Here is a 131,108-nt window from a genome sequence, read left to right on the forward strand (position 1 = left end):
TTAACAGTATCATAAGTGCAATTTTACAGCTACTGAGTAGACAGTGTCAGGGCTCTGATTATTCCTTAATTTGTACTTAAATACTGTAAATAAATAATGCAGTTTGACAACCCTTTACGTGCTGCAGCTCCATCCTATGGAGTCCTGGGATCTGTACTTTTACAAGGTCTAGTCTATTCTGCCAAAGAATTCTGGTGCCTCACAAAACTATACATCCCAGGATTATGTGGGATAAAACTACGACAGTTAAAATGGTGTCACCCTGCATTATCTCTAGTGTAGCTGCACCCTTCGTCAACACTTACGTAGTTGTGTTCGTTCACGACTTCTATGGATGCCAGGCACTGTAGGCGGCAGGGACAGCAAAACCACCTCTGAGCATTCCTTGCCTAAGAATACTTTAAGAAACGCACTGGGACGCCATACTGGGAACTTGAAGAGACACACACACACAGTAGCTAGAACCAGCGATGGGATGTAGGCTGAAATGTCTAGATCGAGGGAAGTAATAGCGCCACTCTATTCTGCTTTGGTCAGTCTCCACCTGGAATGCTGTGTCCAGTTCTGGGCCCCACAATTTAAGAGGATTATTGACAAGATGGAGCGTGTCCAGAGAAGTCTATGAGGAATGGCTTAGAGAACTGGGGGGGAAAGCGTTAAGATGTGACACGACAGCCACCATTAAACATCTGAAGGGACGTCAAAAACACGTGTCGGACTATGCTTCTGGAGACCAGGGTTCGAATCCCCGCTCGTCCATGAAACCCACTGGACAGTCTTGGGCAAGTCATAGTCATGCAACCGCAACATGAACAATGCGCAAACTTGGACACAGAACTGCAGGAAACGAAACAGAAAGGGAACCAATGCACTTGAAATGCGGTACTGGACCTCAAGGGCTGCCCAAATGGCAAACAGAAGGGTCCTAGAGCAAACCAAGCCTCGACTCTCACTGGCTTTCTGGCACAAGGCTATGGAATCCTGGGATCTGTAGTATGCTGCAGCACCATCTCTCTCTCTCTCTCTCTCTCTCTCTCTGACAGAGAAGGCTCAGCATTGAGCCAATTGAGCCAAACTACACTAAAGGATTCTGGGAGATTACACTTTATTATTATTATCATCATTATGACTGTTATGCATCATTTCTTCAGCGAAAACGCAGCCTTAGGTTGTGTTCCTGGGATTTGTAGTTCGTCGAGGCACCAACTCTCTCTCTCTGACAGAGGAGGCTCGATGCCTCGCCAAACTACAACTCCCAGAATTCCCTAGCACTGAAAAAGCGGTGTCAACGCGGATCACTATCACTGCAGTGCGGGTGCAGCCTCGGACACCAGAGCCCGAAGCCGGCTTCACGCCGCTGGAGGGAGGCCCCCGAAGTGGAAGCGAAATGGCGGCTCGCCTCACTCACTCACCCCATCCTCCGCTTATTTACATCCATCCCTCCGTCTCCGCTGCTTTACTACGAACCCGGAAACCGGCGCCGCCTCCGCCTCTTGCCGCAAACACCAGCCGTCCCCCTTCCAGGCCCTCCCCCTCAGCGCCGTCCAGCCAATCACGGCACAGAAGCTGCCCCCGCTGACCAATAGGAGGCGACTCGTAGCCGGAAGAAGGAGGTTAGCAACCGACCGCCGCTAGCCAATGGGAATCCTTGGGAGGGCAATGGAGATGAAGACGCATAGATTCAATAAATTTAGACACACACATATGTGAAGTCACTTCCGGGTAGACTTGGGTGTTGAAGGGTTTGTTTTGTTTTGGAGTGTGTTACAGTGCTCTTTAAGGGATTTTGGACTTCAGCTCCCAGAATCCCAGGCTATTGGTCAGCATGACTGAGGCTTCGGGGAGCTGTAGTCCAAAATCTCTTAAAGGACACAGTTTGGGGACCACTGGCTTATAATTATATGGTTGTTGTTGTTGTTGTTTTTAATGCAGTTACCACAAAATAACATATTCATTATATAGTCCTCTTCATACATTCATTTTTTTACACACATTCTACATATAATTATGTATAAAATCATGGCAGTTTTGTGTCTGTAGGTCCTGATTTAACAAAGCTCACCCAGGAGCCTAAAGACTATGGAAGGAAACTTATTAGGATGTATCCACACTGCAGAAATAATCCGGTTTGACACCGCTTTTAACTGCTCCAAGGTGACCCAGAGGGCCGAACCTCAAAATGTAGGACATTCAATAAAAATGGAGGGCAACTGAAAAATAAAAGCTAAAAAAACACTCATAGAAATATAAATTCATGCTTCTTAGGTCTGAAACACACTGCAGATATAATTCAGGTTGGGGCCAGTTTAAGAGCCCTGGCTCAGTGCTAGGGAATCCTGGGAATTGTAGTTTATTGTGGCCCCAGAGCTCTCTCTGACAGAGAAGGGTAAATGTCTCCAAAAACTACAAATCCCAGGATTCCCTGGCACTGAGCCGGGGCAGTTAAAGCGGTCTCAAACTGGATTATTTCTGCAGTGTGTTCTGGACCAAAGTCATACTCAGAATGGAGGACATTTTGGAATTCCTCCTGGACAGAAGAAGGTTGGAATGGAGGACATGTCCTGGAAAAGGAGGGCGCCTGGTCGCCCTGAGCGTTGTAGTTTTTGTGCATATGGGCCCTTATTTAACAAAACAGAAAATGCTACAATTAGAAATCCCAGAATGCAACAGGAGGCAACCAGAGCAGTAAAAATGGAATAGCAGCACTATAAGAGTGTAATGCGGTAATGTGGATAGTCCAGCGATCAAACCACTACATCCCACTGGCTCTTGTATTTGATTGATAAAAGGTTTGTTTATGTGGGCCATCCGTTCCCTCTCTCTGGTCCGAACAGGTGCTGATATCAAGGATTGACATCAACAATCTAGTTTATCACACAAAGGAGATTGGGGGTCTATCCTGTGAATATCCTGGAAAAATTACGTAATTACGCGAAACAATTTCACATGACGTCGCACAAAACCTGCCACTAAAGTGGTCACGAAGAAGCATCTTTTTACTTTTGGGATTTCAGCGACAATGCATTTCCGATATCACTTTATTTGCGCAATTGCATGTAATTATTATTCATGCAATTTCTTGCCATTTTTGCTTTATTTGCGGGATGCTTTAAATGCCCTTTAATCTCTCTTTAATGCCAAAATTAGCCTCAGTGTGATAAACTCCTAAAATATGCTGATGACGCCATACTACTAGTGGAAAACATCATAGGCCTGGAACAATTGCTAATGAACATCAAATAAGAAAGTGCAAAGGCAGCCTTGCTGCTGAACATAAAGAAAACAAAAATAACCACCATGGAAGATGTACGTAAATTCAACCAAACTAAAGAGGAAACCAAAATAGTTAAAAGAATTGCCATACCTTGGATCACACTGATCAAAATGGAGACTGCAGTCAAGAAATCAGAAGAATACTAGGAATGGGAAGGGCAGCCATGAAAGAACAAGATAAAATCCTAAAGTGTAAAGATATACAACTGAGCACAAAAGTTATTGCATTCCTCCTCACTGTGTATGGATGTGACAGCTGGACAGTTGAATTTATCACATGTGGGAAATATTGGGGAGAATCAGGGGTTTAAACAGCAGTTTTACCAGGGAAGTTGTGCGATAGGGGTGATGATTTTCACACACATTGCGATTAGAGGGGAATTATCCCAAGAATAACCAGCAACAAATGATTCATTTCCCAAGGTTATTCTCTGCTTATTCCCGGGATAAGTCCTCTTTAATTGTGACACTGTGTGAAAATTGTCACTGCGATCACAAGACTTTCCTGGGAAAATGACTGTTTAAGCCCCCAATTTATCAAGTCCCTGTGTTATAAAGTCCAGTGAAGGCTGACAGAAGGAGAATCGATTCATTTGAGTTGTGGTGCTGGAGAAAAGGGCTGAGGATACCATGGACAGCCCAAAAGACAAACGCATGGGTCCTAGAACAAATCAAGTCTGAAATCTCCCTGAAGGCCAAGATGACAAAACTGAGGCTGTTGTACTTTAGCCACATCATGAAAAGACATGATTCATTAGAAAAGACATCACAGCAGAGAGGGCAAAGGGAGTCGGTGCCTCTTTAGGTGCTCCCAGGACAGACTAAGCTCTTACCTTTCACCACTCTACTCAGAAAAAGGGATGGTTCTGTTTTTTCATAAGACTTGCACTGATCCACAGAAAAGTTGACCCAGGTTTTTGGAGGAGTCAACTTTTTCACTAAAATTTCTAAAATTTCAGTATTCATATTAGAAATTAAAAATAAATGCTATAAATTTTACAATTTTCTTCCCATACTCACTCCAAAGGGAATACTCACACATAGTTATGAATTTCAGTTTTCCGCAGAATAGCCAATTATTTTCTAACTACAATAGCACATTACATGCCCCTTCAACTTTACCAATTTGTGCTGAACAATCTTTTTACACCATTAGTGTTCAGTTTTCCTTGCAGCTGCAGAAGCTGGAGTTGAGAAGCAAATATCCTGTGGAACAAGGCATACTTACTGTGCTCAGGTCATTAAATGAAGCAAAATCTGTTTATGTTCTACCAGCTGCTCAGCACAATAACAGGTGAACACATAATTTTTTCCCTAAGTACCTCTCTAAATTTAGGGCTTTCTTGGAACCAGATCCCATGTATCCATTTCGTCATGTTAATTAAATGATAACACAAAAGATAAAACTGTTTTGGAGGTCAGCGTTTCAACATCTGGGAAGAAGAGAAAATCAATTTAGGTAGGTGGACATGTTGCACTTTTAAAGAAAGCGGAACAACTAGGCAGTTTGAAAGATGGACGGAGGAACAGCTGCAAAATTGATTACTGAATCAGCACTGCAGTCACTTTGATCTATAAGACTAGACATACAATTCCTTTCATCTGTTCATCTAATACAGAGGGGAATCATACCCTTTAGCTGCATGCAGTTGCAAGATCAGCATTAATGGGAAAGGTTTGTTCATACATACAACCATAATTCTCATAATTAGAAACCCCGAGCCAATTATAGCTTGCAATAACAGGAATGAACCCTACTTGAATACAGGTGTATGCATGTGCACACGCATGTGTGCGCGCAGGACAGGTGTATATACATAGTCACATAGGATCCTATCATTATGTATCTATCAAACTTATCGTTCAGCAGAGTGAGGCAACCACTCTAGACAGAAAATGTTGATAGGGATCAGAGGAGTTACATTTATTAGTGAGGGGAAATAAAGCTTTGTGTGACACGTCCTGTTCTTTACCCCACAATCAGCTTGGTATACTCCTGTGCAGTGCAGGATGCTATCCCATGCTGGTGCTGAAGTAAAATTTAACTGACATGCAAAATGTGTTGTAACCTCATTCCTCACAGCCCAAAAGGAAAAAGAAAAGAAAAAGGCACATACATATGCACCAATAAACCTGGCATATACACCAACAAGCCTCCTGGAAGTCTCTCATTCATAGGGTTACCATAAAAGTTAACTTGATGCCAGTTAACAACAACGATCCCTGGATTCTTTCCTTTCAACTCCCAAGGATGACTTCCTTACACCATATTAAGAATGTGAAAACTGAGCAGAGTCCAGGAGTTGATATATCAAGAAAGGATAGCCTGAACCATTTCATTACTGTGTTTTTCTTTTTGCTCATTTCACTTTTTTCTTGCAGCTTCCCTATAGTATCTTAACTGTAACAAGTTAGTTCAATGTATTTGGTGTATATGTGTTTATTTTATTTATCTCCTGTTTTTTTCTTAATAGGAGACCAAGGGAGAAAGGTGGGGTATAAATTCAATCAATCAAACAGTGGAGTATAAATTCAATCAATCAATTGCAATGGATTAATGGCCATTTGTTAATCTTTATAAAGTGTTAGGAAAAAGACATGGATTGACTAGGAAGCAAGTCATAGCCTAACAATTTAGTTCACCCCCCTTTTTTTTTTTTCTTTTTCTTTTAACAAATCTTAGTGATTCTTGAATAGCATATGCTAAATCACAGGAGACTAGTCTACTGGAAATGGGTCTGCTAGGTATTACTGTCTCCTGACCAGCTTGAAGCAGAAGTTACAAGTGTTTTATAATGAATGAACTTTTTTAAAAGAGGGGAAAGAGGGAGAAATAAAGCTGTTTCTATCTATATCCTTTTCTCTCTTGAGAACAGGAAACAGCCAGAGGGAGGAAAAATCAATATAAAATAATAGCTCTTAGGATGTTGTTTTTCAGTGTACATCACATCCTAAAGACTAAACTTGGCTCCTGTGGATTATCCAGCAATTTCCCTGAAGCCCAAAAAGTTGTCATCATTCTGATATAACTGCAAGGAAATCCTTTATGAGGCAAGAAGAGCATGGGCTATGGATATCCATGTATTATTATTATTATTATTATTATTATTATTATTATTATTATGCTTTATTTATATAGCACTGTAGATGTACACAAGGCATTTCTCTTGCACAAATCATACTGGAATTAGTGGGTGCTAGACAGGAGAAGTGTTTGTTTGATTTCACATATTCAAAAATGAATAAATAGATGTAAAAATAAAAGATGAAGATAGATGCTGATGGAGTAGGGTCATAAATATGAAAACAACTAGAATGGAGATCACTGAGAATCAAAACCTTGTTGAAATCTCCTATAAGACATTGTTCCAAAGTTCTAGATGATGGACAAGTGGAGTTGTCATTTGGAATTTTTTATTAATTCTAGGAATCATTGTGCTAAGGTGGCTTGTAGCACTACAAGATCCCTTTGCATACTGATTTTCCAGATTAATATGGCTATGTCTTTGTATACTAGGAATAGGAGCCATTACTCTATAATAATGTTTTAAAAGAAATGAAAAAGAAGAAGAAGAAAAGCAAGAAAAAAGTGAAATGAACAAAAAAACACAGTAATGAAATGGTTCAGGCTATATATTTTTATTTTAAATCAGGTAAATGCTATCTAAGGCATGTATAACCTATTTTATGCTAACAAGAGTTGCATCCTTGTATGCAAGTATGTCCTCTATACAGAGACAGGCAAGAAAAGATGTCCAAGGAAGAGCTCTTCTCATGTTGCATCCCTGCCTAACAACTAAATCAATAAGATATTAACCAGTAAGATATACCGGTCTTTTCAAGTTCTGAAAGCAACAGTGATTGTTTCAGCAGAAAACTTCTGTGGCAAATATTATGTACACAACATATTGTTTTTGTGCTTTGATTGCATATTTAACTTGACAGTACTTTTCTTGAGCTTGCCAGCTGGGGGGTAGGAGCAGGAGAGAATCCTGATCTGAGTAGCTGTTTGATCTTCAGACTAAGCTGATGTGATCAAAGTGCAAATGCCACATACATTTTTCTGAATAACACCAATATTACTGCTAACAGTAGCCTGGTGTTAAATATTATGATAGGATAAACATCCAGGATTTGAAGTTACAGGGAACTTGGCTATTGATATGTAGAATTAGTTTCAAGTAATCCTGCTAAACCGCAAGTCAGTTCTGGTGCCCAGACCTGCAGCAAATGCTACAAATAGGTCAGATTCCCTGGATGAAGCCATATTTCTGACATCTTTTCCTGTGAATCATTTGTTTGACTCGGGTTTCATTTTCATAACATGGTTTTGTGTGTACTGAATTCATAGAATTGCAGAGTTGGAAGAGACCACAAGGGCCATCTAATCCAACCCCCCTGCCATGCAGGAACTCTCAATCAAATTATTCAGAGGTATGCTACCATGGACATAACAAACAGCATTTTTAATCAACATTCTGATTCATTTTGGGCAGTGTTTAGGAAAGTTACTTTTGGGGACTACAACTGTCAGAATCCCACAACCTACATGGCCACTGGGATTTTGCCAGAGGGACTCTGGCAGCTACAGTTTAAAATAGTCTTTCCAAGCTCCAGTTTTAGTTTGATGTGGTTATGGGAAGAACACACAGAGATACTCCCATTCCCTGTAACAGTTTCCTGTTGCACTGCCCCTGTTTGGACTTGTAGATGTTTCTGTGGGGCAGGTGAGGCAAGAAATAGCTCAGTTGAATCTTATGGGATTTCATCCAAAAATGAACCTTATATCTCGGAGGAGATGCACTTTATCCAATATGTTTTAGATTTTAAATCCATTTTTAGACTTGGTGGAGCAGGGAGAAATAAACTGCAACCAAAATATCTTAAGCTCTTCCACTTAAAGTTAAATATTTCTTTAATTCTGCTCCAAAAATCAGTGATATTTCAGTAGCTCTGTTGTTTTGAACGGAAAACTGTAATATTGTTTTTACTGTTTTTGAGGGTAATAACAAGTAAGACAGCATCACAATCACCTGATGATACACACATGATTGGTTTCCCTTTATCACTTTATGAGTTTTTCAGCAGCAAGTATGATCACATCATTGTCACCCAGGGATTGCTGTTCCTCAAACCATTGTTCGCCAGGGAATGATCACTGCCTCACTGTTAAGTGTGCTGAGAAACTGATACTGGGAGATAGCTCTTGAGGGCCCAGTGTCAATGGGCTGGCACATGCAGAAGGAGCCAAGACAGACAGACAGACAGACAGACAGAGGTACATTGCCATGACTTTATTATGTATATCTGTATAATGTGGGCCTGGCACAAGGCATGGATCCTAGGTTTGGATAACCCACTTGTTATCTGATAAGCACCTTCATTGGTACAGTGCAGCCATGGAATGGCAACCATGCAATCCCAAGAATGAGGCAGGACTAATAGCCTCTAAACTGTTCCTAGTCAGCTCTATCCCAAAATTTCTTATAATCCCCACCCCGAATATGGGAATGAAGGGCGCATAGGCTGTGATTGTTATCTGGGCCCCATTCCATGCCACCACTGGGGAACAGGACACAGTCCAAGTCAGCATTCTGGAAGAACTCCAGAAGAAACACTTTTACACTCACTATCCAAACTGGAGAAAAGACTTTGTCTAGTTGCAAAGATCCTGCCCATTCCAAGCACTGGCTAGCCTTCTCATTGGCCAAAGCTTCTGGAGACCTGTGGGACAGAGGCCTTTGGTAGAAGATAAGCATTTGTAGAAGGCGATGGCAGCAACAAGTCTCCAAAGAACTATGGGTTCTTAATTCTGATACATTTCTCCCACATCAGTTTAATATGTTGACACCTTTCAGATGCGGCTTCAGCATATTCTGAATAAGAGAGCAGTGTGTGAAGAGCTTGGAAGGTTACCTTTTAAACAACTTGCTGAATTCCATAGAGATGCCAGACTGAAAAGTGGAGAAGGCTCCTTTACCTTTAATGGTTATCTAAAAGAGGGAATTTCAAGTAGCAACTAAGTACCAAGCAACAATTTCTGAAATTCCCTTTTCTACACCACCATTAAAGGTACAGGAGCCCTCATCAGTTTTCACTTTGACAAGCTTACCTAGACAGTGACTACACTGACCACAGTTCAGGAAGTTGTAATTCAAGAAAGTAAGGTTCTATACACATTTCTCTTGCAAACCATGCTTTTCGTTCAACATTGGAATCATCAGTTCATTCATGCTCTTTACCTTGTGCAGTCTGCAGGCACTCAGTTTTACAATTATTTTCTGCACCAATCTCTCCAGTTTAGTACCCTCCAGATGACATTATCTTGTATCTAGTCAATCCTGTGTTCCTTTCTCTTCTTATTGGTGTTTGACTTCAAGTTGTTTTTGACTCATAATGACCATAAGATGAGCCAATCATAGGGTTTTCTTGGCAAGATTTGTTCGGATTGGCATTGCCTTTGCCTTCCTCTGAGGCTGAGAGAATATGACTTGCCTTGGGTCATTCAGTGGGTTTCTGTGGACAAGCGGGATTCAAATACTGGTCACCAGTCACTGTCCAACACTCAAAGAACTACATCAATCTGGTTCTGTTCTTCATCTACTCCTCCATTTTCCACCATTTTGAAACACTGCAGATGTCATCCTGAAATAAATGTATTAATCACCTTCTAGGATACACATCTGACAAAACTGGTATGCTTCAGTATTATCATATACGACTTAATCTTCTAATTTATTTTGTTTTTATAAAAGAAAGTTTATAGCTGCATCTGATGAAATAACAGAAAGTAAAAAGGACATACTATAATGTAGTGCCCAATTTAGCATCAAAAACTACTGTTTATTACTAGAATGAATTCCAAGAACTGTCTATAGAGATGAGGCTAATGCTAGTGCGTGACAGGAATACATGCTTCCTGTTTTCCATTGTTCTCAGAAAAATCAGCAAGGTATGCTGGAAAGATTTCAAAACATTATTGAAATATCAAGTATACTGCCAAACTGGCCATCACAAACTAAACACTTTTGAAATATTACTGAGTGCATTACGTCAAACCAATCTTAAATATAGTGCATTCTAGAAGGCAATTAATACAATTATCTGAGGATGACATCTGCAGTGTTTCCAAATGGTGCAAAATGGGGTAGCAGAGAAGGAAGGAACATAACATTCACTCTGCTATTTGGCATTGATTATAAATTTGGAATCTGCAAGAGGTCATTTGGAGGGTACCAGATTGGAGAAGGCTGGTGTAGAAGGTAATTAAAGAAATGGGTGAGCCTGCATTTATTTATACATAAGATCACCCTAGTGCTGCAGTGCCAAACCTATGACACGTGTGCCCTCTCTGGCATGTGAAGCCATTTCTGAGGGCATGCGGAGTGATGGGAGGATGGAGGAAGAGGAGGAACAAATGTGTGCCTGTTCCTCTTCTTTCCCCATTCTTCGGGGCCTTCAGATGTCTCCAGAGAAGTCCCACTCCTGGAAGTCCTGCCCCCAGAAGACAGGCCCCAGAAATCTCATCCTCCCGGCACCAGGTAACACCCGGTGTGGGAACACCTTTGAATTTGGACACTCAGTCTCTAAAAGGTTTGCCATCACTACCCTAGTGTTATAGCATGGAATCCATATTTCCCATACTATAGATGGAGTTGGTTGGGAATGATGGGAGCTGAATGTATTTTATATTATTTTTAAAATTTATATCCTTCTTTTTCCCCAGCACAGTATTCTAAGCAGCTGAAGTCCCCCATATGTGAAGGACAGCAGATTCAGTATCAGGATGAGATATTCCAAATTTAGGAATTCCAAAACTCTCTATGTAACATTGCTTGGGTAATGTAGTCCAAAGAGTACTAAGCAAATTTAATCAAGTGCAAAGATGAAGACATCAACTTAATTTGAGTGGTGCTATCTTGTCTGATAGGCAAAACCTAATTATGTCACTGTACATTATTTACTACGTTGCAGCTGATTCCGAAGCATAAGCTTCTATGCGCCTTGATCTATTAGGTGCCTTCTTTATTTTAGTTTAAAAGTTTTATGACTAGTTTTAGAAAACCTATAAATGCATTCGTATTGGCCCAAACATGCATAGATGAAGCCTCAAATATTCTCCTCAGTTATGAAGAACTAGCTGTTCAAATTGTTTATTTATGCAGCAGAATATAAAAAATTGCCTTGAAAAAAGACAGGATGACACTAAATAATTAACACTGATAATAATACCTGAAGCAACAAAGGAATATTGGAGGAAATAATATTGTCCATTATAGATAGTCTGCTGCAAAACTTGCATAGCAAATATATTTCAAAGAAGCGTCACTTTGAGACAATGTTTTTATTTGCTGTTTTCATATTTTTAGAATTTTCAGTAGCTGACAATATACTGTGTGTCCCAAGAATCATTGCATCAAGCTCAAGCAACTGATTTAGACTTGGAGAATACTTCAGTTGCTTGCTAGACCTGAATCTTCATTAGTAACAGCAGTAAACATTTTGCATTTTCAAAGTTCTGTACCCTTTTCTCGGTACTTCTCAGAATATATCACTTTTAAAAAATCAGTTCTGTGCAAATGTTGTGCAATACCTAAATTCTGTGTAAGATCTAAGTTGTTTGTAGTGTGTCTATTGGAAGAAATGGCTGTATTGGAAGTTTGTTGTTGTTGGTTTTAAGTCAGGGGTAGGCAAAATTGTCCTTCAGGTGCGGGACTGTGAGGCTAATGGGAGTTGTAGTCCAAAAATAGTTACAGGTCCAGAAGTCCTATCTTTTGTAGTTTTAAATTAAGGTCTGTGCATGCAAAATATATCTGCACATGCAGAGTGTACACTAAATGGTAACAATGTCAGTTAGATTCCAGGTTGATACACAACAAAATGTGGAAAGGTTAAAGGGTATGTGTGATTTGCAGTCGAAGGCTTTTATGGTCGGCATCCATAGTTTTTTGTGGGGTGTTCAGGCTATGTGGCCATGTTCTATGTGTGATTGTTTCTGCAAGTTACTGCAGATATGTTGTTACACCTGTATATCTTTCTGTTTAATTTGTAGGTTGTTTGAATCAGCTCCAGGGAAGGTTTATATTTTCAGGATTGCCATAGGTCTGAAAGCAGAATTTAACTTCTTCCACCCCTGAAGATGGTACAGTATCTACTTTCAGGGAACATACTCCATTGATGCCGGTGGGGGATTTCTCCCTCAGTGCATATCAATGCTTCAGAGGACAAGTAGTTTGGCTTTTTGCTGCCTTAACTCAGGAGACAAAAGATAAGTGCTTCTCCCCCAACATTCTTCATACTCATTTTTCAAAACTCCTGAAACTGAACTTATCTAAATGCAGAGCTCATAAAAAGATGAGCCTTTCTGGTTACACAAAGAAAAGGCTTTCACAAAACACCAATATGCCATATGAGCTATTCATTTTTATCTGCAGTCTCCTCCTTTATCATTTTTGAAGTGTAAAATTTGGCAAAGTCTATTGCCAGTTTTCTGAATGTAAACAAGACTATATATAATCACAAAATGGAACAAATTCTATGGTGTTGTATTGTGGGCTGTTTTCTAAAGTTGGCAACAATAATTGTTATCTAGCTTAGTGCTTTTAAAGCTGCGCTGCCCATGAGACCCCATTCTAAGTTGGAAGTTTCCCATGAACTCTGCCAAGAACAAAGCCCTGTCTATCATTCAAAAGCAAAGATATCCCATACAGGGCATGGTTCCTTATATATTTTGATGGCCTATAGTCACTCACCAGATCCCGTCTGAACTTAGAAGCTAAATAAATTCAGCCCTGATTAGTATCTGGATGGGAAACCGTCAATTAACATCAGGTGCTGTAGGCTACATTTCAGAGGCAGGAACCAGCAAAACCATCTCTAAGTATTCTTTGCCTAAGTAAACCCTATGAAATTAATAGAGTTGCCGTAAGTCAACAGGTGACTTCAAGGCGCGCACACAGAGAGAGAGAGAGAGAGAGAGAGAGAGAGAGAGAGTCTCTATTTATGTCCGTCTAGTGGATCACAGCCCATACTAATGCCTTTATCAGTTATAATATTTCTGTATGAAATATCACTATGCATTTGGGCTACACAGATATAGCTGCAAAGTGATTGAGAAACAGAGAACCAGTGACATTCCAAGAGTATCAACAGACTTCCTAATACTGGGTTTTTTGTTTGTTTTGTTTTGTTTTGCTTGATCTTATCTTCCTTTCTTCTACTTCAAAGTCTTAGGCTCATCATCTTTTCTTTGCTCTGACCACTTTTATGAAGTGTTACACAACTGTTTATGTTATTTGTTAGCAGTAGCTCATTACGTGGATTGTATGATTTATTATGTACCACTACAAACTGCAACAGAAGACAGAGAGAACAGAACTATTTGAGTAACTATCAAAACCACAGAAATATGGGTGGGAGACCAGGGTCCCATTCCTACTACATGCTATGTACTAAATAACATACTATTACATACATAATATTAATCCACTTTAATTGCCACGGTTCCATTCTATGAAATTCTGGGATTGGCAATTAAGCGAGCAGAGTTCTCCTCCATATTGCTCTAGTGCCTCACCAGACCACTGGTCCTAGGATTTCATAGCATAGAACCATAGCAGTTAAAGTGGAATCATAGCACTATAATAATCAAGTGTGAACATGCCCTTGTACCAGTCTCCCAGAGTCATATCCTCTGCAGGCTATCACTTTAAAAATAAAAACATCACACAAAAATCATAGTCATCATCCACAACCTTTCCTGGTTGGGTACTTAATGCCAGTCAAGGGGCCAGTGTGGTGTTGTAGAGAATGTAAGTGAAAGTAATCTCAGATGATTTTATGGTTGTACAGGCATATCTCAGTTAACAAAACCTCTGAAAAAGAGCTTCTTTTTACAAAATCTTTTAATGCCCGCCTAGCTCCATTTTCTTCCTTGTCCTGTGTCTAGTTAGATGTTTTAAGCAGCATCAGGATTGATAAGATGGTGAAGGAAGGCTGGAGAAACACAGACATTTGATGTAGGGTTGTGCTGAAAAATGTCATAGTAATTTTAATTCATTCTTATTATAGAAGATATTCTAGAAAAAAAGTATGCAGTGATTACTTTCAACTTTATTTCCCCTGCAGTTATTTATCTTTCCAGTTCATAAACCTGCTATAACAGCCACAAAGAGCTCATCTGCCCATGTTTACAAATAATCTGCATTCTCTGAGACACTGGAAATTCCCAGAGACTTCTGATTGGATTTGTAAATAACTCAGTCCAAGGCCTACAGTCTGTTCCATCTGTACTAATATGGCCTATGTTATTATTTTTATTTATTTCCGCTATCTGCCTTAGTGGTTTTCAGCTGAGTTTATTATTCTTTTATAAATGCTTCATCTGTCTAAATAATGTGTTTTAACACCAGGAGTTCATGCTTGCTTGTACACAAAGGAAGGAAGCAACTTGTATTGGGAACATTGTGCTCTGTTTGAACACTCAACTTGAGCACTACAGATCTAGACTGAATGCATTTTTTAAAAGACAAAACAGTGGTTTCAAGATATGTTGCTTCCCTTCTGAATCCATCCATACCAGTGGAAATAAGGCATACTTCACTGACTATTTAGTGATTGCAGATAAGAACAAGATGGAAGATGGATCATCATCATCATTCAGGTCTTTGACGCTGCTGTGCTGAGCACGTTTAGCAATAGATATCTAAAGTGATGTCCTGTCTTGTGATCAATAAAAAATAAAGTGTTAAAAAAATAAATAAAGTGATGTCCTGTCCACCAACAAAACCCCAATGTAATCCCTTCTTTAGTTTATTTGTTCCCATGCCGATCCTGCAAAGTCCCACAGCTAAAAGCTTCAGAATTGCTGTGGAACCGATGAAGAACCATTGTGCAGTATCCAGTGCAGACCACAGAAAGATCACCTGGATGCAAGATCATCCTTTCTAATTTTATTTCTACTTGCTAATTTTAAATCCTTTAACCTTTGGCTCAACTAAATATTACATTCTAACCATGAATTAAAATGTGGTTTGGACATTGTCGCGACCTAAACATTGCAATTCCATAACTCTGACGCGAGAGGTAGCTTTCAAGCTTCTATGAGAACTCAGCTATGAGTAAATGTTGACATTCTTGGCTCTTTAGTACACTCTCTTATTAATTTTTTAAAAATCGTTTTAATAACTTAATTATAGAATTACAGTAATGCTAACATTCCCACTTCATTCAATGAGTTAAATTAAAAATCAATGTAATTAAGTTCTTTACTTATGTTAGAAAATGTCCATTTTAATTTATAAACTAATTGATTTTAACTAGCTAGTTTTTATATTTGATTGTGGCCTGGAACTGTCACCATTAGTGTGAACACATTAGCAGTGAACTCCAAATTAACGTGTGAACGTTAATCATTACAACATTAATTTGTTGTGGTAATCATTAGTAATAATTGTCCTGCCAAGTGAGGAAATAAACATGAAATATTAATTGTTAGTTAAACTGTTAATTTCATTGTCTTTAATGACTCTAATAGCTTTTTCAAGTACTGTAATAAATGAATTAACTAACAGTAACAAATTATTTTTTGACAGATTGTTTCCAGTAGCTCAACTGTATGATATAGGTCCTGGATGTCAGTGAGCATAGATCCTAGTTAGTCTGAGTATGTTAATGTGCATATTTGCTATTAATTTACAAACTATTCTAGTTTGTAAACATATGGGTGCCCCTTCCACATATTCAGAAACCTCTTATTTGAGGGCTATTCAGTTTTACTAAGGTGTATCTAGAGGCTGTTTTGTAGTGAATCTACTCTGGATTTTAGCTTGAACTGTAGCTGAGCTATACCAGCTGCTCAACCTATTTGTGGCATAAAAACCAGCACCTTGGATAGCACCTCTGAAGTCTTTACTGCAGAAAGAATGCAATTTGACACCACTTTAACTGTTATGGATCAATTAATGGAATTCTGGGAATTGTAGTTTGTTGTGGCACCAGAGCTCTCAGACAGAGAAGGCTAAATATCTCACAAAACTTGGGAAAGTTGTCTACACTCCTTGAATTCTTCAGTCAGCATGGTCATTGTAGTTTCTAAATGTAATTTTTCCAAGCTTTGCAAATGGTAATACAGACTGGCAGAAAGGGGCAGCGTTTACTAGAGTTGACCCATTGAATTAATTGCTGGATGATTCCTGGCATCAAGGTGAAATGCGGCATGCAGAGATAACCTGAGGATGCACGAGGATAAAAAAACCCTTATACTTTGCAACTTATGAAAAAAATAAAATATACATCTGCATTTAAAGAAAAATAGACATTTAACATTCACTATTCTTTGGGTATCCCAAATTTTTGTGTATTCTTGCTAGTATTTTGCTTGCTTTTCCCCAACCCCAAATTTGCAGCTGAGAATTCATTTTCATCCTATGTTGACTCTCCTATAGCATGACTTGCCTGAAGATCTATCACTGGGTATTTTCCTTCCTTCTACAACTCTAGTTTATAGATGAAAGCTTTATACAATCTGAAGAGCAGCCAGAGAATCTAGTTTACAGGCAAGTAAAATTGGGCATCAGAGATGATGGGATTCATTCTATATTTCTATAACACTTCCTTTCTCTAACATGGAGGCCACTGCAGACAAATGATGCGGCCTCCAGGAGGCCTAAAAATAATCTGCTTCTGGCAGGTTCTTTTTATGCTGTGCAATCATGACATCCACATGGTGCAGCGCTTTTTGGGCACTGCGCCACAGGGACATCATTATCACATGCCCTGTGTGGACGGGGGCTCAGCAAGATGGCGCCCATGCACCAATAGTAGGGCTGGGTGCATATGGACGCCCAGCCCTACCTAACTCTAATTTTGGCCCCAGGCCGGCACAAAACACCGGTCTGTACCAGGCCATTGGTTCTTTCTCCCTCTTTCAGTTGACATAAATCAGACATTTTCTTCTCTCCTTATTCATTCTATGAAAGTCCCAAAGAATAGTCACATTTAATGTTGCAGTTGTTTTTTCCAATAAGAATAAACTTTAGTCAGCATATATCATACTGACAACCCTTCTTTATGCAGAAAAACACATCATGCGACATGTTAACCTCAACATCAGCTAGATAAAACATAAGCCAAATGGAAAAATATTTAATATGTAAGCTATGCCATTTAAGAAGAAAAATGAAGGTCATGTGTATTTTCTCCCAAATGCCAAATATAAAACAGAAGTCTCCAATTAACATTTCCTTTGTGTCCTGTCGGTTATATTATGACCTGAAAGAGATTTTTGTATAAAATGATGTATAGATGGTATTTGACATCGTAAAACTGACAAAAATATACAAAGGTTGCAATAAAGTGTGTTGGAAATGCAAACAACAAGAAGGAACATTTTACCATCTCTGGTGGGCTTGTGGCAACACTGGAAAGGCAATTAAATTTTGGAAACAATTGTATGGGATGATTCAGAAGATACTTAAGTCTAAAATCCTGTTTAAAGCAGAACAGTTTCTACTGTGACTGCTTGTTGACCAGATAAAATTCAATATGAAAGAGTTTTATTATATATGATCACAGCAGCAAGGCTATTGTATATCCAGATGTGGAGGAATGCAAGAGTACAATAACTGAAGATTGAATATTAAAAATGTTTGAGTTGGCAGAAATAGACAAATTCCCCATGTTGTTAAAGAAAAAAAATTAATAGAGAACGTTTTGAAAGACGGGGAGCCTATATATATATATATATATATATATATATATAATTTGTAAGAGAAAGTGAGAAAAAGTTCACACTTGCAGGTTTTGAAAATTGGTTTATTTTAAAAATGAAAAGTTTGAGGAGGGAGGTTGTAAATCAATTAGACTTTGTGGTAATTTATCTTAAGTTAGTATTTATACCCCTGATAAGAAAGTGGAGAGTCAGTTTTTATTATGTGTTTACATAAGTTTTATTTTGTCAAGTCTATTACAGTGGACCCTTGTTATACTCTGGGATTTGGTTCCAAGATCCCCTGTGGATAACAAAATCTGTGGATGCTCAAGTCCCATTAAATACAATGACATAGCAAAATGGTGTCCCTTATAAAAAATGGAAAATCTAGGTTTGATATTTGTAACTTATACTTTTTTTGAACACTTTCAAACTGTGTATGCTGTGTATAAGAGGGGCCGACTGTATATGTTTAATTCAGGTTATTATGTGTTTATTACAGGTGTTTACTTTTATTGCCTGTAGTAGACGTTAGCTTAAAAAAAAACCTGAATGATATCCATGAAGGAAAATGATACTTACAGTAAGAGTTTGTAAAAGTTATTTTTGAACAACATCTCCCAGAATCCCTCAGCCAATAGACCTGTACAAGACAATAGGTAAAATTTAGGGAACCTGTCTACCATTGTGTAGGTGACCATGCTGCAGAATGCCAGTACATTGCAGGTCTAGTTCTGGGTAGACCCTGCAACAAAATATGTTGTTGTTGTGTGCGTTCAAGTCATTGCTGCCTTATGATGATCCTAATGTGAACCTAAAATGGGATATTCTTGGCAAGATTTGTTCAGAGCGGGTTTGCTTTTAGCTTCCTCTAAGGCTGAGAGAGCATGACGTGCCTAAGGTCACTCAGTGGTTTCCAAAGCTGAGCAGATATTTGAACTCTGGTCTCCCAGTATCCTAATCCAACACTAAAACCATTGCACCATGCTGGCTGAGGTGCTAAAATGTCTGCATGTAGAAAGGGTCTATGTATATGATCATGATTTCATGATTTAGATGAAGAACAGGAACACACTGAAAAATGCACTATTGGTGGTCATCAGATGATCAGAATCAGAGCAATGCTTTTATTCTTTTAAAAACTGACACAAGGGGAGAACTACTTAATAAAGCAGAAACTGTGTCATGATTGTTGTGTTACACCTCTGCCTTTGAAGAAAACCATGTGGAAAACTCAGCCACGCACTTCAAAGAAGATTCTCTGTGGTAAAATCTGCATTATATTCTAAGCAGCTTCCCAAAAAAGTAACTTTACATTATGCATTCATTATAATTAACTGAAATTGACATCTCCCCCCCTAAAAAAAAACCACAAAAAAACCAGTTCCCTGGCTTTGAATACTGGGGTGGCAATGTAATTGATCTGAGAACATTTAAAATTTTTGACTAATTTTGTGAAGATAAATTGTAGTAGTCTATATCAATTATTAGAGCTGCCATTGCTGTAGTATTCAGTTCCAGATGTTAATTGTAAAAGTGTGTAAAATAAAACACATCTGATCAAAATCCAATTATATAATGTATCAGACGTAGGGGGTTATCGCAAGGAAGGCTTACCATGGGTTAAACGCCAGCAAAATGCTCCTGAAGCACAAAGGTGTGATAGCCAATCACGCTTCTGATTTGTCACTGAGGTGTCCTTTCCCATCTGCAAAGCATTCGCAGAGCAACCATTTCTTCAATAATGGGAACTTCCGTTATGAAGAAATGGCTGCTCCGCAAATGCATTGCTGACGGGAGAGGAGAGGGGATGCTTCAGTGACGCTTCAGAAGCGTGACCGGCTATCACACCCTCATGCTACTGGAGCGTTTTACCAGTGTTTTAGCTACAGTAAGCTTGGTGTGATAATCTCCCTAGCGGTTTAACATCTGGAAAATACTTCATTTTACTTAAATACAGTGGTCCCTTGCCTTACACGGGGATCCGTTCCAGACCCTGCCACGAAAGGCAAGTTCCGCCTATGCTTGAGTCCCATTGAGGATAATGGGGCTCATGCATGTGGTGGCGCAGCAGCGCGAGTGACGCAGGCGCACTGTACCTGCCATAAATTAATGAAAATGATCAACTCAACTTTTTTTCAATTTTTTTTTTTACTGGAGCTATACATAGGTGCTTCAGTTTAAATCCATAACCACTAAGAGATCAGTAAATTAAAAACAGCCCCAAACATTTAGATTGGAGCTAGACAAAAGTTTAGCTTCTTGAATCCAAACAGACAAAAAAAAGTTCACCTATCTGAAAGCTATAAAATGTATTCACATGAATTCAGTCTCAATTCTATATTAGCTGTACAAAACAATACTATCTTAACATAGGTTGCCTGTGTCATGCTGGTGAAAGCTGAAAGTATTTGTTGACTGCTTTGATGTGATTTTGATGTAGTTACTTAATTCTGTTCCAAGCTGATACTCAGATGAAAAGTTTAAGTAATTTATTTCATAGTGGCATTTCAGCTTATTTGCTTTGTAGTGAGTGAGTGATGCATTGCAAATAAAGCACAGAGGTTTGCCTCCTTTAATTAGAATGAAAAAATTCTGTCTTACATTCTCAATTAAAAGTAAAGTAACATTTTCCCAACAGTGTCATGCCCCCCCTCCAGATCTTGAATCAAAAATAGGATTAGATGTAGAATTAGATGTGCCATAGCAGACCCCCAGCATCAGATGAGAAAGGTTGCACTGTAAAGATGTCCAGTTTATTGACTTGCCTAATTTATCACCTGAAGTACTTTTCCAGTGCTACAAACAGGTATTACCAAACTATGTCTGACTTTAAAGAGAGAAATAAATCCCTCTTCCAGTTGTTACCTTCAGCCTGAGAGACCCGAGCAGAGGAGAAAGGTCTGGGTAAAAAGTAAATTCACAGTGCCCCAAGAAAAAGGGAAAAGGCCTTGATGGGGCAGATTAACACTTTCCTAGCATATTTGGAGAAGAAAGGAGGAATGGCTTTCTAGCCCAATTTAACTCCTGCAAGGTGACCAGGGTCCCATTCACACTATAGAATAAGGCATAGCTGTGTTAGTCTGGATCAGTGTGTAATGGGATCTTGTAGTTCTAGTACCTTTGAAATTAAATGAGATAAAGAAGTTGGTGGGATAAGCTTTCATAAGCTTATGTCTACTTCCTCTGAGAAAGCTATGAAAGCTTATCCTACCAACTTCTTCCTTTATCTCAGATACACCTGAGGAAGTAGATTTAAGTTTATGAAAGGTTATGCTACCAACGTCTTTCTTTCTGTTTGTTTCAAAGATCCCTTTGCATACTATAGAGTGATAGCATTATTATTCCATTTTAATAACCATAATTACATCCTATGGAACCCTGCTACCTTGTCTTCAAACCTGTATCTTGTCTTGCTGGACAGCTCCCGACCTTGCTGGTAAACAAATCCAAAACTTGCAGGAACAGGACACATAGCCAGAATGACAGGATCTCCTGTTTGTTGTTCAGAAATAGCACAAAGCTTCTGTACTGATATTTGTGGTGCCTGTGCTGAAGACTGGCCACTAAGGGTGTGCATATTCTATTCTGCAGTCCATTCGAAACAGACACATGGAATCCAGTGATGGCGATTGGTCAAATGAAGCTTTGTAAAAATTGGTTCTCCTGGATTAGATGCTATTTTAAAGACTGTGGGTTCATACAGACAGACCAAAATAAAAAGAAGTATGCTGTTTAAAGGATGCATGCGTCCTATGAGGCCAGAAGCTGCGCCAAAGCCATGCTCCAGTCCTAAGGACCTGGGCACAGCTTTGGCACCGCTTCTGGCCTCTTAAGATACACACGTCATTTAAACAGCATACCTCCAAAGTGACCCGAAGCAGCTTTATTTTGGCCTGTCTGTACGAGCCCATTGTTTCATTTGAAGCTATTTGGAAGGATATCTCTCAATAGCTTCCAGAGGAACAATGCCTTTAAAACAGTGTCTAACCTAGAAGAACCAGTTTTTACAAAGCTTCATTTGACTACTCCCCATCACTGGCTGCACTACATGTGTCTGTTTCCACTGGACTGAAGACTAGAATATGTACACCATAAGTGGTATACATATTCATTGTGTTCATTCTTCATTGTACAGTATTTCACTCCTTCATTGTATTTTTAATTGTTTTGTTGTTGTTGTTGTTGTTATGCTGCTTTCAAGAAGAGAAAGGATTTTTCACATTTGTAAGTAAACACACGAGTCATTGGATTCAATTTCCCCAAATACACCATTATTTCCTTTATGCTATGTGTAAATAAGTAAGTGTTGTATGAAACAACAAACATTAGATTGCAGTCATTATGTGTAATGCTCTTGAAAAACTGGGTGGGAGTATTTACATCATTAAAGCTTTCTCTGATGATATCCTTGCTGGTATAATTGTTCCAAGAAGCAGAAATGGTCATATAATGACCATTAAATTTGTTTTTCTTTCTTTCAAAAGCTTTGTCCTACATAATTTGCTTTAGTATAAAATGAATGCCCAGAATTTTGGAGGGAAAGAAAAAGAAAAGATAATCTTCTCAAGTGATGCAATTAACTCAAATGATTTTCAAGGGATTAAACAACAGCAGTCACAAATGTCTAGTGAGTTGACCACTACTGTTAGCTAAATCTTTCAAGTGCCTATTATACTTGGCCAAGGCTCTCGTTAATATTTGTCAGTAACAGTAATGTGAAAATGAAACAGGAATAATAATAAAAAATAGTTGGAAGCAATTCTGGCTTTATTTACTTGCAATAGCAGATATTTTTAATGAAGCTCTAAGGGCTAGGTCACAGTAAAGTGAAGATCTCATGAATTTATCAAAACATAGGCATTTTCAGAAAAGATGCACTGACTTACAGGAATGCAGGACAGGTGAGTATAGCTGTATTGTGATAGATTTTGGTTTAAAATCTTTTTTTACAGGGGCAAATAGGATTTCTATAGAATGCAGCTGCATCTTCGCTCCTTCCAGCTATTACCCATTATTTCCTAATGCTTCTACTGTATACCTTTTAGTGATCCCTTGGTACTGACACATTTCTTCTCAGAGACTTCACATCTTCTGCATATCAGGACTTAATATTCAAATTGAATAAATTTACCAAGAATCCTGCCTCTACAGTCCAACTGGATTTGCAAAGAGATAATACTGCACTCAAGTCACACTTGCTCAGCCATGGAGGAAGACAAGCACAAACCCCCTCTGAAAAAATCTTGCCAAGAAACCCCTATGAAAGGTTTGCCTGAGGGTCACCATAAATCAGAAACAACTTGAAGGCACACAACAATAACAAGTACTGCACTCAAACAGAGGCTCTTTCAAACTACACAATTATAGTGCTATGATTCCACTTTAACTTCCATGGGAACATGCTATGGAATCCTGGGGTTTGAAGTCTAGGAAGGAACTAGAATTCCCTGATAATTCTAAATAACCCTCCCTAAACTGCAGATCCTAGGATTCCAGAAGAAGTGGCCTTAAAGGTGTAGTCTGGAGCATAGGCGACTCCGTTCTAACCTCCAGATAGCACGCTCCTTTCAAAGTCAAGAAAACTAGAAATGTAAATCCAAGTCCTGCCAGATAGAACCCAAAGTTCAGAAATCAAGGTCAAATAGTCTAATGCCAGCTGACAAGAGCAACACCAGGGAATTATAACCTCAGAGCATACATGCCAGGTAATAAAAGAAATTAGAACTGCAAGAAGCTGCACAAAGTCCATACAGTGTTAGAATTTTGTTCTCAGAACTGAGTTGTGGTCTGACTGTGGCTTATTTGCCGATGTTACCTGAGATAGGAAATAACTTATGGAAATCAACTAAGTTAGCATTGGAAGTTGGAAATTTTCTGACAAAAAGGGATAACTTGATTTTTAAAAATTTATTTTTAAAAAGCTTGCATGATTGATGGAATGTCAACATTAACCTAATTCCCGGATTATATTATTAATTGATTAAGAAACAGTATTAAAGTGCCAAGAACTGTTACATCTCCTAGCTGGTTCTTTTCCCAAAATCATGTTCTCTTGTATCTTTGTAGCAGGGGCACATCTACACTGAAGATATAATGCAGTTTGACACCTCCTTAAGTGCTGTAGCTCTTATTATTTATATTTATTTATTTATTTATTATTTATATAATAAAATTATATAGTTATCAAACGTGTCACATTGAGGCTAATATGGAATCTTACTCCAATATTTATCATGGTTTCTTCTACTTTGAGCATTTATGCATTTGGAGATAATTTCTAAATGAGCAAGAGACAGAGGTTACATTGAGAGTGTTCACATCTAATTTATGTTACTTATTGCCTGTACTTACTATATTCAGGACCATTCTTTTACATATTGTGTTCTAAACCCAAAAGTGAGAGTGTAGCTTACCTGCTATTCATTTTGTCTCAGTACGATGTTACCTCTGTTACCTGACTCATGCTATTAGAACTTTTAAAAAATCTTGACTTAGTAATTATATTGGTCTGTATGACTCATTAAGGTTGTGTCTTTCTTTTCTCTGTGTCTTAATGATATAATCATTTCATACAATATATTAATTAGGAATTTTGTGTTGTGATAAAGCTCATTAATCAGATTGCTTAGTGATGCAAGTAAAGAGGCTAGTGGTACAAATAAATAATTCAACTAAACAATGCCCAAAGGATTCATCTGAGCCTGGAGATTACCATAGTTTGCTTTGAACTATTTTTTTTCTGGGGGGGGGTTGACTTTTTCATTGGATTTGAAACAATTCATTCAGTTTGGGATATTCATTCATTGCATTTGACAAATTATCCATTTCCCCCATTCATCTGGTGGGCATGCTAGGTTTTAGAGTATTTTTTTAATATAAAGCCAGCAATTCCACTACCATATCACCACTGGACATTTTAAGAACATGATTCTTCTCCCACCTTTTTTTGACTGAAGTAGCAAGTGTTCGTTTTCATGATTTTCCAAATAAAAAAACACAGCAATTTACCAAATTGATTATTGTTCACAAAAAGCTTTTATTTGTTAAAACATTACATCTCTCATGTCATCCTGAATTTTCATTAGAGCACTGAGCTTTACTGCATCGTTAGTTTCTGCAATAAAGCTCCTGGCTTTTCAAGACATCAAGCTTTTTATCTGGTTTTTACTTTAATTTTGATAAAATAAAATATTGATAATAATCTCTCATTTAAAGGCTTTACTTATATCTCAAATTGTACTTCGTGAAATTTCAGTCAAAACATTAAAATGAAATAATTAATTCTAGATCATCTTGTTAATTTTCTCATTATCTTGCAGAAAAGTGTATTTATTGTTCATCCTTTGGATATAAACATCCTCAGACATGGTTGCCATGTAGCACTCATCTTTGTATGGTAAGACAGAGAAACTTGGTTTATTAAATCAATATTTGAAATGAGCACATAAAGAGGGAAAGGATGGTACCAGGTGGCCCTGCCTCCAAACTTTGTGCTGAAGGTATTATATAGTTAATGCTTTTATTATCATCATGCATTGATCATAAGAGTCATCATGGTGTAGTGGTTTGGGAGCTGGATTAGGATGCTGGTGGCCAGGGTTTGAATTCTTGCTTAACCATGAAAACCCGCTGGGTTACCTTGGGCAATTCACACTCTCCCAGACTCAGAGGAAGGCAAGGGCAAATCCTCTCTGAACAAATCTTGCCAAGAAAACCCCACCATAGGTTTGTCTGAGGGTCACAATAATTCAAAAAAGTCTTGAAAGCACAGAACAGCAGCAGCAGCAATTGATCACTGAAATATTGTCTGTATATTATTCTTTCCCCCCTTACAATGAAAATTTGTTTATTACATAAATTGTATCTAAATGTCTGCTAAGAGCTCTGAAGATATGAGTGTAAATTTTATCATTGTAAAATCCACTTTGTTTTCTTTATTTATTAATAGAGGTATTTGATTTGTGTTCTTAAATTTTCTTCTCTATATTAATTGGTGCATGCATTTTACTATTCATTGGATTAATATGCTGAATCTTAATGAAACACTTTTCATGTTTTTAAAGTCTCTTCATGTTCAGGAATCCTGATCTGAGATCTCAATCATATTGAAGAGCCCGCATGTATAGAACTCTGTATACACAGAGCACCTTTTATAGCTTCTGCTGAATATTGGAGGTTACAGCTGGGAACAACAGGAGTGATGAGAAGGCATATACTGTATGACAAGGTACATACTGAGCCAATTAATGAGGCTTTGTCCATTTTATTTATGGTGATTCATTCATGTCAATGCATTATAAAAGAGAATAAGATTCTGTTAAGCAGGCAAACCTTTGCACACTTACCAGAGAATTGATCCGATTGGGCATAGTGATACTTATTCATTGTTTTACTAAATCAGAATAAATTTCACATTTCTTATTGTTATAGTCAGCGTGGCGTAGTGGTTTGAGCATTGACTACAACTCTGGAGACAAGGGTTTGATTCTCAGCAAGACCATGAAACCCACTGGGTTAACTTGGGCAAGTCATACTCTCTCAGCCTGATGGAAAGGAAATAGAAACTTCTTCTGAACCAATCTTGCCAAGAAAACCCATGATAGGTTCACCTTAGGGTCACCATAAGTCAAAAATGACTTGAAGGGACATAACAACACAACAACATAGTTTACCTAAAGGCACCAGATCCTGTCCGATCTTGGACACTAAGCATGAAACCCACTGGGTGAGCCCTGGTTAGTACTTGGATGGGAGACCATCAATGAAAGCCAGGTGATGTAGGCTATGGATGACGGAAAACAAACTCAAGCTGAATCCAGAGAAAACAGAGGTACTCGTGATAGGTACCCCAAGCCCAGGCAGGGAAATTTGTCATCCAGTCCTGGACGGGGCCACACTTCCCCTAAAGGACAAAATCCGCAGTTTGGGAGTACTCCTGGACTCATCTCTGCAGTTATCACCTCAAGTGGATGTGATATCCAGGAGTGCTTGGTATCAGCTTCGGCTGACCGAAAGGACCTTGAAACCATAGTACATGCACTGGTAACCTCTCGTTTGGATTTCTGTAATGCGCTCTACATGGGGCTACCTTTGCACCAGGTTCGGAAACTTCAGCTAGTTCAAAATGCTGCAGCCAGATTGGTCACTGGAACTTCCAGGTCAGACCATATAACACCAGTACTAAGATCTTTACACTGGCTGCCTATTAGCTTCCGGGCTCAATACAAAGTGTTGGTTATTACCTAAAAAGCCCTATATGGCTTGGGTCCGAGTTACTTGAGGGAACGCCTCTCCCCATATAGTCCGCCTCATACTCTCAGAACATCAGGAAAAAATTTATTAGTACACCCTAAGGTGAGACTAGCAGCAACTCACCAGAGAGCATTTTCATCGGCTGCACCAATGTACTGGAATAAACTTCCAGAAGAGCTTCGTATGACCTCTACACTGGATGCCTTCAAAAAGGCTTTAAAGACCCACCTCTTCCGATTAGCATTTCCTTCGGACTCCTTATAGAGACTGTCCCCCCTGATACAAATGGCTAATTGCAATTGATAGATTCCATGTTTGTTTTACTTGATGTTCGGTTTGTATTGATAGATATATTGTGATTTTTGCCTTTTATGATGTGAAATTTTTAACTGATTCTGTGAACCGCTTTGATCGTCTCAGAAGAGCGGTATATAAATAAAAATAAATAAATAAAAAAGCATATTATTATATTTCAGAGGAAGGAACTGGCAAAACCACCTTTGAATATCCCATGCGTAAGAAAACCCTATGAAATTCATGTGATAGTCACAGGTCTATGGGCAACTTGACAGCACACACACACACACACACACACTTTTTACATAGAAATATGGTAGACATTTTAACTGGCAAATCCTACTTATACTGTATTAGCCCTGTCTGTAAGCAATTTTAATTTCTTCGTTTCCTCTCAATTTCATTTCCAGTGTACTGTATTATATCTTTGGCCTTAGTGTACCATTGATGGTATCACATTTCATGTTCTAATTCCTCTTGAGAGACTTCACATGAGAAATTCCTCTAAAATACTTAGTCCTTGTATTTATAGTATGTATATATTTTTACTACATAATAATTCTCTGCACAAATACAGATATTTCAAGCTTATTGCACTTCAGTGCAATAATCCACCTGAAAGCAATTACAGAACTTTCTAATCATTATATTTCTGCACTGTTAATTGTGCTGCTCATAAAACAGTCTTTCTGCAAACAATATTGATTGCGCAAAGTCTGAAATTGTCCTCCACCTGGTTTCCTAATTCAATAAACAATTACTAAGTTAGCTAATAAAGAATGGCTCTGCCTAAGCAGGTATTTCACAGCTCATAGTTATCACTGCATGGAGACTGTATGTTGCCTCGGTAGATATGACAGAACCCTAAACAGGGATAATATTTCAGGAAATAAATTTATATCTTAATAGAAGTTATTAGATTCTCCTTTTATAGATTATATTTGTGCCAGCAATTATGTGGATTCCCCTAATTTTCAAACACAGATCTTTTAAAGTACCTAGAGAAGGTCTAAAACTCTATTCAAAAGTATGCAAGTAGAAACTGAAACTGAATCTATTCATCAAGTCAATTGCCACATTAATCTCATAAACAGAAATAGAGCAAATACTTTAGATAAGTAAATAAATGAATATCAAAACCTCAGTATTTCAGTAACCAAGAGCTGGTCACATGCAGCTCCAGATATTGCATTTCTAGCAAGCCCACCCAGTGGTGAGGAATGCTGGGTGTAGGGTGTTGCATCTGGAAGGCTACATGATTCACATCTCTACTCTACTCTAATGTGATGAGTAGTTATTTTTAAAAAATTTCTCCCCACACTTTAAAAAGTGTACTGTATTCCCAATATATTAATAGTAAAAATAAAATAAAATAAAAATCTCAGGCATCAGAATCTCCAGATATCGGTACAAGTGATGACTAAAAAAGATAGAACTCTCCAAATTTCAGTGCCTGAAAATTCACTATGGGCCCATACAGACAGGCCAAAATAAAGCTGTTTTGGGTCACTTTGGAGGTATGCTGTTTAAATGACACACGCATTTTAAGAGGCCAGAAGCTACGCCAAAACAATGTGCCAGTCCTTAGGACTGGAGTGTGGCTTTGGCATGGCTTCTGGCTTCTTAGGATGCATGCATCATTTAAATAGCATACCTCCAAAGTGACTCGAAGCAGTTTATTTTGGCCTGTCTGTACAGCCCCAAAGTGTGTCATTTTCTAATGAGGCATGGTTCTCCATTACCTCTTGAAACTGTTTGTTTCCTGCAATTTGCTTCCCAAAGTGTCATTTCCCTAATGCATGCATGTAGCATGATGGCCAACACACAGAATCAGCAACTACTCCTAGTTTTAAATGCTAGGAAACTGAAGCTCCTGGGTTCTAGCTGATTCTCCCAGTTTGCCAAAGGAAATGAGTACCTGTTGACTTAGCGTTATAGTTCAGGCAGTAAAGTTTCTACACAGGGAAACTTTTTCCTAGAAGAGGCACCTTGTCCTTGTTGTAGTCATAGTGACAGATGGAGAGAATAAGAAAATGGAAGAGGAGAGAAAAAGAATGTGAGCATGGAAGGGGTGGAGAAAGAGTAAAAAAAAGAGTACAAGGGAGGAAAGAATAGAAAAAAGAGAAATACTTCTCACAACCCTGAGATTCCTGGGACAGCAACACACCAAAGAGGACTCTAAGCCAGATGGAGGGGATCAGTTTCCTCATGTCACACACACACCTCTGGGGCCACACCGACTTAGGACATTAATACACCACATGAGCCTCATTCTTGCCACAATTGCATTAATTAAACAAAAGAGAAACATACCATTTTGAGAGCAGCCATTATCGCACGTCTCCACAATAATGCAATTGAGTCTGTTTCTGCTATCTGCTGTCCCTCACACTCTTTTCCCTTAAGCACACCTCCCTGCTCTATGCCAGACCCAGTGTGCCTTTGGGGGGGGGGTCTGTTTTATTTTTATTTTTAGTGTAATTCTGGAGTTCAGTTAACGCAATTTAAGTGAAAAGAAAAACAATTGAAAAAATAAAGGAGATTAGCCTGCTTGGAAATAGTGAAGGTGAGGAGTGACAGGAAGAGAGAAGGGGACAGTGACACAATGTGACTGCCGATAATGGAACTGCCATGGCAGTGACATTTCGTACCTGTCAACTAATGGGACTGTGGTGTAATTGGGGGCTTATTGATGGGTTTTCCCTGTCAATTAAAAGGGACACTCTAACAATGTCTAATAGTAAAGCAGCACCAAGACAGATCTGACGTAGTGGGATAAGTATCACCAGAGGTGTTATTTTGGAGATTTAATAGTGGTTTTAAAGCCTTTGGTGATAATCTCCTAGGTCTTTCCTTCCACTTCTATCTCCATGCAGGTTCTCTCAGCTCCTACAGCCACAAAGAATCTTGAGATTATGGTCTCTTTACAGGCTGCAGCTAGTAATTGTCAGGGACAGAGTTTGTGAGAGATGTGTGCTGACCCAGCCTATTAAAAGTCCTTGTTCGGACAACAACTCAGGATCTGTGTCAGCCAAACAACTCCTACAGAACTCTGTGTGGAGTCCTAAATTGTTGTTCTGCTCTGCCTTGGATTGTACTAGCACTGATTTCATCAGACAAAATCAGATTTGCCATAGGAAGAGTTAAAAAGCTTCTGCTGGGCACTACTGCTAACTTTATAAGTGAAGATGAATTGTATGTCCTGTTTTTGTTTTCAATATTGATGGAACAGTTGCTTATACAGACTACAATAGTTGACCTCTCAAACCGATGCATCTCAGACCTTGTCACCCCTTGCTTGCCTTTCCTTATGTTTGGTCCTATGCTGAGCCCTTAAATTTCACTGTTCAGTTTATGATGTGACTTTGTAATCAATTGTGTTATTTTAGTCAACCCTGGTTTTCATCTTTTGATCTCAGCAGGAGGCAAGTTTATAAACTGGTATCCTCTTTGAAAATTCTTCTCTTGGCAGATCAATAATTATTTTCTTACACCAATGTGAGAACAGCCATTTTCTTCTTTATAGTTCTCAGTCTCATCAGCAGTAGCAGCTGTCTGATCTCTCACAGTGGTATACTTTTTGGTCTTGTCCTATTTTACAGTATTCACCCTGACAATTCTGTGAACCATTTAAAAAAAAAGTTTTAAATGCAAATAAACCTTTAGAACTAGTTTTATGGTACATGAACCATCAATTTTTCATACCCTGCTAAAGCCAGAGCAAAATCTAATCCATTTTTTGAAAATTAGTTGTGGGGAGGAGGCGGCTAAATGTAAGTATTAAATGTTTTGATGTCATTTCTTCAGCACAGTAAGTAGAAAACATAGCTAGCAGGATTATAACATTAAAGTACTTTCTGAATCATAATACCATCCCACAGCAGTAGTGGCATAATAAATATTAAGTGGTCCACTGAAATAAATGGTAATGACTGCCTGTAGCACAAATACTATACATTGCTATGGCTATCATTGTAGTGACTAAACAATTGAGTTAGGAACTAGCCACCCACATTAGGTACTCTTAGGAACCCTGCTGTTTGTCTTTCTCAGTATTTCATCTGCAGTAATAGGATAATAATCTTCACTTAAGCTTTTGGTTGTTTATAAACATAACTGGAATCATGACTATGAAACTCTTTTATCATTTTATTCCCATTTTACAGAAACAGTTTGTTGTTGCTGCTGTTGTTGTTGCTGTGTGCCTTCAAGTCATTTCCAACTTATGGGTCACGACCCTAAGGCAAATCTATCATGGGGTTTTCTTGGCACATTTCTTCAGAGGGAGTTTGCCATTGCCCTCCTCTGAGGCTCAGAGTGTGTGACTTTCCCAAGGTCACCCAGTGGGTTTACATGATCCAAATGTGATAAATAGCCAAAGCCACATATTATCATACCTTGTGAAAAGTGCTGTTGAGTCACTGGATCCCAGAAAGCTGCAGATGTATGGTATGTGCTGATGGTGGACTTGTCCTAATCAATCATTATGTCAGTTTATCCACATGTGGGTGTCAATACAGTTGTTGATTTTTTTTCTCTTGTTTTGGCCTCTTGTTCTTATTCTTAAATGTTTTAAACCTTTTGTTTCTATTCTAAAATATTTTTGTAGTCTTAAAATAACCTCAGTATATGTTTTACATAGTATTGAAATACATAGCACAGGATACCTCTCTCCTGCTAAATGTATTTATAGGATCAATAAAAGAAGTAGAACAATGGGGATTATTTTGTTTTAAATGTAAGTCAAAGGAACTGAATCCTGCAGAGACTCTATAAATAACTCATAGCTTGTAGTATCTCAGTGTTACTTCTGCCCTCCAGAGTACACTGTACAAAATTTTGCATGTAGCAGGCTTTGTAACAGTGGCTAACCACAAATAGCTTTGGGATAACATGCACTTTTCATTTTTGATACCAAATAATGAGTTCGCCTCAGGCTCACCATAAATCAGAAACACCTTGAAGGCATGCAACAACAACAGACAAGTAGGACCTGCAACAAAATGTTACAGTTTGGAATACTTCAGTTCAGTATTTCATATCAGGGACACTATTTATTTCCTTCCCTATGTTCATTTTCTGTTCCTTTGCAACAGTCAATAGTCTGTGACTACTAGGCATGCTCAGTCCTTACTGGGATGTTTTCTTCCCTCTCTCTAGAAACTTTGAGGTTCCTCCAAGCTTAGCAAATCCTCCTTCCTGTAAGTGCATGTCTAGGATACATAAAACTGCATGGATATAACTTTGGCTACCTAGAAATCTATACCACAGAGCTCTGAACCTCAAAAAAAAAGAAAGAAAGGAAAGGAAAACAAAAGAAAAGAAAGGAAAGGAAAGGAAAGGAAAAAAGAGGAAAAAAGAAAATGGAAGAAACAGCGAGTAAAAGACTATTGCAGTATGTTACATTATTAGAGACAGGTGTGAAATGAACCCATAATGTGGTGATCTAGACCTCTAATTTATATTTGGGCAAACAAATTGGAATTTAATCTAGACAAGCAGAACTACTGAAGACAGATCAGAGAATAGGGATTCAGCCCTGTTCGATGGGGTTTCACTTCTTTTCTGAAGACATAGGCAGTTTGATGGTACTCCCAGATTCAGCTTTGAACCTGGAGGCCCAGGTATCTGAGGTGGTCAGAAAAGCTTTTGCATATTTAAAGCTTGTGCACCAACTGCAAGTGTTCCTCGAGATGCTGGATCTGGCCAGAGTGATACATGCCAGTTTGGACTACTGTAACATGCTCTGCTTGGGACTTTGAAGAATGTTCAGAAATTTGACCTGGTTCAAAGAAAAGCAGCCAGATTGAAGGAAGCTACAGAGAGCAAACAACACCCTTCCTGAAACAGCTCTGTTGCCTGCCAGTTTATTTCTGGGCACAATTCAGAGAACTGGTTGTGACCTATAAAGCTCAATATGGACCAGGTCCAGATTATTTGGCAGATGGTATCTCCCTGTATGGGCCAGCCTGTGATCCAGAGAGACCCTTCTCTCAGTCCCATAACCACTGAAAACACAGTTGTTGGGGACACAAGAGAGGGCCTTCTCAGTGGGTGCCCCTAGACTCTGGAAATTCATTCCCAGGGAGGCCAAAATAGCCTCCTCCTTGTTGTCCTTCTGTCAGCAGGCTAAAATCTTTTTATTCAGACATGCTTTTAAAACACACTTTTTAAAAATGAGCTAGTTTTAATTTGAGAGTTTTTATCTTTTTAAATTGCATTTTATTCTTTTATTGTATGATGTATTTTAATCCATACAAGTTTACATTTTTTATGCTCCCTTTTTAATGCTTTTTTAAATTGTGCTGTTCTTTTAAATTGTGAGCTTCTTTGAGTTCCAATTTTTTGGGGGGAGGGATGAGATATAAATAAATACAATAACAAGAATACTATTTCACCCCATACATTAAAAAAAAAGTTTATTCCTGAAAGATCAATCTAATAAGCATTGTTAAGATAAAGACATCAGTAAAAATAAATAGGCCAGACTGTACATGTCATGAAATACCTTTGTACATGCCATAGACCCAGTTGCAGTCTATCAAAGATGACCTAGTAGATGACAAGGTATGGGGCTGCTCTATGCAAGAAAGTTCTTCTGCTTGTGATCCTTCCATCATCTGTACTCAGAAAACAAGTTCTCAGTGGAATGGGCATCTTGCTGATTTTGTGGGAGCCAACAAATGCAGAATCATTTCAACATTGTTTAAGTTTCAAGCCTAATTTCAGAATACCACATGAACATCCTATCCACTGGTTTAACAATTATAAAATATTCTACAACCTTGTCATTCAGCATTTCCATACAGTGCAATCCATCATACCATCTTAGCAGTTTTAGTAAGGGTGATACAATATATTACCTTTCTTGGTCAATGTTTGTTCCTATGAGGTGCTTCTAACTTTTTTTTAAAAAAAAAGGGGGGGGGGGTTAATATGATGGGACCTCCAACATGATCTACTCTGGGGCATCTGCATGTCTTAACTGGCCTAAGGCAAAGCAAAAGCAGAAGGCATGTGTAGGTGAGAATTGGCAGGTAGTAGGCAGCTTAATCCCATCCAGTGCCTGGCATCTCTCCCCTACAGTACAGTACATATGTTTCCCTTAGGCACTTCTTATTAATTTTCATTGTTAGAGGAGTTTGGAAGGGGGGAGAATTTTAGATGCCCTGTGGTGCCAGGAAGAATCAGCAAGAGGTTAGGATATGTTGCACACCTTCCTACTTGCTTGTTTTCACTGGGAACAGTCCCCAAGTCCTACTCAGTATTACAGAACAAACATAGGGTTGGAAACCCTAGACTAAATTGTAACAGTTTATGTTACCCAAAGGGATAGTCCTAAAAAAGATCAAGCTATATTTGCTACATTGCAACAGAGCAAAGCAAAACAGCTATTCAGATCTGTTGTGCTTTATACAGCCAGACTCTGAATGATGAGACTCTCACAGTTTCAAAAATATTAAATCTTCAAGTCTTGGGCTTATCTTTTTCAAGAGAATTAGAGAGCAGTCCCAACAGTTTATGCATTAAGAAAGCAACCATAATTTTGTCTACAGCTGATTTACATTTTTATTAATGTTAGGGTATTTATACTCTGCTCTTAGCAATAAAGGCTCTCATTCCCATACTCATGTGACAATAATTAAACTGTGCCATCCGTGCACAAGAAGGAGGGAGATATCAGTATCAGGGGTGACCCTGAGGTTTGCCTGTGCATAAAAATCTTTTGAATACCTCAAGCTGTTTCTCAAACACCCCAAAACAGCCAAAGTGATAACACAGCAACACAGAACTTTGTCAGAAAACTGGATGTGGTTGGTAATAGTAGCAATGTACTGTATTCTGAGCTGGAATTGGCTTTAATTCCAGTCCTCCCCAAGATTTTGTTTGCTAAAAAAAAAAAAAACCTGGCACCTGTTACTGTTACAAGATAAGCACCTTGCTGGTAGATCGTATAGCAGGTATCATCATCATCATCATCATCATCATCATCATCATCATCATCATCATCCCTCCCTTCTCCAAAGACTGGGACTCAGGACGGCTTACAACATTAAAAGACAATACAATTAAAAACATACAAAAATAGTACATTAAAACAGAAATAAATTTCTACAATTAAAACAAATTACATGTTAAAATATCATATACTTTAAAAGGATAAAACTGTTTAAAATACATTAAAACTATATAGTACCCCAGGTCATTCTTTAAAAGCTTTCTGTTTTGAATGCCTGTCTGAAGAGGAGGGTATTCACCTGTTGGCAGAAGGCCATCAAGGAAGGGGCCATTCTGGTTTCCCTGGGCAGAGCGTTCCAAAGTCTAGGGGCAGTCATGGAAGAGGCCCTCTCTCATGTCCCCACCAACCATGCTTATGATGGCGGTGGGATGGAGAGAAGGACCTCCCCTGAGGATCTCAGAACCCAGGCCGGCTCCCATAGAGAGATATGGTCTGCCAAATAGCCTGGACCTGAGCCGTATAGGGCTTTATAGGTCATCACCAGCACTTTGAATTGTGCCGGAAAAAACTGGCAGCCAGTGGAGCTACTTCAACAGGTGTGTTATATGATCTCTATAACCTGCCCCCGTTAGCAGCCTGGTTGCAGCTCTTTGGACCAGCTCAAGCTTCCGAACATTCTTCAAAGGCAGGCCCAGTACAGCACATTAAAGTAGTCCAAGAGGGATGTAACCAAGGCAAGTAGCGTATAGCAGAGTTCTGTAACTGATTGGACCCAGCATCCTTCACAGCAAGTGGTACAACTGAGTTCCTAAGCAACTAATTTTACCCAGACTATCCCATGAATGACACTCCAGTTCCCTGTGGCTGGCTGAACAAGATCCTCATCTGGGTGTACCGCCAGAAGGAGGCTGGAGGAAGGCAGACTCCCAAGGTTTATACAGAGCAGAAACAAATAAAGGATATCAAAGTGCACAGGTGTCTTAATATTTATGAGAACTATACAACCAGGTTGGTAAAAGGGAAAGTTCACTCCCTTAATCTGTTCTCAGCTTTTGATCTGTTATCAGCCTTGAACAGTCTAGCTAAAGCAAAACTATCTAGCAAAGGGTTACTAAATGCAAATTACCCTTTTCAGTGCCACTATGTTGTTGCTATTGGAGGTGGTCTGTGCCTTCAAGTTATTTCCAATTTATGGCAACCTTAAGGCAAAACCATCACAAGGTTTTCTTGACAGGATTTGTGCAGAGGAGGTTTGCCATTGCCTTCCTTAGACTCTGAGTCAGTATAACACATCCAGTCACCCAGTGGGTTTCCATGGTTGGAAGTTTGAACCCGGGTCTTCCAGAGTCCTAGTCCTTATTATACTACACAGTTTTACAGTGGTACCCCGGGATACGAATTACCCAGCTTACGAATTTTTCGGGATACGAAAAAATCCCATAGGGATTTATTGTTTCGGCTTACGAAGGTTTTTTCGGGTTACGAAAAAACCTCGGCGCTATTTTCAATGGAGCCGCGGCAGAGCCGCGGCTTTTTTTTCCATTAGCGCCTATGGCAATTCAGGTTACGAAGGTTTTTCGGGTTACGAAATTAGCCGCGGAACGAATTAATTTCGTAACCCGAGGTACCACTGTATTTGCCATTTTAGCTGTCATGGCAACATATTGTGGAATTCTGTGGTTTGTAGTTCAATGAGGCCTAAGCACTCTCTGTCTAAAAATTGTAAATGCCACTCCCTAAACTGCAAATCTCAGGATTTCACAGGATGTTGCCATGGCAGTTAAAATGGAATATAGTGCCATAACAAGTATAATGTGGTGAAGATTCTAGTGCAACACTCAAACCACTAGGCCATGCTGATTTATCTATGCCACTACATGGGCTGCATCCACACTGCAGAAATAATTCAATTTGATACCACTTTAAGTGCCATGGCTCAATGCTATGGAATTCTAGGATTTGTAGTTTGTTATGACACCAGAGCTCTCTGACAGGGAAGGCTAAATATTTCATAAAACTACAAATCCCAGAATTCCATACATTTAGCCATGGCTGTTAAAGTGACATCAAACCGGGTTATTTCTACTCTGTAGGTGTAGCCACACATGTTAATGTTTGGCCAAGATGCTGACAAAGATTAAACCCATCTCTTATGGGGAACATCACACACATGCCATTTCATGGGCTGTAACATTCACCTGCTCAGGATGAGACCAAGATAACTTGTAATTTGCTGTGCTATCCTGTGCTACAGATAGAAAGAAACCCCAAGTGGGTTATTTGCACATTTATTGTAAACCCCATTAAGAGGAGTTCCAATACAAATTGGAAAAGTGTTAGGTTGTTTGTTTGTTTGAGGGGAGGACTATAACAATCAGAACATTCAATAAGTTTAGCCAGCTATTTAATGGCAATAACCTGTCCATTTTATAATCTGAAAACATTTCTATTTCAAAGGTGTCTAGGGTTGCCAGAGTGTAAGCTGGAGAGGGCTCCTGTCCTTTTAATGAGGAAATTTTGGCAGGTGTTGTCACCTGGTTCTGTGACAAGGAGCATGTGATGAAATGTCATTGTCTATACAACTACTAAAAGTACAGACACTGCAGTTTTCAGTCTAGAAATCCTAAGGTTGTTTCAGTTTGGAACACTAAACAATTGGCAAGGATGAGTTTCTCTTGTCATTCATTACTAATGCAGCATATGGAATTCAAATAGATGGCTACCAATCAAAACTCATTTTCTAGCTATTCTGTCTTTTTCACCTTAACCGATTTCCCTCCCACAAGCCCTGGAATATCTGGAAAAGGGTGTAAACCAGAATAAGATATGGAAAAAAAAAATGTTTGCGAATGTAAAACGTTGTATATTCACTCCCCCGTGCCTCTGTTAAAACCGCATGATGGCACAATAAAAGCTCTACCTCTAAGCACTCCTGTATGCAGGCATTTATGTTACCAAAGCCTGGTAATTGCAGAAAATTACAGGAAAGTACAGAACATTAGCACTTAATCATTGGCTTGAGATCTTTGTTATAATGTCCTTTCTGTTTTGCAAAGTTTTCCAGATATTCAGTTCTTGAAAATGGAAAGTGTTGAATGTATCTACATTCACTTGCCTGGCCCCCATTTCTGTTCCTTTCAGAGGAGAGAGCTGAGTGGTACATTCTTTTCTACTTGGTTTATCAGCTGCTTTTTTTTAAAAAGGTGAGGGCTTCAACAGTTTGAGGTTCTGAATCAAAATGCATTTCAATCTCTGGAATGAACTGTATATGTGTGAAAATACCAATAGGAAATAGGGCATTCTGTTAACAGCACTTTTAGCACAAGAGTGGAAACATGAATACTTGAACTTCATTTCTATGGATTTCTTTGGAGACATGTCTTTCTATAAAGGGAAAAAAGGCATTACATAATGTTTAAAATATCTTGGCTGGCTTTGACAACTGTACACTTTGAATGAATGAGGGGTAGGCAGCAACATTTCCTGGACTGGCCTTCTCTATATGTCAAATCCAGATGAAGAGTTACATTACAGCCCAGTGCCCAGAATATAAAGTGGTAATCAAACACCAGGAGGTTAAAAAGACATCTGCATTATGTGCAGCTTTGGGTATCATTCCAGGTAATATATCATCAACAGCTTTCATTGGAGTAGGATCTCAAACATACTCACGTTGTTTCCAGTTCTGTTGGAACACACAATCTATGAACGATTTAGGCATTAATATAGGTTTTGAAAAATTCCCTTTTTACTCTGCAGTTTTAGGGAAAAAACAGATTTTTGGCATGTGTGTCAGGATTGGGGCAGAATCAGGGTAGGCGGGCTAACTGGAGTGTGGGACTAATCTGGCAAGATTGGTGAGTGTTGCCAATTTATTCATTTTTTTTAATATTCAGGTCATAGTAATCAAAGGCTAGTAGAGCTTCTGAAATGGAAACATATTTAGTATTTTATAAACTTTTTTTATAATAATAAAAATGTATATATTTAGTCTGTAATGTCCTTTAATGTCTCAATAAAACTGAGAATTAAAAAAATTATTAGTAGTATTTTATAAATTTTTTAAACATGTTTGTCATCCCTCCACATTTGCAAGGGTTAGGTCATCTACCTGTGTCAGCCCTCTGTGACTTATTCACACATTTGCTAAATTGTTCACTTAGGGGTGCGTGGAGGGAGGAAGAGGGAGGGGGTAGCTCGATCTACTGTTTGCGCAGGTAGCTCCGATACACTGTGGGGCATAAAGCTGCTCATGTCCTTCACTGCAATTTCACAAAGTATGGGAAATAAACAAATTGAACTACACATCAAACAAGTATAGTGTAATAGACATCACTGAAACCTGGTGGGATGTGTCTCATGATTGGAATGTAGTAATAGAAGGGTATAACTTATTTCTGAGAAACAGACCAAATAGGAAAGGAGGAGGAGTGGCATTGTATGTCAAAGATGTTTACACCTGTGATGAGATCTATGACTTAAATCCTGGGAACCAGGTTGAGAGCATCTAGGTAAAAATTAAGAGGGTAAGAAACAACAGGGATGTCATTTCTGAGTCTACTCCAGACCCCCAAGCCAGACTGAGGACTTGTATGATGCGTTCCCAGAAAACACATTCAGAAAAGAGAGATGTAGTAGTAATGGGAGATTTCAACTATCATATTTCTTGGAAATCAAACTCTGCCAACAAATTCCTCACTTGCCCGGCAGACAATTTAATTGTCCAAAAGGTGCAAGAGGCAACAAGATTTGATCCTAACCAACAGTGATGATTAGAAAGTGACAGGATCCTTAGGTGGGAACGACCATGCTCTAGTGTTTGTTATACAGCAGAAAGGGGAAGCCAAGCGTAATCAGACATGCATTCTACACTTTAAGAAAACTGATTTCAATATACGGGGGCCCGTTACAGACCACCCGAAAGGGGCGGTCTCGGGCTGCTGCCGGTTGCAGGGTGGAGGAGTCTCAGCAGTCAAACCGTGTGACTCCTCCGCACTGCAAAGAAGGAGCGTGAAAATCGCGCTCCTTCTGGCAACCCGGAAGAGACACCGCAAGTGCCAAAGTGTGCACTCGCGGCGTCACTTCCGGGCCGCGACGTGCGGATGCAGAGCGTCCGTTACGTCAAAATGGCGGCAGCCGTGTGGAACGGCCACCGCCATTTGTTACAGACTCTGTCCGTAACAGGGTAAGGGGCGTCTGGAAGAGATGCCCCTTTTTCAAAATGGGACGTCCTAAGGACGTCCCTTATGGCGGTGTGTAATGCGCCTTAGAGAGATTCTGGGATGTTCCCATGGCAAAAGGAAGAACAAGGAAATGGTAGAGATGCTGCATGGGGGAAATGGCAAAACTAAGAGGGGACCAAGAAAAGGCAGAAATGCTTAACACCTTGTTTAACTTTGTCTTTTCCCAAAAGGAAAACAGTGCTCAACCTGGAGAAAATGGAGTGTGCTTAGAGGAGGGCAACCAAAATGGTGAAAGATCTGAAAACCATGCCCTATGAGGAATGGCATAGGGAACTGGTATGTTTGATCTGAAAAATAAAAGAGGTGACATAATAGGCATGTTTAAATATTGAAGGGATGCCATATTGAGAATGGAGCAAGCTTGCTTTCTGCTGCTCCAGAGACTGGGGCATGGAACAATGGAGACAAATTACAGGAAAATTTGGGCATGGGAAATGTGTGGCAATCAGTACAATCTGAGTCCAGTTTATTCTGTATAAATGTGGCACTATCAGGCTTGCTACTAGGAAAATGAGAGGTGAAGCTGATTTTTTATGGTCAATGTAGACAGTCCTCCAGTAGGTTTCCATAGCCAAGTGCAGATTCAAACTCTGGTCTCCAGAATTGTAATCTATTGCTCAGATCACTACATCATGCTGGCTCAGAGGTCATCCACCAAAACTGGGAACACCAAGTGGTACCCTAGGATCTCGTAAGACTAGTGGTGTACAGGAGTTCTGATAAAATAGATTTGCAAGCCTGGAATCTACACAGCTATGGAATCTACACACCCATTCATGCTGATTTTAGCTTTGGAGAGCTGCTTTTATAGAGCAGGCAACTGATTTAGCCCTATCACTGTTCATTATTAGAAGTGAATATATTTGTGCAGCTATGTTGGCATAAGGAGCTGCATAGGCAGAATAGGATAGTCGGGGCTTCTTGGTGTCTCTTGTCATCTGCTTCCGTTACTATAGACTGTGATTCTCAGATCTGATTTCACTTTTGTTTAATGTTTATGTATAAAAAGCCCTGGCTTCTAGAACCTTTTAATTCAGTCAGCATGTGCATTTAAGAAAACATTTTCATCAAGCCAAGTCTTAATTATAATAAAATTGTGCACCGCTGCAGATGTATTTTATCTCTGGCACAGTGGAGCTGTGGCAGAAGACATATATTTATATTTTATTATTTTATTTATGGTATTTATACCCCACCCTTCAGCCCTAAAGGCTATCAGAGTGGCTATACTTTGTATGCAGTAGATAGGTTTGCCCACCATAAGTCAGAAACGACTTGCAGGCGCACAACAACAAGAAGAAGATATCAGATTCCTCAGTCCCAGGGAATCTCCAGGCAGGTCTGGAAATATCACTATTCAAAACCCTAGAGAGATGCTGCCAGTCAGTGTTGCCAGTGCTGGACTAGGTAGTTCATTGATCAGTAAAAGGCAGCTCATATATGTTTATTTTCATAATCAAAGCCTGGGAGAATTACTTTTTGGATTACATATTCCAGAATCCCCTGCCAGCAAAAGTAACTTCCTCAAGATCTGTTCCTAACTACTGCAAATACACTTGAAGGTGGGGCAGCAGAAGGAAAGAAAAGGGAAGAGCTTTTCTGTCACTAAAAACATGACAGAGGCAGCATACTTATCTGACAAAGAGCTCCCCAGAGACACAGCTATTTGCAATTAATCCTTTCAATTTCTGTGCATCAGAACAGATGACACGGCACTGTCTCTCTCACAAAAAGGTTTGCTATAAAGGAATTATATTTAGTGCCAAAGGAGGATGAAAATAGATTCCTCAAAGACATCTTCTTTCAAGGCTGTTGTAAAATGAGGTTTCTAAGAAGGAAAGGAAATCTCTCATCTGATCATCAGTGAAGTTAATAATTCTGTACATTTCATTATAAAAATTTAACCTGCTATTAAGATATGGTTAAATTGCCCATGAACTCTAAGCTCCTGTTTTAGCAATTTTTAATGCAACCAGGGTTTGTGATTGTGAACACTCTACATGTGTAAGTTACAGAAGTAGCACAATGTACAAAGCATTATGGATGAATCAAAAGGAATCACTTCTTGTTGTTTTTTGCAACATTGCAATGTAGGTACATTGCCTTTCATCACAAGGCTTTTCATCCAAAGAAGGTATAATGTTGAGAGTTATGCAATGCATCCTGAAGGCTGCTTCGTTTGCAGTTAGGGATGTTCGCACATAGCCAGCTTCGATTCTGAAATCTTCATTACGTGATTCCTGATTTGCTTTGATACCCATGTGTCTCTTCCTAAGAACAATTGTGGGAATTATGTGGCCTTCCAGGTGTCATTGGTCTGCAACCCTCACCAAACCTAGCTAGCATAGACAGTGGTGAGGAATGCTGGAAGGTGCAGCCAAACATATGGAGAGACATATAACTCCTACACCTAACTGAGAAGAAGAAGAAATTTCAATAAACCTGGGAAACAATGAGAGAGAGCAGGCATGAGACTGCAGCATTAGGTTTGGGAAAAATATCCCCACGAAAAAGTATTATTCTTGCACCTCCTCAAAATAAGTTAATATTTTGCACAAACCTGGTATCATTTCTTATGTTTATTTTGAGAGAGGCGTGGTATCTTTATAAATTATACAATCACACCAGGCTTGGTTTATACATTTGTATCTCGATCCTTAAAGTAAGTGAAAAATGAAATTAAATATATATATGTCAAAGTATTTAGTATAGCCTCTAATTCTTAATTATCATCTGAAGGTTTAGGCTAGTTTCCTTCTAATTGATTAGCTGTGTCTAATTTGATCTGAACTGAGCTACTTCATTTGCAAAAACCTGTAGGGGACAATTTGCAAGAAACTCGTTCACTTGGTAATTGGCCTTATTTTTCTGCTTGATTTTGTGGTCTAGCAAACAATGCTCATTCAGGTCCTTATCCCAAATTGTGAGCAGGACCTCTTTCTCTCTTCTTATGATATATATATTTAAAAACAATATTATTTTTGATTAACTAAAATGTGACATATTTGAAATACACAGAGTTGGAATAAGACTTAACCATACTTTTTGTAGATCTAAATCAGTGGAACTTACATTAGCCCCACCCCACTTCTAATGGAACTATTTTATATGTGTCTAGATACAGCCCATAATGTTTCTTTTTAGAGACAATTTATTATTGTGCTCATTAATACCTTTTAGAAATTTTCAGAACAACTTCTTCAATATTTACTTCAGTTTTAGTTATGTGCATTCTTCTTAACTATTCAAAATGATGTTTCATAATCACACTGTTTAAGAAAAGTAAGATGTTTGTAAGATGTTTAGAAAATTTCCACCTACATAAACTAAAACAGTTTCCATGGATTTTTTAAATCAGGTATAGAAGAGTGATAAGATCATTGGCACTTTATACAAATAGCCATCACTGAATTGCTATGTATATACACTGTAATCAGATTATTGCCTGCAGTCACCCACAGGCTTATAGCATGTAGTGTTTATTGACTTCTCTCATCCAGTATATCATCTCCCTGAGTTCACTCAAACTTTGACATAAGGTTCATCTGAAAAATTGATTTATTTTTGCATTTAATGCTTGATATAATTTGTGGCCAATTTTACTCTTGCAATATATGGAATGTATTATACATTTTACGTTTCCTGTATCATGCCTAATTTCTTAAAATATTAGCTTTATTAGTAGTAAGGCAGATAAATAAATTAAAATATATTATTCTGCATACTCAAGTTGTACAATATAAAATATTGTTTATCCTGCAGGAAAACACAATGGCTATTGATATGCACTGCATAATAACCAATCTCTAATTGCTCTTGCTAATTTATCATCATCATTGTATTCATGCTGTTTTGAATCTTTTGCTAACTCAATGTCCGACTTCCCAATTACAGTGTGATTAAACCTTCAACAAATTTATTTGAGCTTAGTTGTTTGCAGTGGAGGAAAATCATTGCTAATTGGATAAAACTTTATGTACTTTGCAACATTTTCCATTTATCTTACATGACTTTGAATTCCATTTGTAACTGGAACAGCCTTATGATTTTTAAAAGGGCTGAATGCCTCATGTCATAGGCAAAATAACATGCACCTTCCAGCTGAGAAAGCTCTGGAGTTATTTCCATTAAGGCTGAAAAAGGATATCACTATGCATATAAAAATGAGATCCTTAGTTTCTTTTATTTCTCTCTCTCTCTCATTTTTTTCCTCTCTCTCTCTCCCTCTGCCCCAACAAAAATTCAAGGACAGTTGCAAATGCATTTTCTTTAGCAGCTTTACTCCATTTGAGGTCTGTCATCTGCCTGATAAGTTGCCTCAGCAGGAAATACTGTCAGGGAGAATGACTGTGCTTCTCTTAATTTAGAGAAGAGAAAAAAATCTCCCAGAAGTGGTTGTTTTCTATAAACAATCTATTTTTCAATCCAGTTTTACTAGACTAGCTCTTGTCCTGATACAGCTGCTTTGCTGATAAGAGATATACCTTTTATATGGCTGTTTGCCACTTAGGACTTTATCACACGAGCAAAATTGGGAATTTAAACAGCGATTATCCTGTGACAATTGCACAATCACAATTAACATTTTCACACACATTGCAATTAAAGAACCATTATCCCGGGAATAAACAGCCAATAAACAGCAACAGATCATTGAGCAGGTGCAATCTGAACCATCCAGATATTGCTATTATTATGAATGTACTTTTGTGGAAGTAGAGAGAAGTGTGGTTATTGCTCTTGCCAAGTAAAATGTGAATTTGTCTTTTCAGCTGTGCATAATCTCCATGGTGAATTGTTTGGTCCTTAGCTCCTAGTTAGGGGCAAAATAGACTGCTCAGGGCAGCATCAGAACACGGTATTCACAGTGTTCACACTGCCAGCCCAATCACATGTGCACCAGCTTTGTGGTGCTCCAGCAGCGCAGTGTTTACACACCACAGGAGTGCCACAAAGCCACAGCAGCCCTGGAAAAGATGGCTTTTTGCTGCCCAAAAAGGAGCAGAATTTTGTCACCTCTTTTTGGCAAGCAAAAAGCCAGATTGGGGGCACGGCATGCAGTTGCCGCATCCCCGATTCAGCTTTCTTCAGGGCTGTCTGTTTTGGACCTTAGTTAGTTAAAAGGCATGCAGTGGCTTAGTGGTTAAGATGCCAGTTCTAACAATTGGAAGATCAGAAGGTTGGTTGTTCGAGGCCCGAGTACTGTTTGATGGGGTGATTTCCTGTCACTAGTCCCAACTTTTGCCAACCTAACAGTTCAGAAGCATGCAAAAGCAAGTAGGGAAGGTAACAGCATTCAGTGCAATCATGCTGGCCACATGACCACCAGAGTCATCTTTGGACAACACTGGCTCTTTGGCTTAGTAACAGAGATGAGCACCACCCCCTACAGTTGGTATGGCTAGCCATTTGTGTCAAGGGACTACCTTTAGTTATTAAAAAAACAGCACTTGGATTAGCCAACGTTTAATCTGATGGGCATTCAGATACCACAGTGATGATGAACAAGGTATGACATAGACACTTTATCTTTCAATAGCCTGTTATGATCCTTTGAACATCCTATTTCTCCACAGTACTGTACATTAAATTATTTAAAAATGATGAATCTGATGGCTTAGAACTAAAATGAAAGCTATTTCAGGTTGGCTCAAGTTCTACAAAGCCAGAAAACTGAAGGCTGCCTTGAATGTCTTAATAGCTAAGTCCTGAAATTTCTAATGATGTTACAGTGTCATACATTGTGCTTACTTATAAATTATCATCCACAGGCTCAAATATTTCCTTGGTCTTTTAGGCCCAAAACCCAATGGGGAGAATGGAGTACCTAAAATCAACAAAGATGTCACTTGTTGTCCTGGTGCTATATTGATTTGTGAAGCATCTGAGCCTTGGTGAACCCCTCAAATGACTTGGTCCACACCTACCTAAGCTGGCGGAGGAGGGGCAGACAGAACATTTGTCCTAATTATTATCCAGTTCCAGGTTGTTAAAGTAAGATTTCTCTGTTACTGGTAAACTTTGACATCCAATGTCAATTGGAAGTTTCTACCTTTTAAACTGACTCACAACTGGTTAAAAGAGATTGTCATGTCAGTGGTATAAATTATAGTGAGGTGCTAAATTTTGAACTACAAGTGTGCATCGCATTGCTTATAGTTACTTTCTATATTAACCTTTGAAGTCACAGTATTTGATTCTAATGGTGCAGCAATAGTCAAAATGCACTTGTGCCAAAAAGTGCAGTTGACACAAATTTGACAAAATTGTGCTGTTTCACTGTAACATTTTTGTTAGGTATGATTAGATTTACTGTCTTCATCCTTAAAGATACCCCAGTTGTACTCAGTTAGTAAATCAGAGCTTGGAATCATTATTTTTTCAGACTGCATTTCCTTGAACTATCTTTTTTAAAAAAAATTGTCAGAAGCAAAACATTTAAAACTAGAGCACGAAATGTATGCAGCATATGCTAATAGTTGTGCCATTAGCTTGCCTTGTCTGGTGGGAACCAACCATTTATAGATGAATTTTTATCGTAACTTCTGATGATTTGTTCTCCCAGCACTTTGATCATATAGTGGGATTGTTCCTGTGGTTTTGTGTTGATGGAATGGTGAAAGCAATGGCGTACTATACACATTCTCTGCAAGAAAACTTTGGTTTCATAATAGGAGAGCTGGTGGATAGTGTCTTCTCCCAGCAAGTCTGAAACAAAGGAAGTTTCCTCTCTCCATTCCATGTACTGTATATACTCATGCATAAGTTTAGAAATTTTAGTCAAAAATTTCACCCAAGACATCTGAGTTGACTTATCTGCGGGTCAATGTAAGTACTGTAACTTAACTCTCATAAAAATAGAAACCATCCCCTGGTGAAATGCAAGAGTGTAATCTGTCCTGGGAGCATTGACCCCCCCCCACACTCTTTCATCTATCCATCCTTCAGTGTGAACACAAACAGTTATGCGTCCTGCAATTTTGTAAGTTCTTTGGCATTGTTTTCCTTTGCTTCATCCTCTAGATCCTTTGTTACATGACTCTAAGTCTTACTCTCAACTTATCCATGGGTCATATCAAAATCCATCATTTTGGTCTCAAAATCTGCCCTCGACTTATACATGAGGTCGACTTATAGTCAAGTATAGATTGTAAATAAGCTGAGGAGACAAGGAGTTGGGCCTTGCTCCATTGGTGCAATAGGAACTTCTAACACATCTGAGGTGTGCCTCATTTATGGAGTGTGGAAGAGTCTGTTGGGCACAAACAACACTTTTTCCCCCAAGAGGGGAAAGTCAGGGTCCTCAGAAGGAATACATGGCCCCATTAGCTACCTTAGGGGGTTACCTTATGGTAGAGGCAGGCTGTGGATGATAATTTATAAGTAAGTGCAATGTATGACACTGTATAACATTATTAGAAATTGCAGGACATAGCTGTTAAGACGTTTAAGTCAGCTTTCAGTTCAAGTCAGCTTTCATACAACCATTGTATGTTTCATACAACTATAATACATTGTAATACAAAACTTGGAACACAGGTTGCTTAGTAGAGAAGAAAAATATATTGTATAAATCATTGCTTGAGTCTTGGTTGCTGTACATAATGAACAGATACTACACATTAAGAATTAAATGTTTTGGGGTGGCTGCTATGGAAATGGTAATAATTAAATAATTATAATGAAATTTTGATTTTGTCATGCTTCCCATGTGGTCTCTTTCCTTTGATAGCAAGATTTGGCAATTGAAACAGAGAGAAAATAGGATTACTTGAGCAATAGAATATCATGCGGATGGTGTGCAATAATTTGACTGATTCTCAGGAGGCACCTAGGATATACTATGGGTTCACCCAATTGACTAGCATTTGCCAATGAAAGCTTATATCAAAAACCCATTAGTCTCTCATGTGCCCCTGCCACAAAACTCTTTCTCTTTTGAACATGTGGAAGCTAGATATTATTTGTTAGCATTTGGCTTAGACTAGAGTGAGCATATCTGTAAAGGTAGCTGTGACATTTACTTTTTTTCTGAAAGGGAGGTGGTAGTCTGGTTTGAACTCAGTGTACTCGAAAACACCACACACAATAAATTTGCTTCATCTTGAGCAAAAGAGAAGCCACTTTGTTCATGTTGCTTTCACCATTAACTTGATTTTAATTTATTTGTTTATTTATATAGTGCTATCATATAGTACTTTACATGTAAGTGTTAGGAAGGATCGAATTAGGGGAATTTAATTAACTCAAATTTATGAGAGGCGTGTCCTAACAACGCATGCAGCAGATCGTGTCCCTGTGTGTATACCAGAGGTCATCTAGTCCAACCCCAAGAAACAGAGATTCCAATGCCAATGAGTTGCAATTAAAATATAAACATTTATTAAAGCCACACAACAAAAGGGATCACACACGCACGCACACATTCAATGCTAAAGCAAGGGAGGAGGAGAGTTTGGGAGTAAAGGAGAAAGGATAGAGGCACCGTTGAAATACTTACCTTGGAAGTCTTCTCCAAAGTGACAGATGTGAGTGATGGGGGATGGTGAGACACAGCCACGGGGAACGGGAAAGCAAGCGGCAACCGCGGTGGCTAGGAGCTGAGTTCCAGCAGGCAAAGCTAACTTAGAGGCCCAAGAGAGACAGTGAGCATTGGCTTAGCTCAAGTGATTTCAGCAGAGCCCAAGGCTCGGAGAACTCAAGCCTGGAGCAGCAGCTCAGCAAGCAAAGTTGTGAGGTTTGGAACTTCAGCTCAACAAGCCCAATGAGGGCAGAAATCTCGGTCCTATTTATACTGCGAAACGTATCCTCAGGCTATGGCTATCTGATGAACAAAGGACTTGATAGCTATCTTTTGTCTAAGTCTAAAGTTAAACAATGGATACACAAAGGAGAGGTCTGACACCTTTTAGGGGAGACAAATACCTAGATGGCAGAGCTGTTTAAGACAATTACTCGCCCAATAGGAGAGAGGCAACTTCTTTGTCCTCTTCTCTTTGGGCTGCCTGCGAAACTTGTAGGGCAACTCCCAGAACTGGTTTCTTAAGGTTTAAATCTACCTTTTTCCTATGACCAGGTCCAGCCAGGCTGGCTGGCTACATGGTCAGCTCGCTTTTAGGGTAATGGCGGCTTGCAATGGGGTCAGTCAGGGGTCATGATTTTTGATCGCTTGGCACCCAAAACTGATATAAAACCAAACTCGGTAACAGAAGGTTTACAATGTTGACAGTTCTCTGCCCTCAGGATTACAACTGAAAAAGTCAGGACACACAAGGAAAAGAGGATGGCAGTGGGGAAGAGATTAAGTTCAGTAGATACTGGCTGCTGTTCTCTCCCCCTCATAGGCCATAGCAGTGGCAACTGGGATGGAGGGAGGGTCTTTCAATTGATTCTGGGGCTAAAGCACAATGAAGCTGTGTCTGCCTGTTGCTTTGTTTTTCTGCGGCCACAGCAGTGACAGTTGGGATAGAGATTTAGTGCCGGAACACACCGACCCAAAGGGGCAGTGTGACACCGCCCCTTTGAGCACCAGATCAGGGCTGTAGCAATCATATGCTGTAGCCCTGATCTGGCTTTTTTCCAGTGCAAAATGAAGCGGCAAAATGCTGCTCCTTTTTGCGCTGGAAAAAGGGCTCCCTTTCTGCTTTTTGGTGCTCCTGCAGTGTGCAGCTTCTAAATGCTACACTGCTGGAGCATCAAAAAGCTGCTGCCGTTTAAACGGACAGGTGGCTTCACAGTGGCTACCTTGGGGGTATGCATTATGTGTATGCCACACTGCCAAGCTGCAGGGAATCCAGCATATTTTGGTGTTCTGTTTCTTAATCTGCTTCTGGGGGTAAGGCAAAATGGAACTGTGCTTCCTTGTTGCTCTTTCTCTCTGAGGCCACAGCAATGGAAAGGGCTGGTTATAATGCCTTTACCTGTTTGGTGTTATTTATTAATTACATTTATATCCTGCCTTTCCTCCATGGCCTCTATGGTTCTCCTGCTGTCTCCTTTAGCCTTAAGAAAACCCTGTGAGGTAGGTCAGGCTGAAGGAGCGTATGAGTTTTGTGGCTCAGTGGGGACTTGAACCTGGACCTCCTAGGACCCAATTCAATACTCTAGCCATTATACTATTGATTCTAAACTAATTATATTATAATGGTAGTATATGCACACTTCATATCATCTGTGTGTCCCCCCCCCCATTATATGTACTTTTTACTATTTTGAGTGGAAATTATGCCTACACTGCTACATATCTCAACTTGGCAGAGAGAGTCCTGATTAATTCTCTGTTGTCTCACTATTTGAACTGCGTTTTAAATGTGCCAGTTTCTCTCTTCTTCTTCCTCTTCCTCTGCGAGAGGAGGGGAAGGGATAGAAGCTTGCCTTTCCAGGAGGCTCAGGCAAAAGCAGGCTGCTGCCACTTCTCCTACACTGCGTCTGCACTACAGAAATAATCCAGTGTTATATTATTTTAACTCCCATGGCTCAATGCTATGGAATTCTAGGAATTGCAGTTTGTTGTGGGACCAGAGCTCTCTGACAGAGTAGGCTAATATGTCTCACAAAACTACAGTTCCCAGAATTCTGTTGCATTGAGCCATGGCAGTTAAAGATTAGATTGTTTCTGCAGTGAAGATGCAGCCCTGCTTTGTGTGTTCTTCCTCATTAATAACCTGCTGTCTTGGCTGCATTCTGATCTTGCTTGGCCACCTGTGTTCTGATTTTAATCCATGAAATGTTGGAGGGCATACTGTTATTATGTGACTGATTACTACTATCAGTGTTTAGGACAGGCCATCTGATTTGGGTCTGAATCTCACAACCTTGAGAGTATGACATTCTTAATAGTTCTGAAAAGATTTATTACAAGCTAAGGGGAAATATACATTTTGAAATAAGTACATCCATTTGATATTTGTTGAAAATAAGTCATCTGTAAATATCTCAGTATTATTTGTTTTATTGCACATTGGAGAACATGTGCTTTTCTATAGGAAAATGGTTCTTTCTGGTATTGAAGCAAAAGGCTTTTTATGGGTTGCTTAGAAAAAAACCTACTTCAAATCTATTGGGGAGGAAATTACTGCCCAGGAAAAGTACAGTAACATGAGCTTTATGTTTTCAGAAAATTAAACCTTAATTCTTAAAGAAAAGAATGCCACTTGCTAAAAATATTTCTGCCACTGAAAAAAGTCACCTACCGAGATTTCAAGAGAGGTAACAGTATTAGCCTGTTGCAGAAAAAAATTAGGTGTTTTGTGTCACCCTACAGATATGATGCTTTTGTAGTATAGCACAAACTTTCATTACTAACCCACTACATCACAGGAATGGAACATGTTCCTTACTTGATAAGGTATATGCACACACAGAGTAAAAGGCAGCGGGAGGATTGTAAAAACTGGAGTTAAATGCCAACAAAAAAGAAAGAAAGAAAGAAAGAAAGAAAGGAAAAGAAAAGCCAATGGCAGTTAATTTAGAGCTTAAATGTATGCAAAATGACTCTTCGCAGAATTACTAATTGATGACAACATAATGATTTTAGCATTACTAAGTAGTGTAGCATATAACTAGCAGCTGAAACCACTGCAAGATTTATGAAAGATTTTGGCCTTATTTTTTGTTCAGAGGCTTTGGCTGGTAGGTGTGTTTAATTACAAAGAGTGCAGCAGTCTAAAAGCCATCTAGTCACCAGCAAAAGGATAATAGGGAGAAGGACAGGGACCTGAACCTTCAATAAAACCAGCTTCCAATTCTATTTCCCCATGGCAAAACTTAACAGAACCTAACAATATCAACCATATCATAATTAGCTCAGTTACTGCTTGTTTTACAATGAATATATATGATGTCTACTTATAGTCTTCTATATATTAGACAAAAAAATTAGGGCAGTCTCAGTGCACACAAGAGATTACACAAATGTGACATCACAAATGGCAATATTTAGAAACCAGTAGAACATTTCAACCTATTGGGCCATTCTGTTATGATCTGAAGGTGGCTTAGAACAAAAGCATCTTCAGAGGAAGACACATTTGTGCAATTCCTAGATTTCAATTTATCAACAAATTAAGTTTGCTGAATTTCAATGACTAATCCAATTTGTTAATCTTTACCACAACACTAATTGTTTATGAGGAAAATTATGAGAGTGCTTTCTATGTTACATAAAGAGACATAGTCAAAATGCAGTGGCTCTTACGAGCAGCCTACTTCAGCTTGGTACCAATGGTACACACTTTGTGATCCAGTGGCTGAAGGCAGCATAGCAACGATCAAATTGACAGCCTGTAAAAATTTAAATAAATCAGCCAATATGTTACAAGTACATTTTTATATGCCCAGTGATCACTTATTGAACCATAGTGAAGGAGCAAATTTGTTGTTGTTGTGTGTGTTCAAGCAATTACTGACTTATGGCCACTCTTAAGCTGAATCTATCACAGGGTTTCTTGGAAATATTTGTTAAGAGAGGGTTTGTCCTTATCTTTCTCTGAAGCGGACAGTGTGGCCCCATTCCCACTCAGCTATTTGCCTTGGATGGAACTGGGCAGATCCGGGTCCCCCTCCCAAATCCCTCCGGAAGCAAGTGCCCACTATCATTTACCTTAATCAGGGTTATTTACCCCTGAATGACATTGCAGCTCTTTGTGGAGAGTTCACATCTGCGGTACCGGTTTAAAATGAAGGCTCCTTTGCTGTCAATCAAATTCATTTCCACTTTCGTCAAAGGTGAGGTTTCCTACAGCAATTGGCCAACAGAATGGGTGCTTCCCCCCTCCTTTTTAAAAAAAAAAACTGGCGGCAGAGTGCGCATATTCTGTCAAATTTAAAAACCTCCAGGTGTGTGTGTGTGTATTGTGTGTAGCAAAAGCATTCACTCTTGTATCAATTTGCCAAATTGAAAGGTAAACATTTGTAACAATTCGCATTGTAGCATTCACATTTTAAACAACAACAACAACAACAACAATAATAAAGCCAAAAAGGCTGCTGTTCTGGGAGCAAGCAAATGAAAGGGAAAATGTAGAACAAGCAGACACACATTCTATTTATATGTATCACCCAAAAATCATTCGCATAGTCTGTCCAAAAATAATAATAATAATAATTAAAAAATAAAAAGAGAGAGAGAAAGCTGCCTGGTGTGAGAGGGAGGCTCGTTCCGTTCTCTGCCCTCCCTCTGACCATGCCTCCCCTGAACCTGACCCTTCCTCCGGTTCCATCTTTCTCCTCCTCCGTCACCGTGATTGCCCTTGGCACCCTTCCACCAGCTCCATCTCACCCTGATTGCCCTTGGCACCCTTCCTTCGGCTCCATCTCACCCTGATTCTCTTGGTACCCTTTCTCAAGGCTCCTTCCTTCTCCTCCTCCTCCTCCTCCTCCATCACCCCGATGAAGGGGAGGCTTGTTCTGCCCTCTGCCCTCCCTCTAACCTAAATCCCTCCCCTGAACTTGACCCGATCATGATCGGGGACAAGTTCATATTGACAGAACCCGTTTTTTTTTTCAAAAGATACAGTTTTTACTCTGCTTTCAAAAGACCCGCATCAAGGGTTTGCCCCTGAACGGGTGTGAAAGCCTCGTTTTTCGCTTGTGAATGGATCGGAGCCAATATGAACTTCCCATGGTTAATCCGCGTTCTGATCCGGGGTAAAAGGTAGTCTGAATGGCCCCTGTGTGACTCATCTAAGGTCACCTGGGTGTTCCCAATCCTGAGCAGAGATTCGAATGTTGGTCTCCCAGTATGCTAGTCCAACACTCAAACTATTACACCATGTTTGTTCTCACAAACAAGTTTATTTACATCATACCAATGCCAGCAAGACATAGATTTATCTTGGGTCCTTTGTCATGACATAGCTACAATTATATTCCACTTATTATTTATTTATTGCATTTATGTGCCATCTTTCTCTTGGTATGAGACCCAAAGTGGCTCACAAAAAATAAAACAACATTACCTAAAACCATTGTAATAATATTAAAACACAATTTAAAAAATCCTACATTAATCATTAACAAAAGTTAAAATTAGAATATCCCCCCCCCCCCCACAAATCCTGTTTTTTCATACTATAGAATGCTGTGATTTGGAGTTTAGGGAGGGACTTTGAGAAATCTGAGCCAGAGAGCTCTAATGCTTCACCAAACTATAAACTTCAAGATTCAGCCAGGGCAGTTAAACTGGAATCAAAGTGCTATAATTGTGTAGGGCCCTTCAGTCAACACTCCACTTCTTTTAGTAGGCTATCGGTAGTGGGAACTCAAGGAATCACATTGTAAAAGCACAAAGTATAATGACTCAGGGAACAAAGGAAGATAAAATGACTACGTTCTTCTTGCAATTGCAATCATCTTTTCCTATCATCTCTGTACAATACAGCATAATGAGATTCATTTTCAAATAAGGGGGAGATGCTGATTGTATTAAAACTGTTTTTAGCATTATCCCTATAATTACCAAAAAGATTAAAGATAGGTTTTGGTTGTCGTTTTGACAAATGCAACCAAGTAAATATGAGGAAAATGTGAGATTATTTACACATTTGTGTAATAACCTAATTGTAATTTCTCACCATGGCACTGCCTTTCCACAGTGGTGGGACTGCGAGTCTGACTGAATAATATCAGTAAAATGTCAGAGAAAACCCACCAGCATAAACATAATCCAAATTTATGTTCTAACTGCAGAAGGGAAAGAAATTGAAAGATTCTGTGCCTGAGCCCAAGAAGAAATTGACCACACAGCAAAACAGGACATGTTGGTAATCACAGATGACTGAACACAAAATTAGGAAACAGAGCAAAACCATCATAGGAATTTGGCCCAGGATCAAGAAATGGAGCAGGAGAGTGACTGACTTTTGCAAAGCCACCTGTTTGTTATGAACACATTCTTCAGGCAACCAAAGATGCAACTGTATAGATGGACATCACCTGATGGCCAATATGGAAATCAGACAGTCTGCGTAATTTGAAACAGAAGATAGAAAAACCCAATCTCTTTGCAAAAACAAGACCAGAAGCAGATCGTGGCACAGATCATGAAATATTAACATCAAAATACAACCTGAATAACATCCCTTTAGAATGTAAAGATAATATATATAAAAAAGAGATTTGCACTATTAAGCCTAATTGACTGGGAGCCAGAAGAATTCTGGACTAAAGACAAACAAATATGCGAAAAGACAACATCTCAAGCCAAAAAGAAAGAAAAGCTGATCTTTGTTTACACAATAAATAAATAAATGTATTTTAAAAAAAGTTGTAATTAAATCTTAAACCTGTACAGGCTTGAAGTGTAAATTCATTTTAAAGCTAGCTCTCTTCCATTTCTTGTCTCACATTGCCAAAATTGATGTGTGCATGCAAATAAAATCTTAGAAACTCAAAGATGCTTTTAGCAGGTCCCTTATAAAAATGTACTTAACTTTAGGCCTGAGATCTTTAAACATCTTTTCTAATGACCTACATATTAGCTCATACACCCCAGAAGCTTTTATTATTATTACCTAGCTGAGTGGTGAAAATCACAAAGAGACATGTGGCATTTTAAAGTGTAACATGGGCACGGCCGTCCCATCACTAAATTCTCTCATAGTTGCCTTGGAAAGCACCACAATCTCTCTTTCACACACAGCAGCCAAGCTGGACCTTTCAGAGTCCCCTGTATATTAGCAGCTCTTGGCTGAGGATCTAAAACAACCCAGCTTTGCCCATCTGCAAGTGTGTGTCTTTGCAGTGTGTATTTGCAGGTAGGAGAGAGAAAGAGGAGAGCCCCTGCAGTGAAGAGGCCTTCTGGTTTTTGGATCCTGGCTCAGCCATGAAAACCCACTGGGTGACCTTGGGGCAAGTCACACACTCTCAGCCTCAGAGGATGGTGATGACAAACCTCCTCTGAACAAACCTTGCCAGGAAAACCCCATGATCGGTTCCCCTCAGGGTATCCACAAGTCAGAAATGACTTGAACGCGCACAGCAGCAATGACTCTGGAGGCTAGAGTTCGAATCCTGCCTCGGCCATGGAAACCCACTGGATGACCTTGGGGCAAGTCACACTCTCAGCCTCAGAGGATGGCCATGGCAAATCCTCTCTGAACAAGCCTTGCCAAGAAAACCCCATGCTAGGTTCCCCTTACTTAGGAAACAGCTTGAAGGCACACACAACAATAGATGGCTCTAGAGACCAGAGTTGGACTCCCAGCTTGGCCATGAATCCTTTGGGTGACCTTGGGCAAGTCACACTCTCTCAGCCTCCTCAGGGGAAGGCAATGGCAAAACCTTTCTGAACAAAACTTGCCAAGAACAAAAGCCCAGGATAGGTGCACCACCTTAGGGTTGCCATAAGTCAGAAAATGAAGGCACACAACACACACACACAGAGAAAGGTTTTCTCTCAGGTTATTTTCCCTCTGTGGTCCGAAACACACTGCAGAAATAATTCACTTTTAGACTGCTTTAACAGTTGTGGCTCAATGCTAGGGAATCTGGGAACTGTCATTTTGTGAGACATTTAGCCTTTTTTCTGTCAGAGAGATAGCAGTGGTGCTAGACAAATTAAAACAAAGGACAGTACTTGCCCATAGAGAATCATTGGGGAATACTTGCCCATAGAGAATGGACAAGTATTCCCCAATGGTTCTCTATGGGCAAGTGATCCCCATGATCCTTTATGGGCAAGTATTCCCCAATGGTTCTTTATGAGCAAGTATTCTCCAATCGTTCTCTATGGGCGAGTAATCCCCATAATTCTTTATGGACAAGTGATCCCCATGATCACTAATGGGCAAGCATTCCCCAATGGTTCTTTATGGGCAAGTAATCCCCATGAGTCTCTATATGGGCAAGGCTTCTCCAAGGATTGTCTCTGGGGCAAGTATGGTTTCCCTGTGGGCAAGTCCTGTCCTGGTTTTAGTACGTCCCTTCTGGTGCCACATTCCCCAGGATTCTCTAGCACTGAGCCAAAGGCAGCCTCAGACTGAATGGTTTCTGCAGTGTGTTTCACCACATGCAACCAGGGTACTTAAACCGGATCCTTTCTACAGTGTGTGAATGATCCTTTCTGCGATGTGTGGTTTGGGCTGGTTGTGGTGGTGGCTGCCCACTCCCCCCCCCACACACACCCAGCCTCCCTCCCTCTTGCTCTCTGTGGGAAATGAGCCTCTCTTTAGCAAAGAAGAGATGCTGAGAAGGACAGAGAGGAGGGAGGCAGCAGCAAGAGCAGCAGCAGCAGCGATGCCTTTCCCTCCCTCGCCTCCCCTTCTTTGAGAGGACCCTCCAGTGGGCACCTTCCCCTTTCTTCTGGGATTGGGGGGCACCAGATGCCATTCCCATCCCCACCCGCTGGCAAAGGCAGAGGAGCTGGCTCAGCCTCCATCCTTTCCTAGAGGAGGAGGAGGAGGAGGAGGAGGAGGAGGGCAGCCAGCTCCTGGCCATTCAAGGGGTCAGTCTGAGGAGACTTCTCCACCAAGATGTCCAGCAAGGGCAGGAAAAGGAGCCAGGGGCAGCAAGGCAGAGTGACCTTCCCTCCTCAGCTCCAGAAGCAGAAGGGAGCCCAGCAAGAGGAGGAAGGAGAGGAGGAAGAGGAGGAGGAGGAGGAGGAGGAAGGTGGTGGCCAAGGGCAGCCCCAGCCCCACTGGAGTTGGAGGGGGGTCAATGGCGGGCTGGAGCCCCCTCAGCCCCAGGCAGTGAGGACCCACCGGGAGCTGTCTGGCTGCTACCCGCCTTCGCCCATCTTGGGCACCATGTAAGTCTCTCCTGGAGGGATGGATGGGGGACCCTCCTGCCTTGAGGGGCTTCCTGGGCACCAAGGCTTTGGGGGGGCTTCTCTGGAGGGAGTTTTGTGGGAAGGGAGCTGGGAAAGTTTTGGGGCTTCTCCCCCCCCCCTTGGAGTGTGGGGGGATGCTCAGCTTTCCTTTGGGGGAAAGTGAGGACCTGCTTTTACATCTCTCTAAAAGGAGATGTGTGGAAGGCATCTCCTCAGACTTCATCCACACTGCAGGAATGTCCCGCTTTGACACCTGGTTTTTTTTACATGCTATGGAATTCTGGGAACTAGATTCGTTTGTTGTGGCACCACAAAAGGTTTGGGAATTCCCAAATGGACATTCCAAAATGGAGGACGTGTCCTGGGGAAAGAAAGAAAAGTGGGCATCTGGTCACCCTGCTTGGCACAGTGTGATGGGAATATTTCTGGGAATTGTAGTTCAAACGACTCACAAACGACACTTCCCAGAATTCCATGGCACTGAGTCTGGACAGTGAAAGCAGTGTCAAACCCAGGGTGGCCAGATGGCATCACTGCAAAGGAGGACAAGGCAGCGGGACTGACTCAGTCATGCATGATGTGGTTCTTGGACCAAATCAAAGTATCAATTTAAAGATAGATTTAAAATGCATGCTCCAGAGTCATGCTCAAAATGGAGGACATTTTGGAATTCCTCCTGGACAGAAGGGTGAAATGGAGGACATGTTCTGGAGGGAGGTGGGTGGGTGGGCATCTGGTTACCCTGCTTGGTTCAGTGCTATGGATTCTGGGAATTGTAGTTCAAATGACAGTTCCCAGGATTCCATAGCATTGAGCCAGGGGAGTTAAAGCAGTGTCAAACCGGAGTATTTCTGCAGTGCGGATGCAGTCTTACTAGCAGGGTGGAGATTCACACTGAGGTACACACACACACACACACACACACACACACTAATAAGAGAGAGAATAGGTCAGTGGACTTTTTCTTTTTAAAGGAGCAATCAGAAATCAAAAGTGTTACTTTTTAATTTCATAATTGGGTGTCATTGGTTCCTAAAGCCATATTCCCTAGTCAGTTTGCTGGAGTAGAATCCTGGTAGGAATCAGTTAACTGAATTATTATTATTATTATTATTATTATTGTATTTGTATCTCGCTCTCCCCAATTGGGACCAAAAGTGGTGTACAATTTAAAAGCACAGTACAGTTAAAAATGTACAAAAGTGATCATTCAAGTAAAATTAAACTATTACAGCATTAAAACTGATCACTTGTTAAATGAAAGAGAATAATTAAAAAAGACTTTGGCTATTAACTTGAACCATATATATATATATATATATATATTGGTTCTCCCACTTTGCACAAACTGGGTGTGTCTGTACTAGCAGCACTTCTGCTCTGTTCCACATTGGTTTTCTTCTGTATTTCCTGTAGATGTATGCTTTTCTTCTTGTACCAGAATTTCTGACTTCTTTTAATTATATTCATAATTGGCAGCCAGTTCAGCTCTCTTTCACCTCTCCCCCTGGCCACCCCAGTTTGCTGCATTGTAAGTATGTTCATAAAGGGTGGATCACACAGTAGCTGGCCTTAGGGATTAGAAGGTGAAATTGGCAACATGTTCTGATGAATGGGTTCAGAATGCACTGCAGGATGATAAAAGGAGGAAAAAGTCTTGATCACGAAGGAGAAAATGTGGGGCAAACACCATTCATAAGGAGAGTCCAAGTTTTAAGGTGCTTCCAAATGGTCTTTCTTCCGTGGTAAGCTGGCGAAAGGAGCACCAAATAACTCTCTCAAAAGAAAGAATGTTGTTAAAAGTGAAGTTCCACCATACCACCCTGAACTCACCTGATATTGTCTAATTTTGTAAGGTAAGGAGGGCCAGGCCTGGTTAGGATTGGTTTCCCAGTGGGAATATGATATCCCAGGCTGCATCTTCACTGCAGAAATAATCCACTTTGACACCACTTTAACTGCCATGGCTCAGTGCTATGGAATCCTGAGAATTTTAGTTTGGTGAGACATTCAGCCTTCCCCGTCAAGGGTGCACTGGTGCACCACCAAACTACTGGAAGTTAAAGGGGTGTCAAACGATTATTTCTGCAGTGCGGATGCTACTTTTGTTGGGTTAGGAAAGAAACCTCCCTAAAATACTGGCAGACTGAGATGACAGTACTGGGCGAGATGAAGTCAAGGTCTGATTCAGTGTAAGGCAGCTTCCTACATTCCTAGAATATACAGTTATAAAACAAATACTGTAAAAAGATGGACGTAACTGTGTTGGTTATTTTAGTGCTATGGACCTTCTGATTCATCTGGTCAAGCTCTACTAAGCAGGGATCCAGAGAAGGACCGCCATGTTCTTTGGATTAGCTCTGATTGATGGCTTGGCTCTCACTGACACCATTCTCTACCAGGGCTGCTGTACCTAAAGGAAGGCATGTCTCTTATTAATGAATGACAACAAGGATATTTGGGAAATGGAACACTGAACAGGAACAAAGAGTTGCAGAGGTGTGATTTCCTATAAATAATAGTGAATAGTGAAAAATTGTTGGTCTGATCAGGAGGCAGTCTCATAAATACAGATGTCAGCAGTGAGAAAAGTGAAGGGTGTAACTAAGGGAATTGTGAATGCAGAAAATGAGAGCTGAAATGAGGTGGTTGGAAGAGGTTGCTTGGTGTGGTAAAAACTGGATTTGTGTTTCACCAAAGTTGATGTGAAGCTGGAAAAATATTGAGGTCACAGCTGGTTGGCATGTAGTAAAAGCAGGTGGCAGGCTTAATTAGAGTCAGGGCTTACTGAAGCTTGGGACACAGTAATGGAGAGTTCCTCAATACAGTAATGGGAAAGACACAATGCCTTTCTTTTCACTGCTGAGTAACCACAACTAGATCCCATATATCTTGAATTTCATGTCAGAAGAAGTGACTTTTGGGGGAGTTGTGAGAAATTAGCTACTGGTAGTCTTTTATTAATGGACAAGGTGGGAACTATGCATCTCTACTCCGAAGTAAGTTTTACTTAGTTGCTCTCAGGTAATTGGGTAAAGTTCTGCAGGCTAACTTTGTGGAACATTCCTTACTTTTTTTAGTTTGTCTTCATTTTGCCAAGCAGGAATTACAAGGCAGTGTGTTTTTTTGTTTGTTTTTTAAAGAGCTTCATGTACCATTTTTAAAAACCCTACAATTTCCCCAGGGAAAACAGGGAGAAGGATTCTCTAGCACCCCCTGCTGCATGTCCTTCATTGTTTCATAAAGCATTTCCCCCAAATCAATCATTTATGCTTCTTTGCCTATTGAAAAAATTCAGAGGTCGGACTTAGACCTGGGAGCATTTTGGGTAATTTCTTTGTGGTGCCAGAAGCTCAGCTCCATAGCTGAGCTTTTTTAAAAAAAAACCCTTAAGTATATTTCCTGTTTTGTTTTATTTTTTATTCTTTTTTTAAAAAAAATATTCTAATTAGAGGTTTTACTCATACTTGCATTAAATAAACATAAAATCATAATAAAAATGTGGCAAGTAAGAAGATTCTCCCGTTTTTTCCCATTCAGTTTTGATACAGTTTATTGAAATGTGAGTCAGTGGTTCCGTCTAGCATGTTTTAATATCCTGCTGAATACATTTAATTGACATTGAAAACATTTATTTAATAGAAACAGATGAGTCAGGGGTGTTTCTTTCAGACCACCAGAATAGATGCTGAGAAGCTCCAGTTTCTGAGTCAGTTCAGGTCTTGAGAGTGAATACATTAAGGTTGTTCTTTTGCCAGCAAAAAAATAAATGGGTTAGTTTTCTTCCAGACCTCTTTTGCGTTTTCATGTGGCCAAATGCATTTGTCAAAGTCAAGAATGTCAGTTTCACAAAGAAAAGGTGAAGAGACGGGATCTAAAAGTGGATTCTAATTTATAAGCTTAACTGTTGCCAATGGAACAGTGCTTCTTTTTATTTTTATGTTTTTAAACTAGCAGTCTCTTCATGGCTTTTATCAGTCCTAAGAATAGGTAGAAAGGTAGCTAAATGTTTATGTTTTTAGATCTTTGTCATCTCCTACCCAAAACATTGACGGGACTTACAATTATTTAGAGGCTTTTTCATATGGCAAGTCCCTCTCCCTCCATCATGAAAATGACACTCCTTTGAATCACTGAGTACAATATTCAAGTGCATCATACTGTGCCACATTGAAGTACAGTATCAGTAGGCTTTCCCTTTTGCTATGAGGATGTATGTGATATTTATCACCTTTCCTCTACTACTTGCATGTATGAAGTGATCAGAATATTATTCTTAAATTATGCCAATACAAAATTACTTGTATTACTTTCAACATTTATTTCCTTCTTGCTTTCATCCATTTATTTCAAATGTATTTTAAAAACCTATGAAATGCCCATAGGTAGTATAGATAAGTGAGAGAAGGCTCTCTACATGCTCACAATCCTTTTCTAGCTTGCTGCTGTTCTGTAAGAGAGGGGAAGTACCCACAATGTACCTAATGCCTTTTAATGCTTCTCCCTCCAGCATTATTTATCTATATCCTTCCTTTTTCTCAGCCCCAATATTCAAGATGGCTTACTAACATTAAAACAGATAGAAGTTAAAATGTGTATAACTTAAAACCATACAAAAGTTAAAGAATAATTAAACCATCAGTAGAACTGAACACTTTTAAAAAAGATTATCCATTAAAAATCAACAAATGTAGACTACTGCATATTAGTAAAAGCCCTTTCCCCATTGGACTGCATGATAGGCTCAATTCCAGAAGGCTAGGCAAGTCCATTTTACTATCTATTATAGGAGTCTGATACTCCAGTGAGAAGAAAAGGCAATGCAATTGTGTGGGTAATTATTAGCCTATTAGCCTCCAACTCACACAAACATTTCATGCTCTGTGTGCTGGTAACACTGGAACACAGCTAGCTTGTAAAAATTATATCAGTTATACCCACCGTAGCATCAGTGTTGACTGATCATTAACTTGGTGGCACACACAACCATCATTTACTGCCTGGTTGTCACCCAGGATGGTATTGTTGATCGCATTTCCATTTTTTCTGATTTGGTACAGGTTTGCCTAAATTCTGATATACTAAGGATGTAGCTATTGTGGGGGTTGGCGGGTATCAAAATGAGGTTGTTGTCCCTCTGAATTAGAATACTCTTCCCCATCATTCAGTCCCCAGGTTTCTATCATTGCAGAGAGATTCCAGTTTATCACATGGGACAAATCCCATGCAGAAACTAAATTTAAAGGGAAAACAACCCACATTTACGGGTTGTTTTTCAGATGACATTTGGGGTTAACCCAGACAGAAAGTTGAAAAAATCCACATTTGCGGTATGTTTTTCAGACAACATTTGCGTGAAAGAGAAATAAAACGAAAATAACACGAATGCAGAGCCATCAAAACCAGCTCCTTTTTATTTTCGCTAAATTCCGAAAGTACAAAGGAGCTTTCCGTTCTGATCATTTTCTTGTTATTTCTCTTTCATGCCAATATATTTGACAAACAACACCCGGATTTTAAAATCCCGTTTCTGCACGGGATTTTACCAATTCACCCTCCATGTGACAAACTCCATTGACACTGAAAATTGTTCACACACCTAGAGCATTTATATTTGCTGTCTTCCAATTCCCTTGGTAACTTTGCCTGGCCCTTTTCTTTGGACGCCTAAACTGTATTTCTATATGTTCAACTGAAGTTCTAAGTTATTATAATGCTAGAAATTTGAAGACTGAAGGAAAATTTCATTGCGGGGGGCAGAATTCTTATTTGCGAGAGCAGCGCTCTCATTTTGTACCCCCCACCCATAACTACACTGTTGTGGTCCAGGGATTCAATATGATTTTAAAGTTTTAAATTGTTTCAAAGTTTTATACTTTAAATTGCTTTGGGGCTATTTCTAGTCTGAAAGATGATTTGGAAACAATTACATTTTTATTAAGGCTAGATACTAACGATATATTTAAAACATGTTGTCTCATATGGGAAGATACAGATTTTATTGGAAGACTTTTCCATTTGTCATAGTTGTGTGTAGATCGGTATCATGCTTTCTTGAAGCTCTCAGGATCTGGGTGCGGTGATTCAGTCAACCAATTATAGGTTTCTAACACTGTACCTTTAATGTTTGCTTGGGAATTTTGTATTAATATTTCACACTTAGAGGATGGTGAACCAGTGTTTTTATATCCGCTCAGGAGAGAAAGTGAGGCACTTGATGTATTTGCAGGGGATGGAAAATATTGATATACAGTATGTGCGTGTGTAGGGAGAGATTGAGATTGGAATATGTGTGTGTTTGTGTGTGTGTGTAGTCCAAGATGATGTAACACGCTGGGATAAAGAATGTGTCAGGCCATGTGGGGGGGACCCATGAGGCAGTAAAACAGAGTAAATATTCTGATAAATATGTGAGTCAGAAAGACATCCAGCTTGTAGGGCTTCACACTATACTCAGAAACTTGGCAATAGTAGTTGTACAGCCAAGCCTGGTGGTGCTTTTTATCAGGTCAAATTATTTGTTCATATTGCCCAGTGTTGTCCACTCTGACTGGTATCAACTCTCCATAGTCTCAGATGACAGCTACCTAATCATTTCAGCTAGAAATGCCAGGGATTAAATCTAGGATGTTCTGCATACTAAATATGCAGTGAGCTGTGGTCTGTCCTTACTTTATCTGGCCATTTTATAACCCTAGAACCCTGAATATCCTCTCCATGTAGTGTCTGCACATTTTCTGTACAGTGAAATACTGAATATTTGAATCCATTTATATCCTTTTATACAGTGGCACCTTTACTGATCTAACCACATTAATTATGGTCCATTTTAGAGACCAATAATACTATGTAGTTTTACAAGAACTACACTGGCTTTCAAGCCCAATTTGACATGCTGGTTTTGACTAATAAAACTAAACTGATTGGGACTAGGTTATTTGAAAGATTACCTGCTGCCTGAAATCTAAGATCAACTAAGATCATCAGCTGAGGCCATGTTACGTATCACAGGACTTTCTCTGTAGCCGCACCAGGACTTTTGAACTCCCTCCTATGGTTGGTCAGGCTGGCTCCATCCCTTCTGGGTTGTTGTTCTTGAAATTAGGCATGTCTGCTGTGGTTGCTTTTTTAAACTATTTGCTTAGTTTAGAATTATTCTTAAAGAGGAGTTTGGACTTTTTATTGAGTTTTTGATTGGTAGTTTAATGTTTTTAAAGTGTTTTTTTTAATTATGCAAGGCAAATGCAATGAATGAATGAATGAATGAATGGTAAATATTCATGTGAACCCAAAAACTGAAGTAGGAAGGTCGTTAGCTAAATCTCAGTTGTTTGACATACCATACATCAGAGCTCGGAAACATCAGTTTTAGGCTACCAATTCTAGTTAACATGGACACTGGGTGTTGTATTCCAAAAAGTAATTTTTCCAGGCTTTGCTTTGTATATGGGGTTGTGGGTTTAATTACTAGCATTTTCAATTAAAACGCTCTTACACAGCAGGTGATGGTACTCATGGTTATGGTACTTGTCTGAAGAGATTAGATTATTGAACTTCCAGAGAGAAATTGGTTCTATACACTTTAGTGCAATGGTTCTCAAACTTTTTCAGGATACCGCCCCCTTTCCTCTTGGATGACAATGCTAGTGCCGCCCACTCCACGCCTATTTCTTGGTATTAGGTCCACTGTTCTACTGGAGGGGAGGGGAGAAGTGAGAAAGTATCCTAAGCAAGAGAAGCGGCTGCTTTTCGGTAATTTTGCAAATAAAGTAAATGAAATTCTGCTTGCCATGCAACCCCACTGGGTAACCCTGGGCAGGTCACACTCTCCCAGTCACAGGGGAAGGCAATGGCAAACCCCCTCTGAAGAAAAATTTTCAAGAAAACTCCTTGGGGTCACTATGAGCCAAAACAACTTGAAGGCACACAACAACAATTGCTGCTAGCAAGCCCAAGTTCCAAAGGGAACCTGGAACCCCATAAGTTTGTATTTGGGGGAAGGAAGGTGAGGCTGGGGAGTGGCCTGGGAAAGAGGGAGGTCCCTCTAGAGAAGGAACAGAACAACATTGTCCAAATGCGGTGCCTGGCCAAGAGGGCAAGCAGGCTGGCAAGCTCAGCAGGATTTCCACCTGAGGAAGGAAGGGCTGCCTGGGTAGCCCATGCCAAGAAATGTCCCTGCAGCTGCCCTCCTCCTCCATCTCCTCCAGGTGTTCCATGTAAAAATTTGCTATCATGGGGCTCACATGGCTTCCCATGACTACCCCATCTCTCTGCTCATAGAATCCATTGTCCTACTGGAAGTAGCTTATGGTGAGGCAGTGTTCAAAGACTTCAGCCTGAGACTTGCAACTCCCATCCCCACAATTCCCTGCCACCCCCTTTACCCTCCTTAGCACCCCTGCTGCTCTTTTTCCCCTCAGTGCCCCCGGGCTTTCCAACACCCCCAGGGGACGCTACTGCCCACTTTGGGAACCACTGCTTTAGTGCATGGGGCAGATAAGCACAGCCACTTCATGAAGTGATGGCAGTTGTGCTGTACAATTCCATATTGGATGTAGTGATCATTGTGTGTTGGCTCCATGCCCATTCAGTGCTGTGGGATCTGCACTACACTCCAGCTCTCAGCTATGGGATCCAAATAGAATTACCAATTAATTCAGTTGCTCTCCTGGGATCTGCATGCTTCCTGAGCTGTGTTTATGTTGGGTCATTCTGCCACACTTTGCTGATGCTTTTAGAGATACTGAGGAACTAGTAAATAATAACTTATTCTCTGTGCTGGAGCAGCCAGAAGGGAGCATGTAAAACCTGTTTAAGAATTAAGTATTAATGTGGTGATGTAGAATAGTATAGGTGCCAAAAGCCTGATGTGCAGCTAGAAATCCTCAATGAAAATTTGGTCCTCTTGCAATCTTGCATCTGGCTCTAAACCCTAATATTCCATCTGTGGCATGATAACACTGATGTGCTTGACAAAAGTTGTTGTAAATCTTTCTGAGATAATTATGTGAAGTTTTTACATAGAGTTTGTTGCATAGATTCTAGAAAATTATATATATTAATTGTGCCAGGGGTGTATTTTTTTAAAACTGTGTGATTAATAGAATCATAGATCTCATTCACACTTACATTTTTGCACTGAAGATATTCCAATAACAACAACAACAACAACAACTTTATTACGGCCATTTGGCCAGCACAGATATTCCAATTGTGTCATCGATGCAACACCGAATACAAGTTCCGACTATGTTTGCCATGATTGAAGCTGCCCGTGGCAATTTAACCCAATTCATGTTCACATTTCCCTTTGGATCGATTCAAAATGAATTCTCCATCTCAAATGTGCTCAACTGTTGCCAGTTTTTTTAAAATGTCAATCAAATGACGTGCACATTCGTCACTCTGTTTCGGTGACGCAATCCCCAGTTGCAGCCACACAAAAGCAACAGTGTGCAGAAACTGTCAGACTATTTAAAAAAACAAATCCACGTGTCATCATGTTCCCAAAAGAACCCCATCCCTGACTTTGTTCAACATTAAACTGCATTCCCCTGTTGTATTCCCTGGGAAGCAGCCTGGGATCTTTAATTTTTAAAGGGCTGAGGGAAGCTGTCTGGGATCTTTAAACCCCATGCTAGAGTGGCTATAGGGTCACCATAACATCTGCCCCTCCTGTGCGTATAACCTCTCCCTCCTGAGTGTTCCAAATGGCATTGACAGCATGTTCCTGTTGGTGGCTCCCTAAACAAAAGATGCTTTTGAAACGAAGCGGTAAGTGCCTTGGATTCAAAAGCACTGGTTTAAATGGGTCTTGCACCAGCCACCCTGCAAATCAAATCGGAGACAATTGGAGCGAGTATGAATGACTCCCCCTTAAAACCAATTTCCAGACCAGTTTATATTGTACTGTGAATGAGGCCATAGAATTATAGAGTTGGAAGAGACCTCAAGGGCCACCAAGTCCAATCCCCTGCCATGCAGGAATACACAATCAAAGCATCCCCGACAGATGGCCATATAACGTGTACATTTTACACATATTGATCACAGCAATCTGAATGGATCAGAATATGACTGTAATGTGAATTATGTAGAGGGGTCCTAAGAGTCCTGTGGGATGAATAGTGCCAGGATCTTATTAAGTCTGAATCTTTCTGTAAGGGACCTCTGCATATTGGAGACTGCTTACTACAGTGCTTCCCCCTCTTTTTTTTTATAGGCTATCTCATCTTGGCAACCTTTGCTAAACAACAGCGTATGTGATGTTGGCAAGTGTGTTCCTGGTGCTCAGTAAAATGAGCCTAACGGGATGAGCTAAACCAATAAGGCAATGGTTTTCAACCTTCCTAATGCCACGACCTTTAATACAATTTCTCATGTTGTGGTGACCCCCAACCATAAAATTGTGGTGTCTCAGTTCCTAAGACCATAGTAAATAATGTGTTTTCCAATGGTCTTAGGCAACTCCTGTGAAAGGGTTGTTCGACCCCGAAAGGAGTCACGACCTACAGGTTGAGAACCACTGCAATAGGGCATTAGAGACCATGGGACTGTGATCATGTATGGTTTGAATTATTGGAATGTTCTCTGCCCTTCTGGGCACGACTATAAAGCATCATTCTATGAAACCTATGTGAATCTCCCCAAGAAAAAGTTAAGGAGATTCATATGAGCAGTCTTCATCATGTAGTACATTGCCTTTGTTATGCCTTGGGACCAATAACCATACCTTTGTTACAAAGCAAGTGCTTTCCTCTTGAATTGGTTTTAATTTTCAGCTTATACACTCAGTAGTTTGCATCACTTACTGACAAAGTATGTGTGGCAAAAGGTACTACTAAATCCTATACTAATTAACTTGTGATTAAAGCCCTGCTGATTATAATGTATGGTGATATCCTTGCATGTTTAGAAAAGTGATAGTGGCAGTGTTGGGCTGTAAATGAACTATTGCCAGACTGGAAACATTTTATAGAAAGTTGACTGAAAAAAATTGCTTATTTGTTTTATTAGAATGCTAAACGACAATGAGAATTCTACAGCATAGTCCTGTGCAGTAAGACTATAACCTGGCATCAGTCCCAGCGAGACCTCACTTGCCAGCATTATGAAGGTTTTATTAATTTAAATAAAAGGTTTCTAGGCCATCTTTCAGCTGAACTAGAAAGTGGTTTCCCCAAAGGCTTCTTATGAGTGATTAATTATCCTGCAATGACAAGTCTTTTAACTTGTTTTCAGAATTACATGTATTTGCATCATCAGGGTATGAATCTGTCACTGGAACAAGTTTAAATAGTAATAAATGCCTGTAAATCTGGGGCTTTTTGCTATTCACCTGCCATCTCATGGTTATGCTGTTCACTGGGAAAGTAGGGAGATAATATAAGGTCTGATACTAGAGCTTGGAAGTTCTGCTTTTTTGGACTGCTGCTCCAAAAACTCTCCAGCAAGGTTGTGAGTTGTAATTAAAAAAAAAAAAAAAAAGGGGGGGGGGAGTTTCCAAGATCTGAATGATACGTATTTCCTGTTTTGCCCATCATTGGTTCCCCCCATGTGTATGTTTGTAACAAATCAACAATATACAACTGAACTGAAGCAGAGACCTGTTGAGTCAGACTAATGGTAGATCATTCTTCTGACTTCATAAAAGGCAAATTTTTATGTTCTTAAAATTGTATCTAGAACTTTATCCTGCTTACTGGTGGCCAGATATCTGTGGGAAACCTGTGAGCCATGGATGAACACAGTACAGTGGATCCTTGTTATACGCTGGCGTTTGGTTCCAAGATTCCTCCATGTATAACAAAAACCATGGATGCTCAAGTCCCGTTGAATATAATGACATAGCAAAATGGTATCCCTTATAAAAAATGGAAAATCAAGGTTTGATATTTGAAATGTATACTTTTGTATAACCATGTATGCTTGAATCTGTGTATAAAAATCCATGTATAAGAAGGGCTGACTGTAGTACTCCTACTGTTGTTCTCCAGTGACCGGCATTCAAAAATATCCTGCCTATTATTTTGGAGGAAGCAGTCGTTGATTTTCACTGCCAATACAGTAGCTGGTAGCACTGGAAGGCCAAAGATAGTTTATACCCCTATTAGTATTAAAGGGCTAGATAAATTGAGGAGCAGGTGGTATAAGTGGGGAATAAAGGATTTTTCTATATCTTTCATCTGATGAGCAAGAATAAACATTGTCTTAGGAAAGTCTTCAATAGAAAGACAGTTATCAGATAAACATATTCTCTGTAATTTATATCTGACCTTAGACCATTGGCTAATGCAATTGTAACCTGATTGAGGTCTTGCAAGTAAAGGTATTAGACAGTGAAGATTATCGCACTGCGTTCTGAGAACGTTCCATATCATCACGTGATGAGAACGTTCCTGGAACGGATATTACCGCATTAGAAATCAAAACGTGATCAGAACGTGATCAGAACGGCAGTTTACCGCACTGCGATTCCTTTTTCTTGAAACCGTTCTCAGAACGGTTTGCTGTATTACTTTTTGTGGGCTGTGTTCTGATGACGTCGCCACTCAGTGGTTGGACGGCTCGGGAGAGGCGCTGCCCCCAGGAAAGAGGGAAAAGGGAGGCTTGGGCCATGGAGCTGGCCTCTCCTGAGTCCCTCGGCTTACTGAAATCCCTCACCTCCCTTCCCCATAGGAATCAATCCAAAAACGGAGTTTAAAATCTCTCCCAGATGCAGACCCAAAGGGCTCTCCTCTGCTCCTTTTAAACTCAGTTTTTGGATTGATTTCTATGGGGAAGGGAGGTGGGGGATTTCAGTAAGCCTAGGGACTCTGGCCGGGAGAGTGCTTCTCAGCCTCACTGAGAAGTCTTCCCTCCGAAGATTCTCTTGGGAGGGAAAGAAGGCAAGCCCCTATAAAACGCTGGGGCTTCATATGCTGGCATATGTTTGAAGAAAATAGGATAAAACCTATGTAACTTGATGGGCCAAGGGCAGAGTCCCCTCCTTGGCAGCCTGGGCATTAAGGGAGCTCCACGGAGGTCCCTTCAAGCGGAGGGAAAGGGAGAGGACTGGGCCAAGGGCAGAGCCCCGGCAGCCATTGCAGCTCTTTAAACCAGTTAGAAAAGAAGAGTCCTCTGCTGTCATCCCATTTCCCCTTTTTGGCAGCTTGACACCCTTTTGCTTCTGTGTGTGTGCATGTAATGTGTGCCTTCAGGTTGTGAGCTTCCCTCCCCGCTTTAACTCTTGTCTGGCTCTTTGCAATGGAATTCTGGGAGTTGTTTGCTTGCTTTTCTGTGGTGCTCCAAACAGAGGAGCTTTTGTGGGTTCCCTCTTTGAGGGAAGGAGGAGAAGGTCCTGGGCATCCCTGCCATCCCTGCCTCCTGCAGGCTGCAAGCACAGGAGCCCCGCTGGACATGACACCAGAGGCCCCCCGCAGAAGCAGCCAGACCCTCTCCCTCTTGCTCTCTGCCCTGGTCCCCTCTTCCTTGAGGGAAGGAGGAGCTCCATGGAGGTCCCTTCAAGCCGAAGGAAAGCAAGTTGCCAGGGAGGGGACTGGGCCAAGGGCAGAGCCCCGGCAGCCATAGCAGCTCTTTAAACCGGTTAGAAAAGAAGAGTCCTCTGCTGTCATCCCATTTCCCCTTTTTGGCAGCTTGACACCCTTTTGCTCCTGTGTGTGTGCATGTAATGTGTGCCTTCAGGTTGTGAGCTTCCCTCCCCGCTTTAACTCTTGTCTGGCTCTTTGCTATGGAATTCTGGGAGTTGTTTGCTTGCTTTTGTGTGGTGCTCCAAACAGAGGAACTTTTGTGGGTTCTATCCTGGAGGGAAGGAGGAGAAGGTCCTGGGCATCCCTGCCTCCTGCATTGTGACAGCACAGGAGCCCCACTGGACATGACACTAGAGACCCCCCGGAGAAGCAGCCAGACCCTCTCCCTCTTGCTCTCTGCTCTGGTCTCTTCTTTCCCTCTCTTTCCCTGCTTTCCTCTTCTCTTCCTTGTCCCACCTTTCCTCCCTTTTTCCTCCCTTCCCTCCCTCCTTCTTTCCCCCCTCACACACACACACCTTCCCTCACTGCAGTCGCTCGCCTCCCTGTCTCCCTGCCTCCCTGCCTGTCATTCTTTCAGCCAATCAGGAGACGGAGGAATGAGGGAACGGATTTGAGAACGGATAAGAATACCGCACACACTTCTCTTGGAACGTTTTCATCACGTTTCAGCTCTCTGGGAACACATTCATATCTGTACTCTCCTGGAACACATTTGGAACACATTTAAACGTTCTGAGAACCCGATTGGAACACATACGTGCGGTATACTCAGTGCGATAATCTTCATTATCTTAGTGTCCACCACCAAGTTGTACATTCCACTGATAAAACACCAGCAGCAAGCAGCAAAACTGTTGATGATATGCAACTTGTCACACAGAGCAGTTATAGAAAAAATTATTTGTTCTGGGGCTGGAGAGAAGACCAGAACCCAAACTAGAACACCAGACAATAGTTTTGGCCACACCTTGACCTGGAATACCCTGAGTGCGGCATAAATAAACTGTCCTCTTTTAGTGTAAAAGAAAGAGACTATAGCTTTAGCACTTTAGCAACCTCTTTCAACCAACCTAATTGAAATCAGGAGTGGCCCAAGATATTGTTCTGCCTGAAGAAAAGGATAGAATATACAGAAGTTGATTGGACTGACTGTTTAATAATACATCAATGGTGCTGACAGGATAACATCTCCACTGTAAGTGGTAAGCCAGTGTAGAAGCCCTGGGACTCTTTCACACTATATGGTTATAGCATTATATTCATGGCTGAATCCTATGGAATCGTGAGATTTGCAGTTTATAGAGGGGCATTTAGAATTCTCTTCCAGAGAGCTCTAGTGCCTAACCAAGCTACAAATTCCATAGCATAAAGCTATAGTAGTTAGTGGAATCATAGAGCTATAATTTTGCGTAGTATGAAAGTGCCCTAGGGTACGCTCTGCAGCAGACACAGCTCTATCCTTCAAAAGCAGGTGTTGGCTCAGGAGAAACTACTGTTGCTGCTGCCCCCTGTATCTGTTGCCAGGGGTGATTGCCTCACTCTTTATGTTAGGTTTGTCCTTGTTAGACACCTCTGAAAGATGTGCTATTCAGCCTACTACAGATGGGAACATTCAGGAAGTATTTTTTTAGTGAAATCTGTCAAATAAGTGTATTAGATCCTTTCTTTTGACAGAGAGCTTTGGATACTCAAAACTTAATTATTTTAAAGCATATTTGCAAGAAATGTTCTTCCAATGTTTGTAATCTGCACTCTTTTTTCGTCTTTTAAAAAAATTGTCAAACAGAAATGTCATTGTGGTAAACCGTGCCAGCCATGATTCTCATAGCAGAATATCTTATGCTATACATGAATCTGTTAGTGTTTGCAACCATACCTTCACTTGCTTATCTGTTGATTTTTGACTTGACAATATATGACAGCTTCAGAATTGTTTTTGTTGCAGATGCCCTAAGGTGATGGCTTTCCATGCTCTCACTTTAAAATAGTAAAGAAGAACTGGGAAAATAATTAATAAGCATTTAGCTCCCTAAAACAATGGGAAAGGAGGACTGTATCCAATAAATAAATGCACTAAACATCATGGCACCATTTTAGTTCTCTTGATTATAATAGGAAAGTGAAGTGTTCCCCTTTTGAAATAAATAGTGTTGAAAGATGCCATAACTTTGGCTAGATGATGTCCCTTCCCTGCTGCACCCTAATCTGCCCATTCAACAAGGTCTTCAACCCTTTGCATAGCAGTTTCAGAGTAGGTGGGTGCTGTCATGGACAGAGGAAATGCAGAAGTCTCCCTTAATCAAAGTAAGCATGCTTAAGTATATAAAGGATGGTGTCTTTTAAATTTTGAGTTTTGCATGCTCTTCCTTTTAAAAGCTTAATCCATTCCTTCTACTTCAACATGTAAGGTAGAAATGAAAGCCTGTGGCTTGCAAAAGTTTTCTGCAAGGTCTTATACATAGGTCATACTGTTCTCCTCTTCTGCACTAGACATGGACCCTTGGAGTAAACCCCATCATCATCATTTGACAGCCACAGGCTAGCAGAAAATGCTTTCAAATCTGTTAAAAACTGGAGTGGCTAAAGTAAAAGTAACTCATAATTAAGATTAACTGTTTAGTATATAGCCTCTTCACCAATATTTCATTATGGATAAAATTTGGTTTTTATTCTATAATGTGGGTGGACAGTTGTATCCCCCAGATGTCTTTGATCTACAACTTTTGATCCACAGTTGCTCACCCCTGTATTTAGAAATTTTGGTTGAAAGGAAGATCCTGCAACATGAAAATATTTTAAACATGTGTGCATATGTGGTGTGTCTGTGTGCGTCATGTTTCCAGTATTTCATGTTTGTTTCATAATAACTGATTAAATATATGCTAATACAACAAATAGGTGCAACAAATATTGGAGGCTAGACAACTTGCAGGCTTGGTATGCTGTGTATGCTTGATATGCTGTATAGTGTGTATGCTGATCTTCTGGAAAATGATACTACTTTTGATTAAAATTAGGATTTCTTTTGGTTCAAGATAATAAAGTAATTTTGTTAGTCTACTCTTTAAATGCTGTTGATGAAATAAATCTAGAGCTTATATTTTATTGAAAATGTAGTGGAAGATTTTTTTCCAGAATAGTTTATTAGAATCTGAACTTGCACTAAAACAAGAATGAAAGCACTGCTGCTTGCAGAAGGAGGCTGTTCAATTTTATTCATCCCCCCATTCTGTTAGAATGAGCCATCTATCTCATATTATTCTGGGGGGTCTTTCAGATCTCTGAAACAGACTTATGTAGGATGTAGGGAAGAAAAGGGAAGTAATGGAACTATTGCAGAAACTAAGACCCAAAGCATTCTTTACTTTAACTCATGTGGCGATGGTGTAAAAATCAGACAGACACTGAAATCTGTGGGCCTCAGGTTGGGTCACACAAAGTACATAATTGCACCTATTCAAGAAGACACAGGAAAAGGAAAGAATTTCAGCAGTGATGTGGGAACATTCGGCGCTATAGGCAGATCATATGCCTGATTAATTTCCTGATATTTTAGGCAATGGCTTTATCCAGCTTTACTTCTTTTACTAGGCATCAGAGCATAAGTATTTTAAGTATATTCTCTGGGGTTCCTTTAAGATAGGGCATATTGACAGCACTAAAGGGCTTGTGCATTAAACTGGCAAAGTGGGAAATGGAAGAAGTGACCTTTCACAAACTAAGCATATGGAAAACTGTAGTGGATATTGCTATAGCCTATGGTGGGTGTATAATCTGCCTGATTTTGTAACAGAATCATTATGGTGTTGATATATGGCTGGGGAAGAGCTTGGAAAATGCACTTCTTTGACTGCAGCTTCTAGAATTCCAAGTTGGTGCCTGTGCTGGCTGGGGATTCTGGAGTTATAATACCAAAGTAAAGGTGGGTAGTAAACTTCTAGCCCTTCATATATTATGAACTATAACTGACACATTAGACATGCTTGTTTGTTCTTCTGGGATCTGAAGTCCAAAACACTTGGAGGACCAAAGGCTCTACAAGGTATGAAAGCACTGAAATCTCTTTCAGTGAAAATACTCTCTTTCAGTTGAAAATATTCCAATTTGGTTGTTTCTCTTCATTAGGTCCATTGATGGAAGTCCTTCTTTGAGACGCATGACTGTGATGAGGGAAAAAGGGAGGCGACAAGCAATTAGAGGCCCAGCCTTTATGTTCAATGAGAGGGGCACAAGCCTCACAGCAGAGGAAGAGCGCTTCCTGGATGCGGCAGAGTATGGGAACATCCCTGTGGTGCGCAAAATGTTGGAGGAGTCAAAAACATTGAATGTAAACTGTGTTGACTACATGGGTCAAAATGCCTTGCAGCTTGCAGTGGGCAATGAACATTTGGAAGTGACAGAACTTCTGTTAAAGAAGGAGAATTTGGCACGGATTGGAGATGCCCTGCTGCTTGCCATCAGCAAAGGGTATGTCCGAATAGTGGAAGCAATCTTGAATCACCCTGGCTTTGCAGCAAGCAAGCGGCTGACTTTGAGCCCCTGTGAGCAGGAACTTCAGGATGATGATTTCTATTCTTATGATGAAGATGGCACCCGCTTCTCCCCAGATATCACCCCCATCATTTTAGCTGCTCATTGTCAAAAGTATGAGGTGGTGCATATGCTGTTAATGAAAGGTGCGAGGATAGAAAGACCTCATGATTATTTTTGCAAATGCAACGATTGCACTGAGAAACAAAAGGTTGATTCTTTTAGTCATTCCAGGTCAAGGATAAATGCATATAAGGGATTGGCAAGTCCTGCCTACCTGTCCTTATCTAGCGAAGATCCTGTTCTCACTGCTCTAGAACTTAGTAATGAGCTTGCTAAACTGGCTAATATTGAAAAAGAATTCAAGGTAAGATTTCTCTTTTCATACCTATTCTGTCTGTTGTATCTTTGGCTTTTGTGGATTCAGCCACAATAATTGCCCTGCACTTTTATCTGTTCTTGTTGATTTTGCTGCTGCGATGCCTGGATCTTATAACAAGTACTCATTTAAAAAAAATGAAAATACTTCAGTACTTAAAAGGTATAGGGTATAATCAGAAAAATGCATTATCTCCCTGGAATAGATAAAAACAGGCTCATTCACTCTATGAGAAAATAATGATTTTTACTGAAGCGCACTCAATTGAAATAATGTTATCTGAGTCATTAGAAAAATCATTCAGTTTTTGAGCTCTAGGTCTTAAATGAACATTCTTGTTTCTATTCACACCTCCTGAATGCTGTTGTTTACAGGTTATGGAGGCTGCATGTATTTGTCCTTTTTGTATCAGAAGAACACTTTGCTCATTCATCTTCCAGAAATTTACTGGCAGCCAGCTGTTAAAATCTGCACTGATGTTCTCTTCCTTTGTGTTTCTTGATTATTGCCATTATAATGTTACAGAATGGTGGGGTTGCTTTTCTGTTTTGTTTTGTTTTCCCCAGATTTTTCACTAGCCAGGCTCTGAAAAACTTTACCCAGTTCTGCCCATCTATGCTGTTTAAATTCTGTATAGTACCACGTAAAAGTTACAAAGACTAGACCTATCCTGGTAAGAATTTCTATATGAAAGAAACTGGGTCAGAGGAAACAGGTGGTAAACAAAATCAGTTCTACGATGGCACTTTTATCAAGCTGTAGCAAACATTTTAATGGGATCTTTCTGGGTCAATGTTGGCTTCTGCTTCTTTAATTAAGTTTTCCCAAAATTATGGTGAAGAAGCACAAACATTAATCCATGAAGCTTGTTCGAAGACTGAAGAGCAGCAAAGAAAGATTAATGTGTCTGTACATGTGGGAATGGGGACGGGGACAGGTTAATGGTGATGGTGCATGGCAGGGATGGGATCCATGTGACCCAACAGATGATGTTGGAGTGTATTTCTTGTCACTGGTTATGCTGGCTTGGGTTGATGGGAGCAGCTGTCTTATAACATCTGGAGTATCTCATGTTTCCTTTCACAGATGCATGTAGCAAAGGATTACTGTAGTACTTAGAGTCAATCAGTGGTGTTATGGAGGGAAAGGTCACAAAGTTGAAGTATTAAGACCGTTTGATAGTAGGGATTATTATATTATCTGACATTCGCCCTCTAGTCCTCTGTTCCATTTGTGCAATTGTGAAATTGAAATAGTTCAAGATTTTCCATACCATGGTTCAGTCATTAATCAGAATAGAGACTGCAATCAAGAAATCAGAAGAAGACTAGGACATCAAAGGGCAGCTGTAAAAGGACTAAATAAAATCCTGAAGTGTAAAGACATATAATAGAATATTGAATTTACGGTTGTCCATGCTGTCATATTTCCCACTACAATGTATGGTTCTGAAAGCTGGACAGTGAAGAAAGCTGGTAGAAAGAAAATCAACTCATTTGAAATGTGGTGCTGGAGAGGAGTTTTACGGATCCCATGGACTGCTAAAAAGACCCGAAAAAGGGGTTGGGGGGTTGGGATTGGGGTCGAAGAGCAAATCAAGCTCGAACTCTTCCTAGAAGCCAAGTTTGTTAGTGCTGGGAAAAAACAAGTCCACACGCAGAAGACTGCCAGCTAGGAAGACAAACACTACTGCTGAGTCTGGAAGTATCACAACTCCTGAGGTTCTTCCGAAGAGGCTTTTAATCTTAGTTGCAGCAAATATTTACAATCACAGTACAGCAATATTTACACAAACCTGCGTAATTTTCCACCATCAACCAACATCCACACCACAACATTGTGTACGGGAGCAGGAGCATTCACCCTTATATCCACAAACACAGCTAGGCTTCTGATCCAAATCCCTGCTAGTGTTTAATCAGCTTTTTGCCATGTAGCTACAGTGACAGTGCAGTTCAGAACTGCTACAACTCATCTCCATGCTTAAGTTGCATCAGCTTCCTCTGAGTCAGCATTTCCTCTTTAACCCATTGCATGCACCTGAGACACTTTACATAGCCTGAGGCAAAAATATATTGATGATGATGAAACAGAACCTGTTGTACTTTGGCCATATCATGAGAAAAGATGATTCAAGTCACTTGAAAAAACAATAATGCTAAGCCACTGTCAAATACTTTGCATTACAAGAAGAATAGCACACAATAATATATTGTTGTTGTTAATTGTTCTCAAGTCAACTTCAACTATATTATTGTGTGCTATTCTTCTTGTAATGCAAAGTATTTGACAGTGGCTTAGTCTTGTGACAGTCAAAGTCCATTAATACAGGGGGCCTTGGTATTGCTGGGGGTTTGTTCTAACACCCTTCCTTCATGGTTATCAAAATCCATGGATGCTCAAGTCCCATTATATACAATGGTGTAGTAAAATGGTGTCCCTTATGTATAGTGGCAAAATCAAGGTTTGCTTTTTGGAATTAATTTTTTGTCAAGCCTTGGCTAGTTGAATATATGGATACAGAATCCTGGATGCAGGATACAAATGATCTGCTCTTGATGGAGCAAAAAACTGGATTAACACAACTGCCTGTTTTTCTGGACTCACTTTGAGAGCATGGCTTTGAGCTGTCATGAAGAGGATTAGCACTTCAAAATTTGTAACCACCCCACTAGATGTAATGTACAGTCTAAGTGTTGAATATTTTGGAAGTTGGTTCCCCCATTAAAAAATTTTTCTTTTCAGGTGAAAAAATGTCCACTTTGAGTGGAGTTGTGCATCAAAACAACCACATAACCTTGCCCCCCTACCCTCCAATTTTAAATGAGAAAAGCAAAGTGAAAACCCACAGAGATATAACCACAAGTGACACATTGTCACATTTTGTCTGAAAATGCACAACTGCTGTCTGCTGCTGGAGCAAAAATTGTTCTTTGCTACAGTTCCACCCACCTGTTTTAATCTGGTGTCAAACTGAAGCTAACTTTAGTACCACTCAGACCTCCCATTTCTTTGCTCCTATTTGTAGGACAATCATTCAAATATAGAGGTCTCAACTTTTAGGCCATTGAATGTTATCACCAGCACCTTGAACACAGACAGGTGTATATTAGGAGCAATTTAGAACAAAGCCATGTGTTTCCTATTAGGGAGGGATGGACAACTGCAGTAGGATGCAATTTCACCTCCATTCCTGTGGGCAATAGGTGGCTAAAATATGAGACCGGGAGTTCCTTCTGGTTTTCATTTCCTGTATTTCCTGTTTGTTTTCAGTTGGATTTTTAGGGTAAGATGGGTTGTAGATAAAGTCTAAACTGCTATGTTCTGGGGTGTTTTGAGGGCTTTGGGGTGATTTTAATGCCTTCTAAATGGGTGTTTCTGGACTTCGGAAGGGTTGTAAAACCTGAGTGGGGAGGACTACATAAAGCCTCCTAGTTGCACTTGCCCTCTTCTTGCTTCAAGGTGTCCCTGCCAGCTATCTAGCTGCCCCATACACACCCTTCGTTGTTAACTGCCCTCAAGTCGGCCTCAACTCATGGTGACCCTGTGAATGAGACATCTCCATTACTTCCTATCATCAGCCACTCTGCATAGGTCCTGAAGGCTCAGACCTGTGGATTCCCTGATTGAGTCTACCCATCTGACATATGGTCTTCCTCTCTTTCTGCTTCCCTCTACCTTGCCTAGCATTGTAGTCTTCTCTTAGGAGGTGTGTCTTCTCATGATGTGACCAAAGTATGACAGTCTCAGTTTTATCATCTTTGCTTCCAGAGAGTTCAGGTTTGATCTGTTCTAACAACATCCAGTTGTTTGTCTTTTTGGCCATACATGGCATCCTCAGCACTTTTCTCCAACGCCACATTTCAAATGAGTTTATTTTCTTTCTGTCATCTTTCTTCACTGTCCAGCTCTCTCATCTGTACATGGTTATTGGGAATACAGTGTATTGGATGATTTTAACTTTAGTGATCAGTTGTATATCTTTACACTTTAGGCTCATGTCCAGTTCCTCCATTGCTTCCCATTCTTAGTCGTCTTCTTATTTCTTCACTGCAGTCTCAATTTTGAACAATGTTTGATACTAGGTACGGAAAGTTTTTAGCTGTTTCAATTTTCTCATTATCTAGGTTAAATTTATGTAGATCCTCTGTGGTCATTATTATTGTTTTCTTTATGTTCAGCAGTAATCCTGCTTTAGCACTTTCCTCTTGACCTTCCTGAGTAATTGTTCCAACTCTATGTTTTTTCCCCCTGCTAGTAGTATTGTACACCATTCTGCAGTGTTAATTTCTTGGCCTTCTCCTGCAGCCCTTACAACAAGAATGGGGAAAATGTGGTATATAGAATGGCTTCAGGCCCAACCCATTTTTTCAGCTCCCTGAGTGCCCCCCAAATCCTAGCCCCTCCAGTTTTTACAAGTGAAACTTTTTCCTCTTGATGCTCAAAAAAATGTCTCCTGGAGTGGTGGTTATACTTAAAACATTTTCAAATCCCTCAAAATACTTATAGTCTGAAAGTACAAATCAGAAGACTGGTTTTGGACCAAGAAGCAGAAAGTTCAGGCTGCTGTGGGATGTAAAATTGGCTGCCAATGCTGTTGCAATTGTACGCCTTTGCATTTCAGCATCCAGGCACCAGTTCAGAATCCTCATGATCTCATTCAGATGAAGCAAGTCAAGTGAATGCCATCCAGTAGTGTCACTGGGGGGAGGGGACATTTCAGAAGGGGTGTGACACCTTTCCAGGCCACCCAGACCCCACAAGGAGGCACCCCAGGGGCTGTGCCTGCTCTCTGGGGGTGCACAGGGTATTTCCAGCCATGTGCACATCTTTCCATGCACACCGGAAGTTACATGCCAGAAGTCCCATCCCCATAATTCCTGTCCCTCCATGAGTGACCACACCAGGTGACACCAACCCTAAGGACACCACTGATGTCATCTATATATTTGTGGTACCCAACTCTAAAACAACCCCTGAGGACATCATCTGGTGGCTTCTTATATATGTTAAATTGCATGAGAGATAGAATGGAACCCTTTGGTGCATCACAGCTTAAAAACCAAGGGCCTGATAGATATCCCCCAAGGCCACACTCTGTAGCTGGTTCTGCAGGTAGGAATGGAACCATGTAATACTACTAATTAGGGGTAGTGTGAAGAAAAGTGCAGTCAGTTGCCTTAGAGCCAGGAGAAGCGCTGAAATGTGAAATTGGTTGTGGCAGTCAGAGATCCTGTGTCATGCATCCATCAGCCAGATGATAGGCAATTGAGTTGAAGAAAATGAATTAAAAGACCATGGTACAATTTACCCTTGGCTGTCATTTGGAACAATGTCTGGGAACACTGAACTGGGTCAGAGTGTGCAGTAAAAATGGACTTGGATTAAGTAGAAGCAAGGTGAGGAAGCTTGCCTGCTGACTCTCATACCCTAAGAAGAGAATCAAATATGAGAATATTAATTATTCATAGGTTTGTAGTAGAAATAACATATTTGGAACATTGAAACTTTGAACATGATTGCTAATGATACTAACCATTTTAATAGCAGAAGAAGAGTGAGAGCAGTATGCAATCAAGAGTTTTAACTGATGGTTTTGGTTTATTTGATGGCCCAGGCGGTTGCGTTCTTCATCAGGTCTGTGACCTAAAATATGGAGGATTCAAGACTCTAGTCAGGAACTTGTTTGGTCCTTGAGCCATGCAGTCACTCATCAGCATTTGAGCCAGAGCAAGCATAATATGTCTTTCATTCAGTCCCTGCAAGTTTTGAATAGATGTATTGCAGGGTTCTTAACTAGCACTTGGCAACCATGAGGACATGCTCATTCTATTAAGGTTATTGCTACTCTGCAGAAATGTAAATTCCCTAATAACTTTAAAAGAACAGTGGCTGCTGTTCATTGGATTATCTCTTGTCAAGGAGATATAGCTGCCATTATGTGGGCTTTCTTTTATAAAAGCTTTAGCATGATTAGGTGGGAAAGAGTAATGCTGAGAGAAGCTTGAGTGATTAAACAGCAAAGAATCTTTTGGTGTCTCAAAGACTAAAAAATTTATTGTGACACAGGTTTTAATGAAGTTTAGTCTACTTAATCAGATACATGATGTGCTATGTTAAGTTACAAGTGTATGCTTGTAACTTGCCATAACACTTCATACTTTTTATGAAGGTTTGTGTCATAATAAATTTACTAGCCTTTAAGATGCCACAAGGCTCTCTTCTAGTTAATCATTCAAGATTTTCTCAGCATCATCTAATTTTGGAAAGTGTACACACTTACACACACACACACACACACACAGAGAGAGAGAGCAAGCACTCTGTATGTGAGCAAGTTGGATTTTAAATCCTGAGATCAGAGTCATAATCCTGTTACCATCATTTATATTCAACCTAACATTTGATGCATCTGATGAAGCAAGCTAAACTCCATAGAAGCTTGTGCAGAGATAAATTTGATAGACTTTACCATACCACAAGACCTTAAAAGGCCTTTCTCCCCCACAACCTGCAACAGAATAACATTCCTATTGATACTGGAAATGAAATGACTAAGAGGCGTTGCGACTGGGTTGTGCATTTTTCATGGCTAGTACCAATCCTATTCTTTGAAAACCCCTTTTCAGTACTGTTCAAAGTACCTTGTTCAAAGAAAGCTTTCACATGTACAATGACTTTAAAGCAATAATAAAATCTACAAACTGTGTTGGAAGGCTTTTGGTGGTTCCCAGACATTTCTGTGATAGGTAGAACACTCATTTCTTCTCCTATATTCTTTTCTTTTTCTCTTTCAAGAATGAGTGCAGTTAAAATTTGCTTTTGTTGTCATTGTTGAACTTTCCAATTTACTTCTTTTTTCCCATGAAAAAATGGACTTTACTGGATAGACACTGCTGTCAAAATATTAGTCAAATTAGGCCTGTTACAGACTGCCAGAATAAAGCTGCTTCGGGTCTCTTTGGAGGTATGCTATTTAAATGATGCATGGGTCCTAAGAGTCTGGAGGTCGCGCCAAAGCCACACTCCATTCCTAAGCACTGGAGTGCAGCTTTGGTGCAGCTTCCAGATTCTTAGGATGCATGCATCATTGAAATAGCATACCTCCAAAGAGACCCAAAGCAGCTTTATTTTGGCAGTCTGAAACAGGCCTTAGATTTATTTAAAATATCAGTTCAGTATAAAGAGTGCAAATTATTTAAATGCAGAAAAATGGTCAGCAACCCTGTCTGGTACATGAACTGAGTATTTGAACTGTTGCAGAACAGGAAAATACAATAACAGAAGTGATTCATGGTCTCAGTTTGTGCAGCTTTGATATACCTGTAGACAATTTTGCAGAAACATGCATAGCAAATAAAACCTGTGTGTGTTAGTGCAATGGGAGGGTAAAAAGAGTGTGTGTAGTTCACAACTGCAGAAAGAGGTCAAGGTCACATACTGAGGTGTTGTAACAAAAGTATTCTGTGAAGATAAGCAGAGAGGTGAACTGGAAAATAACATGAAAGATGTTGTTGTGCATGAGCAGGCAAGTACAAAGAATATAAAAGCTAGTATTGTGACTAAGGGCAACATTAACATGACTAGAAATTCAGTGTAGAGAACAGTTTGGTGATAAATGTGATTTGCTCTGATATTGTACAGCTGCTGAGATATCTATCACACTGGAAGGAAAGGATCTCTGGATACTTACATGACTATTAGCCTTCCCCATATTGATGGTTCCTGTTGTTTTTTAAATCAGGGTTGGGGGGGGGGGGAGGAACAGGGTTTTTTAAAAAAATAAATCAGGTTTTTGATTTAATTTTTTTTGTTTAAACCTGTCTTTTTGCATGAATGTTTTAATGGAAAAATGAATCTTGCTTATTATATTAATACTGTGAATTTTTTTTAACAACCATGTTTTAATGCTTTTTGACATTAACAATGCAAAATTAATAGGCTTTTATGTGATTTAAATCTTTCAATAAAACCTTCCAAATTACACTGACAAGCTGGTAGCCTTTATATAGGAGTATAAGACTACATGAATGTAGGACTAAATCAGAACATTAAGTAGCAAAATTCAGTTCAGCTATGGCTGATATCTTAAAGCAAGTGGTTTGGGTTGAACTTACATTAATTGAAGGATTTGCTGCAATGCATTTCTTGCACTATAAAACAAAGTGATTTAAAAGTAAAGTACCTGACACTGGATAATGGTCTAATAATGAACGACTGTCAATCAACTGGTAAAGTTAAAATGTTTAAATTCAAACAGTCACTGTAGTAAGTATAAAAAAAGTAATAATAGCCAGACTGTGAAAATGTATATTAATAATAAATTTTTGAAAATATTTTTTTAAAAAGTCATTTGCATCTCCTACTGGATTTCCAAGGTCATTTATTCATTAAAATATTTATATTCCATCCAATATGGAAATAGCTCAGGGTGCAGTGCAGGCAGCAAAACATTTTAAAACAATAAAACAACAATCCCTAGGCTACAAAGTCTTTGGTTTTACCCACAGTGAGGAGGGAAGACCCTCCACCACATTTATGCATAATATATTTCTTCCATTGCTGAGGCACACGAATGACTCTGCCCAGCAAATCTAGGTGGTGCTGAAGTATGTGTGTCTGTTTGTGTGTGTACACAATGAGAGATAGAATGAGATATTTCTTTAAGCACTGAGCCCCCAAGTCATTTAGGACTTTAATTATCAGCAGCAGCATCTTGAATTCAGGCCAGAATTATGTTGGGCAACAGCTTGATTTGCTTAGTCTGCTTTTGCTAGATTTGTGGAGATTTGGGTTGAACTAATACAGTATGGTGAGTTTCATTGCACTCCATTTGTATCTATGAAAAAGTAAATTTAATGGTAAATTACAGGTAAGTACAGGAAATATAAAATTGGAGCCATAAGAACTTTTAAATTTTATTTATTTATTTAGTTTAGCCACCTTAAGTTCCGTTATTGGGAGCAAGGAGGGATATAAATAAATAAAATGAAACAACAACAACATCAACAACAGGTTTGCTCCAAATATTCGGAACTTTGCAAGGATACTCACCCAATATTTTTACCATTCAATTTATTTCATATTATCAGTTTGAAAATCGAATTGGCCCTCCATATGTATGGATTTTTTATCCATGGATTCAACTATCCACGGCTTGAAAATATTCTAAAAATATATACATCCCAAAAAGCAAATGTTGATTTTGTTATTGTACATAAAGGACGCTGTTTTACTCTGCCATTGTATTTAATGGGACGTGAGCATCCACGGATTTTGGTACACACAGGGAGAACTGGAACCAAACCCCAGCCAGATACCAAGGGGCCACTGTATTACTTTCAAGAGCTTAAGGGAACAGGAAAACAAATTAAATTAGCTCCTTCATTTGTAGTTTTAATGATCAATGAACTGAAAATTAGGAAATAGATTATGGCTTAGACATATGGATAATGCAACCATAAAATGCTTTTCTGAAATAAGGAAATGAGAGTAAGTCAGTTGTGGCAAGTAGCAACATATCTTTTAACAGTACAGCTTTGAAATGTTGATAGGGATGAGATGTTTTCAGTACTATTCACCCTAGTTTAATCGAAATCTACCAGGTTCAGCAAGTACTGTTTAGGCATGAGAATAAAATGCTAAACAGTTCCTAAACAGAAGAGAATGTTTGAAAGACAACTGACAGTAACAACAGATGTATAGTGAACTATGGAAGGTAAGAGGGAGAGATGCCTGACAACTGTAGTAACAGGCAAGACAGATTCTTTGTAAACTTAGACAGGTTTACAAAGTGACTAGCTTTTATCCAACACAGAGAATGGTGTAGTGTGCCATGTTATGTACCACTTTACATCAGGGTTCAGATTTCTTAGTTAATACAGAAAGTTTACTTTGCTGGTGTTATTTGCCTTCAAATCTTTTCTGACTTGTGGCAACCCTAAGACAATCTTATTGTGGGGCTTTCTTGAAAAGATTTGTCCAGAGGTCTTTGCCTTTGCCTTTCTCTGAGACTGAGAATGTGTGACTTACCCAATGGGTTTCTGTGGCTGAGTGGAGATTTTAACCCTGGTCTCCAGAGTCATTGTCCAACATTTAAACCACTATACCACACTGACTCTCAGAAAATTAATTATTTCAGTGCAAATGTGTTGCATTAAGGTTTCTGCAGTCTGCAGAGTATAGTTCTAGCAAAGCTTAGGAAAGTAACCACTTTGGACCATAAATCCCAGAATCCCCAAGCTAACATAACAATGTCAATGCTGGTTGGGTGCTTGGAGTGGGTTGTAGTACAAAACAGTTCTTCCAAAGTCAAAGGTACTTTCTTTAACATATAAAATCTTACATGATTTCACACCTTCAGATACTGCCTCCTTCCTATATCCAACCATAGTCATACACATCTGGAAGATGTTCTTAAGTATAGTATCCATGTGATGTGTTACTAAATTCAGTACTTTATGCATTTAATTTCCATCTGATTTCACTGTCAATAGTACTTCCACTACCATTTCTACTATATCTGGAATTCTGGCTAAGACATCGCGCATCTAATGAAGTGGACTGATCCAAATTGCCACCTTGCCACACCCTTCCTGTTCATTACAAAAAAAGCTGCTTTGCTATAAATGGGAGCTTTCTTTTTAGTGCACATAACAGGTGTCTCTTCCTCCACCCCAGATTTGGTTTGAGACAACAGCAGCAGGAATTTTTAATTAATGGTACGATGTCACATCCATACTGGCACTTGGGAAAAGAAGAGAAGATAGCAAACCAAGAACAAGATGAAAAATGTGAAAGAGACTAAAGAGTATTAGTACAATCACTGACACTGAGCTTTAAAAAAGCAGAAAATTTAGCTTTTATAGTCCAAATGATATATTGGAAACTGTGTTTGCATTGTGGCAAAAATTAAGTAGCTAAGATTACTAATTTTATGAATTAGAATATATTTTAATTCAAGCAGTAACATTTTATGTATGTGTACTTTCATGGTTATTTTCAAAGGGCCAGCTTTGTTGGTCTGTTCCATCATTAAAAAATGGTGGTACCTTTAAGACTAATTGATTTATTTTAGCATAACTTTCCTGGTTATTGTTGTGGATGTTAGGGTTCTCTTGCCTTCCATTCCTACCATGTTTATTGGTATGTGTCTCTATTCATTGCCAGGCATTATCTGAATGCCATTAAAGTTGGAAAGTAAAGAGCTGCACAGTCTAAGCTCACTGAGGGAATGTACATGTGCTAAATAAATGTGTATAATCCTAATACTAAATTGCTACAGTTATGCCTTTGAACTGTACTTTGATGTGAACAAAGGGCCATGCTCTTTACGTTTTCACTTTTTAGAATGACTACCGCAAGCTGTCTATGCAATGCAAGGATTTTGTGGTTGGCGTCCTTGATCTGTGCCGAGACTCTGAAGAGGTAGAAGCCATTCTAAATGGAGATTTGGAAGCGGAACCAGTAGAAACTCAGAGACACAGAGCTTCACTGAGTCGTGTCAAACTAGCAATTAAGTATGAAGTCAAAAAGGCAAGTATCTGACTCTTTCAAAAGTATGATATTTGATGCATTGTGTCATAAACTGCCTGTGTTAATAACCTCAACTGCTACAGCAGGACTGTAGTGGAAGTACTTTATGGGGTTTATCTTCTCCAGGAATAATTCATTGTTGTCAAACGGATGTCAAAGTCTGACAACTGAGAAACTGGTCTTTTTAAATGAAAAGATAATAGGGGCCATGCTACATCATCAGTTAATACAACTGTGAAGGGAAGTGGCAGAACTCACATGCTGTGCATACAGAAGGACCCAGTTTCAATCCATGGTGTCTCCAGGTAGGACTGGAACAATTCCTACCTGAAACCCTGGAGAACTAGTACCAATCAGTTATTCCACTGAGCTAGATGGACCAGTGGCTACAGATGCTCTAAGGCAACTTCAGATGGTGTGGGTTTCTTTCTCAGTTAATCACTTTCTGAGGCTTCTATAGACAATTGCCCCACCATGCCCCTCGCGCGAGACGCCAAAGGCCCCGGCGGCAGGACCGGGATGGGGCCGGTCCCAAGGCCTCGCCGGGCCGCAGGTTGCCTACACCTGGTTTATAACGTGTTCTGCTACTGCTGATTTTTCTTGCTGACTCAGTCTGCAGTGTCTCTAGTGTTCCTTGATTCATGTCTTTACACTGCGTTTGGTGGTCCCTATGTAAGCTTGTCCACAGCTACATGGTATGCAATCAACTCCTACAGCCGTGAGAGGGTCCCTCTTGTCCTTAACACAGCACAGCATTTGCTGAATTTTCTAGGTCGGTTTGTAAAATATTTGGAAGTTGTGCTTCCTCACTAGTTTCCCTATTCTGTCCTTGACTCCTTTGATATATGGTGGCTCCACCACACTCTGACACACAGTATTCCACTGTTGAACAGCTCTTACTGTCAGAAATTTCTTCCTAATGATTAGATGGAATCTCTTTGCCTCTAGTTTAAATCCATTGCTCCATGTACAGTGCATCGGTGTGCTCAGTGACATGTTGGCAAAGTGCTGTTTCACTCAGTCCTCTTGAGTGGATCATGGATGCCCCCCATACATGCCCCTTTCCCTCCCTTCTCCCCATGCCCCCTGTTGGACTGTCTGGTTTGTGGATGTTGTAATTACATTCACTCATGCCATGCTGTTTTTGTATGCCAATGCGATGGTGCATATTTTTTGTGTTAAATCAGAGTGTCTTATATTCTTTTTGCTCCGGTTTTTAGCCCCAGATGTTGCTTCATGGTGATTTCATCCCACTTTTGCCTTGTACATCATCTAAACTGTCTGGCTTCAAAGCGGTTTGAAGCCACTTTATTAGGCCAGTGCAGACAACTCCTGTGTCTACTCCAGACACATCCATACATCTGTTGAAGTAAATTCAGTCTACAAAAGTTTATGTTACGGCCTTATTTTTCTCAGTTAGTCTCAAAGGTGCTACAATATCTTTTTGCATATTGATTCAGGCTAACACAGCTATATCTTTGAATTAATTTTTCCTTCTTTGTGTATTGTCAGTGAGGTTTAGAATAAACAGATGAGCATTTATGTTGGTAACAGCTATGTGCTATTACAGGGAGTCTGCTAGTTGTAGCCCTGTGACATCTGGGAACTCACAGATTAAGAACTATTTTACTACTAGCTTGGAAAAATTACTTTTCAGAATTGCCTTCTCAGCATGGCAATTCTGGCTAGAAATTAGGGAATTCTCTGGCTATGATGTATTAAGATGCACTGAATACTTCTGGAGGGTTCTGTTGACAAAATTCTTTAACAGAAGCCAATAACTAAAATTGAAGCAGCAGTCCAACAACAACAGTGCTCATGCTAGTATTTTCTGAATGTTATTGTTATGGAAGATCATTTTGGATCAGCATTTTTGATAAAACACTTCAGTGGTTTATGACTACAGAAGGACAAACAGTGGCATTTTCATTTATTTACATATGAATGGATCTAGATTCATGGTCATGTCATCAGACAGCAAGCTTTTTCACAGCTTACTTTGCAGATTACATTGTGTTATAGTCAGCTACCAGTTCAAGTGGACCTACTGAACTGCACTGCTGTGCCTTAATTAACAGTGTTCAGTATGGAGTCAGGTTGTTCATGCTCATCACTATTTAACACATACTCCATTCTGTTTAAAGTTTGTCAGTATATTTAAAATTAGAGTTTGAAAAAATGACCATTGTAGCTGAGGGACTCTGGCAATTTTAGTCCAAAATAACTTCTCCAAGCGCTTGTTTGTAAGCTTATATATGTATTTTATGACAATGTTGTGTTTTATATTAGGTGCCTTGATAGAATGTTTCTGATTCCTGCACTGCACATAATCTAGAACATCATCCCATGCTACTTCTATTCCAATCTATAACTTCAAGGGGTAAATTTAATTCATGGGATGAGGCATGCTCTATGTAGTGGGCATGCTTGACTTCCTAGTAGTGTTGTGGCATTTCCCAGGGACATGCCTTTGTGACCCTAATTGTGCAGAAGGGGATCAAATGAGCAGTATAGGAGGCTGCTGTGCAGATGGCCCAACCATGGAATCAGTGTGAAGAACAGCCGTAGGTAATTTGGAAAGACAGAGATGCTTTTTCCCCCCTTCTGCAATACAAAAACAAAACCTGCTTCCCTAGCCATGTGAGCTTTTTGAACGCGACTCAACTAATTAGGTCCTGCTGGGTTTTTAAAACTGTTTTATCTTCAAGGGCCTGCTGTTTTTGTAACCTTTGGAATTTATTAGCACTGGGCACTACGTATTGTTATGCTGCAATAATGCATGCTAGAGTCTCTCTTAAAACACATTGTACGACAAATAAAGTGTTCCAGTGTTACTGTTAAGAATCAGCTGCCTCTATATCAGTGGGTTCTGTGAAAGTGTAGGTATCTTAAGTCTGGAAAGCTTTTAGCACTAACACTTTGCTTTAGGGCTGGGGAGCCTGTGACCTTGGAGATGTTGATGAATTCCTACTCCTTTCATCCTTTACCATTGTTCAGGCTGCTCAAGACTGATAGGAATTGGAATCCAGCAAGGCAGCAACATTGGAGGCCACTGGTTCTCCATCTTTGCATAGCTTCATCATTTCAAAACACTATTGCTTGCAATACCAAATTTTAGTGTTTCATTGCTTCTGGCCCAGAGTTGTCAACAGAACTACAGAAACTCGCTCAATGAAATGTTTTCTCCTGTCTTTCTTTTCCAAGCAGATAACCCAGCCAGAAATTAGGTTTTCAGTTGTAAGTACTTGAGGATTTGATTTCTTTGTATGTGTCAGAAAGAAAATACAGATAATAGTCAAGTAATATGCTAATATCCTTCTTACAGTATTTATAGCATGCCAGGATCTTTCATGTTTAGGATTTAAATAACTTAAAATTATGTCATTTATTTCCCTTTGGCCATAAAAATAAATAAAATGAAATTACTTTATTGCCTGAGTTTTAAGATTGTGAGACTGAAGGAAAGAGGAATACTTTGGACAGGAAATGTGGTTGTTTATTATTAATCTATATAATGTTGAGGTCTGCTATACTTTGAAAGAGTCTATAGAAAACCCAATTTCATCACTGAATGGATCTTCTTCCTGTTCACATGCTGAATTAAATGCAAGTTGGTTTAAGCCTCAGGGCAGATGTGACTAGCATACTGAATGATAAGAAACAGTAGTTAAAGCCATCTTTTGTGAGAGGTTGTTCAACAGATTTTCTGAAGGTGAGACTGAGAATAGATGGTGGGTATGGGAGATACTGGGCTTGTCAGTACTGGTGAAAACTGACATACTCACCTCTGAATTCTGGTGCTTCCTGGAAATCCTGGAGTGTTCTGAGGGTCTTCTGGCATGTAGACAACTGGATTGGGTTGGATTTCACCTACTCCATCCCCCTACTCTGGGCTAAGCAAGGCAGTGAAAGGGGATGGCCTGTTGAAGTTGCTGCCATCTCCTTGCAGGCAGGAGCTTTGTGTAAAGGCTGCCCAGCACGGCACCAGTGGTGTCACTAAGGTTGGTGTCACCTGGTGCAGTAACTCATGGTGTCACCCTCGATTGACCTCCTTCTATACCACGTCATGCAAAAGCCTTGATAAAAATTTTTGTACTAGTGTTACTCATAAATCGTAATTCCCATATATCCCTGAATGTACAGTAATGATAATAGCTGTGTCAAAAAGAACTAGCAAAATTAAATTTATACTTTTAAATTACAATATCATATGCACAGCCTAAATTATTTAAATATGCATAGTTTCATGTAGCTAAGGTGAACATTGGTAAAATGTGATGTTTTTAAAGAAAATTTTAAAAGAATAAAAACTTTTGAAAAATTTGAAATTTTAATTTTAAAAAACCTGGAGCCTCTCCTTTTTCCTTTCACTGAGTCTCACCCCACTTACGCCATCTCTTACAGCATTTTAGACAGAAACAGGTGAATGCCACAGCCTGCTCCTGCCAAAATGCAGATATTTGAGAAGCAGTGGTGTCACACACCCCTTTAGGGTGTCACCTGGTACAGTCTGCACCCCTCGAGTGATGCCACTGCATGGAGCTGATTTTTCTCAGAACAGAAACAGGCACCTGGACTCCTTGTTGATCACATTCTTGGGCAGCTGTTTCTGTCCTCAATAGAAGCAGTGGTATGCCAAGCAGGCTTTACAAGGAGCTCCTGCTCATGGAGAAGTAGTGGCACCAGCTCTGAAAACAGGGGACAGGACAGCAGAGCTGATGCTGTGCCAACATGGCTTGCTCATATGCACAACAAGGTGCCATACTGGTTTCAGCTTGGTATGTGTGGTCACCATTGTGGTTGGTCCACAGCCAGTTTGGGGCATAATGGTCTAGACTGGTCTCGGATTAAGCTATCAATGTAGAAGCACCCATTGAGGATAAAAAAGGCCCAGCCCACAGTAACTGAAGCTGGTGGTGCTACTTAGAGATACTATAATGTTTTTAAAAGTACTGATTTGGTGCATCAGTGAGATGAAAGAAAATACAGCTACAATTATTAGTAGCAGCTCTAACATGTTTCAGATGTTCATTTAATTGATCTTGAAAGATAGCTTGAATATTCATTCATTGGCTGATCACCCTTGTCTTTTTTATAATCTCTCACACCAATTTGGCTGTGTTTCACAGCTATTGAAATTATTTTGAGGGTACAGTTAGTCCCATCTAGAGAAGACTCATTGAGTCAATGGAACTTAACAAATGTATTGATTTATTATGTCTCCATTAGTTTAGTGGTCTGAACGATCCCTTTCACACTATACAATTACAGCTGCGTGACTGATGTTTACTCGCATTAATAGCAGATTCAGCAGGACATAGATTTATCTTGGGCCCTTTCACATTACACAGTTGTAGTGCAATCATTCCACTTTAACTGTCATAGTTGCACCCTATGGAATCCTGGAATTTGCAGTTTAGGAAAAAATGTTTAGAATTCTATACCAAACAGCTCCAGTGCCTCACCAAACTACTAATCCCAGAATTCCATAGGATGTAGCCATGGCAGTTAAAGAGCCTTGTTGCATGAAAAAAGAAAGCCAAAACAGAACCAGAGAGAAACAGCTTTCTCCTTGCCTCTCCAAATGCTGTCGTTGCACTTCCACTCTCCTTCCCAAGGTTGTAAAAGTGTGCCTTTTGGCAAACGAATATTTCCAACATGACAAAAGATATGCTTTTATGATTTTCTCCACTGGGAAGAGAATGGAAGTCCTTCAGTGGCATGCAGAGAGGCACTGAGAAAGCTGCTTCTCTTTGGTTCCATTTAGGCTTTCTTTTCTCATGTGATAAGGCCCAAAATGGAATTATAGTGCTATAATTGTGTAGTGTGAAAGGGTCCTGAATCTAGGCTCTTGAAGAAAACTGAAAACACCAACTCCTAGTCTCTCTCACAGTGTCTTTTAAACCTTTATTCTCCCCCCCCCCCCTTGCCATTTTAAGTTTATCTATTTCTTATTGCATAGCAGTTAAGTGTGGTGGAATGTTGTGCATTCTGTTGCATTTTGTTCTTGATAGGTTTTCAGGTTTTCCCTATTCACCCTTCCCCATGCAACTTTATTACATTCTCTAACAAATTTTCCTTCAAGATATGAAAAGTGCTAAATAGGCAATAGAGCATCATACTCAAAATGAACAAAAAAGAGGGCCATGAATCGGAGGTGATTAGCCTTTACAGTGAGCTATGATTTGTGTTTTAAGAGCCTGTAAATGGAAATCAGCCTATACTGATCCTCAATCTTAAATGCACATTTAGCTGACAAGTAATTATTATGACTTTTTAATATTATCTTCTAGATTTTTTCAAGCCTAAAGTGAATTAATAAGTGATTTGGTAAAGTAACACACACACTAGCTTATTTAGATAAATTATTTTAGCATGGAATAATTAAAAGGTGAAGAACACATTCTTTTTTTAAAAAAATCAGAATAACAGATTAAAACCTTTCTGGCTGAACACTGAAAATTTCCTATCTCTGTTGTCTACTGCAGGATGTATTCTTTTTTTTTCCAAGGTGGTTTAACAAATGTCTGCAAAATTACATTTTAGTTAGTGACAATAGAAAGTACATTATTCTACATGGATTTAAATACATGATGATGAGTCTAAGCTTAAATGAGTATTTATGTTTGTACTGGAATAATACTTTGAATAAGTAGCTTCAAATGGATAAGTCACTGTAAGACTTCCTTTTGTGTTGAAGGGTCATTCTTCTGTTGAATTTTCTAATAATAGTCTCACATGCCCTCTGTGTACATGAAAAAAATGGAATTCTTACTAAAATAAATTTACTTTCACACCTAGTATTTATTACATTTATTGTTTTCTTACATGTAAGTATAGTGTTTCCTTAGGACTTGTCTGCAATGGTGAAAACAAACACAAAGCAGTATGATTCAGAGATCAAAAAAGCCAATTAAATTCTAGGCTCTATCACTGCACCATACCATTTTTATTTTCATGTTTAGCTTGTGATCTGCTAAGACCCCAGACCCTTTTTACATGTTGTGTTTTCAGGTAAGTGTTAACCATCCAGTATTTGGGCATTTCATTTTTACTATCTAGGTGTGGTACCTTACCTTTATCTCTATTGAAATTCATTGTGCTAGTTTTGGTCCAGGTCCCTAGCCTGTCAAGGTTATTTTAAATTCTAATCCTGTCCTCTGGATCCCTGTTTGGTATTATCAGAAAATTTGATATTCATGCCTTCTATTCCATCATCTAAATAATTTATAAAGATGTTGAACAACACCAGGACAGAACCCTGAGGCACCTCCCAAACACCAGACCTTTCTGCAGGAGCAGTTTTCTCCAGGTCTCCAGGAGACCTCTGTGTGTATGGCAAAAAGTAGGCGATGGAGTATCTTGGAAGGGGGATTCATTAGCCTGTTGGCAAGATTTTGTTGCAGGTGAGGAAACCATTTGCTTCAGTTCTTTATTGTACACTCCAACCTTGGAGTTTGGTGCCTTTATGTACAGTACTGGAGTTTAAATATAAAAGCAGAAATTGCATTTCTGAAAGATGTTTAAAATAAAATCCTCATTTGCACAAAAAAGAGCAACTGTTAATATTTTTAGTTTCTGAAGTTTCATATCTCCAATTTCCTTTGAGCCTGTGGAGGTGTTACTGTGATGTTAGCAACTCTGTAACATGTCAAATAAACAAACCTAATAATAGCATAACATTGTATGGTGGTAACAATCAGTACATTCAGAAGCTTAAAATAGCCCATTTCTGGAAACGTGTAATTTAATATTAGTTTTGAGAGAAATTCATTAGTTTTGAGAACAGTGGCAACATGGAAATAGATTGCTACAATATAATTGTAGAAGCTGATCATGAAGTTATAAAACATTTAGTGGAGGTATATTGGCAATTTTGAAATCAAATGGAATATTTTTGATATGAAGCCCAGCGAGACGTCCAATGTGATTTAATATGTATCAAGTCTATAAATATATATATATATATATTGCTATTCACAAGTCTAATTTATGTAATTTACCAGTTGACGTGTACCCAGTGCTGCGCAAATGTGTACTTAATATCCTTAAAGAGACCCATGGAGTTTGCTGTTTCTCTACTCTCCACCTCCCCACTATTCCAACTTAAAAAAAAAAATCCCAGACCTCTTAGCAGCAGAAAATCATCTCCTGTTTCCAGTCCCCTGTCTTTTTGAATCAACTCTGTATCACTTCCTAGGCCTGAAACAACTGAGACAAGGCCCAAACATGAAAAGAAAATTCCCTTCTACTTCTTCCAAGGGCGTTGGGAGGCATTTGGCACAAAAAACCGCAGCAATTTTCGGCAAGGATGCAACTCTTTAAGCTCCCCTAGAAGGGCAGTGAGACCCCCAACAGTTACCCTCCCTTGATCTACACAGTCTGTCAGTGATGCTCCAGGATCATTCTCAGCACTATCTGGCGATATGACAGATTGAATCTGGGATCCTACACATAGGCAACTCTTGTACCAAACCTGGAAGCTACAGTTAGTGCAAAATATGGCAGCGAGACTGGTCGCTGGGTGTTCCAGGTCAGATCATATAACACCAATCCTGAAAGATCTTCATTGGCTGCCTATGCGCTTCCGGGCTCAATACAAGGTGTTGGTTATGACCTATAAAGCCCTAAATGGCTTGGGCCCAGGGTACTTGGAGGACCACCTCTCCCCATATAATCCGCCCCGCACACTCAGGTCAGCAGGGAAGAATCTGCTAGAGGTCCCAACTGTACGTTATGCAAGGACGTCGCAACGGGCCTTTTCCATCTCGGCCCCAAGATTATGGAATAATCTTCCAGATGAGCTCCGATCCACCACATCTTTAGATACTTTTAAGAAGAACCTTAAGACCTTCTTCTTTTCTCAAGCCTTCTCTCCATGAGATGTTACTTCATGTTTCACCCCCTCGGTTTGATGACCTTGTGATGTTTATGCATTTCCCTACTCAGCTGAACTTGTTGCTTTTATTGTTATTGTGACTGTTTTTAGATACTGTTTTAATTGTTTTTATCTTGATGTATTTTTTACTTAAACTTGTATGCCGCTTTGATCAAAAATTGGAAAAGCGGGATATAAATAAACTATTTATTATTATTATTATTATTAGGCATGATTTTTTCCACTGAACTGTGGCCCTTTGAAGGTATTCTGCAGCAGACAGAAGGGTTATTCTACACATAGAGAAAGGCTGGGCAACCTTTGGTCTTCCAAATGTTTTAGATTGCAGCTTCCTCAGTCTCTTAACATTGGGCATGATAGGTAGAGTAGGTGGGAAATTGAAGGGCTAAATACTCCCATCCCTAAACTAGAGTTTTGTTCCAAAAAAGTAGAAATAAATCCAAAGATTTTATTATTTTTATTCAAGCCCCATGTAAACATTGCTACAAGAAGCTTGAGAATGGCTATTTAATCTGTTTTAGATCTGTGTGAACAAACTGTTAAACACCTTCCATCATCATTTTTGCATTGTAATGAATTCAATCAGTAGTGAATAAAGGGGTTTCCAAAGTAAAATCACTGGTGCCTGATGAATTTGCTACCTATGGAAAAACCTCTCCATTTAAATCCACTTGCTTCTTTCTCTGGTCTGTTTTGCAAGCCCTGGCTTCCTATCAAAAAAACCCTCTCCATTTAAAACCATCTCTCCAGTCCCTTTTGCAAGACCTTGCTTCCTATGGAAAAAACTCTCCATTTAAAACCACTTGCTTCTGTCTCCTGTCCATCATGCAGTACCTTGCTTCCTATGGAAGTAGATTAATTACATGTGTTGAGAGTGAGACATCAGTTTAACTTCATTTTCTTCTATTTTCCCCACAGTTTGTGGCCCATCCAAACTGTCAGCAACAGCTGTTGACTATCTGGTATGAAAATCTCTCAGGATTACGGGAACAGGCCATCGCAATCAAGTGTTTTGTTGTGCTGGTGGTTGCACTCGGCCTTCCATTTCTTGCCATTGGGTACTGGATTGCACCATGCAGCAGGGTACAATGTTTTTGAACTGTTCTCTTTGTGGTGGGGAGATATAAATAAATTACATTTGGAAAACCTTTTGTTAGTCTACATGCCTCTTTTTAGAGGAGAGACACAATAATGTTGATTCTTCGCTCAAAACAAATTACAGTTGCCCTTCTGTTTTCACGGATTGAAAACAGTGTCCCTCGCCTGTTTGTGGGTGGCAAACGGAGGGGGACAAAATGGGGCATGCATCTGCAGATATCTGCAGGCGGGTGCCGCCATTCAAGCCAATGGGGCTTGAATATAGGTGAATTTCTGTTTTCACCCGGGGGGGGGGGGCAGAATTGATCCCCCACAAAAACAGAGGGGCGACTGTATACTATTGCTGGTATAATTGTTATTGCTCTATTAATTCCATTTTGCATTTTGGTACACAAAATGCTTTATAGTCCTTATCTGGTAATTCTGCCCTATGAGTGAATTTGATTTATGTGTGGGTTTATCACTAGAAGGAGGTACGCTTCTATTTATTGCAAGTAAAATAATTAAAATAATTATAAAATAGGCTACCCAAGATAAAATATATTACAGCTATTTTCTTTGGATAATCTTTAGGGTATGTAGCTGCATTTGATTCCTTTCCTCTTATGATGGCTAATACATTGGACATTAAAAATGGCCCATTTTGTTAAGCTTGTTAGCAGTTGGGACAGTTTGTTGAGAGACAGAAAGAGAGACAAAAGCACCATACAGAAGCAGAATCAGGATTGTATCACACCACCTCTGTTCTCGCCACGGCTGTATTAATGAAGGCAAGTGTATACATACTGGTTTGGGAGCATTCCCCACTGCATGTCCTTTCATTAGCATGACTGGGCTGTTTCTGGGCCCTTGTGCTCTCTTCTGCTCTCAGACTTAAACCTGCCTCTATGCCCTATGCCCTACAGTGTGCCTTTCATTTTTGTGTGTCTGATGGATTTTAAATGCGGTTCTGGAGTTACATGAATGTGACCAAAAAAAAAAAGGAAAAAAAGAAAGAAAGAAAGAAAAGAAAAGAAAAGAAAAAAAGAGTAAAAACAAAACATGGCTGTTCTAGAATAGCGAAGGGAAGAGAGGAGGAGACACTGACTCCATGTGACCCCACAGTCCCCGAACTCCCATGGGATGACTTACGGCACCTGAGGATTAGCGCTGTTTGATTTATAGTATTTGCAATATTTTGATTCTACACTTTATCAGAACATTATTACAGTGTGATTTACAAAAGAACAAAGATATACAGCAGCCATGTTTAGGAGTGATCCTACTATATGGCTACTAGTACATAAGGTGGAGAAGTATTCTAATGTGGCATTAGTTGTATGTGTTTTTACCTTCTGGAATATTTCTTGACCATGGGAAGCTTTATTATAAACAAATAATGTTTTTCTTTGTTTTGTCAGCTTGGAAAAGTTCTCCGAAGCCCATTCATGAAGTTTGTAGCACATGCAGCATCTTTCATCATTTTCTTGGGGTTGCTGGTATTCAATGCCTCAGACAGATTTGAAGGCATCTCTGTATTACCAAATGAGACGGTTATTGATTACCCTAAACAGATCTTCAGGGTTAAGACTACACAGTTCACTTGGACGGAGATGCTGATAATGGTATGGGTGCTTGGTATGTATGTCACCTCACTTTGGCATTGTCTAATTTATTTTTACTTAACTTATAGATAGAACATGAGTTGTGGATAAAAACTGCTTTCCACCACAGCTGCTGCATATTTTTCTAGTTGTATCTCTAAGCAGAGATTGGACAGACATAACTAAAAATCAACAGCCTTATGGTTCAGAAAACAGACAGTAAAATATAAATTTTAGGAGAGGAAGGGTTCATGTATGCCTCGTGCGTTGAATATAAATTACTACATTGGCATTGAACACCCAGGGCATCTGGGAAGACACCTTCCTTAACCCCCACGTTCATCATAACTTAAAAAGAGGCAAAGGAAACATATAGGGAACAAGGTTGGCTAATTAAATGTTCCTTTGTTTATTTACTTAGGCTGGTTTATTTTCTAGCATTTACTTGAACAAGCTCTGGTGATCCCACAGCTTCTTTTCACCAAAACCTGGGAGTATCTTTAGCCCTTTAAAATCCCTTTGTTTTTTCTTCTTCTCTGGCTGTATCTGCATTGCAGAAATAATCCAGTTTGACATCACTTTTATCTCCAATGGCTCAATGCTGTGGAATTTTGGTAATTGTAGTTTTGTGAGACATTTAGCCTTCTTTGTCAGAGAGCTCTGGTGCCACAACAAACTACAATTCCCAGAATCCCATAGCTTTGAGACATGGCAATTAAAGTGGAGCCAAAGTGGATTATTTCTGCATTGTCGATGCAGCCTCTTATGATCATAGTGTTTTATGCTTTCTGCCTCACTTTCCTGTAAGAAAGAGAGGAGGTGTGTATGTTCATCAGCTACTATTTCGTGGTGGTGAGATCAGTCTGTGTTTGCTGTCCACATGTTTAATGTGGAGTAAGGCAGAGCCCAGAAAAGTTCCTTTTTTAAACTACAGGTTCAATAACTCCCAGCCAATATGGCCACAGGCTGTCCTGTTCTCCTGGAATCTTTTTCTGTTGAAAAACGTCCTAGCTTCATGAATATATCTGAGACTGAATACATAGTGGAGCATAAATGGTGGCCCACTGCAGCATTCTCTGTGAGTATTGGCAGCTATTCAACTTTGCCAGCATGCCTGAGCCTAATTTTTTCTGTGATTTATGGTTTCTGCTGGCACGCATACGCACACATGCATGCATGTCACTGTGCTGCTGCAGTCTTAGTATTTTGTTTTGATTCACATTGTAAGCCACCTTGTTTTTCATACTGGGAGAAAGACATGATATTAAATAAATACATAAACCAATTCTGCACATGTATGTGCAAATTATCGTTAAGAATCAGATTCTGATTCAGTCAGTTATTTTTCAGAGGATCTTTTACAAATCATAAGGCACTCCTTTCATTTTCTTTGTGTGAAATATGGAAAGGCTCTTAGGATTGTGTACTCACTCTTCTGGCCAGTTCTCACTGTATGTAGAAAATAATATTGCCATCAAGCAATCCTATGTTTATCGAAAGGTTACATCCTCCTTGCTTTGTGATTTAGTGTTTGCTTTATAATCCCTCTCTGTATATTTGGCTCTGAACTTTTAGCAGAGTGATTCCAAGGAGATTTCAGTCCAGCACCTCATTTTTCCAGGGTAGAATGGTATGGTTGGAACCTCCCTATTTTGAGTAGTTATAATAGCAGAGTATAATGGTTGTGCTAAGCTTTTCTGTTTTTTTTAATCCTAATTGTTAGCAGCTATTTGCAAGGTAACCTAAAATATGCATGTCCTTCATATGTGGTAACTTCCTGGTTGGACTATTGTGAGGTCCATAAAATTTTCCTCACAAAATTTGCTTTCATGCATACAGTATTTTGTATTATGTGACATACTGCAGTCTGACAGAGATCTCAGTTATTCTTGCTTATACAGTACTTTAGTTACCTGTCTGACAATTGGGCCCATACAGACAGGCCAAAATAAAGCTGCTTCAGGTCACTTTTTGAGGTATGCTGTATAAAAACGACACACACATCTTAAGAGGTTAGAAGCTGCACCAAAGCTGTGGCTTCTGACCTCTTAGGATGCATGCATCATTTAAACAGCATACCTCCAAAGTGACCCGAAGCAGTTTTATTTTGGTCTGTCTGTACGGGCTCTTACTCCTGTGTAAATGCTTATTATACTGTATTCCCAACAGTAGTGTTGTGGTATCTTAAAGACTAACCAGTTTTATTTGGCATAAGGTATTGTGGACTGTTACCTGCTTCATCAGATGCTCAGTCGATATTCCCACTCCATTCATATGAAGAAGGGGGCTGTAGATGATAAAAGTTTACACCTAGTAAAACCTGTTAGTTTTCAAGGTGTCACAAGAGTCTTTCTTGTGACATCTTTTTGCTGCAACAGTCTAACATGGCTACCACCTTGGAAATTACTTCTGTCTTAATAACATTTTTACTTTGTTTTTATTGTACTTCTTTTTTCCAGGTATGATGTGGTCTGAGTGCAAGGAGCTCTGGCTAGAAGGACCTCGGGAATATATTTTGCAGCTGTGGAATGTTCTCGATTTTGGGATGTTATCTATTTTCATTGCAGCTTTCACAGCCAGGCTATTAGCATTCCTGCAGGCTACAAAAGCACAGCAGTATGTGGACAACAACATTCAAGAATCAAGCCTCTCTGTAGTCACACTTCCACCAGACATAGAATATTTTACTTACGGTAAGTTCAAAGAAGCTGCATTGTTTCTTTTTTTATTGTTTACTCTTCTTGTGCCTGAAGTTTTGGCACAGTGTTGTTTTTCATTACACCATTGTAATGTACAGAAGGCAGTGTGATCTTTAAATATGTGAAAAAATACTGAAAGCAATGCATTTTTATAACAAGTATTAATTGGTGTAACTGGAGTCTGCAAAGGAGACAACTAACAGTTCAGTGGTGTGTAGAAAACATTGCTCAGAATATAGGTGAAGATGAGTTACTAAAAAAAAAGCCTATTTAGTTACCTAATTATTTGTCTTCATAAAGATATATACACATCTAACTGCCAGATAAATATTTTGTTTTTTGAAAGCACGGTGAAAAATGGGTTTTTAAAAAAGGAGTTTCTCATTAATGTCATTTCTTCCAGCTCGAGATAAATGGCTTCCATCTGATCCACAGATCATATCAGAAGGCCTTTATGCAATAGCTGTTGTGCTTAGCTTCTCTCGAATTGCTTATATCCTGCCTGCAAATGAGAGTTTTGGTCCACTGCAGATTTCACTTGGAAGGACTGTGAAAGACATTTTCAAGTTTATGGTCCTTTTTATTATGGTGTTTCTTGCATTTATGATTGGGATGTTCATACTGTACTCCTACTATCTTGGAGCCAAAGTAAATGCTGCTTTTACTACGTAAGTAACAAGTTATATTTATGCAATAAGAAGAGCATAACCCTGAACTCCATTATTTGATGCAGTCAGCTGGAGGTTTGCAGCAAACATTGGTTTACACCTGCTTGTACATCTTGGTGAGAGATCACTTAGTTCTTTGGGACTGATTTAGACCATAGTGCATTACACATTTACATTAGGAAAAAAACAAAACAAAAATGGGCTGGTGCCCAAGGAGATTACAGTTCACCTGTTGTCTCTTGCAGTGGAAACTATCAACTAACTCCATTGTAAAGGTAGTTGTATCAGATCAGCCTTCTCTAAACTTTTGTTCTCCACATTTTGAACATGTAAGAACTAAGTTGGACAGTAGCCATGCTGGCTAGAGATGGTGAGAATTGAGGTGCCAGTACTTCTGGAGAGCACCAGGTTGGGGAAGGCTTCTTAAATGAGATGTGAGTACATAAAACTTTAGGCATCAGTTTTGCTTTGTAATGGCTGCTTCACACACACAGCATATCATTAGCTGATATGGTATGTATTGAGTGATGAACGTTATCATTTGATAACACATTTGTTCACAGTACAGGGATCTTTTCTTGGGTCCAGAAAGTTTGCACACTCTTAGGAGATTATTGCTAACTGTATTAGCTGCGCTGCCGGGATAGACCTGGGATGTAACTTTAAGGAGGATTATATCACATTCACCGGGCAGTTTGCATCCCGGGCTTCTCTTGCATATTTTCCCGTTCTTGAAATGATTCAGGACAAGTCTGGAGAAGCCCAGGTTACATACATCCCAGATCTATTCCGGCAGCGAAGCTAATGCAATAATCTCCTTAATGTCACTTCTGAATTACAGATTAGCTTGCTTTTATCTACTATTTAGCATTGCTTCAACATGTAAGGATACATGCTGTTTCCATACAATACTTGGATGATGTCCTTAGGATGATGTTCACATAATTTAGTCTTCATAGGTGATGCTACTTTCTATTCCTCCTTTTTAAAAGTTCTATGCTTCTATGGCAGCTTGTTAGTAAGCATCACATTTGTTTCCTGTTTTTATTATTATTTGTTTGGGGTTTTTATAAACTGTTTAGGACAGAAAATGACTCTTGTGAGAAATGTGATTCAGTATACAAAATTAGCAATGCAAACAACATAAATATATCGGCCCATCATTGTTTTTAATAACAGAGGCCAACAGGATTTATACTGTTCCACAGCTGTACAAAGAACAATAAAGTCAACCTTTTTTTTAAATGTATAGACCCATAGAAAAAACATCTATGTTAGGACTTTATGACAAGACCTCCATTCTCGCCATGACTGCATTAATGAAAGGAAGTGCATACATACCAGTTTGGGAGCACTCCCTATCACATCTCTGTTTGATAGTGTGACTGGGCCATTGCTAGCCCCTCATTCTTTCTTCCACCCTTGTCCTTAACACTGCCTTCCTATGTGCCTTTCATTTGTATGTGTATGTGAGGTTTTTTTAATGCAGTTTCAGAGTTATAGTGATGCAGTTTAACAAAGAGAAAAGCAAAAAAAGTAAACAACAACAACAACAACAACAACAGGCAGCTCTGGAATAGTAAAAGGGGAGGGCAGGGAAGGGAGGACACTGACTCACATGGCTGCCCAATCCTGGAGCTACCACAGGAGTAATCTGCCAAACTTGAGGAGTAGTGTTATACCAGTGTGACTGGGAATTTATTGATGGGTTTTCCCCATCAGTGGCAAGGTGCAAGCTAGTCACTCTGGGAGGACAGGGCAGTGATAAGAAGGAGACAGCGTTGTGTGATAGGTATCGCCAAAGGCACTATGCCTCAACTTTATGATGCTTTAAAAACGGGCTCCTCTTAGACTCCTCTTCCATCAAGTTAGCTGCAACAAAGCTAAATCTGCAAGGAAAGATTTTTATAAACAGTAAGCCAGTGTTACAACCTGGGATATAAACTGTGGAAGAGAGCAATACAAGGGTTTAGTATCCATAACTCCAAGAATGAAGAAGCAATCCAAAGTGCTTGTTGGTTGCATTCTCTTTTCGTTTAATCTGAGGAGGGTACATCTGCATTCTCTTTGTTCTTGTCTTCCTTCTTTCTCACTTTTCTCTTCTTTTCTTTGTGTTCTGATTTTATTTTAATTTCCAAGCCATTTTGGCTCCCATTTTGATTTCCATCTTCTTGAATCATCTCCATTTTGGCTTGATGAGTTGTATTCATAATGAAGAACTTACTCAAATATCAACAACAACAGCAATGACAATATTATGACTAGCTTCTCTTTGAGATGACAATGTCATCTAGTGTGTTCCAGTCCCTTACTATTTTTCAAGCACACTGGCAGAGTTATGCACAATTTAAGCCCATCAAAATTAATGGACTCTTGAGCCCTCGTCATTCTGAATTGGATCTAAGCTCTGCCTTTCATGGATTGAAGAGCTCTTCTCTTTGCAAGACTTCTAATCCAGCAAAACATTTTTGGTGGTGGAATATGGAAGAGGCACATCATTGTGGATTCACCCCTCCTCTTGCAGTTTTCTAATCTCCCTACCAAAGCTAGATCTTCTTCAGAGGATTGGAAGACTGTTTGAAACATCATAGGAGATCATTCTAGGAGGCCATAAAAGAAGATGGGAATCAGCAAAAAATCCTTCCCTCTGCTTTCCCTTGGCTGGAGCATTATAAATGGAAATTTGGTCAGAGTGTGAACCCTGTATGGCTTCTGTATGATCCCATAGCCATTCAATTGGGGCTGTACATGCTCATTTCTTGTAAAGTAATAGCTGAGTTTCTTATAAAGCAATAGCAGGAAAATTGCTAGAAGAAAGAAAACATCCATACATTCTAGTAAATAGCTCTTGAGATGTTGCCTTTTTTCTCAGTAAATTTAAGCTACAAGTGGCATATAAGGACACAAGAATGGCAATATATATATAACTTTCTCAAATGTAATTCTGTTAATGCAGTTTGCTATATACAAACATAATTGACAATATGCAAAAAGGCACAGGGGTATAAATCTCTCTGTGAAAACATTTTATGTCGTGCTCATCTTGTTTTGATTTTCAAATAATCTAATTACCATTGAAAACATTTGTATTTGAATTCATTAATGCTTTATTCTTCTATGCAGAGTTGAAGAAAGTTTTAAGACCTTATTTTGGTCAATATTTGGTTTATCGGAGGTCACATCAGTTGTCCTCAAATATGATCATAAATTCATCGAGAATATTGGCTATGTCTTGTATGGAATATACAATGTAACAATGGTTGTGGTTTTACTCAACATGTTGATTGCCATGATCAACAGTTCATACCAAGAAATTGAGGTAGGTCTCAATATGTTCAACATATCATAAAATAATAGGTTGGATCATTGAAGAAATTCAGGGACAAATTGGACAAACCTCTGTCTGATTTCATCTTCTGAACTGTGTTTGAACCTGAATATATATTATTTGCTGTGGTTGTGACAATCTATTTGTACAAACTATTGCAAAATTGTATAAATTAAATTTAAGACACCACAACTTGATTAATAATTATGGCTCTTTTCAGTCTTTGTAATTACTCTGTTAATCAAAATTGTCATAGCATATAGCACTTTATTATATAGTACTCATAAACTCAGCACAATAATTGTCACATTTAAAGTTTGAAAATATATTCTAATATTTGTTTTCCTTTCTTATTCTTGCTGTGTGAATTTTGTAGCTTTAAATATTTAATTCTTTTTATCAATTGCAGCTAGTGTGATATAAAATAAAAGTCCCATTAAAACCTTCATATCATAAAACTATAAGGCCAAAAAGATAATCATAAATAAAATCCAGGCGGTAGAGTTAAAATACAGTTAAAAGTAGTAACCAGTGAAGTTGATCCAGGATTGGAGTAATATGGTGTTCATATGTACTCCTGGCAAACACTGAATTACCACATTTTGCAGTAGCTGACATTTTGGAGTACTTTGATGGGATTATTAAACTATGTCTGTTCTGCAACCATTTAATATATGGCAATCTAATTCTTGCTGTTTTGTAGACATAGTTAAAAATGATTTATGGCTCAGACACTCTCTACGTGACCTAGCTGGAGAAAAGTGGAGTGCATAGGACAATGCAGGCAATCAATCTGGACAGATTATACATGCATGCTAATTGCTTTATAGATATTAAAGGAGTGTTCCATTAAGATGCTGCGGCAGAGCTGATGTGCTTTTTGCAGAAAGAACTAAATTTTGCTGTGTTGATCTAGACTGGAGTGGGCTGTTGAAGCTGTCCGGATGTTGGAAATGGAATGCAAGTCCGTTAGCCCTAGACAGTGTTGCTAATACTGAGGGATGCAGGGAGTTATAGCTGAACAACAGCTGGAGGGCTTCAGTTTCCCACTCCAGTCTAGGTCAGTGGTGAGGGGCTAGACTGGGTTACCCCCTCTCTGTTCCTCTCTCCTTGTTTTTACTCCTTTTACTTTTCCCCACACCCTAATCCCCCCAACCACCCAATCAGCATTGCACCCTCTTTGTTTTTATTTCAGTGAATAGAGCATGTGAATTTGCTCTCCCCACAATCATTTACTCTCGCATTTGTGCAGAGATCTGAAATGGGGGATTGGAGGAGACAGTTTGTGAGCTACACTGGGAAAATTGGCTGGTTAGGCCTGATGTCACCTTGCTATGTTTGCTAGTATATGATATTAATGGGTTGCTGCGGGGATTGTTGCGAGCCAGGAAACGATGAGGTGAGGTCAATCTTTTGGGTCAATGTAAACAACCCCATAATCATAAAGTCAGAATGGGAAGACATATTGGGAACTGTGCGTATAGCACTGGAGTGAGTGCAGGAGCACACCAGAGTTTAGAAAGGTGTTTGCTGCTGAAGTAAGGCTCAGTTGGAGATTTTGGAATTGGAGGTTTTCTTATTCTTCTGCTCAGGAAAATTCAATAATTAAACTGGGTGGGCAGTGAGAAAAATCCCTGAAATTGGCAACACGGTTTGTGACTGACCAAAGCAGCTTTACAAGTTGGCTGCATGAGCTTTCCTAGTCTAAACAGCAAGGCAATAAAATATAAAAAAATAAAAATAAAAGAATTTTAATTGTCTCTCTGTATACAAATAAGTAGAGAGATCTTGTAGCCCCTTTGAGACTAACTGAAAGAAAGAAGCTGGCAGCAGGAGCTTTCATAGACTAAAGTCTACTTCCTCAGGTGCATTTGGATATAATTACCATCATCATCATCATCCTCATGATGTAGAGAGATATTGTAGCACCTTGGAGACTATCTGAAAAAATGAACTTGGCAGCATGAGCTTTCATATGTGAGTAGACTAGGCCACAGCCACTGTGGCAGACAGAGTTGTGCTGTCAACTGCTGATTGCACAGGAACTGTGCTGAGACTGAGCTGTACAAAAGCCTGCACCCACTGTCCATCTGGGTCCCTGTTCAGGCACCCATCCCTCCAGGACTAGAGGGTCCTTTTCTGCACTCTTATTTACACTTCCGGAAACGCTAGAGACTTACTTTTTAAAAATGAAAATTTGGACTATAAATCAGCCAATAGCCCTAACAGGTTCCAGGTAGAATGCCTAGAATCTGGATTTAATCTGACCAGGATGGATTGGTCACATAGGAATCCTGCAATATATGGGACTTGGATAAGACGCACCCTTCCGCTAGAAGAAAAGATACTGAAGAAGGAAAACTATAACTCAGTCATACATGAGGATGATTGAAAATGAAAGGTGGGAGGGATAAGAGGAGCTGTCATCTCATCACTTTATCTTTTGTACTCGGGAGCGAGGTTCACCCCTGCATTATGGTCTGCCAGTGTCTAATAGACAGCAACAGTGGCATTAATTTCAGTGCCTTGATGCAATTTCTGTATTAATAAATAATACTCAGATCAACCATCAGATCTTTTCACTTTTTAAAAAAATAACTAATAAATGTGCAAAACTGAATAGATGTCATGAAATATAATTTTGTCTAAACTGAGTAATTAATTGTGAACTGATCCCTAACAATTGGGAAATTTGTTGCACTGATATAGACTCTTCAACCCTATATACCAGTAATTAATTCTGTGATTGTTCTAAATAATCATACCATATTCCATAGATACACTAGTCTTTGGTATGTCACCAGGGCTCTGCGCCCTCATTACATTAATATGAAAAACAATGAGGTACTAAAAACAAGAACAAAGTATTTTGTCAGCCCCTTAAAGTCTAGTTTTTCTAGATACCTGATATAATTTTATTTAATAATTTATGTCTTGTATAAAATGATTTCATAGTGGAGTGTAGACAATAAAACAACATTAGTCAATTTAAAACAATCTAGGCAAGTTAATTTTCTCTCTTTTTCACAGATACATTTTGCGATACCATAATTTATTCTTGTATGTTAATCTGTGGTATCTGGAGGATCAAATTGACATAACTGATACCTTAAACCAGGGTTGGGGACTTCAGAATGAATCTAGCTTTTGTGGCCCTCTTCAGATGCTATCCCTTTCCATGTTACCACTGTTTGATGGTTTCTCAGCTTTTGTACATTGTTTTCTGTCCTGTCCCACCACCCCCTGCATTTCTAAAAGGATAGAATAATTCTCCTCGGATTTCATTAATGTCAGTAAGCGCTTTGACCTAAAGTATACTGGGGCTTTTTAAATCACAAATCTTTTTTTACCTTTGGCTTTTAACACTGCTAGAATGGATGCAAGATTCTGGGAGTTATAAAAAAATAATAACTTTTCCAAGTTTTGCTCCCTGAGCACTATCTTCCTAAGTTCCTACTTAGATTGATGTTTGGTAAGAGTGACAAAAAGTAGAGTTTGAGAGTGTTGTGATAACTAAACTGCATGGCAAAACTGTGTTATCAAGATTACAAAAATTAATTGTTGAGAATGTCATATACAGTAATCATTTCCCCCCTTCTTACCATATACATCTTGAACCTAAATTTAGATACATATTAGGAACGCTAGTATTTGTACTAAAGTATCCAAGACTGCACTTAACATCAGTACAGTAGGAGTGGCAGATAATCAAAATGGGCTAGTGTCTAGAACTTTAACACACACACACACATATATATATATATTCAAATTACCACATTTCATCTACTAGAAAGCTTTTTATTCTGGATTTGACAGGCCTGCAAACCATGGCATTAAAGAATTGAATCAGTTAATTCTGTATGTTTACATTCAAAGCATAGTGTAATAAAAAATAGCATTTTTTGCATGTAAAGAAGCTGTGGGAATGTTTGATCCTTACAAACACTTCAGAGTTTTCATTGGTAAGACTCAGAACATTAAAAATGTTATATATGCACAAGGGAAATATACTGGGAGATTCTGAAAAGTTTTAACAAAGATTAAGTCTACTCAGAAATATTCCCTACTGAATTCAATGGCATTTGCTCCCAGGTAAATTAATATATGAGGCTTCTATCCCCACTTTATCCTTACAACAAACCTGTGAGGTAGGTTAAGAGGGCAGAGAAGATTGACTGTTCTATAGCTTTCTATTGTGTATTCATGAATGATGGGGAATTTGAACCTGAGGGTCCCCAGGCCTAATTAACAGTCTTACAGCTAAGTACTATGCTCTTAAATTTCAAACAGTGAAGTTTTCTAGTGCTGAACTTGATACTATCCCCAGTTTAGGTTCCTCTGATTTCTGTGAATATGGGAACATACTGAAATGTGAAATATTGACCATGCTACATTTTTGAGATAGCAGGAACTTTCAGAAGCAGTTTGTATAATTGCATGGATGCAGGTTGTTCAAAGGAAAGGTGTAACATACCCCTCTGGAACTGCTAAATTCATAGGTGTGCATTAAGAAATCATGGGATGCCAGCCATAAACTGCTTTCTCCTATTGGAAAAACAAAACGAAAAACAGAGATTTAAAAAGAGTAATTTAAAAGCAGAAAAGTAATATGAGGACAGTAGAAAAAAAAACAGTTTACAATCCTATACAGACTTATTTACTTCATAAATTGAAATATTTCTAAACTCTGGGAGTTGAATTCCTCAAGCCATTATTTTCATTTTAGAAGTGTCCATGGATATTTTAACAGTGCTAAGACTGTTTAAGACAGCAAATAGTAGAATGCAGATTGTAAAAAAAAGACTTCAACATTTCATTTAAAAATAATTATGACTGGACTTATGTGAATCATGGTGGGGAGTGAATTCTACAAATATGGAGCCTCTGTGGATCATGCTGTTATTTGAAAGTAAATACCATTATTTTCAGTGCATCTCTGTAAAGATGTTTATATCTTGGCTGACAGATTTATGACATGTTGGCAGAAAACAAATATTTAATACCAAGAGTATTCCCCATGTTTTGGTTGTAGAAAAGACAAGCAGTACATAGTCTGGATCTCTGAAAGAAGAATGGACCTTTCTCTGTTTCTTACCCAGGATGATAGTGATGTGGAATGGAAATTTGCTCGCTCTAAGCTCTGGTTGTCATACTTCGATGATGGAAAAACCCTGCCACCTCCATTTAGTCTTGTACCAAGTCCCAAGTCTTTTATTTATTTCTTCATGAGAATCATTAAATTATTTACATGCAGGAGGAAAAGGCTCCAAAAAGATATGGAAATGGGAATAAACAATTCAAAATCCAGGGTAAGTAAAAAACAGACTCCATATGTTTCATTAAAATTTCCCTTTTCAATCTTAGATTATTATTATTATTATTATTATTATTAAAAGCGAAGTAATTGTTTGTACTCATGAAATATGTGTTGTTCATCAGGTTGTGTGATAATATAGTGCTGGAATATTAAGATAACCAAAACATTTACATCTATCAAATTTCATTTAGGTCACTGGTTCCCAAACTTTGGTCTTCCAAGTGTTTTGGACTTCAATTCCCATAAGCCCCAACAAGTTTGGCTGACAGTCAGGAATTTTGGGAGATGAAGTCCAAAACACCTGGAAGACCACAGTTTGGGAACCACTGATTTTAGGTGGATGAATGATGTGTAGAAATCCGAAATATACACATAATTCTATTTTCCAATAAACTCTACATTGGAAGGGGGAACTTCCAGTCCATGGATCTAATCCCACTGGAAGTGGGTCAGAATCTGGTTTGCAGAGGTTCCCACATCCCTTCTCAGGCCTACAGGGATTGAGGCAAGAGGACCCTCTATAATTCCTTAAACTGCATTCTGCATATAAAGAGGGTAGGGAGTTGCATGTCCCCATCCAACCCACTTCTTATCATCATAACTGTCCATGAAATGGAATGTGTGCAGCAGAGAGCCAGATTTGTAAATTGCATGGGAAACCTACTTCTTGATTAGAGTGGCCACTTTTACATTAACAAAAGAAAGGCAAACCAGGACACTGATTTGCATTGGTACAGATGCAAAATTGGAAATGGTTTTTTTAAATAATTTAAGTAATATTTTTATAATTTAAACAGGATTATAATGCATCTCATCCAAATAGGTAATACTGTAGCCAGGTGAGCTCTGTGCCTGCAGGATCTGCTGTCCAGGTGCTAACTGTTGATGGGAAATTTCAGGGTTTCTGAGCTCTCTCTTTATGGTATCTTTAAAGCAGCTTGGACTGGTCAGCCTTTCAAACAGAGGACATTTTCAATAGAGGACTGTCCTATGGCAGCCCTACAAAGAGAGGTCTTTCCTCTATAACAGAGGACCTGCGGTCACTTTTTCCCTGATGTAGCCCCTTTATGTTGGGAGGAGAATCAGGATGCTGGAGGTGAAGCTAGCACATTTATTTGTTTTCTCTCACATGATTCTAATTAGGTGAGAGATTAATACATGACCAGGGCTTTTCTCAGGTAGTGTTATGACTTTATTATATGAAGTAGGCAGGGCTGGCCTTACCATTTGCCAAAGTGAGGCATATGTCCCAGGTGGCAGAGACTAGTGATAAATAGGGGCAATCCCTAGAGATTCCTCTTGGATTCCTTGACCATTCCTCTCTTGTGAAGTACGCAGCTAACTGGTGAGTATGAACCAACTGCCAGTCCTAGAATGAAGGGGAAACTCTCTTTTTTTGTCACTTGTGTCAAGAGCAAAATGTCTTGGGTTGACCCTGCAGGTAGGTTGGACAGGCTTCTCTACTGCTGGTGTACTTCATTGTGGGTGAAGCTATGGATAGGCTGCCATAATATTACTTCAGCCAACTATTTTTGGAAAAAGAAAGACATAAAACATTGCTATAGTAGTAAGCCCAATTTTTTTTGGAGGGGGGAATATCCCCACTAAGTTCAAATATATATATTTTTGAGATGTAAGTTCTAATAAAACCAATTTTCCAGTCTATGTAAATATGTTGCAGTGTTAAAAATCTTCCTTAAAATTAAGACAATGAACAAATAATTGTACAGATGGCACTTAAAAAAACCTGGTGAGTCCATATGGTAGATGGAGGAAGCAAAATTCATATGTGAATTAGCATTCCTGGGCCTATTCCATTATTTCCCTCTAGAATGAATATATGCAGAGGATGTTGACAACTATGGTTGTGTGCCTTCAAGTCATTTCTGACCTACGGCGACACTAAGGAAAACCTATCATAGGGTTTTCTTGTCAAGATTTATGCAGAGGGGATTTGCCATTGCCATCTCCTGAAGCTAAGAGAGTGTGACTTGCCCAGAGTCACCCAGTGGTTTTCCATGGTCAAGCAGGGATTTGAGCCCTGTTCTTGAGAGTCATAGTCCAGTGCTCAAACCATTACACCATGCTGGCTCTTGGGTTGGCAGTACATTCCCTGATGTTCACATGTTGAACATGTGTACAATCTCATTTTATATGTTCAGCTGAATGTTCAAAGTTGGGAGTGATGGCTTTGAATACTACTCCATGTATTTGATATATGGGTGAGCAACTTTCATGCCTGCTAATTAAGTTGTAAAAGCTTGAACACACAGCTCATAAAAATGATGAAAAATTGAAACCAACAGTAAGAAGTAACAACACAAAAGGCATCAGCTGCATAGGCTGGTCTTTATTCTAAACACATTTTTGCATATATTTTTTCAAGGGAAAATGTTCCTCATTTACTTCTTAGCAATGTTTGACCTTTTTGCTGGAAAAAGAGAAATATTAAACCATCATGTGAGTGAGAATAAAAACGTGTGTGTGTGTGTGTTTGTGTGTATTACAGGCCTACATACACACATATATCTGTTCCCTTTTTGTATAAGAAAAGGGCTGAGGAATGTGTCACAAGTTCTCTTATGTTATATTTGTCTTTAGTCTTTTATATTGTGTCTGTTTTCATCCTTTGTTGCAGTGTCATCTTTGCCCTTTGTGAGCTCCTCACATCCGCTGACCTCTTTCCATATTAAGGAGCTGAATATATACATTAATACCAAGAAGCTTTTCTGCTTTTGTGGAGGAGTGACAACAACAAGCTCTTCTGACAATCTAGTTTCACTTTTTTCCAATATTCATTTATTTCAATACTGTATTATAAATACTACTTACTTTCACAGTCCTTTAGCCTGTCACAAATTCTGCATATGGGAATTGTTGGACAGTGCAAGCCAGTCTTCAATTTGCTGAAATGTTAGCTGATTATGCTTCATAATTCTGGTTCAGGAATAGCTAAAACATACATATTCTTTCCCTCCTTCAAATTGAGAGTGAAGTGTATTCATAAGTAGTTGTAAAATCAAAGCTGAACTTGTTTCTTCCAGAATTTTATAATGAAAACATACATTCAAGTGATGGCAGATTATAGTTGCAGATTCCATGAAAGATATTCTAATTTAGATTTATTCTTTCTTAGCTAAACCTCTTTTCTCAATCCAACTCAAGAGTTTTTGAATCACACAGCTTTAATAGCATTCTCAATCAGCCAACACGCTATCAGGTAAGTAGTTACCTGAGCAGCTCATGCATTTCTGATTATATGAATACACTCTGAGTTTTCATGCTATTACTATATAGGGCTGTCACAGTATGCAAAAAGAAGTTTTTGTGACATCTGTTAATTTTTGAGTATAGGGGTTGCAGGAAGGAAAAGCTATTCCTGTGTTAATTTTCCCTATTTGTTTGTGATTGTTCCTTTTGTGCACATTTCCAAACTACAGTTGTTCCTCCATATTCGCTAGGGTTAGGGGAACAAGACCCCCGTAAATAAGGAGAAACAGCGAATAACAAAAAAAAAAACCCACTGTTTTTACCTGAGAGGACACCTCTCTAGGAATCTCTAGGTCCTCCAGTGCAACTCTGTGGTCAATGTCCAACATACACTGACCATAGAATGGCACTGGAGTAGCTACAAATGGCCTTTCAGTGCAACTTTTAGTTAAAGTTGACCACAGAGTTGCACTGGAGGACCTAGACAGTCCTAGAGAGAACATATTAATGAAATCCGTGAATAATCAAATCGGCAAATATCAAAGCCATAAATATGGAGGGATGACTGTAGTTTCAATTCGGGACAGTTTCAAGATTATGTTTCATTCGTTTATGAATGTTTAATCAATTCATTAAATGATTTAATCTGGTTCATGAGTAGGTTTGTTTAGGATCACATTTTATAAATTTTTAGAACTACAGAAATACCAAATGCATCATGGAATGAATTCAACAACAAAACCTTATGTGCTTTTGACCTTCTTTAGAAACAATACAATACTATAACTTTAAAGAATCGTTGGTTCTAGCAACAAAATGAAACATTTTTGTTGCTGTTGTTGTTTTGTAGTTTTTGTTTAAAGCACCAGTTAGTGCTGAACTACTGAAAAATATTCAGACAAAAGGTCAGAATATGATACAGTAGATCTCAAGAAAGTCAGTGAGAAAAAGATGAAGCATGAATAATGTAAATACCAATCTGCATAAATAAACACAAGCACATTATTCAGATACAGGGATATAAAAAATGTTCCCATGCCTTCTGTCTCCCTCTCGTTCTCTCTTCTCCATTTTACTCTTGCTGCAAGACTGACCTTGAGACATATTATATATGAGAGAGAGGAGCAAAATAATTGTACCTGTTTGTGAACCTGCAGATTAGGAAATAACTGAAGACTATTCTTTCTTGTCACTGAGTTTACCTGTTTAAGCCATGGTTTCTGTTGACCCCCAATAGAAGTTTAGCTTAGAAAATAAGGAAAAAATACAAGTAAAAAGCAAAACCAACATTTAAGAAACAGCTGTTTTAAAAGCAGTAGATCACATCATAAAAACACCACGAAATGAATTACTGCTACTCTCCTTTGGCTCGGATTTCTTCTAGTAGTCTTTGTCTGGGGTTCTTCTTAACCAAGATATAAAACCTGAATTTGACACTGTTTTCATAATTAAGAGGGATCCTGATTTGCTTTAACTTTGGTTGAGGTTGGCGCTGAAATAACACAAAACCTTAGGGCTGGTGGTGCATGGGAATCTCTTTAGAGGGGAAGGACTGAGGAGAAGAAGTGAGCAATAGCCACCTATATAACAAGGTTTAAGATATTGGGAGTGTTATATATGAACTGTGGTTCTATATGTCCTATCTTTGTGCTTCACACAGTTTGTTATATAAGTTAGTTCACACACACTCCTGTGCCATTGCTGAACCTCGTCATCTGGCTTTTTCAGAGTTATTGTTCTGTTGCAGTTCCATAACTCTTCCTTGCCTTGCAAAGCCCTGCCAGGCCAGGTCAAAACTGGGTGCGTTTTCACCAACACACACTGTCTTTTTCTGTGATCATGCTGATATCTTTGTTTTTACCCTTTAGTGTTTCATTTTTCTCTTGACAGAGGGGTCCTTTGTAATTAGAGGGAATGATTTTATTTGAAGTAGGAACTTCTCTCACTTTTTATAAATAACAAAGTGGAATTCTTTTAAAAAAGAACACTTTGCTGACATCTTGTGGTGAAGGGGCCTTATGTTGCTAACCCTCGTTTCTTATTGCACATTTGAAAGTCTTGAGGGAATTCTTAGACAAGCATTCTACTTCCATTTCCTGCAATGGTCAGCCATTTGGCCATGGAAAGTCTATATGCAGGACTTGAACACACAAACACCCTCTGATTCACCTTTTGCAGAAACTGGAATTCTGAGCAGAGGTAGGAAGTGTTACTTCTGGGGACTAGAAAACTGAGCATTCACCAAGCAGTCTGGCTTTGGGTGGGGAATTCTTGGTGTTTTAGTTGCCATGATGACTAAAGCCATTTATTACCTTGTTCTCCAAGAATTTGTCTCATGCAATTTAAGAAGGCAATAAATAAATATGGTGATGAAATATTTATGTTGACATGAATGGTTGCTTCCAAGGGAATCATTGCTGGAAGGTACATTTTGATTATATTTACGCTGAAGTAGTTGCTGCCACATGTTAAGAGATTGTACCCATGGGTTGTCAGAGCGATCAACTAATGAACCAGTGTTTTTGTATCCAACAGCAAATTATGAAGAGACTTATAAAACGCTATGTTCTGAAAGCACAAGTGGACAAAGAAAATGATGAAGTCAATGAGGGTAAGAACTGCTGTAGATTTAGCAATTTATTAGTACAACCAAAAAATGTGGTTTATTGAGATTTCAAATAGAGAGTCGTATCTAGTTGTAAAGCAGTATCAATTTATTTGATTGCAAATCTTTTCAGAAAGTTGAAACCCTTATGTGGTACACACCTGTATAGATAGATACACAACCACCAAACAGTGTGCAAACACAAATCAAGGAACATGAGAGACACTGCAGACTGAGTCATCCAGAAAAATCAACTGTAGCAGAACATGTTACAAACCATCTTAAGCATAAAATGCTATTTGAAAACACTGAAATTCTGGACTGTAGTACCAACAACTATAAGGTCAGAATGCATAGGGAACCCATTGAAATCCACAAACACCAAGCCAACTTCAACAGGAACGAAGAAACCCTTAAAGTTAGCAAAGTTTGGCTACCAGTCCTGAAAAACACTAAAATCAAGACCCAGCAGAATGCAGATAATGAAAATCTCCCAGGGTTAGGGGCTTCCCCAGCAGACAGTGATCACTAATTAAGCAGACACTAATCCTCTTTGCATATCCTCACACCCTGAGGCCTTGCTATTCAACAACAGAACAATACACAGATTAATATGGAATTCACTCCTCCCTATCTAGGGTCACAGTGTGTGTGTGTGTGTGTATATACATACATACACACACCCCATTCTCTTCCATGCCAGCATTCTCTGAAGATGCCAGCCACAGATGCTGGTGAAACGTCAGGAATAAACTCTTCTAGAACATGCCCACATAGCCCGAAAAATCCATAAAAAATATGGATGCCTGCCATGAAAGCCTTTGATTTCACACAAACCATGTTTCTTTGAATGATAAAACAACCTCAGCAATACTTAAACACTTCTTTAAATAATGCTCCCTCCTTTTCCATAAGCAGCAGCAGTGTCAGCTGGGGGAGTTATATGGAAGGATGTAGAAAGGTGACAAGACTTTCTTCACACACTGCCATATAGGGAGGAGAGGTTAATATATATTTTAAAAGCCAGTCTCTGCTTTGAGGAAAACCAGTGTGTGGGAGACTGAAAATGCACACAAAATAGAATGTGTCTGTTCACAGATGACATTAAAACAAGACAGCATACAATGTGATTGCAAGTTTATCATCCTCATAGCCATCAATTAGATTTCAAAAATATGATTTGGAATTGCATTTATATTTTCTACACATGTACAGGTGAAAGGCCCAGAAGTGCTTTATGTGGAGGAAGGGAAGGCTGTATGAAGCTCCAATGTCTTTGTGGAGAATAATTTCAAATACTAGACTGGTTTAAATTAGGACCTTTAGCTGCAAAAAATAATTGAGGGGGGTCAATATTCCAGAGTTAGAGTTGTTGTCTGGAGAGCCTCCTCGCCAACAAAATAAGCACCTTGAAGTCTAGACCACCATTATCTGATGTGGTATGTAGAACAACAGCTCTACATACCACACACTGTGTCAAGAGACCAGTACCTTTTATGCCATATTATTATTGTATTTGTATAGCTTCCTAGAAACTTGTTGCAGATCAGCAGCTGATGGCATGTGGAGAGGCATAGGTCTGTAGACCACCACTTTGAATAGTACTGGCCTAGCAACAGCAATAGCATTTACATTTCTATACCGCTTCATAGTGAACTCAGCACTCTGTAAGTGGGTTAGAATGTGTAAGCCAATTGCCCACAACAAACTGGGTATGCATTTTACCAACCTACGAATGGATGGAAGGCTGCGTCAACCTGGAGCTGCAGTATCAGTATTTAATCACTGAACCACCAGGGCTTCCTAGGCTATGTGACAGCTCTATGCTGCTTCAGGACCCAGGACAAACCTTCAGAATTATAAAGACAGCTCAAAACTCATGGATATGGCTATAGGGGTAAGCAGTCTATGGGGTTTTTTTTAGTTAGGCATGTCTATGCCTATGTATAAAATCCTATGAACTACATTAAAATTATGAAGGATAATAGTTGCTTGTGAATGCTGACAACTATCTGTATAGAGCTAAACATAGATCTGCTATATTTTTGAATTAGAGACAAAAACCATTTTCAGTAACCTTTAGAAACATCAATATGAATTGAAATCACTTATAAAACTAGCTGATAGAAAGAAATGTAATGACCTAAATATACCAAGGTGACTTGCTATAAGGTATGGAAAATTTGTGCAAATACAGGAAATAAAGTGATCAATTATTTCTCTCTTTTTCTCATTTATTTTTAATTAAATTTTAAAATCCATTCAAGGTAACATTTCATAACACCGGCATAGTACAATAAAAGAACAAGAACAAAAGAAAAGAAAACTAAAGGATGTAGCATTGGTATATGCTGTTGCTAAGCCTAGAAGACTATAAACATTTTATACAGTATTTCATTTTTTTTAAAAAGGTTTGTTTTGGTACACATTTTGTGAAATCCACAAAAAGTCCTTTCTAAATATGAAACTTGTCAAAAATTGGCCAATTACATTAGTTTCAATCAATTCTGAAATGCCTCATTAGCCATTGCTATATATGAAAACTGACCAGAAGGTGAGATGCTTGAATTTTGATCATCTTTTATTTGTGCAACTCTGCATTTCTTCGTCTTTTCCATGTCACACAGTCTCAGTACTGCTGTCAGGATTAGCCAGTAGTTCTGAAGTGGTATCACAGTACTGAAAATGCTAAAAATATTAGTGTCACCATCCACATTAAACATATTGGTATTTAAAATGCATTTTATTTAGCACTTTTTTGACTGAAATGTAAGGACACTGACCTAGTAGTAAGACTCCCTATATTCAGTAGGACTTGCTGTTCAGTAAACATACATAGAATTCCACTGCATATAGGATTAACCTATTCAATTGCTTATATAAAATCAGCATTGGAAAAAAAAATCTATATAAAATGCTGGATTTCAAAATCATCAGGGTTGAGCTTTGATTTGTATATGTTAACATAGGGAAAAATTCTGATAATTAGCAGATAGGTTAGAATCATAAAATCAGAAAATGTAAATGATTAGTTATTACAGCCAGGTATTCCATTAAATTTTCCCTATTTTAGATTGATGTCACCAAATCTAAGCACAATTCCCAGTGACTTTAATAGGAGTGCTAAGCATATACAGTACTTCAAATATTCTGTCAGTAACTTTATTTTTGTTACTTACACAGGTGAATTAAAGGAAATTAAACAAGATATTTCCAGTCTCCGCTATGAACTCCTGGAAGACAAGTCTCAGGCAACAGAGGAGCTGGCAATTCTTATACATAAACTCAGTGAAAAACTCAATCCAAATATTTCACGATGTGAATGAGTTCAAATGACACATTCTGATTTAATCCCTGGATTTTGACCACAGCACAAGTATTGGCAATAATATTTCTGAGTGACTTATACTTGAAAAATAAATCATAGATTTTTAGCACTAAATAACTTTATGTACAGCTTTGTTTGAAATACAGTCTTAGCCAATTTTATGAATTTACATGCAAAAAATGCTCTGTTTATTTAATGTATGATGGAAACATATTTTGCATTTATTTAATATGGTACAACTGTATCTAAACAGTCTTACTTTACTAATAGTTTTCTGAATAAAATGAATATTCTTTGCACTGAACAAAGAAAAATCATTGTAGACCAGGGATGGAGAATGTATGACTCTCCAGATGTTTTTCGACTGAAGTAAACTTAATCTTCACCAATGACTGTGGACGTTATCAGACAAGGGAAATTGGAAGTATAATCCAATGGCAATCATGGCATTTAACGTTATTGCGTGATAGACTACCACACGCAAATTCGGGCAATGGCATGTTATTTTCTGGCAATGGGAAGCCAGTTCGAATGCAATTCGCATTCACATAAATTTGCTGAACTAGCGAATTCACATGAATATGTTCTGGCCCCACTTTCTTTTCATTCGAAATTAAGATAAATTCTTCATGTGATAAAGTCCTATGCTGGCTAGAGCTGATGGAAGTTGTATGCTAAAAACATCTGGTGGGTTATAGTTGCCCACCCTCCTGTAGAGTAAGGCTGGAATCCTAAACCCGCTTGCTAGAGAGTAAAAATGTTTAGAATTGTATTGTGTATCTATCCTCCATCATGTTGGTGTGAACACAGTTCTTTGGAATGTATTAAATAAAGTTCAGCCAACTCCTTGAAAAGAGTACTTGAAACGTTCCAGCCAAAGTTAAACAAGTTTAATTCCTTCTGGTTTTAAAGACATGGCCTTTCCCAATAGGCTGGATTTAGATAGTTATATTTAGAGCAGATATTTTAAAATCAATACAAGAAATGAGTTGTGATTAATTTAAATGTCCTTGATTTCAAGACGTCTGCTGTAAGTATGACCCAGTCTGGATCCAATACACGGAAGCCCACAGCTTAATATTATGCATGTTAATTTAGAAGCAATCCCCTCACCCCCCACCCCACCCCCTTTTAATTAATCCTCTTATTCCTTAACATGGTTTATAAAACTGAGATCTTTAAAGTGCTTAACTTTCACTGGATCACATCCCCTTATGTATCAGCTTTCTTACTGAACAACAACAACAAAAAAGCCATGGCATGGGCAACTGAATGTTTAACAGTGAAAATAAAATGTGACTATAATATTAATAATGCTTTTACAGTTACCTGCATATATTATAGTTTGCATCATATTTACTTTTAGAATAGAGAGTAATTTGTTTTTTTTAAACTTCTAACTAATGTGAACTGTTGAAACATACATTTTCATGTGGTGAAGATAATTTTTTAAAATTTAAGATACTATGCAGGGCTAATATTTTGTTACATTGTTCTAAATAATGCCTCTGATGCTTTTCTGTTAAATAAAATATTCCTACTTTATCGAGTCTTATTTTTGCTTCGACTCCTGTGTCAGTGGCTTCGCGGTAGGTGAATAGGATATTGCAGACACCCTGTCAGGTACACACAGAACAAATGTATACACATCAACTTGAGTTTAGTGGGGCTTACAGCCAGGTGAAGAGATACATTATTGTAGAGTTAGTCAGTTGAAAGTAGTACGTTTATAATTCAGACCAGTTTTTAAGAAGTTTAAAGGCATAGGTGGGGGAAATTTTGCTCTCCAAATATTTTAATTGGTAGATCCAACAATACAGCATAGCCAATGATAAGGAGTTCTGGGAGTGGAAAACATAACTGGTTACACAGATCTTCCCTGGTTGATGAGAACTGCTCCTTTTTAATATGTTATTGACGGAATGTTTTTATGTATCATGTTTCAAAATTGTTCTCCAGATATTTTGTATTATTTTTATATTGCACTAGAGATCTATTTTAATGTAAACTACTTAGAGATTTTATTATAAATACTGCTAATTAATAAATAGTAGAAGTTATCAGTGGGCCCAAAGATTTCCCACCTCTGTGTTAAGGGATCTTGTTGCTAGACCCTGATACGATAAACCAAGGACTATTTATACATTTTTGTCACATTTTCAAAATCCAATCATAATCTCTTTTATTCTTTTTCAATGTCATACTGATCCCATTTTAAAAGTACATCTCCCAAATCTGATCCTCCAATACAGATTTTTAATTCCTATCTTGTATGCTAAAACAAATGATCTACTGGAGGCATGACGTAAATATTTTGTTAATAAAATTAAGTCACTAAAAGGGAGTATCAAGAAGCATTATTACATTTGCTAAAAGCCTGTATAAATTATTATTACTAGTGTCTTCATAGATGTTTAGTGGTAATATACATTGCTGGGTGCAACCTGTTAGCCCACCCAATTGTGAGTGATCCATTGAGTCCTATGTTCTTGGGATCTTATGGACAGCTCATTCGATCTCATTTTTTTGCATTTTTCTGCTTCATTATCCCCCTCTTGTACCACCTCACTTGATGTTCTGCAGAACTCAAAGGCTTGCATACTTTTGTGGCATTTTGGTTGCTCTTAATAAAGGTATTACACAAGCATGAACTCTGTTTTTATTCATGGACTAGCACAGCTACCTCTGTGTTGCATTTAAAGTGAAGATAAGGAATATGAAGACCTCGTCTTCTCAGTTAAATCCCTAAAAAGAAAGAAAGAAAGAAAGAGAAAGGAAGAAAGAAAGAAAGAAAAGGGGAGGAAAATCCAGTACCTCTAAAGTGCTCGTTTTCAATGAAATTGTAAAACTGCAAAATGTTAATTGGAAATTATTGGAATGTCATTTGGAGTTTCAGAAACGTTGGTAGTGGGCAGCCAATCCAGGGTTGCTATCTATTAATTATTTTATTTATATCCAACATTTCTCCTGGCATTAATTCCTGGATATTAATAAACAAATATGATATAATCATAAAAACTAATTAATACTTGGCATCTCCCTGGCAATTTTATTTAACTCTCTCTTTCTAATCTTTTTTGCAGCCATGGCAAAAAGAGCCACTCTTTGTGTTACACAGTCGTTGGTGTTACTCAAAAGGAATTGGACCAAATCAGCAGTAGAGCTCCCACTTTTGTTAGTCAGCAAGGGTGTTAAAATTTTCTTTCTAGGGTCGCTGTACAATGGACAAATTAACTAGTAATGAACAATATCCTCCACCTGAGGCTGACTGCAGATGCATAGTCTGTTCTCAAAAGGCACTTTGTTGTAGCGTCCATCTAGAACCGCAGTAGGCATTAATTGAAGTCGTAGCTCAGTGAAGGTAGGCAATTCTCTAAGTAGGCGACCTGAGTTTAGTCAAATATCTGGCTCTAAAATGTTCAAAAAGGAGAACCAAAAGGAAAATTGTGAGGTCCTAACTGACTGCAGATCTTTTCTTGAATCAGTCCAAAAGAGGGATTCTCTTAATTGCCTCTTATCCATGCCAATAACAGCATTCATCTCAGAAAAGTTATATTTTTGTAAAAGAATTTGAAAACTTGATTTCCAGAACTGGTTGTCACACATTTCCAAGTAACACAAAGCTGGGAGACAATTAGGGTCACACTCTCTCAGCCTCAGAGGCAGGGCATGGCCAACTCTCTCTCTGCACCTCTCTCATGGTGATGCTAAGGTCATGCAATAATAATAATAACAACAACAACAATAATACAGTAATGATAGGCAAGGAGAGTGCAGAATATCCATGAGCAAGAGAGTGTGAATTACCCAATGCCATCCTGTGGAGTTACATGGCTGAGCTAGGATTAGCACTCTAGCCTACCAGTTCACCATAGAAATTCACTGGGTGACCTTGGGCAAGTCGCATGCTCTCAGCTTCAACTCTAACTCCTAGGTATTCCTTCATGGTAGAAGGGGGGGTTGGATGACCCCTTGGAATCCCTTCGAATGCTAGGTTTTATCCATGGCAGAATTCCTGCCATTGCACCCCACCCCACCCCTTCTTGAGAATTCCTGCTTGGCAGAAGAGCATTGGCATTTGGCACCCCTCCCCTCCCTTTCTCATCTGTGAGGGTCACATTGTCTGAGCTTCAGGGGCAGCCCATGGCAAAACCCCTCTTTCTGCCAAGAAAACCCTCGGTTTGTCCCATCTTCCAGTGCCATCCTGATGTTGTTCAGGGGTCAGACTACATGTCCTCTAGGATCCCATGTATTCCTATATATTACTTCATAGCAGAAGGGGGTTGGACTGGATGGTCCTTGAGGGTCCCCCCAACTCTACCATTTCTTGTTGGGGCTTCAATTAAAGTTTATTTGTTGAGATTGTTTTTTTTCCCTTTTGTGTGTTTGCCTTCAGTTTTTTTCAAACAGAGGAATGTTCTTTAAACATCTGCCAAACTTCCTTTTGTCACCCCCACTTCCTTCTTCTCTTCTGTGAGAATTTGAATGGCAGAGCATGATGTAAAGGGGAGAAGGTCTGAAAGTATCCACCACCACCTACACACAAAATGCTCCCTCCTTTTGTTCTCTTGTTTTTCAAAGCAAAGCTGTGGGCAAAGATGGGGGGACATCACCCTAACAAAGGAAATAGCCTCTGGTAAAACCCAGTATGAATAGTAGCTTTTCTTACGCAAAATATGCAAATCCTGGAAATAATTAAAAATAAAAATTCTTATTCATTGAGAAGTGCTCAGAATTTTTTCTCTTTAAAATGCTTTCGAAATTTTCGAATAACATATTTCTACTAATTTTCGAATTTTGAAGAATGTTCTTTACATCACTAGTTTCACGGCTGAATTAGTATTTGAACCCTGGGCTCTCAGTTCCCAATGTGACAGTCCAGCCACTGCATTATGTAGGCTTTCCCTTACATGTGTGAACTCTCTGCTGGATTTTTTTTAAATGCCTACCTTTCTTTCTAATCTGTCTCATTAGCTACATGGGAAATAATAATGGGGCAAATCCTTTGCTCTGACAATATACAGATCACTTAGAAAACACACATTATTTTCCCAAAAGAAAATAGAGAAAGCTGGTTATAAGTGGGGACACTCATTCTCTGCTACACTTCTGCACTAGAATTTCAAAGACAGACTAGTGTGCAATACCTGAACATATAGCAAGATTTGAGTCTGAATGGAGAAAAATGTGTTTTTTGCCATAAGTGTTTGTTTATACACACACACATACATACATGTAAAATAAAAACACACTTATGGTGCAGCAAAAAAACATACACACACACATACACTAGCCCTTCACTTCAAATGGCTCCTGGCCTGGGTGACTTGTTAAAGCTCAGTCACAAGCAAGCAAGCAAGTTGGTGCGTGGGTATTTTCACCCCATTCTTCTCCCCACCGTACAACGGTGGGGAGAAGAATGGGGTGAAAATACCCACGCACCAATTTGCACACTTTACGGATTAATTCACATAATGCCCAGCCTGAATAGAAAAAGATCAGCAAGGAGCCAAATTGAGCTAGTCTCCTCCTGCCAGTGCCAAGGAAATAAATGGCCCTGCTGGGTCTTGCTGCAGTTTAATGGAAAGTCTGCTGGCAGGCAGGTGTACTACATGAGGAATACGATAGGCTAGGTGGGATATGTTAAGATGTATGCCTTCATGATGTTTTCGACTTATGGTGAACCCTAAGGCAAACCTATCCTGGAGGTTCTTTTAAGCAATGTTTGTTCAGAAGAGGTTTGTTATTGCCTTACGCTGAGGCTGAGAGTATGTGACTTGCCCAAGGTCACCCAGTGGGTTTCATGGCAGAGTGGGAATCAAATCCATGCTGGCTCAGGGCGAAAAATTACAGTGGTTTGATATCACTTTAAATTCAGTGGCTCCATCTTATCGTATGGCATTTTGAGATCTATAGTTTGGGAGGAGGGACTTGGGCTTCTCTCGGCAGTACTTGCCTCCAGACCAGACTACAAATCCAAGATGTCATTGAAAATGGTGTTACATTGCAGTGTAGATACATAATAATAATAATAATGATAATAATAATAATTTATTTGTTTATACCCCGCTCTTCAGCCAAAAGGCTATCAGATCGGCTTGCAAATTGTGATAGATATTTCCCTGCCCTCAGTTTTACAATCTAAATAAAACATCCAGTGGTCATACTGGTTCTGGAGTATGATCCACTTAAGGGTGAAATTCAAGGACATACAAGCCCTTCCACACTGCAGAAACAAAGAAATTTGACATTACTTTGTTTCCCATGGCTCCATCCTGTGGAATGCTGGGATATGTAGTTTGATGGGGTACTCAGCCTGATCTGTCAGAGAGCTCTGGTACCTCCCCAAACTCCAGATCCCAGGATTCTGTAGGACAGAGTCATGGCAATTAAAGTGGTGTCAAACTGCTTTATTTCTGCAGTATGGATAAACCCATACCCCTGCTAAGTCTGGAATACCAGTACGCAAAGGGATCTTGTAGCACCTTCTAAAGCTTAGGCTACCAACATCTTTCTCTCACTGAGTATCAAAGGTACTACAAGAAGATATATTTGCATATTTACTCAGGAGTAACTCACACTGAACTCAATGGGAAATACTTTTAAGTAAATGTGAGCAGACAGGGTGACCAGATGTCATAAACACCAATGTGGGCAAGGCACTGCAAAAGGTAGGACATTAAAAAAATGCACGACATTATTACTATTATTATTATTATTATTATTATTATTATTATTATTTGTATCCCACTCTTTTCCTAGAACTGGGACTCAGAGCAGCTTCACAACATTAAAAATCAGTACAATTAAAACAGAACAAAATTCCATTACAAAGGAATTAAATTATTACAATATTTATTAAAAGAGTTATTAAAAGAATAAAACTCATTAGGACCTTAAATGTCCTACATTTTGGGCTGAGTTTTGTCCTGCAGTTGTCCTACAGGTTGGCCTCTAATTTGTCCTACATTTTGTCTCTGGTAATGGTGGACAATTATGGCAACCCTGGCCCATATGTTGGAGGACTTGAAAGCACAACTAACTGGACTGTTGCGGAAAGCTTGTGTGTTTGGTCATTACACCAATGTGCCACAAATCGTCTTACATCAGTTTCAGTGTGCAAACCTTGTACGCTTGCACAAGGATGACCAGACAGCCTGCTTTTCCAGGACATGGCCTACTTTCCACCTTCTGTGGAAAAGGTCCTCTGTTTTGACCATGACTAAGGCTGCATTCACACTGCAGAAACAATCTGGTTTGACACCACTTTTAACTGTTGTGGCTCAATGCTAGGGACTTCTGGGGACTGTAGTTTTGTAGACATTTAGCCTCCTCTCTCTCTCTGGTTGCCACAGTAAACTACAATTCCCAGAATCCCATAGCAATGAGCCAGGGCAGTTAAAGCGGTCTCAAACTGGATTATTTCTGCATTGTGGTTTGGACCTGACTGAAAGGTTGAGACTGGGTGGAAGCATGATGTGTTGTTGTTGTTGTGTGCCTTCAAAGTAATTTCCAACCCTCCTCAGGGGAACTTATCATGGGGTTTTTTGGGGGGGGCAAGATTGGTTCAGAGGAGGCTGAGAGAGTGTGACTTGCTCAAGGTCCCCCAGGGGGTTTCAGCCTCCTTCCTCAGAGACTTCACTCTCAATTAGGACAGCGGCCCTAGTTGCATGGCCTCCTTTGGAGGCTTTATCTCCCTCCTCAACCTCCCCGTTCGGGACTCTCAGTAGGGAGAGGGGGGGAAATCATTCCTCTAGATTGACGTCTCCTCGTCCAATCACAGGGCACGTTCAAAGGAGAGCCCGCCCCTCCGCTCCGCTCCGCGCCCAATAGAAATCCAGAGGCGGCCTCGTCACCATGGTAACGCAGGAGCTGGCGGTGAAGAAGATGAAGAAGAACTAGGCCTCTGTTGTGTTTGTTTCGGTCGGAGGACACTTTTAGGGCCTTTGGGCTCCTGAGGGGAAATTTGCCCTTGTGACGCTTCGCCATCATGGACCTAAGCCTGAACAGAGTGGATTATCTCCAGGTGAGAAGGGAGGGAGGCGTGGGCCATTCACAGCTCTTCCACACGCAGAAATAAAGCAGTTTCATACCACTTTAACTGCAAGGACTGTATTCTACACAATCCTGGGATTCGTAGTTTGGAAACTGCTTTATTCGTGTGCTTTGCTTCTTTTGGGGAAAGCGCTTTACCTTTTGAAGACAGCAAAGCAGAGAAGCTTTTCCAAGGGAGGAGAGAGCGGAGCCTCCAGGCCCTTCCTGGCTCCCCTCCTGGACAGAACTAACCCCATGGGGAATGTTTGGGTTTAGCCATGAGGGAGCGACACGTCCATCCTCCTGTTGCTTTGAAACAATTAAATGCATCACATTAAGTCCAGCATCAACGGAGATGAAGGGTTCTGCACCTGTTGCATAGGATGCATCTACACTGTAGAAGGAGTGCAGCTTGACACCATTTTAAGTGCTGTGGAATCCTGGGATTGGTGGCTTAACAGGGCCTTTCATTGGCACTCCATGAAACTACACGTTTTGTTGGATGAAGCCAGGGCAGTTAAAGTGGTGTCAAACTGCCTTACTTCTACAGTTTAGCTGCACCCATAGAAACCAGATCTTGAACTTCTGGGGTGAAGAAGTGCCAGTGTTGCTGCCAAGTTCACAGACCTTTTGAGGGAGCCAGCTGTTTGTCCATATCCTTGGCTTCCCTTGCAGTCTCTGTGTTGAGGTAAAGGCAAGTATTTTGCGTAAGTTAACTGTTGCTTTTGTGTGTGTGTGGGTTTGTGGTATTTCGTTAAAGAACCCTTCCCAAAACCTAGGTAAACTCGCTGTGAATTACTGGCAGCATATAGAAAAGGATATAGATCCTGTTAGTATTAGCAGTTCTCTGTCTGGAAGCAACTGTAGGTTCATGTTGCATTCTAGCAAATGTGTTTCTTATGGCTGGTGATGGTTTTTGGAAGCAGTTTTATTTTAAGCAGTTTAAGCAGCTGGAAGTATTACACCCGGGTCCTATTAAAGTTTAAATCAGAAGTTAGGCACCAAGGATATCAATGAGACATACTCTCAAGTTAAGGCTAGACAAACTCCAAGTACTGGGACTTTAACTTTCTATCTTTTATTTCAGCGTGATTCCAGTTCTCTTTAAAGCTGGCTGTGAAGAAGGAGAGTAAAGCTGGCCAATTCAGTATGCCAGCTCTGTATGCGCTTTGCTTTAATAAAATATACAGTACTCAGTTCTTTGACAGAACAGTTGAGAGACTCACCACCAGTATGGAGTTAAATACCAACATCCTCTTATAGATGGCCTTCTTATATAAGAGGTTTGCTATCTCAGTTGTGTGAGCCGTTCTTATTCCCCTAAGCATCCTTACAATGAGCCTGTTTTTACTTTGTCTATTGTCAGTGTTGACGTTCTCCTTCCTATGCATGGAAACCTTGTTCATTTCTGTCCAGGCATCTCCTTTTTCTTACAGATGTTCAGAGGTCAGTTCTCTCCACTGTCTTCTTTATCACACCAGCTTTTCTTCTTGGGAGATGGAACAGAAATTATTTGTCCCTCTGTGTGTGTCTTGTGGGCCCTCAAGTCATTTTCTGCTTCATGGTGACCCCAAAGTGAACTTATCATGAGGTTTCCTTGGCAAGATTTGGTCAGAGGAGGTTTGCCATTGCCTTCCCCTGAGACTGTTGGTTTCATGGATGAGCAAGAGTTGAATTCTGGTCTCCAGAGTCATAGTCCAATGCTCAAACCACTAAGTCATGCTGCCTGCCTTTAGAAGTCTGTCTACACTGTTGATTTTTGCCCTGCTCATTCTTAGGCAATTGCTGTTTGTTAAGAGTGGATCATATTCACCTTGATTAAATCTTACATCCGTTTGATTGAATTCTTTATTCATTGGTG

The 131,108-nt window shown here is 39.3% G+C and overlaps 3 protein-coding genes across 13 annotated transcripts in view; 2 read left to right on the top strand and 1 right to left on the bottom strand.

Annotated features, from left to right (window-relative positions):
• The window catches only part of KIAA1109 (KIAA1109 ortholog), a 154,510-nt gene extending 152,999 nt beyond the window's left edge, over positions 1-1,511 (bottom strand). For 9 of the 11 annotated variants that reach the window (XM_042470610.1, XM_042470617.1, XM_042470616.1 and 6 more), the window contains exon 1: positions 1,413-1,486. The gene's annotated coding sequence lies outside the window, so the exon portion shown is untranslated. Of the gene's footprint in view, positions 1-305; positions 424-1,412 lie in introns of those variants that run through there. The other 2 variants (XM_042470608.1, XM_042470609.1) reach the window with 2 other exon arrangements.
• Positions 1,512-57,953: 56,442 nt separating this feature from the next.
• Positions 57,954-121,650, top strand: TRPC3 (transient receptor potential cation channel subfamily C member 3). The gene is made up of 12 exons (XM_042470919.1): positions 57,954-58,484; positions 76,160-76,931; positions 88,293-88,478; positions 98,296-98,460; positions 99,876-100,092; positions 102,518-102,751; positions 103,161-103,425; positions 106,549-106,744; positions 111,853-112,062; positions 115,207-115,290; positions 117,816-117,891; positions 121,069-121,650. The coding sequence occupies exons 1-12, from the start codon at positions 58,210-58,212 to the stop codon at positions 121,209-121,211; spliced, it is 2,823 nt and encodes a 940-aa protein (XP_042326853.1). The 5' UTR covers positions 57,954-58,209; the 3' UTR covers positions 121,212-121,650.
• Positions 121,651-129,070: 7,420 nt separating this feature from the next.
• BBS7 (Bardet-Biedl syndrome 7) overlaps positions 129,071-131,108 on the top strand; it is a 24,263-nt gene continuing 22,225 nt past the window's right edge. Inside the window, exon 1 of the mRNA XM_042470346.1 lies at positions 129,071-129,239. Coding sequence (XP_042326280.1) covers positions 129,204-129,239 — 36 coding nt within the window. The 5' untranslated portion in view covers positions 129,071-129,203. The remainder of the gene's footprint in view (positions 129,240-131,108) is intronic.

The sequence above is a fragment of the Sceloporus undulatus genome, chromosome 5 (assembly GCF_019175285.1).
Source record: "Sceloporus undulatus isolate JIND9_A2432 ecotype Alabama chromosome 5, SceUnd_v1.1, whole genome shotgun sequence".
Lineage (NCBI taxonomy): Eukaryota > Metazoa > Chordata > Lepidosauria > Squamata > Phrynosomatidae > Sceloporus > Sceloporus undulatus.

Excerpts from the sequence above, each read along its gene's own strand:
- TRPC3 (XM_042470919.1), top strand. The coding sequence starts at position 58,210 with ATGTCCAGCAAGGGCAGGAAAAGGAGCCAGGGGCAGCAAGGCAGAGTG. Across the intron at positions 102,752-103,160 it reads CATAGAATATTTTACTTACG|CTCGAGATAAATGGCTTCCA; the intron begins GTAAGTTCAAAG and ends CATTTCTTCCAG. Across the intron at positions 117,892-121,068 it reads AAATGATGAAGTCAATGAGG|GTGAATTAAAGGAAATTAAA; the intron begins GTAAGAACTGCT and ends TTACTTACACAG.